The following is a 144,179-nucleotide window of genomic DNA, read 5'->3' as shown; positions in this document are numbered from 1 at the left end:
CGACGTTTAGATAAAGACGTATTCAGTTTACAAGTAAAGTTCGTTATAACTACGTAGGAATGTAGTCAAAACATTTATATCAATGCAAGTCAAGACCTGGGTATTAACCATGCCTCATCCGAAACTTTTGCGCGATGAAGAGTCATTAATAGTAGGTACTGAATTTCCAAATAATGAAACATTAGGCATGTTAATCTGTGTGGGAATTAAAAAAAGTATAATTGTTATAGAAGTGAAGTTTTGTGTATAATGTAGTCGGTAGTCGGGCATGTTTGAACGTTCGGCGAAGGGTAACCGCAGCCTTACCGGTTTTGTGGACCACGATCAATGCCAACTCGAGGTGAAAAAAATATGTCTAAAGACGTTCTAGAAGGTAACGTTGAATAAATAATTATCATTGAAATATGTTGAGGTGGTCCACGGACCGCTCGCCGCTACTGTGTTACGAGCTCAGTTTGTAAATGTCGAGGCAGGTACGACTTATAATTTGCCTAACCATTTAAAAAGGTACAAGGTCTATTAAGGTTTTGTTTATCTTATCGAGTTAATAACTTCGTAATATTTTGGTACGGTACGAGTGCGTTATCTTACAGTTATCAAGTAAAGCCCCGGAAATCGAGCGGGACAAGTTTCGAAGAAAAGTGGTTCACAAAGAACGTAGTTACTTTCAATTTCGAAATCACCTTTACTTTAGGTAACCTTATTAATGTCACTCGTAATATTATGTTTCGTTGTTTTTGCATCATTACTAAATGGCTTGAAACTGAATAAATCGTTCCTATTATATTAAACGAGCTAATGGTTTAGTGTCGTAATGTCCAAACGCGCACGTAGTTAGTGCGTAACGCGTCCCTTGAAGAGTATCGCCCGTGTATTACAATGCAGGTCGTAACGTTGTGAAGCTGATAGCGAACAGCATACGATAAAGTATGGCGTGTTTTTCCGACGCGATAACTCGGGAAACATTGGGGCCCCTGGCGAACGCGTATTCAAACCGCAATATCACTTAACTACCCATTATATATGTGTGACCATCATTGTGTGTACAGTTTCTCTTTACATTATACAGTATCATTATTAAACCTATTTGATTGTCATTTATATTTCACATTGACAGTTCGAAAACGGGAAATACCTCTTGTCAGTGGTCGACCGTCCTTGAATGACCGCGTCATATTTTTTATCTGTCAAAAAAAGAAACACGTCGTCAGCAGTCAGCTGTTTGTGTTAGTTCCATAGCGCGTCTATCAACATGTCTCCGTACCACAATAATGGCAACACAAAGTCGGAATCTATTTAATTTCATACATTGCCGGTTTCGTTTGATGGCGACGCTGTAGCATAACGTTAACACGCGGCAATGGAACGCGCGCAATGTATCCGAGCGAGAAATTGCGATAGTATCGGTCGGAATCGTAGTAGCGGCGCGAGTACGGCGTGAGTCGAGGTTACTCTGACGCGTGACTTGCAAGGTCCCCGCTGCATTGCACGATGCGCCAAGGTTGACTCGCTTCTCCGTACCGATATAACCTAGGTCCCATTAATTAATACAATAAATTGAATTTAAAATAAACAATAAAAAAATAAGCTTTGGATTATTCAAAAAAATTCCCGCCTTTTTATAGACAAAAGTGAAATCTACATCGGATGTTATCACGGTGCATCGCTGCAGTTGGACAATAGGTTTCAACACATATGTAAGATAATAGTAATAAGATGGTCAGTGAGTACTCACGAGTGCGTGTGTAGTTGAGGATCGTTCGGCAGCCGGCGGGGGGTTGGTGGAGGCGCTGAGGCGGCTGGCGGGCAGGCGGTGGAGGCGGCTGGTGGCTGGCAGCTGACTACGGGCTCGGTAGGTGGCGTGTGGTGGCGTGCGAGCGGGCTGACGGCGCGCGCGACACTGGCGCGGGGCCCGTCTTGCCCCGCCGCCGGCCCTGGCGCGCTGACGTCACCTGGCCCAGGGCCCGACTGCGACGACTATTTTTGTCCGCAACTAATTATCTAGATCCTGCCTTTGTCCGGCCGCGTAACACTGACGAGGAAACCTGGTTTTATCTTTAAAACCTGTTTATGTTCACTCGCTGGTAATTATTTCGACACGTCACTCGTGTCAATCGTCAATTTATTTATTTGTCATCACGCCGACGTAGAGTACGATACTATGAGTCATTGTACTCTATATTAAATAAATTGCTCGATGCATCGTTAACAGTAATACTAAATAACACATTATTTACATCGACAAGTAATAAATCTCATCGAATATAATTATTATGTAATCAGTTTAGTGCGAATTTGTTGACGAAAATGGGGACAAGAACAAAGCGCAAAATTGCAGTTATGGACAATACATTGGTATAATCATTTATTTACATTAATAAACAGCATACATTACTTAGATTTATTGTATGCTAATGTTGTAATAGTGTTACGATCGCAATTATCATAATAATTTGATTTATTTCATAAATTATGTTAAAATTAACAGATGTAACCTTCGTGTCTTTCGATGACCTAGAATGACGGGAGCAATTAAATAATGACACTTAATAAACAAACACTTTGGAGTACCTTTTAAAGAATTATTAGAGAACACTTATTGTTTTTTTTATGTCAGATAGTTGAATGGTAGCCAAAACGTTAGCGTGTGTAACAAAGGAGAAATTCCCCGGAGATAAACTGTGGCCAACATTTAATGAGTCATCCCGGTTTCTACGCTCTTGCTAGAGTCTCCCGCCGGCTAAATAGGACACGCTATGTACACCGTCATAACTCACTTATATACATATATCTACTTTAAAGATGTATACCACATACTTATATTCGCTTCTAATTACTCTAATGCACGGATGATTTTGGGAATAGGTAAGAAAACAACATATTTAAATGCTTAAACGTATATTTTTTAATCAATCAATTAGGTTGTACACTAGTTAATATGTTTTTTTAGGTTCATTTCGCATAAACTTCTTCGCATAATCAATCGTAACTAATCGTGTACGACAATTATTTTCGCACAGAAAAATCTTCAAATCGATTACCTAATAATAAAAATAAAACAGGGGCAAGTTGTATCAAACTTTAACTTGCCTTTTACGAACTCATGCGCGGGTACAAGTATTTTATTTTTCGTATTTCTGTCTCCTTGTCTGAGAATAAGTAATTTACAGTAATCACTTACAGAAAGAGCTCAAATTGGCAATAAATAGTGAACGTTCACGCAAGTGAGAGTATCGCGTACGAATCATGCAAGGCTGTCAAACTGAGCTGTAATAAAATAATATTAAACTATACACTATTACATATAATAATATTGATATATCTCCCGTGATTTCTCGCACTGATAAACTGCACATTACTCGGGAAATCCCATTGTAGTCGCATACGCAACCTAGTTGGGATTTCACAAAAGTCATCCCTAAATGCCTATATGGGTAACTGTTAATATTCATTATACGGTCCTTGGATAAACCCCTTACTGTTATTCCAATCATGGCTGAAAGAGTTAATGACTCTCATTAATATTATTATAATAAAATTATCTGAGGAACAATACAACGTTACCGGAAAAATTACTTTAAAATAAAATGCAGTTTTATTTATTGTAGAGAACAATAAGCAGAATATTTGTTATAATAAACATATTACGGTGAAAAGGCCTCCATTATTCCGTTACTCGAGTATATTTTTATAGCGTAAATACAAAGATTTAACTCGTTTTATCGTACCTTGAAACAATGAGGCTATCGAATTCACGTTTATCGTGATCGCAAGAAAAAAACAACAATATGCATAACATACTCTGTAATAAATTTGTAGATTATATTCTAAAGTATTTAAGTAATTACTTCCAGTTATAATAAGTGATTAATAAATTATTGTGATCATTTGTAAGAATACTGAAGTGAGCAACTAAATTATATCTCTTTCTTCATAAAGCAAGGGTTCCTTCATCCAGTTTCATCTCTGTACGATGTCTCGCAGAATCCTCCGACGTTGCAAACATTAAGCTTACAAATTAATGACGCCGAAAATCAAATAATAATCGTGTAAGTATGACAAATCAATAAATCACTAGACTTAGTATATTTATCTAGAAACCTTGGAGGAAATAAGTATAAGCCAAGTCCTAAACAATAATACATTGGCAATGTCAACACGTGAATTAAAAAAAATATGAAGCTTATTCATGTCATCATGTATCTTAGTTGACAACTAGTGTATGTCAAATTGATGGGCCCTATAAAGTACATTGCTGCTTTAATATAACGTGTTAATCACTATAATCTAGGGAAGAAAACAATGTACAGTAAAGTGGCTTTCAAATAGTTGTCAATCAATACATGACGGGACCTCAGTTTACTAAAGTGTCAAAACAATAAGTTAATATTCAATGTAATTACACGATACCTATGTAAATAACAATGTAGGACTTGTGGTTAGTGCCTTATAATTTCGAGTAAAATGTTCCTACAAATATAAGAATAGGTGGTAGACACGACTTTTTCTGCAAATTGGCTCAAGTACGTCATCAATGGCTGTATGAGGTCATGGTTAGGACTCACACGTAATACTGGCTCGTAAACATATTCTACATGGCATTTCCTTCTACCCGTTTTCCTTAAATAGGTCGTTTAGTAAAAAAAAAGACAATAATCTTTCCTAGAATTTATTTATTTTTGAATAAAATCAGCATATTTACGAGTAGCAGCAGTATTTAAATCATTTTCTTTCTCTTTTTTATGATTTTCAAATATCGTATTTTAATACTACATATAGTAGGTTTTCCATGAATAAATTAATAAAATGTTCATAGTATATAAAATGAAATTGATTTACGCATATAGTACGATCTAACTAACTCTACTTTTTTGTTATTTATGTGAGAAGACGAAAAATTCAAGTATTAATTTCGTAAAATTATCCTTTTTTTTCTAGGAGATTGAGACTATTGTGATTCCAAGCAGTCGCAAGCAGCTATAATACTTAAGGGTCGATGGTATTTTCAAAAAGTGATGATAAATTTTCATTTTTATGTTCTGTGGAATAACAGTTGCTCTATTGATACACTATAATGTAGTCGTGACTAGAAGCCGGAACATTTTTTGGAATAAATTACGAAAAGGAACAAAATACAAAATTATCTAGTCATGACGTTAACGGTAAACTTTCAATGATGTAAAGAACTAATAGAACACTTTATTATTACTTAATTTATTTATGAATGAATAATTTAGCACCAATAATATCATTGTAAGACATCACAAATGACGCAAATACTACGTCACGCGCACAAAAAGTAAATAATATGATTCAAACCATGTATAGAAGTATACAACTGGTTTATTTTTCACACCGTAAGTGGGACATTTAGTGATCATTCGTTAATTATTATAATATTTGGTGAAATTATTGAAGTGTTTAAAGTAATTATTAAGTAATTTATTTAACACAAATTATACATCTTTAAACACGTTACCCTTTTCTTACGATCGTGCTCTTAAAATATTCAAATATTCGTCTTTCTGGAAAGTAATCCTACTATAACTAATATATCGGTATTTCTAAGGTCACATTAGCTGATTTTGTTAGTAATATTTAAAGTAACCTCAGGATTTCTCGCGATATTTTCTGCAAGAGAACTATATTTTTGACCGCATTCATCACATCTCAGATAAGAATCAAATAAGTAAAATTTTATTTTAATATATAATTTCACAGGCGCTTCAAACATTTACTGTAAAAATATGTACCTATGTATTTGTTAGTCCAAGCTTAAATGTCTATAATATTAATATTTTTCGATTACATTTAAATTGATTTCTGTTTTACAGGGTTTTGGTGTTACAGAGGGCATGGTCTATGAAGTCAAATGTTAAACCTTGGCACTTCTTCATCAACATATACATCGGATATTCATCGTGTATCGACTAGCAACCATCTATTATTAGTCTCAAAGCGTTCACAGTCCGACGTATAGAGTGACCTTTTCCCTCATTAAATTTTACAAATTAAACACGCTGATAGGTCAACAACACACTTTGTTTTCTACTATAAGACAATACAGTTACACTTAAATTGATAATTAGCCTCGTAAATTGTATTTCAGTTAAGAACAAAACTTGAGTTTTAATTAATAAGCAGTTACGAATAAATTAAATGCAGATTTCTAATGAGATAAACTATTAAATATCAAATTATTAGCTAGTAAAGTAAGCTGTAAATAAAGTCATAGTTTCAAAATCGTTACAGCAGTTTTCAAGTTAGCGTCCCAAGTACAAACAAACGCTTTATAATAACGAATTAACAATAGAATCGTCTGTTCTTTAAAGTGTAGATAGTGGATCTACGTATCAACACGTTTTGGCGAACGAGACCGATAAGATAAACGTACAGTCTATCAGTCGCATTTCTTTATAGCACTGTTATTGTCTGTGTAGAGACTTGAGTGCCTCAGGTAGTGATAAGTAGTTAGTCAACGTACACAATACATATGTATCAACATGTACAGTCAGCACCAAAAGTCGATGAACAGAATCAACTTAACAAAACACCTGTTCACAATAAAATGCCATAAGTTATAGTCGCAACTAGGAAACAAAATAGCCTGTACACCAGAAATTTACAAAATTCGTTAAACACGAGTATTTCAAAAGTATCTGTACACTAGTATTCCTAAAGTTGCTGTACACCAACAATCCAAATGTCGCTGAACATCATTGTATCATAAGTCACTAAGCAACAGTAAAGACAAAATTATTAGTATATTTTGAACATTGTCGTGTGTTAATCTACTTTTGTCGCTTATGTTGTTCAGTTACTTTTGGGACAGTGCTTGCTTAACCTTAATAATGTATGTTAACACGTTAGTATCTATTTCAATACTTATTCACAAAACAATTATTTTTATTGTCAGTAATCATATTAATCTATAATATGAAACATAACATAAACATAACTCTAATGATCTACGAAGCGATTATAGTGACGGTACCTGTAATTTACTTTGCACGAACCGTAAGAATACCTTACATTTAATTAATATTTCTGTTCATATGACTTGTGATAATTTTAGTCTAGCGTATTATTGTCGTAGTCTGAAGTAAACGAAACGTTGTGTATGTGCATAATTGTTTATTTATATTATTGATACATCAATCGATAAATATCACAATAATGCCGTATAATGTGCATATTACGGAGCATGAACGTCACAGAATTGTTCTCTTGAAAGAACAAGGATACAATGTATCAGAAATTGCTGCAGAATTAGGAGTTTCGGTAAGTAATAAAACATATAATATTATATCATATTTGCTTTAATTTTTAATAGCTCATGCAACAGAAACTTGGGAGAGATTTAGGGGCCAAAATATTTGTCAATATATGATAGGTAATATGCGCGAACGGCTCCAGGCAGTAATAGACGCGAATGGAGGCCATACCCGCTATTAATTCTTATTTTTCAATAAAATTTTTGATTTTGCATTAAGATTTATATTATAATATCTAAAATATTTTCATTTGAATTTTTGATTGTGCTTTTAATAAATAAATGATTACGATTTAAATCATACTTTTCTTCAGTACCAAATACTTTGTTCTAGATTAACACACGGCAACGTTAAAAATATACTTTGTTAACCTTATTTCATTAGAGTTATGTTTATGTTATGTTTCATATTATAGATTAATATGATTACTGACAATAAAATATATTTGTTTTGTGAATAAGTATTGAAATAGATACTAACGTGTTAACATACATTATTAAGGTTAAGCAAGCACTGTCCCAAAAGTAACTGAACAATATAAGCGACAAAAGTAGATTAACACACGGCAATGTTCAAAATATACTAATAATTTTGTCTTTACTGTTGCTTAGTGACTTTTGATACAATGATGTTCAGCGACATTTGGATTGTTGGTGTACAGCAACTTTAGGAATACTAGTGTACAGATACTTTTGAAATACTCGTGTTTAACGAATTTTGTAAATTTCTGGTGTACAGGCTATTTTGTTTCCTAGTTGCGACTATAACTTATGGCATTTTATTGTGAACAGGTGTTTTGTTAAGTTGATTCTGTTCATCGACTTTTGGTGCTGACTGTACATAGACTGTTTACTCGGATTCTCCGTACACACGTCTGAGGTCACACGAAGTACTCAATGATAAAATGTGACTTACCTTTACGTATCATTGGCTCTTTCATTCGGACAATTTAGTATATTGTAAGCATAAGTTGTGCATAAGGTGATATTGAATGCAATCAATTTTAATTCCATGAAATATGTTAAGTCTTGTCCGGGTTGTTAAGTTTTTTGTTAGAAAACAACCTTGCCTGACCTCGGAGTCAATCCGGAACCTCACTGAGAGTAAAACGAAACAGGAAAAAATACATCTGTATTCAATAGCATTGTGTAATAAAATACAGTTTTCTTGTCAATAACATACACATGACTGTTTCTTAGAGGGAAATCTTTCTAAGTTTGTTCGAGAAAATCTGTAGTTCTCATATCGCGTGGAAAGATATCAACAGGTAAGTATTAGTAGCAGCTCGCCGTCGCTCTGTCCACTTACAACACGCATGCCGTGGGAAGATACCGACTGACACACAATGAGAAAAACATATCACTTTCTTTTGTACCGCAGAATTGTTGAACGTTGACTAGAAAATATAGGCTTTATGGAGCAATTCTTAATATCTAAAGCTATAGTATAAACCTAAGCTATGCAATTTAATGACTTATTGACTCTAGTTATGAGTTTTATAGCACATAATTGCTAACATCGTACTCTAAGGTGAGTCTACTGCCATCTACCGAGTACAGTTTAGAACTTCTTTCTACCTATAAAGGATTTTTTGCAGGAATATTTTAAATATCAGGTAAATATTGCTATCAAATTTACGATCGGCACTCGCTGAGGTGACCCCGTAGATTAACGAGTCTTTGAACGATAATGTCGAAATCACAGATGCACAGGTAGTAAAATATATATAAAGGGTCATATACTTTTATTCTTGTTTACTGGGATCTAGCAAAGTAGATTTCATTTCCTTTATGTCTCTAAAGACATGACGCATGTTTTGCTCAAAGATTGTAACCGCATTTTCCTCAGCGAAAACTTGGGATTGGTTCAGGAAAACCTAAGTTACGACGCAGCAAATTCTCCCATTTCATCAACTTCTTTTGGTACAAGCAAATCTAATTTTGCAATTTCAGTGTAGCCGCAATTCGATGTTCGTGTACCTAAGTTTCTTGGGTTTTCATGAAATACAGTTTCCGCAACATAGATTGAGTTTCGGGTACGGATTAGGTTACGGCTATTTGTACAACATTTCCAACAAGTATATGAAACTAATTTAACAAACTTAAGATACGAGTACGCAACTGATTGATGCCATTCAGTTGGTAATACTTGCGAGCTAACAACTTAGATGCATTGAAAACAGAAATGCTATTAGTTTGTCGTAGTATGATCCCATAGGCTCGATCGATGGCTATTGAAAACTTTAGATATAAATTATTAGCCTCCCCAGCATGCAATGCGAATAATTCAAGTAATTTTCGATGTCAAATACGAAGGCTGTACAAGGAATTAATGTAGAATATCGAGCTAGTTCTATTACATGAGAATAATCCAGCATTATTCTCAGCTAACAGCACTACAGTTATCTTTTCTTAACGCTATTGATGAATAATATTTATGCTAATCCATATAAATCAAGGTTTCCAAAGGGAAATCGCAGTAAATATAATAAAAACCGCACGTAATAGTGAAACACGGGTCACTGGCTCCGTCGTCGTGATCCCAATCGTCTCAGTTGCATCTTCTGAAAGAACAACGTTTTTCAGATAAAACCAACATCGCGTATTTTTTATAATTCGCAAAAAACTTATCAATAGCGTTGTCACAGCCTATTTACTTTGTAACCACTGCAACGGCTATAGTTTTTCTGTATGTAACTAAAAGATTTTTTAACTTAATCTATTTTGATATTTATTTTTGTCTGTTTATCTGATATGTAGTTTCTTCCAGCAACTTTATCCGCAAAAATATATTTAAAATATTGGGAAATTTTAAAGGTAAATGTTAAGCAACTTAGCAAAAAGGGAGGAGGTTTTCAATTCGTCTGTATGTCTACTATGGTTATCATCTCATAATTGTTTGTTAGGTAAACGGATTCTGCTTAATTTATTCTTATTTTAAAGGTGATGACATGGTGGTGATACATTAGGTAAATTCCAATAAGACACAGACTTGATTAGCAATTTTTGAGATATCCTTTATAATGCGTAACTAGGTCTACATTGATGATATAAGCATGTTTGGTTCGTACCACTAATTCAGCGACGTTTTACTTCGAAGTCGTTTAATTTAATGAATAATAACAAACAAACAAAGTAATAGTCACATTTTCTATGGTATAAAGTTGAAAGAGAAACTAGTGACGATATAATCGGTCGATAAGTGGTCATTTGTAACCGCACACTGATAACATAATGGCGGAGTATGACGTCTGTCACGCACTCCCATAGTACCAGTGTTTGAGATAACTTGCAGGGTTTTTGTTATGACATATGACGATGTTTAAGCAGTTTGCGCTGTCTTATTAGACCTCGCTTACGAAGGAATACTATAAGAATAATAAATCATTATTTCAACATTGTTGGTTTTGTACTATAAAGAGTGTTTGTGTCATGTGTCATTGTCAATCACCCCGCGCTATTTATTTAATTTTGATGTTTTCTTTTTACCTTGGTTGTATAAGTGTTAAAATTGTAGTTTATAATATCTCGGGAATCTTAAATATACTAAGTAATATGAGTATTTATGACATTCTCAATTTCCGTGGCTTTGCTTAACCGATTTCAATGAAATACATTCTAGTGAAAGTATTTAAATTACTGACTTAAGCTTTTTTAAAATCTTGAAGTATAGCGAGTAGTTTTGGCTTAAAGCATAAATGCGCGAAAATAAAAATAAATAGAATATAATTGGGTTGTATCGAAAAAAGAAGTTGATTTTATTTCTTAAGCTATCTGTAGAGTTAGTTAATTTTTTGAAACTCATTAGCACTGACACTGTTTTTTCACAGATAATACGTTTAACAAACCGTTGTGATAACGTAGTTGGACTTTGTTCGTACAGTCACGTATAAACGTGACATTAACGTCTCATTGTCGTGACAATTATTGAAGCGGACATGCCACATTCTTAACGGAACTTCTCACAAGATACGCCTTGAATAGAAAACTAGGGTTCAAGATAAAATCTATACTAATCTATACTAATATTACAAAGCTGAAGAGTTTGTTTGTTTGTTTGTTTGAACGCGCTAATTTCAGGAACTACTGATCCGATTTGAAAAATTCTTTCAGTGAAGGATAGCCTATTCATTGAGGAAGTCTATAGGCTATATATCATCACGCTACGACCAATAGGGGCGGAGTAGCAACGAGAATGTTACAAAAACGGGGAAAATTATGACGCATTCTCTCTTATGTGACGCAATGTAGAATAAAAGAGTAAAAATTACATTATAACTTTAAGCCTCATGTTGTATCTGGAGATGCTTATAAGGAAAGTCTTTTTAAAAATATTCTTTAGCAGGCATATTGCCATATTATATTCGGAAAGCCAGTAAATTAAACTCTACTACTTTTAGTAGCATCCCAGTTAGAATTAATAACAAACAATACTAATAAGATTTTATTTTAGAATTATTTGTGGATCACACAAATAGATATTTGGTCCGTGTGGGAATGAAACCCACGACCTCTCGACGAACTGGTAGCGGCGTGGCGACCTAAACCACTGCGCCACGGAGGCAGTCAGATTGATAATAATGCGTCTAAATATTACTTTCACAGTGATTCCAATAAGATTTCAAGAGTGTTTGTTTGTTCAAGTGTATCAAGTATATATTTATTTGCTGGACCGATTCCAAATTAATTCTCTCTTCGATAGCTTTATTCTAAGGTTATTTCATTGAGTTGTTCACGATCAAAGTCGCGGCCGAGAATTAGTTCAGCCGACTATTTTATTTTATCTTGTATTTAACATTTGCCTAGATTTCAATATTTAATTTGAAAACAGGGCATCCTACCATTTTATTACTAAGTATATTTACTCAAAGATATAATCATCAATCAAATTAAATGTTGTATGTCTGTGTATTACGCTCTCACTCCTAAACGTCTAGACCGAATTGGATGCCAGGGGAATTCTAAATAAGAACGTATGCTGCGTTTCTCAAAACAAATTGTACACGTGTAACAATAATAGCTAGATTTATAACGTGTAATTGAATGGCGTCTACAAAAAAAAAAATAGCTTCTAAGATTTTAATGCATCTGTAAGCATTTGCTCCATGTATGTTTGTAGGTCAATTAAAGAGTAGAAGTAATTGTGCAATCGTTATGTTTTTCTGAAGCGCAGTCTTTGCATTTACTGACGTCATTCCCTAATATAGGTACTTGTGCATTGTACTGCATCATATCTACTATAATTTAAGTGAATAAGTATTTTGAATTGATTAAATTATAATTACGGGAGGAGACCCTTGCCCAGCAGTGCGACATTAATGGGTTAAATTTATTTTTATTTTATTTACATTATAATTTGGTTAAGCATGTACAAAATATATCGAAAAAGGGGAGCCAGATATATACCTGTCATCGTCATTTAGGTTCAGTAAGTGTGGTTAGTGGTCTAGTGTTAGAGTTGTAGCCGCCCGACATTTGAAGTGGTTTAATGCCCGTATACTAGTAGAAAACAACCGGGACCCACTCTTTGTGTATCCTCGAAAGCACGGAGGCGTTCAGTTCAAATACTACTAAACCACCATCTTAAGAATCACCACGCCAAGGGTTGCTTATCCCACTGATCGTTTACCGACCAATAAGCGCAAATTATACTTACTTTAAATTACTTATTAATTTCAAATTGAAATCATGATATTGATCTTGAATGTGTACCGATCCATCTATGGTAACAAAGCTGGTACTGCTAGGTATAATTGAGGATTTCCTAACAGAACCACTTGATCAGCTAAACGGCCAGTAATCGCGCTTACGACCTCTAGACAATCGCGGTTTAAAAACGTCTCCGCACGAACTAAGACGCAATTTGGTATAATTGCTATATTTTTAAATTGTATTATTATTGTATATAAGTAGTGATTGATTGCGTATTTAGTTGAGGTTTTAATTAATAAAATAGTAATGCTTTATCTGTGCTAATGTTAGTGTTAATGTTGACGTCGTTAGATAAAAATTAAATCTGCTTTTTTTCTGCCTGCATGAACTTTTTCATTATAAAAATCTTTCCTTTTGATAAATCTGTCCTTATGCGAATGAAACAAAAATAGTATTTTAAATGTAGTTATAGCGCGTAAACGATTAACTTCTTAAAATGTACGAAGCAGGAACATTAGTCGGTTATTCGTAATAACTATTAGTTATGAGATAAAGAACAATCATTATTGTTCTCTCCGCGACTGTCAAGTTCACGTTTTTAACAATGTCTATTTATAAATTACGTAAATGAAATATGTTTACGCATGTAGTCTCAGCAGAGACAATTTTATTAAAACAATCATGGGAATAACACGTCATAAGGTAATTGCTGTACGAGAATATCTTGTATTTTTTATTGTTTATGTTACTGGCCTTAAACAGTAAGTTCGGAATTCAAATGACCATATTTTTCTTCTTAAATCTGTAATCGATTTTGAGGGAAATATAGTGTCTATGCCTTAAACAGTCTTCTTTATTAAAATGTCGTTTTTTTTAGTTATGCCCGATAGTTTTAAAAAAGTTTTCTAACTAACTTAAAGCAGAGACGAAATAAAATGTTCGATAAATAACAAATATTTGGCTTCAGTAGACTCAAATCAGATAGACAACTATGATGGAGCTCTGTGGCATTTCAAATAGAAACTAGACATTAAGGTCATAATAGGTTTCGTTTTCATTCTGCGTGTCTATGCGGTGCATACGCATCGATGTTATTTATTCAAGTGCTAGCTATGTAAATAATGCTAAGCAATTAAATGAATCTCTCTACTTATGTAGGTACTGTTTTTGCGTTCGTCATAATGAAGCAAATTAAAAAGGGCTTTTGAACACTTTCAACTTCATTAATAAAATCATACTAGCCAGATATTTTTTTTCAAGACAGGATTCCCAAGCCTTTATTTAAAAAAAAAGAACTTTCTTACATTGGTAACTTTTTAAAAACAATTACTGTTATATTGTTCATTGATATACACATAACTAGGCGTTTCTCTTACAGCCTTCATCTCATTAAGATTAGCCATAAGTATGTAGTTAAACGATGCCTATACAGTGTGGAACAAAACATCGTCACACAACGGAGCTATCACTTCTTGACCTCGCCGTATTCAAACGAAGCGCGTGTGAATACAACACATCACACAAGTTACTATAAAATTATGTTAATTTTTCCTTTATTGGTTCGTGTGACTGCGTCAAAATGTCAGCTGTTTAGTAACGCTGGTTACAAGGCAGTTAAAGAATTTTATTTTAAGGTTATTGGTGTATTGGGAAGGTGGTAAGTATTTTTTTGGGAGAGCCTCTCTTGTAATGACGAAACTAGATAATAATGTAGGGAAATAAAGAACTTTTGGACCAGTAGAATCTAAAAAAAACTACAATGTCGATGTGATAATGTGGACTAGATGATTGCTAGTAGTTCTTACTAAATCGAAAAGTGCTCTGTCTGTTCGAAACGTCTGACTAATTAACTAATTTTGAAGAAATTAGGTGACAGAATATACCCCGAAAAAATTGTATGAAGGGTAACTGTATGACCATAATTTTCTGTTAAAGAGCTGACATTAAAATGGTAGGAATTTATTAATGATCTCATTGTTGCTCGTTGCGGTTAAATGACGATCGGTGAAGTATCGATTGGAAATTCTGATTAATGAATCATCAACTCAGGAATGATAAGGAAATATACAGGAATTCCCAGTCATAATAAAATAATTTTCGGCGGAAAGTTTTAGACATTATTGAATTTATTAATAGATAAAAACGTCTGAGGTTTCCTTTAAACTAGTATTTTAAATATTTTTCCGTTTTAATTTGGATTTTTGATTCGCAAAGCTATGCAGACAGGCAAAATAGGGTAGGTATATTTTACGTGAACTGAAACAAAAGAGAAATTAGTGCCAACATTTTATGGATAATGTCGGACCATGAAAAATAATAATAAAGAAATAGAAACGTTCCAATTGGAAACTAAATGGTCTTCTTGTCAAACACATCTAAGAACGAAGAGGATGAAAGTCGAAATAAATCGACAAATACTTAGTCAGCCAAGTTTGTTACAGTAGGTATGGACGTTATACCTACTTTTCTGGAATATTTCGATGAAAATGAGACCTTAGAGTCCAAAGAAACTAAGATAAAGATGCGTGAATTCATGACAAGATACAACTGGTAATTGCGTACAAAGATGTGGTTATTAGTCTTTATAAAGTTAAGCAGGACAAATGAAAAAGGGGTGCTGTTTCCAAAAAAATATCAAAATAGGCCAAGAATGTGATCACTGGTTTCTTCTATGTTACAGCAGGCACAGGTTCCGTAGCGTCTTCTAATCTAGAAACAAACACACCAGAAACGCAACACATTATGAATTTCAATTAGTACCACATGACATAGAAGTCACACATTTGATTAAGAATTATACAACACATTTATATCAATGCTTGATACAGTTTTCAGACAAGTCATAATATCAGTTACATCGTATTTTAGCTAACTGACTAGTCATCTAATTACTGCCTTATTTATAGACAGCAACAGTACTTGTACTGTATATAAAACTGCGTGATTGCTGTGAGAAAATTTTAGGATATAAAAAATAATAATATAAGCTAACGATGACAAGGCAGTGAACTAAGCAAAAAATAATTATGAAGACAGTTTTGGAAACAAATGAGTATAAGTTCTATAATATATTATGTTCTTGGTTCATTTTCGTGTTGTTGCTTTCTTTTCTGCATTTTCATCTTGACCCGACGCATGAGTCCGCTCTTGGCATTCACCGCGTGCCTTATGATCTATTAATAACACATAATGGCGCCGGCAGTGAACGCGAGGAGGCAGACTCGTTTTTTTCTTCTTTCTTCCGAGTTCTTCACTTCTTTCTTCAAGTTGTTTAAAATTACAAAGTACTTTAAAATTTTTAAGCGCCTACTACATTTCATACTCTATGCGTGTATGCCCGCGATGCATCATATTGCTATGCGTTTATATTCAGGCGCTCATTTTAAAAGTGTCAATAAATCTGGAGCTTTTTTGTTTTAGTTAGATTTTCAGAGCCATTAAAAGAGTAGCGATTAATAAAACAAACATATAAATTATTGTAGGTATTTAAGAATGAAATGTAGTAGATCCAGTAGGTAAAGAATATTACAAATAATACACAATAAGTCATCAATATTTGCACAAACGTAATTAAACTGTAAATGCTTTACTCTAGCCCTTGACCTTACAGTTTACGTTTATTAAGCATTTCCACAGAAGTAATGACCTCTTAGTCGGTGTACAATAAATCTAGGCTAATGTGCGTCGTAATGCCCAATCGAGACTGGTTCACTCACTGTTTCTCTTAGAATATTTTTTGACAATGTTGGACACTAGTCAAAAACCACACGCAATTAGCATCTTTGTCGTCCGTCTAACTTAATTTATTTTTACAACAACAATACGTAATTTTGCCGACAATTAAAATGATAATTAACTTTTTACAGTTCAACATTTTTCTTGTACACCAATAAATACAAAACAATTTTACAGAAACACAAATTGCTCACTGTAAACTAAACACATTTTTTTTAAAAACAGAGATGTAAACTACATTTTCGAAATCAATATAAAAGCTAGACGCTTCGCGTGTACTGCACTACTAGAGCGTACATAGATCAGGGGTGTATTGTCTTCACACAATGGGCGCAGGGATGCAGCTGCCTCACTTTTGTCACGCTACGCACAGTGAGGGGTGGCTACAACCCTAGTTGCGACACGATGCAATTATTGTCATGTTCACAACCAGTTTCTGACTAGAGAGCCGTGTAATTATCTTAATACTGGGAATATAGCTTTACGAAGGTTTTCTATTTTACATGATGTAAAATTTAAATACGAAAACATCAATAGTATAAGGCATTCATTGAACAACAATTCGTAATTAAAAACATGCAATGGAGACCGTAAATTAGAATATAAATATCCTTTTTGTGTATTTAGTTGTATTTAGAGGTCTTATGTGTAAACGGCTATCCAGTTACGTAAAGTGTTGATCTAAATATAGTCTAGATTACATGGTATTTTAGTCACATGCAACATATGACAAGTCTATCAAAGTTATTACCGGTATAGACAGAAGCCCGTACAAAAATAGCACGCACGTGAATTTGTCAGCATTCATTCCTACCATGAATCATATATCGATCGAACTTGATAACATCTAAGCGGGTAGGTCGTTCACTTTTACTGTGTGAGTTCCTAACAAGCTTACTTGTCAAAATATAAACAAATTACTTGCGACAGCAATTTTAACACTTCCATTACATAGTCAACAAGATGTTTGCAGAAATAAAGAAATGATGTAAAGCATTTTTGTTTATCGTGTTGTTAAGTCTTAATCTTTATGAAATAAAGTGTTCTTTTTTCCAATCTTAGAGAACCCTGCATTTTTTCAGTAAGGAGGCACAAGTCTTAAGAAGAAATCAGCTGAATAGAGAAAGTCTTGTCTTTCACTTAGACTTTTGGTAGGAATCTCTATATAGCTTAAATATCAACTACGTATTTACTACAGTTGGTATTTACTAAATTTGTTTGAGTACTTCTATACGAAAATTTCCAAAAGAATAGAAGAACACCAAAACAAGAAACCATGTCAAGTAATACCGTGCTTCCAAAAAATTACCCGTACAAGCCATAAACATTTGACAGGTATGTAATGTGACTATGGGCTATTAGGAGAGCTAATAAAAGAGCGAAGAATCAATGTTGCTAGGGATTAGCGAGCTGGTGGTGCCTTCCACGGGCCGCGTTGACGTCCACGACGCGGCGTCGCTACGTCACTACCAACGAATACGAACACATCAATCATTCGACTGGCCTTGAACTGATTTGTAACCAAAAGTAACGTAACTATTACAACAGAAGGCTCTTATGGGTTACTCATCAAATTTGTACGCGTGAAGTAAAGGAGCACATACATTAATCCAGACTAATATGATTTTGAATTGAAATGCGCAAGTAATTCTGTCTGTCTGTCTGTTACTCAATCACGCCTAAACTACTGAACCAATTTGCATGAAATTTGGTATGGAGATATTTTAATACCCGAGAAAGGACATATTCTACTTTTTAAATTTTAAGTAGAATAAAGGACATATTCTACTTTTTAATTATTTCCCCGGGAAAATGACGCATCCCCATGGTATAATTCAGGTGGCGGACGAAGTCATGGGTAAAAGCTAGTTTGAACTAAAGTTGTACTGAACGAATACTTGGAAAAACAGAGTCACTTTAAAAAAGAAGAGAATTTCGAAGCAGCATAATCATACTTATATTTGTAGTCAATTGATATCAAAATCAAAAGCTCAACGATAATGACAAAGTAACGCGTGTACGGCAGTAGTAATAATTCATAAAAAGTAAGTAACGAAACGTCATTTAGTGGTATTATTACGAGCACGTTACACAAACAAACGTAGTAAAAACGCGGTGATTGTGGGCGTGTATCAGCCGTGAGTACACTAATAGAGGCTTTGATTGATCGCAGCGAGCGAGGAGCCCGAGCGCCGCGCCGTGAGTAATGTTCATGCACTCTCCATGGTGAAGGAATGTAAACACAACTTCACCTGCCCACCCTCGCCACTAACACCACCTGCCTTCTTAATAGCGTGTAAGCCATATTTCGGGAGTATTTTTAATAGTATTACAGTAGTACGCGTTACTAGCTATGGATAAGGCTTGGATTAAGTCATTCATTGAAGTCTTACGACTACATACTGCATTGCGTAAGATATAACGTTTAGTTTCATGCGTGACGTGCATTGAAATGAGTAGAAGCCATTTGATGGCTTGTACAATATGACAAAGTTAAAACATTGAAACAATTTAGCCGTAGAAGATACTCAATACAAATTAATTTATCAATGAAAGTTAAGTGAATTGTTTGAGTTGTTCGTTATCCTATAGCCTTTATAATGATTTTATGGAAAACGTGTAATAAACTAAATTAAACAATTAGGCACAATGATGTACTCTAGCGCGTCACGCGAAGGGTTTAGGTACTTGTGACGTCAGCGGAAGCGTCCGTCGAGGGGCTTCCCTCTCAGGCCTCGGTCCTCAACCCTCCTCACACTTAGGCGCGTCTGTTAAATGACACGGCTACATTATAATCACCACTTTAGCTCGGCCTATTTACATACAACCACTAGCTAAATTAACGGGGAAATTGTCTGTGAAAATTGTTCGCCATGAATGCTAACCGTGCTATAATGCCTTCCCTTAGTTTTCTTTACTGTTTAATTGCGGAAAAGAATTTGCGGTCGTCGTCGAGTTTAATGTTTTTGTGTAAAGTACGTTGTTATCCTTCCGCGGTTTGTTAATTGCTGGTTTATAATTTGTATTAAATAGTTTGCTAGTGTTGTTTTATGTTTAAATTGCTTTGAAGGGAGTTTAAAAGGAATTATCAAGACTGTCTGATCTCAAAATGAAGGGAAGGCAAGAATTTACGTTGAATATTTTTTGTTTCATGTGCATTGACAAGAAATTAAGGCTGGTATCTAAAAAGGGATCACAATCTACTTAGAGTCCAATTACCAAACTCTTTATAAACACGGCTATCCATCGAGTTCCATTAACAGATTAAAGTTTGATCGTGGTGTTTAAAATCGAAAGCTAGGGTTCATTGTCCGGGTGCCACGCGACATGCACCCCTTCGTTCCCAACCGTTATTTTTACCATAAAAAAACGTTCTAAAGTGTGCTAAGGTCGTCCGGTTTTTTAACAATACACCCTACTATTCTCGCTCTAAACAATTTCGTATAAAATAGGTGGGATGTATATTTTATTGGGTGGCAATTCGATATGGGGTTCCATTCATTTGTTCTGTGAGGGTGTTGCAGAATTTGTATGGGATGAAATAATTAATAATTTTGTATAATGCCAATGACCGGTTCTTCAAAATATCAGATTTTAACGGGAGATTGTATGGCTTTTATGTTTTAAATTTTTTGAGTAATTACTTAATACGAATACGCCTAATAATAGATATTTTTCATCACTTATGAAACCTGCTTAGATATAATTATTTATATTCTCCTAAAACGTTTATGAAAAGAGTTTAAATATTTAATGAAGAAAATTGTATGTTCTTATTTTTCTTTCTTAATAAGTTGCTATGACAACTGCAATAGAAAGAGGAATAAGTTTTTATTTTATTGTTAAAGACAAGAATTTGCAGTGTTTTTGAACTGAAGGATCGTAAAGTTAAATACAAGAAAATATCTATACTTTTAATAACAATTTTGTGGATCGATGATTGTGTTAAATAGCCAGTAGTGTCTGTTTAGTGGTCGCTAGGAAACCGTATTTTCATAAACATGTATGGGGAATTCCTTACCCTCAACAAGGTATCGCGTTATAGAATAAATAATTTTCGAAGAATTTTTATATGTCATTAAAGTGGAATTATTACGTTTTGGTTGAAAGTGAATAATATAACAACAATTACTATTTCTACACATTTAACATGCAACACAACATATAGAAATATTATGAGAAAAAATGTATAGAATCGTTTCACAGTAATACACACATACAGTTGTTTAAATGTTGGGAATCTGATCAGAATTTAGCATTTTTTTATCACGCCAATAAAAATCGAGGATTTTTTATAATCTCCAATTATTATGTTCAATGATATCCAATGATATAATAAATTATTATTATTATTTAAATGCGACCTATCAACCGTTGCCTCTCTTTGTAAAGACAAGTTGTTGAAGTAAGAAAAACTTTGTGCCCAGTCATTTGTATTGTTAAGTATATTTTTATAAGAACGCGTCAACCCTTAAGTTATTCAACTATTACTAATAATTCAACTTTCTCGCAGGCCGCAAAACGAGTTAGGGGTTCGACATACTTTCGAAAACTGGTCTCTGGACTATTCTAATGCAATCCTAGTCAAATTTGGACACGGGAGCGTGAGGGAACAGGGGACCGTGGGAGATGGGACCCTGTCATAATTTCCATCGGGGCCCACCCCGCGCAGCTGTCGCGATAACTTTTGGATTCGATGAATCGATTGTTTGATTCACGACTTTCTATTGTTCCTATTCGATTGTTTGGCGATGCCAGCGTTTTTGTAACGGTGAGTTATGTGAGCGACGTATCAGGGATTATTATTAGTCGACGACAGAACCGTTAATGGGCGTCATTTATAACTCCCCATATAGAAACGAAATGTTAAATTATAGTCTAGATTCGAGCAAATAATAACGTTTACCCATGAATTATGTAGCGGACTGATTTTAAAAATATTTTTCGGAGAGTTGAAATATTTAAGAGTGGAGACAACATTCAGTGTTTTACAGTAGTTTATTTTTAGGTTTTGATACCAACTGAAAATAAAATAGTTTGAACTCCATCAAAGGTTACTTTGACTACATTTTAATTTTTATACCGCTATCAACTGTCAGATAAATAAGGAGATGTCTAGCCACCGTTACCGCAATATCAAGCTGCAACTTTATCATTATGGATGGAACCGAATTAATTAAACCCTTTTTTTAACTATAAACCAGACATGTTCTATTTAGAAATTCAGGCTATTTACAATATAAATTACATTCTATTTACAACAACCGGTTTTAGGATTACACGCTCCGCAAGGCTAGTTGCATATGTTAAATCCACAACACAATGGGTGTATTTTAATGCATCTATTAAGTATGCAGATAGGTTGCGCGTGCGAATAACGCATGAGAGTTTTAATCCTAGACAAAGCGGGGTTGGATTAATCATTCAAAATATGGGGTGATTTTTTTCGGTGGGTCGAGGGCTAGGGGTCGTTGAACGCAGCTGCGCGGGCGCGGATCAAATTGATACGTCCGTGCGTGCATATGTCGCGGTGGCGTGCGCGTGCGACGCCGTCGGCCGACGTCACGCAATGTGCAGACGCCGCCCGCCGGCTGCACTACCATTGTTGCTTTGCTTTACTAATCTCATGAATATTGCAACTTTGGTTTGATAACGGGTTTCATTTGATTTTATTAACACGGTGATTTTTAGTTTCACTTTAGAGTGCCTAATCATATTTTTAATTTTTAATATTTATTCAGTGTTTCACAAAGCGGTAAATTTTGGAGTTCACGATTTATGTTTGTACCAGTCATTTAATAATATGACATTTTTTTATGGTAAGAATAAAGTCTAAAATCAGGAGCTCTACATTCCGATTATAGCAATAATTGTATTTCTAAAATGTTAGCGGAACTCTGTTTCTAACACACGATTTTTTAGTATTCCCAGCTTTAAAGCTAGCAATGAATCAGCGAATATCGAATTAACAACTGCTCAAGAGCAACTGGTATCTAATCATGTATTCGTTGAACAATGTTCTATCGATAACATGATAGTGGGTGATAAGGGCGGGTGGCGGTCACCCTCGCCGGCCCTCGGCCACAACACAGGTATCTATCGAGGACATTCGTGTGTGTGTAATGATCAGCTGTCGTATTCAACACATTTACTGTCATTTGAAAGGGTGTCTGTTACTAATAACCTATATTGCTCGGTTTTATTCGTTATTATACGTTTATTATTGATTGTTAATAAGTTAAGCTTCGTAGAACATAGCTCGTTAGTTTTCTGTTTTTTTTAAGTGTCAGTCTAAAGCCTGGCTGTTTACAATTTAAGAATAAAATACGCGATGAAAAAAAGCTATTACTTTTTTTAAACTTAGAAAAAATCCTGGTAACGATTGAAGTTTTAAGAATATTTCGATCTAAAAGAAATAGGTCTTCGCAATTTAAATCTGAATTTTAATTGATGACCTGTATGAAAATAGATGTTGGTTAATATCCCAAAGATAATGATTAATTAAATAAGACATTAAACCGTAATTACTAATTATATTTTTTTATACCTAATAATCACCGAATTATGCCGACAAAAGTTCAATAACCTAAAATATTACCATTTTAAATCAACTACCTTTTTTGGAGGTTTATAAAAGTGGCAGGAGGTAAAGAGTAACTGATAACACGAGTGTTTATCATTACATCGGGTATATCTTGTTAAGATATCATACAGCAAGCTGATCAATATTCCTACCACAAAAGGCTTCATTCGTAATCATGATGACTGAACAAGTATTTTGTTGTTAACTAATATATTATTAAAAAATATTAAAGTGTTGCCCTAAAGTTTTAAAATATAAAATCTGATAATATTCCATTTCGGTTTTACTCTTTATTTTTTCAGCCGTTTTCCGTCGAAGTATTATTTAAATGAATTGGTCTTACCAATGTGCTTCTTTGTAGCAATCCATGTAACTTTTCATTCATTTTCATTTAAAGTTTATTTAATATTAGAAGTCTTTGTTCACGATACCGCATTTGATAAAAAAAATATTATTAAATTTTATTCTTATACTTCGTTAAAGTTTAAAATTGAAATCTTCATCATTAAAATCTCCAAAGTCATTTGCATAGTCGAACTTGAATAACCGAAAAAAAATTAAAGTTGAATTATTTCAAAAAGTTTTTTTAAACGATGCATAATATTTGTAATGTAATAAAATAAATTTTATGTTAATTTAAATTTATTATTGTAATTAGGAGCGCGTTATGATAAATTACGACCGTTGGTAATCGCGATCACGATCTATTCTGCGACCGGTGACCGCGGCCCGGTGCCGGCGGCCGGCTGCCTCCGGTGAGGGCGGCCGTCTACGGCGCCGTTGTCGTAGCGACTGTACGATCTACGAGCTACGAGCTACGCGCTCACATTATCGACTTTATTATCACGCACGATTTATTGCCCTCTACGTTCATAGATACGTACTATGAATGATAAGTTTAATTATAGCGTTTTAAGGTATTTGCAAGCTTTTTCACTTTAATTGGCAAACATAAAAAAATGTAATCTTTTTTTAAATTGTGTTTTTCCTCAAAAGTATTTAGTGACGAAATGTTTATTGTTTTCGCGTTTTTCGTGCACGTTTCGTGTACTAATTATACCCCCATAACCAACTTAATTTATTCGGACAGAGATTTCAAACGACAAGTCAACAAAAACGGTCAAATTAAAATCAAATTTATGTAATTTCGTATAGGCTTTGTGTTGGTGGCCATTAACGGGTTTCTGTATATTTATGTATGTAGGTGTATTACATCATAAAACGAAACCCCAGAATAATAAAATATGGAACGTAAAGTTTAACATGAAATGCGTTATTCGTATCGTAAGTCGGATATAGGGCGGGTGTTGGCGGGTGTGAGGGGCGCTCGGGCGGCGCGGGGGGAAGGGAAGAGGCTGGCACAACGCCAGCCGACAAGGTGAAGTGGCGGCGCCAGTGAAAGTCCTCGCCCTCAGTTCGAACCATCTCGTACCCTCCCGGCATCTCACGAACATGCCATGTCTATACCTAGCACGCAACTAGGCGTATAACACATTCCCCGAGTCTTGCGTACACAAGTATAGATTGTAGTACGGAACATCTCGATGATGCAATCTCATGGAAATGAGATGAACTTTCTCGTCAATGAGAGTGAACAAAATCTTTGGTACTTCTATGAAGTAATTTTAGCAAAGACAATTCGCTTGTACACAAGTAATTCAAATAGTTTGATGAACCATTAGTACAATGGAGATCAGATTATTCTGAGAAGATATTTTTTAATTGAGACAGAAAACATAACATATGGAACATAAGATACGCCATGATCATGATAGCTCAGCTCACAGGGAAGATGTAAGAATCTCTAGGATTCAAATAAATAATAGAATATTTAAGAAAAGTTTTCAATGCAATTTCAAACAGACATTGAAGTAAATGTTGAAATATCCCACAATGAAAATAACCCCCAAATTTTAATATCAAAGAAAGAAATGTAGAGGGTTCACCAAAAGAATAATAGTCGACGTCACACATTTATTAAACTTAAAAATATTATAAAAAACATTTAAAGCACAGACATTCTGCATACATGCGACACGGAAGCAGTTCAGTGTAGAGAGATGTTGATATAAACGCGAGTTAAGTTCAAAATTTTATATGATTCCCGATTAAAACTTTGAATTGAATTTGAACGACATTTAAAATAAATTGAGAGAAGAAGAAATTTAATATTTTACGCGAAAACGTCCAAGTGCCGAAAATTTTGAAATTTAAATAGGATTTTAACACGAAAATTATTCAACGTATCGTAGTAGCTTACTTCCAATTTTATTGCGTCAGAAATGAGTATCGTTAACGAGCCGGTTGAAATTTTTACCACTTTTAATGAATTGAGTCACGGCAACTAAGTGTCGGAGTGCGTTTGCAGCGGGCACATCGAATAGTAAAACGCGTAACAAATATTGTAGCGGCTGCGGCGGTGGATGCGTGGCGGAGTGGCGGAGTGTGGCGGTGCTGGCATGCGAACGTACCTGGTGCGGAGCGACGGCGGCGGCCCAGGCGACAGCGGCACGGTTCACTCACAGCACGACTGACACTCGCGGAGCGCGCGCCAACAACGGTACGATACGTGCAAACACCAAAAGCAAAATGGACATACCTGAGGGTGGCGGCTGGCACGGGGCGCGCTCGCTACTTGAATGAGCTCCCGGGGCGGAGCGGCGCGCGCAGGGGGCGCGGCCAGCCCGCGTGGCTCCGGCCCGCACCCCCCGCGCGCCCCGCCGCCTGCACCGCTCAGCTGAGCCCTGATTAGCCCCCGGCCGGGCTATTCAATTAAGGGTTGTTCGGTGCATCGCCGATGTGGCCCGGCCGCCCGGCCGCCCGAGCTCGCGTCCGATGCCGCCTTTGAGTGCTCTTCATTACGACCTCTCTATCACCGTTATTCTTATTGGGCCCCCGGGCTCGCCTTCCCTGGCCGCCGGGCAGACATGGCTCAAAATTTGAATTTCCCTGACAAAGCATCTCTGATGAGTATCTCGCTTATAGAGTTAAGCGTATGCGGAATATGTAGTAGGTTGTAAAACGATAGGTATGGAGAAAACTCGATTTACATATGTACGAGCATGTCTCGCAAAACTTGCGTAGTGAGCTTTTATAGGGAGCCATACGCAAGGATTATATTTTAATAGTACATTATGTACTGAATATCCTTGTTGTGACATAAGAGGTAGGATGAGTATACAATGAAGGTTCATTAGGAGAGGAGTCGGCAACAATGTTAGCAGAATCCGTCCCGGGGGCGCGCGGTGGCGACTCGTTACATGCTCCTGAGAGACTTGCCAACACCGATATTATCGTTTAATTCTATATACACTGTAATTGAATACAACGACAAAGACTTGGTTGGAATAGTTTGGTTTCGCAAAGCTTCTACAAATACAAATAGTAATAGCGAGGAAGTAATTTATGTTTCTCTAGAGATTTTTTGATAATATGAACTTAGTTATGGGAAGGTACCCGAGGTTATATGTTTGCTTTGCATAAAGGTTTTTCGCACCGTGACAATACATGATGACTGTTCAAAAATACTTTTCTAATCAATCCCGTCTTAACGTCATAATTTTTTTGAAAACAATATTTGATTATCATGCTTGATTTTGTCTAGTTGAAGATTATTTTAAGACGTGTAGACTATGTTTGAGGTGTTTGTTTTTCCTGTAACAAAAAAAATGCATTAAAATCTAGAAAAAGGACATTAGACTTTCTTTTATATAATTTACATTGATAAATTAATAGTTTTTATTATTTATGTTCAATTGTACAATGGCGGACTTAAAGCCAAATATATTTTCTCCCACTGTACGCTGGGGTTTCTAGTCAGTCTTGTTTTAAATGGAAATTACTAAAATCATTAATAATCTAGGTAAAAGAAGCCATATTGTAACATAAGATACTACTTTTCATAAGGGGAAGTAGTTAAAACGTTTGGGGACATCGTTTCACACAGAAAAGTCAGGATAAAATCCGGTTAAATAAGTGATAACTAATGATTATGATAGCACCTGTACTGTCTTGAGAGGTGAAGATGACGTCACAGGAATATTTCACGTTTCTCAATTTATGTTAGTAGTGGTGTTAGATGGGGAGCTCCAGCAGTGGGCACGGTTCCAAATTGCGAGGTACTACACTACTACCTACTATTTCTTGGCAGAAATACTTAATAACAGTATCCTACTTAAGAATGACCTTTGGATTTCTATATTTCATCTGTTACTACCTAAATTGAAAAAGGGCCTGAAGCAACAGTTGCTGAGATATATTGTTATAATTATGGTAAGTAGAACCTATTAAAGAAAGAGTCAAGACATGTGGAAAGAAGGAAACCAGAAAATTCTATTCAGATTTTTTATAGTATAGGTATGTCTTTTATGTTAGTATGAAACAAGTGCTCTTTTTTATAAGATTCTATTAAACAAATACTAAAACTCGTTAAAAAAAGTCTGGTAATACTTTCTTGATTATTTGATTTCAGTTCTATAAGGCAGTTTATGCTCAATAAGAGACGACACACAAACAAAAACCAACTCAAAGAAAATAATAATATGAATAAACACAATTATTCCGCAGAATATCATTATGTTTAATATTATTATCATAAAAAGCCAAATATTGTTTCTAGAGAACGTTTAATTTGAAAATATATCGTGTAGCAGTTTGGCTGTGGGCTACGCTCGTAGACAAAGGCCGGCCGACCGACTGTTTTTGTTGTAGAGCCCCTGAATATCGTAGCAAGATAATTTATTCACCATATTTTATGGGAGATCAGCAAAAAAATTTACACGATAATAGAAATACTTTTTGCAAGTTTTTTATGAGAATACTAAGTACGTATTTTTTAGGTTACCTCTTTATATGGGTATTTTCAATACTTATTGTATGAATAGTAGGAATAACTCTATTGTTACTAAGTGAGTGTGAATTTGGTTTATGTTTGTGGGTTTCAAATCCTTCATTTTAAATCTTAATACGTAATATATTTCGACGTGCTTTAAGAAAAGTAATTTTGCATTTACCAAAATGTTTAAGAAGATTTATTGAAATATATATTTATGCCATAATTTTCGCCGTTAGGTAACAGGACACTAAAATTTTATAATCGTTTTTTTTTTCTGTGGCTCGACGGGATGATTTTGTTGTTTTCTTAAACCGAGAGTTCGCGCCCCTCTGTGCCGTCACGAAAGTGTCTCTCGTTGTATTTGAGGGGAGCAATTCACGAGTTTTGCGTCAAGATAATAATCGAAGTGTGAGTGTTTCTAGAGCAAGTTATTAAATCTATATGTTACTGTAAAAGCCCGAACGGTGGTAAATCCTAAGATTTTCCGGTATAACCTAAGATTTACCAACTCGCAATGGTAAAAGTCCGAACAATTATTTTATTTCGAACTTTTACCTATATTCACTTGATGATGTCGAGATGTCGCCGGAGCCCCGCTTCGCGGGGCTCCTCCTTCTGGGTGGTTAAAAAAAAATAACCAACTAACCTAACCTACCCATGTCGCTTTGCCCAAAACTCCTTCTTTATAACTATGTCACAGTGTATAATTATACCGTGAAATAGTTATAAACATAGTTATAAAGGAGGATTTTTTTATATATCGTAACATAGTTTATAAACTCTGGCTTGTTCGGACTTTTACCATTGAGAGTTGGTAAATCTTAGGTTTTACCGGAAAATCTTAGGATTTACCACAGGTCGAGCTTTTACAGTAACATATACATTTTTTAAGGATTATGATGCAATTAATTATACTTTCTTACTCATGATTATTTCATTTTTGGGCAGACGTCTCCTTAAAATAAAACATTGTTTGCTTCACTGTGCCAACCAAATACGCGTTAAGGACTAATTCTATTCCGAGACATTTGAAATGGTTATAAAGATTTCGATATTAACTATAAGCTTTTCCCTGATAATAATATTTTAAATATATATTAACACTATTTAACAAATAGTTGCAAAGATACCGAAGGGTAAGATTTAAGCCTTCTAATAATTCGTTATTTAGAAATCATCGTAAAATTATTCTATAAGTAAGAATGAGAGTCTACTTTTGCTAAGTAAGCAAGACTAGTTTTCTATCTACTTTTACACCTGACTTTTATTATTATGTAAAACGAATATGGCCACCACAACATGAGTCGGGAATAAAGTTCAAGCATAAAAACAGCAGTAGCTCGTAAACAGGCCGTTAAGAGTGAACTGTTCTGTTCTTAATTGTCCTCTACAACTTTGTGGTACAATACTCTAACTATACGTAGTCGCTTTAAATACTTAATTTAATTCAATATAGCTTAAATTGACCCAGCAATTCCTAGAAATGTAGTTTTAATGCGAAAGCAGAACTACGTTTGTGTTTTTATCAATTGATAAGTTGAAGAAACGCAACTGCATTTCAATTAAAAGAATAAAAGTTACCTCTGGCACAAGTATCATAGTTTTTGAGATTTTGGCCATTTTGTGTGTTTTTTAAGAAAGCGATTTCCGCTCGTTCTTTTTGATGCTGTGGTCACAATTTAAAGCTTTTTTTTAATCCGTTTTTTGCAAATAAATCCTGAATAGATGTGCTTTTGAATCTAGAATCTTGTTTTGTTATTACTACTTGTTTTTTATTTAAATTATGCATTCACAGTTAAATTTTATAATCTTTCAAAACTTTTGTGCACATTTGAGCACTTGTGGTGAAAAAAAAAAATGATGGTGGCTTTACTGCCCACGCCATAAATAATTTCTAAATTTTATTAGAATTCTAAATTAGTATAACATGCAGCATTAATACCGATTATTGTCAAAATATTACAAAGAACTTTAATTATTAACACTTTTGCCGGTCGACTAATTTTATTTTTTCACGCTAAGCGCGTTCTAGATTCAATAGCACATCTATTCAGGATTTCTTTGCAAAAAACGGATTTAAAAAAAGCCTTAAATTGTGATCACAGCATTAAAAAGAACGAGCGTAAATCGCTTTCTTAAAAAACACACAAAATGGCCAAAATCTCAAAAACTATGATACTTGTGCCAGAGATAAATTTTGATATTTAGATCAGTTGGGTGGTCGCCCATCCGCTGGTAAAGGATTATCCATTATTTACGCCACACCCTGTATAAAGATTATAAGAATGTTACATTAAGGTTCAGAGCAATACATACTCTTTTTTGGAAAACACAAGACGCAATTTTCTATTATTATATCAGTTTTATTTAATTTTGAAGTGTTGCTTCCATTTATTTCCTAACTATTTCCATCAATTATAAGTTGATCACAAGTTACTGCTACTAATTTAAAAATAAACGATTTCTGATCTGAAATTACTGAAACACGTTGCCAAATTCTAATTAGAACATTTCAGTTACGTAAAGATAGTATCTGAGCAAGATGAGATGGTATCTCGGTGTATTATACCTATCACCTTGCAGGTAACGGTAGAGAATAAATCGACACTTAAGGGCAGCTTGTATTTTGTGACTGATTCATATCTACGCTACTTTTGATTTGATACTTATTTTAAACTGAGAAACTTTTAGCATGCCAAATTATATGCAAATACATTGTTTGGCCCTTTAAATTATTACTAGTTTTCACCTGCGTGAAAATTTGGGAAAAAAGACAAAAAACATAATGTATTTTTGCATTTCTCGACAATTTCACCTGACCAATTTTCAAACAAATGTGTATTTAGTAAAGACTTGACAAACAGATTTCATCTTGTTTTTAATTAATTAAATCAAAAGAATAATATTTTAATTCAAAGGCGTTTTATACACCGATACTGATTAATTATTCATATGCAAAGAAGTAAATAAGTTCCAAAAGTATGAACAGATCTTATTTAATTAACAGTGTGCTCAGAGAAGTAAGTTAAGTGTGAAATAGTCCAAAAGTAAAAACTAATAGTGACTATTTAAAATTTTATCAGACAGATATGTAAAAGAAAAGGCTCAGCAATAAATTATAAGTTGTGTAGCGAGTAAATTAACACATATACATGATATATTGTTATGATAAACGTGAAAGTTTGATAGCATGGATAGATAAGTAATTGTTTTTTTAAGAATTAAGGCAAGAGTTGTTGGTCAGACTTGTACAACATTTGTTACAAAGAAAACTAATTGGATACAGTCTCATATTATTAATACGTTAAAAACTGGGTACTTTTTCAAACGGTTATATTGTGGCCAAATACTTATATACTAATAGTTGTGGAAAACTTTTGTACTTCTATGTATACACTTTTAAATATAATTATAGAATTTTAAATATAGTGCCTCTGTTAGATCATGTTATAACAACAACTTCTTAGTAACTAGGTACATTTGGAAAACTTTTCTTTCAGAAAAATATCTGTCTTTTGGTTTTCATATGAAATATTGAATAATAAATTCGTTGATAATATAAGATAATTGTATCTTTAGTGTGCTAAAGTAAAGTAAGGTAAAGTTGTGAGTTAGTAAGCATTTTATGTTGTTATATTTATTTTACCGTTATCTATAATATGACTAAGTTATACTTATTCTTATAAGAAAAAATATTGCTTAAAATTTGTAAATGGAGTCAGTTTTTTTACTATATCTTACTGAATATATCTACCAACGAAAAATATATACTATATAGATATAAAAAATAGAAGTTGAACCTATAATAAATCTGTATCCTTACCTACTCGACCCCTTAAGTTATATATAACACCTTACACGATTGTTGCAAACACTGACCTATCCCACTACATACTATAGTGAAGTTACATTGTGTTCAGGCATAGGTAAATAAACTTTAAATTAGTTACAGATCAATTACATTTACATATTATGACTTATACGTATTATCGAATAGTACACAAGTCTTTGTTTCGTTTTAAGTACTCTTTCACAGCCATAAACCAATTTATTTTTGTAACATTCACTTCAATTTCACAATTCGTTCCTTTGTTACAAAATAAACTCATAAAATGTTTTAACTACAGATATTTATTGCCCATAACAGTAATAACAGCGGAATTATGTAAATGTCGTCAATTTCCGACATATTGGCTGAATAAACGAGTGGTTCACTTGATCAATGGGCTTAGCGTAGTTTTAAATCTTATTTTCTGTGCGAGTGGGTCCAAGCTATCGTTGCACAAATACCCACCCGATGTATTCTTGGGTACCGGAGGATTGGAACAGTGCCAATGTTTGCCAACGACCGTCTTAACATTTCCCGATAACTACATTCATAGTAAGTCGAGCGTATAAAGGAAGTTTCCACCAACCTGCACAAGAAAGTTCAGCTGCCTCTGTCGACACGAAGCGCGACGACTCGTGAACTTATTCGAATCGAATTTCTACTTTGGAGAGCATAAGTGGAGACCGGAAACGAGCGGCAAACGAAATGCCTAAAAGCGGCAGAAATCCCGAGTACCGGCGGCCGATGCAATCCCCGAGGTGACTGCTTCGCTTCCGATGCAGTTACAGTTGGCTGCGGACGGGTTTAACGAGTGTTTCCCGGCGCCCGGGACGCTGCACCTCGCATCCTTGCTGTCACTCTACTATATTGTATGCCAAAATGAAAAGCGACGCGACAGAGCGCCGAGTGCAGCGCACACTGAGCTTTCCGGCTGTCGCGATAAGGTCGATAATGAGTGATAGCGCGCAGCTGCAAGGCTGTGCCGTGTGCATACGAGCGTGTAATGTTGTCGGTGTACGGCGCTCCGGCCAGGTGAGCCTGTGTCGGGGTGTGCAGCGCGCGCCTCTGTGTGCGTCAGACAGGTGAATTAGTGGCACGTCCTGGCTTCCCAGGGCGGCGCGAGTCCCGGGCGAGCTCGTCGCCATAGCGACAGCCGGAATCTAATATACAGATAGATGCGAGCAAATAAAAGCAAAATATAGAACGCTCGCTGTCGCTACACACAACATAGACAACTTTTAATTATAATGTTGTACAGAGTTTTGCTGTAGGTGATTTTTTATTTTGTCGTGTGCGCGTTTGCTGTGAACTAACAGGGGCACATACTTTTATTTAGTAATTGTAAATTCTGTTTTATGAACGTAGCTAATGGATGCTTTATTTACTGCCTGTCTCATAAACGTGTATTGATAAATGTTTTATAAAACATTCGTTCAATGTTTGTTTATAAAGAATTCCACGTAGATGATCGGAATAGATTTGACTATAACAGACTTTTTAGCCAGACTTACAAAAGTTTTTGTAAAAACTTTTCCGGAGAGGAACCGTAATTAGTATGAGATTTGTTACTTTACTACTTAGTTTAGTAAAGTGGAGCTTAAACAAAGTATAAAAACATTCTTAATTTTTGAAGACATCTCTGCGTAGTAGATAATCTTTTGTCGAGGTAGCTTTTCTAAAAACACTGTACTAACACACAACAGGTATAGAGTTCATCATTTGAGAACTAACTCTAATCATACAAGGAGTCATCACTAACCTACTTTAAACGACAAGCTTTCGTCACATAATTTCGTCTCCGTATACATAAATCAGTTAGTGAATATAATAAACTACGCGTGTAGGTGAAGTAGGAGTAATAAATGATCGATAGAGCGACGTGCTGTATCTGTACAGAGCTGTGCCCGGGAGAGCTCGGGGCCCGGGACCCGGCCCCTTCCCTCGCGGCCACTCGCTCGATGCACTTTATCCTACAATCTAATTACATTTTTTAAAGTATTAAATATGCTCTCTGCTAGTCTAAAATATTAAAGCTGATGGAGCCTAGATACGAAGGGTAGCTTAAAGCTTTATAGTTCAATGGATTTCTGATGTAATATTTAAAAGGGTTGTATAGTTTGTCAAGATAATAATTGGATTCGCGTAAAACTTCGTGATGTAAGGTGCAATAAACAAAAGTTTTGTTTTATTAGAATCTGCGATTTTTCTTGGGATCTCTAGACTGAATTGATATGTTACTCATAGTCAAGAATGTCTGTCTAAAAGAAACTCAGTCGTTTCTCAAAAGTACAAATGCAAAACTGCTCGAACATCAGAAGTTTCTCAGAATGTGATATTAGAAGCCGGTTGTTAAATATTTTTTCAGTGAAAATAAGCTTGTATAATTCTCTTTTGAAACTGGTGGTAATATTAGAACAAAGCCGGACAAACACGGTGTTTGTAAACTTGGCAGACACTCAGCAGCTTCAGATTGTGTTCCATTATACTCTCGGAGGCCGTGCAAAGTACGCTTCACGTTCGACGTACAGCCCCCATGACCTCCCCACTGCATCCGCACCCGCCACGGAACGATATAAGCCGATTATTAACAGACGGCGGTCGTGTCTTTAATAAAGAGATGAGATTTTATAAATGAAGAGCACGATTTCAATGGCGGAACGTAATACCGTTTTATATTTCTTTTATTTATTCATTGGAAGTGCCGGAAAAACTCAAGAGTCTCGATCCATTTGTGTTTATACTTAATGGTTAGATGAAGAATAATATTTATCTTGAGGAGAATTTTTATTACGGCGAGGTTCCTCTGAGAAGGAAGTTTTTCCGCGAAAAAATATGCTGCAAACTTTATTTTTCTTCCGAGAAATGGAAGAATTGTAGTATGAAATTTGCATTTTTTGCTTTTGCATTCAAGCTTATTCTTTGAGAAGCGTACCATTAAAATTGTAAAATAATGAAAATATACAAGAAGTGCGGTAAAAGAACAAACAGTGAAAAAATAATAAAACTTTAAGTTTGTAGCAAGAAATGTTCTGCATATCAGGGTAATTCAGCATAGTACAACTTTCTTTAGGGCAGTATTATTTTTAGTGCTATTATAATAATCCTTTCAGCAAAAAGAGTCTAGATATAAGCAAATATTTGTTAATTTACAAAAACATCTGTCATGTAAAACTATTGGCAATCATTGAGAGCATTACAAACACGTAAGAGTAAGATCTATCTATCTTATATACTATTCAAGTAAAGCAATACTCGTCACTCAAAAACGGTGTTAAAACGAAATAATTGAGTCGTTATTTGGTTGTCGACGGTACGAGGGGCTTTCAGCAACTTACAGCGTTCGACGTAGAGTAAAATCCTTGTACCGATGTTGTATCTATTGATGGGAGGCTCTCAAAAGTAATCCTATTAGTCTGGGCCGAGCAAGTCTGCAACAATGCTTACACTACGTACTACACTATAATTGAATGTTCTAAGAGGATATATTAAATAGTAATTGAAAAATTGATGTGGTTTCTTACGAAAGGAGCTTACGTGAAGCTTGTGAATTATGATCGAAATTGGTTTTAGGTATTACGGGTTGGTGTATAATCTATAATATCTATAAATAATAGGTACTTATTTAATATATCATGCAAAGCCCGATTATTCTTAATCTGTACGGTATGGTTAGCCTTTATATGTATTTAAATAATGAGAAGGTGATTTGTTTCAATTATTCGAGTACGTGAAAATAATTTTGCTACATGTAAAGGTAAACGCAACGTCATTATTAAAACAACAAATTCCTTTGTCGATTACGATTTGTGTGTTGGATAGGAACCTACTCATTATAATTTAACGTAATCGGGTTAAAAAGGTTTTAAGTACTAAAAATAGCATCATTGTCTTATTTCAGGATTGTTTATTAATAAAACGTTCCTTGATCCTCGTTGAAAATGTTGTTGCGTTATCTAATATAGGTTGTTTGGTCAGCTTCAGAGTGGTAGAGCGTGAAATGCGTGTGTTCATCCGATAAACGCCAAAAGCTATCCGCCGCAGCGGTGTCGCAGCGTCACCGGCAACTAACCCTCCCCCCTCACTCCGCGACCACGTCGCCTCACCCCCGCACACGCCCGCCCTCAGCCTACGCGTTAAAAATAATAATTAGGTACGTCAAAAACCACTGGCGAAGTGTAAAGAGGACAAAGAATTTCGGCTGCCGACATCGACCGTCTGCTCCGTAATTAGGGACCGCTACGACGTAGCAGTCTACGAATCGTGTCTGTTTTTAAGAGCGCGCCTCAATTTGGTTTTTATCTCTGTGTGATTGTTTTATGCCCCACTTTGAGCTTACAAGGGATGAATCATTTCAGTATAATTTATTGATTACATCTAAATTTACATAGCTAAGTTACTAAACAACTGTATACAAATAATTTCCTTTATTGACGACGTCGGATTGTATTGAAAGGGTACCATTGACGGTATCGTAATCGGCTTGTAGCAATTAGCGGCGCAGGTTATGACGTAGGGGGGCGCTGGGGGGTGGACCGCGAGTGATCATAAATTCTGTCTGTGCTCTCGTATCAAACGCAATCGAATCGGTCTGCTTTGAAGTGCGTTTAATGTTACTCCCGATTTCAATATTACTTTGTTGGTATCAATGTTGGTAAAGGGTGGAACAAAATGAAAAAAGTCTGCTTTCTGTTTATGTATTTTGCTTTAGCGCGTTTTTTCTAAATAGTAGATAGATATAGATATCAACAAACAAACCGGTTTAAAGGTTTACTGTTTCGTTTTACAGGGTTTTAATACAGGTATTATCTACTTGTTCTTAGTTCTCTTTACCATTATACATTTTATACCCACATAATGTAGTTGAACCACATAATTTCATGCACCACATTGCATTCAGCTAACTACAAAATTTCAGTTATAAAGCTAGCTAGTAGTATTTTCCAACCAACTTGAAAAAAATGGAGGTTCTCAATTTGGAATGTCTCGCTATTCGTCGGAATCTTTTTACAGCTACTAAATTATCAAATAACCCCCAAACAAAATACCCATATTCGGAACATATTCTTAATTACACATCTTATCTCGTCAAAAAAGTAATCATCTTTGAATAACAGGATATATTTATTAAAACTCCGGATATTTAGTATAATGTAATAATGTAATGTCGTCGTGTATTTGAGTGGGGTTCCACTTGGAATTCCGGGTTGTAATCAGTATTTACGTGACACTCTCACTGGACCTCCCCGACCCGTAACGTAACTACTTCGTAACCAGAGCTTATTTACCCTCGTGGTATAAAGATTGACACGATATGGTGCCTTATATTGTGTATACATGGCATGAAGTACGTTATATAGTATTTTTGAAAAGTACGTGATGAGTGCAGGAGATACAAAGTACAAATTGATATATTTACATACATACATAAAATCACACCTTTTTCCGATGGGGTATGGAAGAGACCAAAGAACGCTACTTGGTACGATCCTCATAGAGGCCCGCCGGTTATGAGTACTACGCAGCTGACAATTTTTCAAGACATTGATGTATTTTGCCATTTTAAATCGAGTATGTTATTTTTTACTATGTTCCATGTAATAAGCGGATTGATACATAGTATTTACAGCGCTTATAAGTTCTGGTAGCCTACGATATAAAGTTTTGAAAGGTAACGTAAGGAGATGACTCTACCATAAGACATTAAAAAGAGATATATGAAACTGATTCTGAATTAAGTCCAAATTTCTAAGTAATACATATCTACACGTAGATGGTGAAATAATTTTATATTAATAAAAAAAATACTTTTGTACCACTGCTGCCTCAAAAACCTTAAATCATATTTTAGAAAACTAAATTAATTCGCATCCTTGTACCTCCCCAATTGTGTACGTAACAAAGTGGCTAAGTTTGGAGCTTAGCAAGTTTGTGACTACACTGTACATAAAGCCTTCCACTACTAAGTACTGTGCTACGGAAACAATGTACTTGTTGTGTTCGACGTCACCGCTGAGGAACTGTTTTAATTGGACCAACTCATACTTCATATTATGCTATAAGTTTATGAATGTACTTATAGTATTTTCGAAGAAATAATATTTTTTAAGTTAACTTATATATTTGCGTAGTAAGGCTTTTTATGATTTATTGAAACATAATAGAGCCTAAATCGATCTCGTGAACTATTGAAAAGCAGATGTTATTAATTTATTATACTATGTCTTTTCATTTTCATTGACACATATTGTACATCATAAATAAAATTATTATCTGATATTCTACACAAATTAACGCGTTTATGCATTTTTGTCTTAGTTTACTTGACGTTTCGGCACAGAACGTACTCGTCAAGTAACGTAATACGTCCGTTGTCAAACGAACTGCTTGAGGAAAAAGAAAAATTCCATATTTTATCTTTAGGTAAGTACTGATTAAAAATCGGCCTATAGAACTAAATTGTCGGTATAAATACTGCTACACATTGCTAAAAAAAATAACAAACATTACATATAATTGAAAGTTTCCGTCAGTTAGCGAGATTGCAGCTGAAATGTTCAGAGTTATTTGGTGAGTTTCATCGTTTGAGAGCTTCACGCTGGCTACATTGATCGTGTCGCCCGTACAGCTCCGCTAACGGGCCGCGGAATGGCCACACTAACAGCGGAATATACATTTTCATTTATTTAAATCTATACCTATTATAAGTTAACTTTATTGTTTGTTGTTGTTTGCTTGTTTTAAATCTGACTAATTTTTATCTGAAGCTAAAGCGTGGTTATAAAATATTATGTCGAACGTTTTAATTTTACAAAATTACTCAGAATAACCTTCCTGCTTTGTATGTGTTGATAGTTAATGATCAAACTACAAACACATTCAGTTTTCAATTTTAAATTCAAGTTCAACTTTGTTATTTCAGCTGTGATAATTTGGATTTACGAATGAAGTTGCTGTTTAAGTTATTAGCTTCATGCCTTATGCAGATTTTCTGTATCAAAAAGTTTTCACAATTTTTTTCGTGATTACCTGATAAATTCAATAACATTTTAGTCTTATGTATCAATATTAGTGGATTTGTTTGTTGCGTTCTAACACTACCTTAACGCCCTAGAAGGCATGCGTCGAGTAAAGAATACTGTATCATGTTTCATAGAATACACACCGAGACAAATAACTTTTATTTGTTACTTTTTATAAAGACAAACAATCGTGTATTTAAAGAACTCTTTTGTGTTATTTTTTGTACTTAAGTAAAGCCAGTTTACTATTAAAATTAACTTAATGTTACGAGGTTTTAAATGCGTGACGCAGCACTTCGCGTTAACACAATGTTGACAGCTCCAATTAACATTGCGTTATTCAATGTTGTCAAGTCAGCGACAACACCTTTATTAAAAGCTAACGCTGTAGTTACGTACCATGTGGCTTTTTTTAACAATGAATTTTGTACAACCGTCTTCTATAAATATATTTGTGGTAAGTTTTTTGTTTCACGTCTAGTTTATTTATTTTAAATGGTCAAGCTGTCACCAATCTACAATCTGAATTAAATGTTTCTTATAGCACAACTATTATACTAATTATAATGTTCTATTTATATCATTACTAACCACGAACCATACATATATATTCGATTTTTTTAAATAAAAGTAAAAAAGTAATGTTAAGTTAAGGCGGTGACCGCGATGTTCGTGGCCACGTACTAATAGAGACGTTTTGCTTAATAATATAGCTGGTAGCGCACCCGTCAGTCTGTAGCTGTTGCTGACGCGCCGCGGAAAATCACTGAAATGCTCAAATTGCTCGCGTGGAAACCTCCGCATGAATACTACACACATTTTACGACCTGATGTATGAATTTTAAAATATCTGTTAAACCCACATGCACACATATTACTCAGCTTTCAACGTACCGGTAATAATTTATGTTCACGGTTAAGCGATATTGCTTTCTACGTGTTCGTTACGTTAGTTGTGTTAATGACATTTTTCGTTTTGATTAAATTTATCATAAAGGAACTCATAGAAAACAGGATAACGTTTTAGTTGAAAAGTTTAAAGGAGGTGTAATAAATGTGAACATTAATTCGTCGTGAGAGGCACGCATATAGTAGGTACACTGGATAGACCGGGTAGTGTCAGAGTACAAAGTAGACGGCGCTACATAGGAGCGTAGCTACAGTTACTTTAAGAATTCTATGTATGAGCGCTCGCGTTCCCCGGCTAGGCGGAAGTTCTTTGTGTAAAGATCCGAGCGGTGTCAGGTGCCACGTAACGTGCTACATAATATAAAACGTGCACTAAAGTTGTCGTGGAACGAGGCTTTACGCGGCTCTAACTCCCAACTCAGCTGGTTAAGCCTCCGGATACCGAGCACCGAATAACTTTCCTCCACTCTCATGTAATATACGGACGAAAAAGTTCCACTTTAACATGTACACTTGCTTTTTATTCGCAAGTTTGTAAACAGCGCCATTAAGGTGAAACGTGACCAGCCGTTTGAAAACAGATAAAGTTCTCGTCGTATTGTTTGTAGGTTACGGCGTTACCTTGCTTTATGACAGAATCGTTTTGAATATAATGCCTTTGTTTCCTCTGGTCTCAAATTTAACTCAGTTCTAAGTCTGTACGATACAAAGTTACGAGCAAATTAATTTACATTTGTAAAAGGTTCCCCTTTCAAAACATTTTCCTATGCAATTATAGGTATAAAGAGTGATCCTCGAAAATATTTAATATCGCAAATTAGTCAAAGTCGGTATGCCGGAGGGTAACATCAGTAATATGGAAAGGGCCGGCGGCGGTCCGGCGGTCGCATACAAAAGTTGACGGACGTCCGGCGTGATTGAGTGGATCCCTCCTCGATACAGGCTCTAATGGGTCTCTCGGTGACACGCGGCGGAGTGAGGTGGCCGGGCGAGGGGCGCGGGGGCGCGGGGTGACAGCCTCCGCCGGGTGGCTCGTTGTAAATAGCGCCCGGGGATTGCTTGATTGCGATATTAGTTATAGTTTCATATAAAAATATACACACCCTCAGCTAGGTATTGAGCACTAATTGCTTTGCGTTTCAAAATACAGCCACCCTCCTGTCTGTCTCGCACAAAGCCGCCAAAGGATTACGAGGGGAAGCAGCGTCCACTGTTTTGGTTGTGTTCGTATTTCAATTTGATACGACGCATGCAAGTCGTATTATTGGGGAGTGATATTAAATATAATCTCTGCGCAATAATGTACATACATTTAGGTACCTATTTAACGTCTGGACAGGCAGGTACCTATATATATTCGAGTAACATCGAATGAGTAGTAGTGAGTACCTAATTTATTACTTCTTATCGTTATTTAATAACGCTAATCACGTTATACTGAATACTGGTGCGTTTTTTCTATTTATCTGTAATGGAAATTCTTTCATATTAAATTTAGTATAGATTGCAGTACGTTCATTTGTACAGTTTGTCATTACCAGGATACAGTTCTGCAAAACCCAGATAGAATACAGGTGATAGGCGGCTGCAATGTGATGAAAGTAAAATTTATATATAAGCAAGTAATAGTCATATAACAACTTTTCCTGCAACATAATTGTATCTTCCCTTGAGCATCAAAAAGTCCGTGATAATCAAAAGAGGAGAATGCGAGATGAAGTAATAACGCGAGTGTATTAAGACAGGAGGCTGGAGGTGGCGGGAACCCGACGCGTCCTTATGTAACGCTTATGGAAATACAGTTTATAGGCGAGTGTGCGCTCTGACGAGACGGCTCGAGACATGTGTGTTGTTACGTCACACGAACACCTTAGGTAGTTCTTTGTGCATAAGAATGCCGTTTGATGCTGTTATTGTGAATGGAGCATTTAAAATTGGATGGTTTGGATGTCTTAGAAGACTTATATGCTAAACCTAACATTAATAGGATAAAGCTTGTATTCTAATGTGGGTGACACTGTGAAAGGGATAATGAAATCTACATTTACTTTTCTTATGTAACGATAATCTCTGAAATACTTAACCTTTTATTTACTAGTATTAAATTCTCTTTAATTGACTTACGTTACTTTTTAGTAGCTCCAAACAACGAAAGCAATCTTTAAATGAACTACAATAAGCACTTAAACTAGTATCTTACTTTTCTTTTTAATTCAATTTCAAGTTAAACTGTTATAAATAATTTAGGTACAGAGATAAATCATTAACAGTTAGGATCAAAACACAGTCAGTGTTGGTGACAGCTCATGTGAGGCTCGCGCTCACAGATGTCAGCTGCTAAAAGCATCGACGTCAAACTATAACAGATTCGCAATTAGTGTCTATCATCAGTCCAGACTAAACTTTGAAACATTTTATGATGAAAAATTGCAGTCATTATTTTCCAGAGCTTGTTATGAAAACTTGTCGAGAACATAAACTTGGTTTGAAAGAAAATGACAACAGCTGATGTATTAAGGTAGTGATTGAAAGGTCTGTTGGCAATTATCAAATACTTTTATAGATTTAAAAACTTTACTCCTTACTTTTTTCCTACATATTCAGGTCACGTCATAAAGGTTGAAAATACGAATCGCTGTCAAACTGGATATAAGCGCTTTTTCTAGTTCAGCGTAGGTTTGGTTAAATAAAAGCTAAATTTTATCTGGAAAAACTCCGCCTACTAAATATTTTATTATAATATCTGATATTGGGCTAATGATAGAATGCGTAGGTACAGGTCGTGTCGCACCTCCTTCGTCTTGTCGACTCTGTACCTCCCCTCCCGCCTCCCCTCTCACTGTCTGAGCCTCCGGATCTACGTTATGCGAAACGAATACAAATTGCCAATAATGACAGGATAAGAAACATATCAATGATATTAGTATCTATTGTTTAAGAAATGGCAAAAGACACGTAAAGGAAAATAGGTTTATTGGATTCACGCTTTATGGAAGTTTTCAAGATCTGTTCTTTCAGTTTTCTCGATAAAATTGTGTCAACAACGTTTGGTTCTTAGTGTTAATTACATAAAATTGGAGTTTCAATGGATTCAATATCGTCATGGCCGTAATTTGTTGCTTAGTTTTTTATTTAAGAAATTCGCTTTCTGCTGTGACACTCTCTATCGATGAGTGCCATCGAATAGAAATTGTACCGTTATCCTTTTCAACTCCTGCGCAGATGGTTTAATTTAATCAAAAACTGACCATTCTGTCAATTCATCGTAGTCAAATATTGAACCGGGAACGTAGAATTCTAATTGCTCTTAATAGATATTACAACAACGCTGTGTTCCTCGCTCTCCTGACATGTAAAACGAAGAACACAAATGTAATTCATTCAGTACAAATACCCGTTAAACTCATTCTTAAGTCAACTTAAACGTGCCTTTATTCCTTGACTTGCATTGTAAATTTATGCAGGCTTTGTAAAATCTCAAGTCGGAACCAATATTCATGGCACACAATGAAAGTCTAACAGAGTAATATTTCGCTGCAGCTCGGAGCGGGCGGCGCGGGCGGCGCGCACGGCGGGCGGCACACAGCGAGCGAGGTATTTCGCGAGGCGCTTTGAGCGCATCCACAATAAAGCTTGGCGCTTGCTCGTTTTGTTCCACGATGAAATTAAAATCAAGAGGACGCCGGCCGAGAGCTCTCTCCCCCAATTTTTAACAGTACATTGGCTTCTATGAAAGGCTCTCCGCTTACTTTTTATTTCGTACACGTCTCATATTTTTTTCTCGACGCGAAAAGGGGTTACCAGTTTTATTGTAGCTACGTTATAACTTTTCTAAGAAATCTGAAAGCTAAGTAGGCTAAACAAGTACCCTCGGTTTTTATCCAAGAAAATTATGAGTTAAATATGAAGCAGTATTTTAAGTAAATGAAAACCTTGTTAACGTAGTCATTGAAATACGAGGCTAAAATAGATTTTTTTTTTATTAGTATACGGTAACTGCAGCAATATTTTTTATACAGCTGTTGGCCTAGTAACTTTAAATAAGCTTACTAAACACTTATGAAAAATATGTATAATATAATAACGTTAGAATTTATTAAGAACGAATATAGTGTAGTGTCAAGCATAGGTTGTAACTACACGATATAATAAAACGAGTGAGTTGCACAAATAAGTAGTACAGGCAACACGTACAAGTTGCTCCACATTATACGTGGAGCTGCATGATATATGAGGGACATGATTCGAGAGGCGCTGGGTGTCGCGGTCAGCGGCTCTCTGCCTCAAAGGAAATCTCATTTCGCGAGTCCACCCCCCTTCCCCCCGCCCCTCAGAGAGCGCCCGTCCGGACATCTATTAAAATTATTTGAGAAAACCCAACACTTGGCCGGGGTAGAACTCTCCCACCGACCGCTCGCTCCAATTTATACCATGTTTTATACTTCATAGCTCTTTTGTTGTTCGATATCGACGGCATAATTGGAAAAGGCCTTTGAAGTGGCATGTTTTTTTACGTAATTATTTTTCCTTTTAGATTTTTTTTTCACCTTGTCCCGTAGCGTTGTTTGAAGTCAAATTATATTAATTATCCGGTTCGCTATGTTACATTATTTGAGTTCAACGTTAATGTAATTAAGAGAGCAGTCTGTGAGCTCGTTACACCGACGAATGTACAAATATAAAAAAAAACGGATTGAAATTCGAATATGCCTTATTCAAAAAATGTGATAGGAAATAACATTTATAGATCTTTAACGATAAGTTCACCTGTACAAAGTGCTCATATGAGTACATTAAACACACACTCGGTACAACATTATTTAAACATCGTTTACGTACAAACTCGAACAAATAGCAATTTATTACATTGTATGAAAATACAACAAGTCTCATTATATCGCTACGGATTTGCTACGCCGTAGTCCGTAGCACTTGTAGATTCATGCTCGGCTGAGCATTCAATTAGTTCTACTGAAATTAATTTCCAGAACGGAATATTGGTATTTAATATACTGTTATGTACTGTTTGTATCAAAGGAATATAATGTACTGCCGGCGTGTAGGCTTTGTTATGAGTAATGAGTATGGTGTCACGGAATAATGCCTGTATAGAAATTGTTAATACATTTCTGAAATAGCTTTATATTAATTTCGGCATTGTATTAAACAGGTAGTCCACGATTTTGTCCTTGATGATGAATATTAAGATGAAAAGAAATTTCAGAAATTAGTTTTAAGGTGTTGACTGGATAAACAATTCTTGCATTTATGACCATTTGAAGCGTTTATCACGTGAACGTAGGACATCATTCTTTTATTTGCAATCACTTCAAATGTTCACAATTACAATGACATCTACCCATATGTATACAAACGTTGCATATGTCAGTATCCTCAGAGACTAATCAATTGACCCGGAACTAGTGTACTATCAAACATCTTACACATATAACCGAGTATATTGCAATCAATTTGATTGTAAGTACTACGACTAGAACGGAACATAACTGAACTAGGACAAAGCAAATCTACTAGTAGATTGAATATAATGAAAGATAATTCCCATTAAAGTTATTTATTTATACTCAGTGCTGTGTATATGGTTGGTTCATAATTATTGAGAGAAACAAAGATGAAACCTAGTTTCTCGACCCGTAATTGCTGCCATTATCAGGAATAAGTCGGAACAACACATTCTTCTATTGCTTTTTAAAACAATCTATACTATAATATTATAAAGAGTTGCTGTAAGCTGAAGAGTTTGTTTGTTTGTTTGTTTGTTTGAACGCGCTAATCTCAGGAACTACTGGTCCGATTTGAAAAATTCTTTTCAGTGTTAGATAGTCCATTTATCGAGGAAGGTTATAGGCTATATATCATCACGCTACTACCAATAGGAGCAGAGTATCAGTGAAAAATGTTACAAAAACGGGGAAATTTTTTAACGCTTATGTAACGCAAGCGAAGTTGCGCGGGTCAGCTAGTTTATTATATTATTAGTCCTTATTCTTGTGTTAATTGAATGTTGTGATTTCTGTTCTGAATGTATAACACTCTGACCTAAAAATCCCTTTTCCCCAGTATCTGCAATACGGTTGCCAATTGCTACTCGTAGATTGAATATTCATAGTTAATTTTTTCCACTCAGTGGACATGAGCAGGGTACCCTTGCGTGACATAATGTGATAAATGACAATAGTATAAGTGCGATATCTGCATGTGCCTAGGTGATCCATCAAATTCGCACCGTTTGACGATCACCATTATTCGACGGCCGCGAAACAAATGATTACAAATGAATCGGGTGGCGGGGCGCGGGCGCGGGACCGTTGCCATGGCGACGCGAGACGATCGATGCTGCCCGCCGCCCCCCGCGCACCACCCTCCACCCCTCAATTAAACAATGATTCACACGTTAAGCGATGAGATGACGAACATGTAGCGCTTGTTCGCGATCAAAAGTGCTTGCAATTATAATCCACAGATTTAATTTTATATTTTAAAGGACATTTTGGAAGCGGAGTTTCCATATTGATATTATTTTATTATATTAAACCACGAACGTTCCGCATAATGGCGTGCTTGTTGGGAATAAATGTTAAATAATAACACTTTACACAATTAAGTTAGCAGATATAAATATTTCAAAATAATCTTTGCACTTAGGTTAGAAAAACCAGCATAAGTGGCACCAATTGCCCTTATAATCTATTGAGAAAATTATAAAAATAAGCGACAGTTACTTGAACTTCTTAACAACATAACATCTTGTTAGTCCTCTGAACCTTTAAAACTTACATCATTGCTCCTACGACTTGTAAGTTAAACACAAACTCGACTTATTATTGTAGTAGTAGTACGTTTATTTACTCTCGTCAAATAGGCCCGGCTACTTAAATTTGTACGACCCTCCGAACAACGATCAAAGTCATGTCACTATTTCTGGGTTGTATTAAGGAATGTAGAGAATTTTTATAACCATGGTATAACAGTCAACAATAATGAAAGAGAACCAATGAACTAAGGGACTGTTTGTCAATTGGGAAGAGACTATAGAAGATAAAGGAGATGGAAGAAGCGAAACACAAAAAAGATAACACAAATTCTGGGAGACCTTCACATTACGGGCGATGATCCACAATAATTGTTTTCAAATAATAATTTGATTTAGACTTTTATTTTGTAAGTTCATTTAGCCCAAGTAATCGCCTTAAATCTTAACCACGAACCAGGTCATAGCTGATCTGGCTTTAACTACTGATCTTGTCTTTATACGACTATGATTGTTAATAAATATTTTTCTTTAATAAAATTAATGTACCCAATAAGCAAGGATTACTTAAAACATCCTCAAACTCTAAGTTAAATATCATTTCATGTAATACCTAAAAGCTAGCTAGAGTACAGATTAACGAACGTAATACTCAGTTACAGTTATACGTAGGTATTTTTCATCAGGCGCACTAATTAGGAGTCGTGTCCGAGGCTGTCTGTGAAACCGTACCTCTGTACAACTTCTAGTTGGGAGTTTGCGATGTAATGAGTTCCCCGAGTTGGAATAACAGATTCACGAGCTGAACTAACTATTGACAACTGCGAAACAAACTACGTACTGTGAGACTATAGCCGGAGTTATGAATTATTTCCGCCCAAAAGTGTTGCACGTTGTTAGTATCTGTCGCTCGGAGCTGTTCAAACATTTCTGAATTTCGTATAGTTATTGAAACCGTATAAAAGTTTTAATTACTACATCTCTATCATATTTTAGTTACGAATTGCGAGTGTTCTGATTTAGTTTCAAACTCAGATTTTAGTGTATTCAGTAGATATAATGCATCTTCTTAGCTTTGCTAAATTAGGTCTGGATTTTTAAAGCATGTTAAGTTTTTAAAAGTATGTATTTTAGAACGGAAATGTTATCAATGGAAGCATTTATTGAAGCTAGAAATCATTTGATTTCGTTTTGTAATTCAAACATTTCATCTCCCTAACGAAGGTTCGTTTCAATAGTCGGCCATATTGCATTCATCCAATATTGAAATGAGATTTAAAACGGTATAGGATAATTTATTGCGAGTCCAATTACAATGTACGTTCTGAGTAATTATAGACCATATAGAATATTATATATAAAACCACATTAAAAGCCAATTTTCAGTCTGAACGAGCTTTTTAATTACAGCAGATCAACCACAACTCTTGTTACACAGTTAAAAAGCAATATTTATTCGAAATTGGATCGCGAAGCGGGTGTTTGAACTAGCAGCGAGCTGCGGCGAGGGCGGCGAGCGCACACAGAATTAATTCGGTTCAGTTATATAACATTAAAATTGGAGGCTGGCGCGGCCGCAACCGCCCGAAAGGCTTTAAAGCCTTCGTTTCCAATCCCAATAAGCGATTGGCTCCGAGCTCTGTGCACTGTTGCCGACCGACGTTACAGTTACAAGCTATCTAAAATAGCTCGTTTAAATACGGACTCGGTGACCGCCGGCTTTTATCGGATCAGACAGTCTAGCTTCGCCAGACCCTCCTCCACTAATTAACTTGTTAAATTCAAAGCGCGCTTATATTTAAACTTACGTAAAAACTTCAAAGAGATCGCTGCACTAAATAAATATGATGTGGAGTCCGTTCTATGGTGTACATGTATTTATCATTTAATTAGAAGGGTCGAGTCGGAGCGGGCAGTTTCGCTAACAAAGTGTAAGCAGACACGGGCCAGCGATGTGTGCGAGTGGGCAGAGCGCCGCGGGCACCTAAGTGCTGCATTTTAATTAAATCCTCATTGCCGAGAGATAGCGTGGTAGGTAGGACACACTTGTTCGTTTTTGCGCGGATACAGCCGCGTCGTGAAAAATTGAAGCTGTGCTTAAACCCAGCACCGACGCCTCCCGTGATAATGATAATGCTTGCTACGCCTGCATTTTAATACAACAGGCTCTCATCTGAGCCCGGCCGCCAGTTAACTGGATGGAAATGTTCTCGTATCGCTGAAAACGTTCCATTTGGAGCGTAAAAAGTTGTGTTTGGAACGAGTTTAAGCCCAGTGATCTGCACAAACAAGTTGTTGAGAAAAAGCAGAAATACGAAGCAACACTATCGAGTATTAACATTGCTGTTTTAAATGAACGTACGATTTTCACAATGCTCATTCCATACATTATTTGATTCAAGTAATAAACCATAACAGAGCATGGATATCAACAAAGCGAAAATACATTTCAATATCGTTGTAAGTACTTGTCGAGATCCAACATCACAACAAGTCGATGGAGCTTGGAGCTCCCGCCGGGTCGCAGGCTCGCAGGTACTTACGTGCCACCGTGTCTCTCGTCATAGCAACGTGGAAATTAGACAATGAACCCTGTGAGCGCTAACAGGCGGCACCTGTCTGGGGGGGCGAAGGGCGAGGGTGGCGTGCCCCGGGAAACAAATGATAAGGCGATTACAAAAAATATATACGCACACTTTTATGTACAAATAATATGTCCAGCCCGGTACAGGTGGGGAAAATAAACAGCGACGCTAAGCTCGATTTATGGAGTGTGGACATTATAGTTAGTGCTCGATATTATTAGTGTGTGAGACAAATGGGTTTTAGCTTGAATAACGACTAGGTACTCGTAGGTATAGAAACTACACCTGAGGATCGATTATGAAAAGTGGCCAAAATTTTCGAAACAGTTTGTTAAAATATCATACTGGGACAACATTATCACACGGTTAAACACCAACTTATGTTTAAATTGTTACTTATATCGTACCAAACTCGGTTAATAATTTAATAAGATGATATACGTCTGTCGAGATACACATCACATAACTAACGCGGTGTGAATGGATGTATTATGCACAAAAACCAAAAAAGAAATCTTTATTGAAATCTAATCACGGAATAATATTTTTGAATAACCCTTTAAAACGTGTTTCAAAGTTACTTATCAACTTAGTTGCGAGTGGTGTCATAGTCAGGTTCAGACTTCATAACGTTCACCATCCATAACATGAAATATTTCAAAGCTACAGATCGCAAAATATTTAAACATCGCTGGAAACTGCGAGCTCGAGCACGAGTGTGGCGCATACGCATGCCTGGCTCGAGTTCCACGCGTTAAACAGGCGAGGTGAAGCGCGCGGCATGCAACAACCGCTCTCACCGTAAATTACTACATTACCTACTTGTGCCGTACACTATACGCTTGCTGTACACTGTACACTCAGCCCGCATACCGTACTCGCTCTCTGACAGGTTCAATTAACCGCACAGCTTTACGATGCGAATCCGCTCCCTTGTATGATGGCAAAATACAAGAATATTTTTGAACAATGGAACATGGGCATTGAAATGAAAATCTTTTATTCGTACATGTTTTTGTAATGTTACCAATAGAACATTATTAAGATAAGAATCGACACGAGATACATAAAAGTAACACAATAGTTTATACCTTACTGCTGTCTATTACTACCTAACCTACGTAGCAAAAAACTAAGTGCTACGAACTAGCTACGATATTGCTACGATTTGCTCGTTAGTGGTGAGTCTGGTCTGAAAATATAGTTCAAGAGGTGAATCAGCACTTGGATTTGAATCAACTGGGAATATTGTTCTCTAGAGTTCATAGTTATTAAACTGACTTAGTTTCCCAGGTAGTTATCAGTAGTCCAAAGAATAGAACTAATTTCGCGAACGAAGCCTGTTTCCAAAATAATTCTAGTAAAAAAATATTCTCTAAATGTCGGCATAGTCGATCAAAGATATGTATAAAACATGTGTAAGCATGTTACTTCGGTCACAAGTTTGAGAATATCAGGGTTAGGAGCTTAGGCATGATTATAAAGCATAAGCGAAATTTCTTCATCGGATTACGTGGAGTATGTAGTGCGAAATGTAATAAGTATTTGTAGGGGGTGGCGTGCGGTGTGGGACGTGGTGGCGGTGGTCGAGCGGCAGAATCAAGGGCGCGCGTGGTGCGCGGCGCGCGGGGCCCGGGGGATGGGGGCTGGCGGGGCGCGGAGCGCGCGGCCGGGAGGGATGCTGCGCGGGGCACGCGCGCAGATCAATATCTCGCGTCGCCCCGGCAACGCCGCGCCAGACCGAGTGCCTCCCGTACTACAACCCCTCGAGCGGGCGACCCCACCTCCCCCCTGCCCACTACTCGCTTATTTAATACATGCCGTATCTGGGATGCGAGCTTTTTCGTGCTAAATGACAGGCCAGCGTAATACGTCGAATCGCAAAGTCACCGCTCTCGTAATGCGCGCCGTAACTATGGCCGTGGTCCCCTTGGCCGAACATAAAACCACGGTACGATAACGATGACATTGACCTCGTTCCGAGGAGAAAACTCCCATTTACATCCCGCCCAATTTACACCGTAACCATGTAACCAAATAATGCTGGTGCCCTTCACATTCACTTGGAATAAAAACAATCATTATAAATCTTCTCATGGGTACATCTTCAGTCTGAACAAAGGATTCGAAACAAAGAAATTTAGGTTATCGGAACTGGAACCGTTTCGATAACCTAAATTCCTTTGTTCGAGCTTTCCCAATAAAAAATCTGTTTAGCTTTCAAAAAACTCGTAACACAACTATATTGCACTAGTTCCTAAAATCTGTGATAGGTACTGGGAACATCGCATTGATATGCAAATACATCCAGAATTGCTTGCACACCATTTGAAAACGAGGTCTAATCTTAATTATGTTTCATAACCACATTCATGGTAGCGTAAAGCTTATTAGTAAGTCTTCACATTACTCAAAATGATATTATATTCAATGTAATAGCTCCGTCTCAAAGTGCTATTGTAGTGGTTCATTCACACAAAGGCTGAATCCTTCGCTTCAATAATGCTCACAAAACAATAATACCGGGACCTTTGTGTACCAGTCATTTGAATAACAAATGGCTACTTTTGATGTATCTCACTACTAAGTGTGGAATATATTACAGTTCGTATACGTAGTAAAATGGGTATATGGATCACAGATTCACGATTTTAGACAAACTAAATACTTAGATACGTCCTATTAAAACATTGTTGATACAACACCTTCGGGGCACCACTTTGTTCAGTTATTTTATCTCAACATTAAAGAAAGCTCCTCAGTTTGCTACATACAAGTTATAAACTCAATTAAAATTGAGTTAGATAAGCTGGAGTCAAACTTGTGCAATTAGTCCCCGCCGCCGGGTCCGTCAATCTTTGTTTTTATGTCCCCAACATTATTTTGTACCGAATAAATTAAAATTGTAAAGTGTATTTTGATTAGATGTATCAGTATACTTCGTAATTGATTACGGTTATAATTAAATATACACTTTTTGTATACAATCCTAAGATTTAATTAGGTTTATTAACGTTTTAGCATATCGTCCAAGCCTAACATACTAATAGGCTATTTCGATGTTTGATGAGGCGCAATAATGGTTGAACCCGTTGCCGTCTAATATTGATAATCTAATAGCACGCAAATTGCTACAATTTAATTTAATTATATATTTGGCACCGACACATCGAGAGTTAAAGGTAAAACTACTGAGTGCTCAATTTAGAAACCGACATGAACATATCAGCGCGGTGCCGTCGGCTGCTAACTTAATAATAGCCACCATTTGGAGCATCTGCAATATTTAAACCAGAAATGTATTTTTGTGGTGAGCGGCTAAAGTAAAATGGACACTGTCTAACTATATTTGAAGGTTGTTAAAAGTTGCCATATAAATAGAATAGTGAATAGAACAGGGTTGGTGGTGAAGTAAAAACCAATTGATTGAAATTAAAATACTTTATTAGAATTAAATAATCTAGTTGGACACATAATAATAAATAAAGCTATGAATAATGAAAAATAAACTTAATGTTAAACATAATAGTGCCTATTTCAAGTTACAACAAAAATAACTAACATTAATCATAATAATAACATACTAATAAATAGAATATTTACATCAAAAGGAACATCCATGATTTATGTCAACTTGCAAAAAAGTATAGCAATAAAGAATGCTAAAACGTAAGTATATTTTGTATGGACACAGCAGATTTTACGAAATATCCAGTCGTAAAAATAGGGTACGCAATAGGCGTCCTAGGATAATATGGAGGGATGATATGAACCCTTTTATATAGTCAAAACAGAAAGGGTCAGTAATAAAACATGTTAATAAATCCGCTTCACATGTCGAAAGCAATTTGTGCGGAGAATTTAAATACGAGTGCTTAACCGTGTAGGCACATTGTACGCGGCGCACACGACTACACTCACTTCTATCTGAAGCGCGACCGGACTTATTGAGAGTCGAATGGAACCCTACTCGCATATCATAAATCCATTACTGTGAAATGGACGGCAGATTTAGCACAGGAGAGCTTGTTATTGAATTATTAAAGACTATAGTTTAAAAGCTCGTAAATTATTAAACGTGTAGAGAAGATTTTAAGCACATGGATAAAATGTAGGAGAGTTATAACATGCCTAATTGCTCGTGTATAAGATAAAATTTGCTACTGAAATAATATATTCATCAGACTATAGTTCGGTATTTGTCGGTTCGATATCATGATTTAATCAAGCTATCCAGCTACCCACACAATGCCATCCGAATTTAGCCAAAAATGTTACATCATGTGATACAAAAAACATGCATTGACATAGCCATAGAACTCAAAATGGTGAGACAAATACGAGATCAGCTGTAAAAATTAATGCACAACATTCAAAATAAACCAAATGCAAGAATAACAGTAGCAGCAGTCCGGAGATTACAAAAAAATCATTTGCATTTACTCAGAAGATCAAGCCACAGCCCAGACCATAAGAAGAAAGAAATGAAAGGTTTAAAAATTCTTATCTAAGAACTACGAAGGTCCTTTTTCGATATACGTAAAAACTTTAATCGGTAATTTCGAAAAGGGCATATATCACATTGCAAAGACAAATGTTCAAGCCTTTTCGAAATTTAATATCTAATAGTATAAAGTTAGAATGGTAGTTGTGTAAGTAGTGCGACACCTCTCATGATCCAGTGGTCGGGCGGCTCCTTGGTGGGCAGGCGCATGAAGAGGATGTAGTTGGTGGAGTGGCCCGTGGTGGACAACACGCCGCGGCGGTCGCCCGTCTTGTATAGTGGGCAGTTGTAGAACACGTCCATCGGGATGTCTGCCGTCCTCAGCGGTATCAACCATACCTGAGTACATTTGTGTCATGAGATGCTATTGCGATGGTACTAGTTTATATATGACACTTTAATGGTGCAGCAGTCATATTATTTTGGTAAAAGTGAATGAGTTGCGTCATTTATAAAGATTATAATTTTAAGAGCTAACAAATAAAGCTATCATTATACACATTAATAAAGCAAACATGTTTTAATAATTTGAGACTTTATTAGCGCGGTAAAATCATGTAAGCAATATTGCGATTAATATAATAAAGACACGACAATCATCATAAACATTTCAACATAAGCAAATGCTCTGGTCGTATCAATAACGTTTAGCGCTATTATTATTGAATAACCCAACGAATCAATTACCATACAGGTATTTACAAGTACTATCAAAATATCAGGTATCAGGTACTAGCAAAGTAGCGAAATTCCTTATATTAATAATAGTAACACAACTTTAAACAATTGATATAAAGTAAGAGTGAATACCGGTGGGAAGTTATCGTAGAGTATCTTGGAGAAGGACTCGTCGATGGCCATGGTCTCCATGTTCCAGCGCGCGCCCTCCATGAACAGCCCCCTGATGTATACGCCCTCGTCCGGACGCTCCGTGATGTCCCAGTTACTTTGCACCTGTCACACACATGTTATGAACTAACAAACTTGGGATTTTAGTCAACGCGCTCCGAGACATTCGATTTCGCTTTGATGACAAAGGATAACAATTGGTGCTACTATATACCGTGCAGCACCAATTGTTACAGTTGTGCAGTGCAGTTTTACTTGATGGAGTCGTGAGTTTTACTCGATGTATTAAAAGATCTTGGTTGAGTAAAATTCTATAGGATGCCTTCTAGTAAAAGGTTTCTGCGGTGTACACATTGATTTTTACTAGAATTCAAGTAAATGTATCGCGCAATCTGTATTGGGAGCACAGAGCATTCATGATGCTTTAAAGCCAGTCAGTCAGTAAGCAGTCAAATATTTATAGAGGGCCAGCATTAAAGGTTGTCTAACCCACTAATGGATTACGGACAGGAGAGCACAACTGGTTATGAGTATCACAATACTGAAGGAGAATATTACCGAGTAATGGAAGCCGAGCTGATCGATGGGGATCTTGTACTTGCGCGCGTAGCTCTGCTGCGCTGCCGTCAGGAAGGCTTGCGGGAAGTAAAAGCCGGACAACCAGAACACGATCGGAGGACCGTTTGTATGCCAGTGCTAAATAATACAACATTAATACCACAATTGTATGTTAAGTTTTAGCATCCTTTATAATACTTAAACAGAAATCCCAAATAGCTAGCCTTAAAAAGCCTAACAATCGCACGTTTCCATATCTTATGATATGGTAAGATAGCGATGAGGTATTTTGCGAATTTTACAAATTTACCAGTCCTCACTAACTGAGCCATAGCCACTAATGATTTTACCTGTAAGAACGCAAGTCTTGCTAAAAGGTCGTTGAAGTATGATCCTAGTGGTTTGAGCGAGGGATAGCTCTTGCCGGCCCATAACGCGGGTATGCGCCCGCGTACCATACTAGTCAGCACTTCCTCCGTTATGTCATTAAGAACGCTCACACCTAGAAAACATTACATAAGTTGCATTATATGAAGTAAAAAACTAACGCCTATAATATAATATTGTTAATTTCGTTAGAATAATTAATGAAAAACCTACTTTGAAAAAGACAAAAGTGTAATGCACTTTAAAAACTCAGCACTATTTGTATAATCGGATCGAGCACAGCACGGATGTAAAACAACTCAGCAGTCTGGCGAGCACTCTCTAATTATGCGTAGGGCTGTGCTTGACCCGACGCTTCTATTCCTACGCTCACATCTGTCAGAAGTTTAAAGAAATAAATAAATGTTCACCTTGCACGGCGCCAATAACAGCGACGGCACTGGAGCGCACGACTTTGACCAGTCTGTCATAACGTGCGGCCTCCTGTATGACGACGATGGACATGGGCGTCATGTCGGACGGCTTGATGTCGCCCTCGTGCGACGGACCCGTCAGGATCTGCTTCGGCAGACGCTTCAACACGTCTTCTGCTATTGCCATCGCTTGCTGCTCCGGAGTGGCTCCTGCCGCGCCCGCAGCCATTGTGTCCTATTATGTGCAGTTAATAGTTCAGGATTTTAGAACGCTGTGTTTTTGTTTTACTTAAAGTAAAAGCGTGCATAAAAGGAAACTACAACAAAGGTTTCTTTCAATAAACCTTTAAGCAAGGGTTGTGAGATAAGTGCTTTTTGTTTAGCAAGGAAACACAGATTGCATGAGTCTCACAAGATTTGTATAATTCCTTGACGACTCTGAAGAACATTGGATTAAATACAGACAAACATATTGTGCTAGAAACTTAGGACCAAAAGAAAAAATTGTTTATGACAAGAAGATTACCCACACAAATAACAATAATAGAAGCAAACATTTGACATTATCACTTGTTATGTAATTTTCTACTTACCAAATATTGTTTCAGAAGATCCTTTGAGCATAAAAATCATAAAATAGTATGAATCAATAATGAATACATGAACCAATTATCTAACTTATTAAAAAGAACTTACCGTTCGGTCCTGTCCCGGTGCGTAGATGAATGAAAAACAAGAATTTAGTGTGATTACTACATACAAATACAACAATCAAAAGCAATATTTTTCTACACTACTTTCTAAATACTTTAACAATGTAATCATACATCACGTAACTACTCAAGTTCTTCCTTCTAACAACCATAACGCGTAAGTCAAAGACATACGTCATACTTCTAATCATTACATACGACCAAGGTCTTAATTTTCTCATTCTCATAAGCCTTTAGTCCGATACAAATATTTTCATCAGAGCATATTGTACCTGAGTTAGTATAGCAGTGTTGAGCAAGTCCTCAGCCTCTCGGAAGTGCTTGGTGATGTCAGCGTTCGGATGGAAGCCGAACACGGCAGGTGGGGTCGCTATTGGCAGCTTACGAGCGAAGTTTATGAAGTCTCCGTGCTCCTTTAGCGTCGGTATGTGGTAGATACCTGGCAGTAGTCAAACAATTGTAGGCAGAATATACATTATGCAGTTTTGATGTTCTGCTAGATCTACATGAGATTTACGTTAATAACAAAGGAAGTCCAGACACTTTTACTCCTTAAATCAAACGTCAACAAATAATTGATTTAAAAGTTTATTAGTCGCATATATGCTTCCAAGCACTCTTATTAGGAAACAAATATGTGACAATACAATATAGATTAGTGAGTGCACGAAACATATTATGGCAGAAATAAAAATACGGTTTAATATATAAAAGCAAAATAAACAATTAAGTTCATACCTGTGGGATCCAGTGGATATTTATCTTCAGTAATAGCCCTAGGATTATAGAACTTGAACAGTATAGTATTGAGACATCTTCGGTCCCAGTCGTCTGTGACTCGGCCGCCGTAATTACACTCGCCGGTCAAGTAGCGCAGTGCAACGAATTGCACGTCCTAGCGAAAGATTTTCAGTGTTATAAAGGTGATAAGAAGTATGCTAAAATAATATTAATATAGAGCCTTATTTTCTAACTGAGCGCTTTCTTTCCATATAAATAGCAGTATCGATTGATAACCCTATAAATAACAGGCAGAGAGATTAAGTGCTAGTTCATCTAAATACAAAAACAAAATACTAACAAACTGAAATATATCTGGTCTAGAACTGACTACACTAGTGCATTAAAATACAGGAGAGTAAATTATACGGTATTTTACAATCAGTCACTCTTTATGAAACATCAAAAACGCTTTTAGGTGTAGAAATACTGCATTATGACGTCACAAGTATAGTATTTTCGTTAACACTGTAAAAACCAAGTTGAAGTACTCACATCATATTCATTGAGGAACATGTAAAGTTGCGTGACGCTGATTCGCAGGTCGGTCTCATTGAACTCGTAGCGGATGTTCCAGCCGAGAGGTCCGAACTGCCGCCTCTCTTGTATCACCGCGTGAAAGAAGCACAGCGCAAACAACAGCTTCTTGAAGTTCTCAGTCTGCTTGTTGCCTTCGAACCACTCTGAGTCGTTGATGGGATCACTTTGGTAAGAACGTGCTATGTTTGCTCGCAAACCTGTGAGAAATATTATCCAAAATTGCAACAAAATTATTTAAGTAACTATTATTCCAAACACATTGCTTCGCGATGGTGAAATATAGAGAAGAACAGCGATCATGAGGAGAGGCCTTTGCGCAGTAGGATGATGCAGTTAGTATTACAAAAACCATAAAAAGCAATAAAGTTCTAAGAAGAAAATATTATCTGTATTATCTATCGATTACATGGTCATGTAAGTCTTTACCTTGGGGTGGTTCATTAGTCATTTTAACACCGTTTTGTAGCACGTAAACCGGGAAATGCTCTGCAGGGTACGATGTTAGCCATAGCCGGAAGTCCGGATGCGTAGAGTCGGGAGTCAGACCTTCGCAAATCTGGTAGAAAAGTTGTTAAATAGGAAAAGTATAAATAATTTGAATAAAGTATATGCAAAATGTCGCAGTGAATCTATACCTTTTCGAGCATAGGCATCCAACTCTTGGCCAAGTGACAATTCTGCAGTACGACCCAAGTGCCGCTGCGCACTCCCTCCTCGATCAGTTTTACCGCAATAGGACCCTGACCTTGTCCCAGAGACAGCGAGAACAGACGAGAAGAGCCGAAACCCTGAATATTTCAACCGTTATTTATTATGTTTAAGACATCTGACTAATTGACGTAGCCACTGGGGCTCCACAGTTGCCAATATCAAACAAAACAAATATAGACTCTAGCTGAAAGTAAATCGAAAATGACATAAACGAATTGAAAGAACACCATGGTAAAAATATTGTTATAGGAATAATCTGTTATAAAAATAGGCAAGGATTTATAATATTATTTATTTGTGTTAGTGCAAGTCTAGTCTACCGTAACGTGGGTAAAAGGTGTTACCTGATCGTCAGCGAACTTGAGCAGTGTGCCCATAGGATCTGAGCCCGGTGTTAGCACAAACAGTAGCGGGATGCAGCAGTGCGAGTCAGAATAAGAGGATGCCAGGTCGAATAATGGCGGCTCCACGAACGCGTGGCCCATCTCAACTATAAAACATCAAGACAAATTTTATTGACGTACTGTGATCATTTACATGAATTATTTCATCCGATTAAATCGTCGTCAATTAAATTAAATTGTTCTTATCAATGAATTACAACATCCCTTTTTACGTTTTCTAATCTAACATTCAAGCGAAGTTTTACACTAAAGAAGTGCTATGGAATGGAATGGTTATAGGAATAAAGAAATCCCATAAGTGGAGTAGCTTCTCGCATATCTCAGTAAAAATACAGCTAAAGCACGAGGCATTGAAATTTACTTGATTGATAACTCACGCTCTACAAATCGTTGACACGCAGGCACCATCATGTCTTGTCTCATACATCGCATCACACACAGTTTCTGCAAAATTATAATAAACGTCAGCGTTGTATTCACCCATGTAGTCATAAAGAGTGTTTGTGTATTTTAATATTTTTTTTGTAACTTACCTCAAATTCTTTTAACTTTTTATCCCATGGTGAAGGTAGGGGCGTGGTGTGTGGTGATACACTGTCGCAAAACGCCTCCCATTCAGGAAGGTTATTTATAAAGTGATCCACGACACCGTGGAATTTCTCTACTTCATTCAATCTGTCAAAAATACCAAATATACAATATTAGGCATATTCAATTCAGTAATTTTATAAAGAGGTTACACAGAAAATAATAGGTCAATCAAGTATGAACGCATCAAAATCTGGGAGAAAAAACGTACAGCCACGCATCAGCATACAACAGCACAGTCACTACACTATGTTTGCGCTGCTCATGGAGTATGCCCGCAAAGATACTGATGCAGACAAACTTCCAAATGTACGTTAAAGCACGTGTGAGGAGATATGTATAACGTTAATATATTGTGACATACGCATTAAAGTCCCTCCAGGCTTGAGGACTGAGGAAGGACACGGGGTTGGGCACCACATGGGAAGCGTGGCCTCCACCCATTACGAACAACACGTCCGACTGCTCCAGCCGATCTTCCGCTACCATGATCGTTATTGTCAGCAGTAGAGAGAACACCATCTTGTCCTGAGTACAAATGTAATTATGGTAGTTTGCAATAATTAGTAAAGTCTGACTGTCTGACACGCTTTCACGGCTAAACCACCTAAGCAATTTTGATGATATTCGATATGGAGATAGTTAAAGAACTGGGACTAAATAAAGGTTAATTTTACACTATAAAAATAGCAGCAACTTAGAAATAAGCGAATATAATACAAAATACTTTTATAAATGAGAGAAATACGTAGCTTTCACAGCTCATAAAAATTTGTACCTTTATCTAGTACCCCCAACGTTACCTAAGCATACAAATAAATAGCAGTAATTACAACATTAATTTGTACATTACGTATACTATTAAATTAAAATAATAAAAGTTTGCACAGTACAGTACTTTGTTTCCTCCACTATCAAAACAATAAATTAATTCCTCGAATTTCCCCAGTACTAGGAATTACAGCGAGGTTTTAGAATCAGAATACTCACCTTTTCAAACAAACTCCTGCAAATATTAGCGTAGAGCGAGTAAGTGAAGTATGCTCGTAGAATTTGCAGTCTCTCGGGGATCTCGTCTACCTTCTCCGTGTTGTCGATGGCCGCCGTGAATAATCCCTCGAACCAACCCAGAGAGTACTGGTACATCGGGTCAATGTTTGCTAACGATGCTGAGGAACACAGAGACCAAGTTAAACATACATACATGCATAATATCTGTCTAACAAATAAACGTCGAGTGTAGCTCTGAATAGTTATACAGTGTTTTGTCTTTTCACTCATATGCACTTCAAAATTGTAAAAAGTGACCAACCACTGAAACTAATCAGAGTAATTTATAAACATTATATACACGTTCAATATCTTTATTTATTTACGTTTAGTAACAAAATTCCAGGCGGAAGTAATTTATGTTCATTTGAAGAGAAAAGGCTGAAGCTGAATTAAATAAAGCAATAATATTATTTTAATTGTAACTTCTTGAAGTTTTTATGTGGAGTAAAGTAGTTTATCTAAGTTACAAACCAATAAGGAAGAACAAATTGGTGGAGTGAACAGCAATGGGCACGTAGTCATCTCGAGCTACATCAATAGCCTGTTCAGTAACCATTGCTACCTCCTGCTTTTCTTTGATCTCGTTTGACGTGTCTTTGGCCGAGTTTAGAATCTAGAAAAATTACGATAGATAAAGTTCGTGGCGGTCAAACGGAATTAGTTACGACGCTTCCGCTTTTAAATATTGCGAGGATATAACTTTTTGTAACAGAACAGAATAAAGCATAAACACATAGAATAAAAAATTACAAAATACAAAAATAAACACAATTTCATTCTATCAGATTTATACCTGCACGGCCTCTTCATCGTCCAACAAATGTTCAGAAGTAGACAGTACTGTTAGAATCTTTCTTTCAATCTCTTGCAACAGTCTTCTGTGCTCGGCGCCCTGCGTGGTCAAGTCTGCCTTAGCCTGCTGCAAATCAGGCCTTTCTCGAGCCACCACTCGGGCCAATAGCTGTGCTTGCAAACCATCTTTTGCTAACATAAAGTTGACTAGTGTCACTCGTACACCTACTTCGGGCAGGTAGTGAGGATTTGCTAGCTTTGTACTGATGTATAATCTGTAGAATATAAATTAAGTAAATGCTTCGGTTGTATCCTTAGGTAGGCTAGGGTGTGACAATATTGCTCAACCTCATAGGTCATCTAAACTTTTTGAACTACGCGTTTATTTAATTAGATAAATGTCGTGGACTTACTTGAAGTCTTTGCTGTATTCAACTACAGTGTCACCAATTTTGATGCAGAGTGCACCACCTTGTCTGAACGTTTGTTGCTGAAGTAACGGTTCCAACATAGGATCTAATTCCTCACCAACATTTTCTAGCAGTACCTGAATATATTCCAAATATTAAAGTTAATGTAAAACGTATTAAACTACATATACTGTAGTTTTCTTTACCGGCTGTCCAAACTGCACAGCATTTTCCAAAACTCGTCCCAGGTCGGCTTGAGTCATACGCACTATGCATAGATTGTTTGGTTTCTCCATGTTTTTGATCCAACGATTGGCCTGTCCTTGAGGGTCTATCATAAGCGGCCAACGGCGTGCAGTCCTGTGTCGAATAAACTAGTAAGCAACGAATTGAGCACAAAGAGCTATCCTCAACAAACATGATTAACCGAAAATAGTTAACATTTACTTAATTTTAAGACATTACACTTTGGTCTACCTATTACCGTAACAGTAAAATAGGTACAAGATTTTTGACACGATATCTTAAAGAGAATCGTTACATGATAATGATAGCGCTCTCCACACTGAAGTCATCGGCCGGCAATCCGTCGATGTTCCACTGTTGTATGGTGACGGGCTCGCCCAGTGCCTTGATCAGATCGAAGTTCAGCGTGCACACTATACCGCACTCGTGGCACGCCCGCGCCCATTTCTGAATCTGTGCACAGTATTCATCATACAATTACATGAAATTACGATTAGATATTTTGTTATTTCGGTTCTACTTGCGGAAAGTTTTAGCCCATAATTATGGTAAGTAGAATTGGGACTGAATTAATAACCTGGCCTTCTCTAATATAGATATTAGCATTAAAGGATCAACATAACGTAGTTTTACTTACTTGTTCATACCTAAAAGAAGCGGTGAATGGGCCCAGGTAAGCTATAACACCAGCACTAATCAAAATATCCCCTGAAACAAAATGTAATTGTAAACAACTTAGTTTTTTTTTATAACATGGACTTTAATAAGTACAGAGTACTCTATGCTCTACTTGCCTGTTAGAGAATTGTATGTTTCACGAAGGGTCTTTGCGATTTGCGTCCATCTGGTCTTTTCTCCGCCGAGTCCGGAAATGAGCATCTCAGCGCGATTCAACTTATTACTGCAATCCATCACCTCATCGTCCAAAACTTTTTGTTGGCGACTCTGCTCGCTCAGGGCGTCTTCCAATTTTTTTAATTTCAGTTGTACCTATGCCAAATTAACCGAGGACATAATACAAAATATAATTTAGAAACCATATTCTAATTTACGTACCTAATACTCAAGTAGGGACGCAAGGACAGGATGAAGAATTTTTTTAAACGCCCACTTATGTGTATTAGATGAATTTGCCATAAGGTAACACAATATATTTTTTTTGTCACAATCTGTTACATACCTCAGCGAGTTGTGCCTGCTTGATGGCGAGCGCGGCCATGGCCTTGTCGTAAACAGCCTGCGCTGCTGCCAACCTCTGCTTCTTGGGCGCTACCACCTTCGCTACCTTATCGTACTTGGTCATTGCAATCACCCACTTGCACATACCTGTTAAACATTTAATTCCATTTTTTGAGCAACGGTAGAAGCAGAAATGAATAAAAATAAAGTTAAGATAGGAATAGACGCAGATTGTTTGATAAATCAATAATTAAGTAAAAACCATTAGCGCTGAGTTCAAAAGCGATATGTACAAAGCACTTGAAAGCAGTATTATAAAGTTCTCGTTACCTTCTGCGGCAACAGACACAGCTCGGATCTTCTCGGGAACAAAGCCATCGTCCAACATGACAGTTGTCATCAATTTCTTCATGACCGGTGGTGGAATATTGTCCTTGTCGTAGTTCTGCAGCGACTCAAGAAACTTGATGTCGTTTAGCAGTTTCTTCGATGGACCCCAATAATCCTCAATAGTACCTACTCCGGATGGATTCGGGATTTTATCAGGCTTCGCTTCCTGCGTATTGTATAATATTAATGTTCATGGGAAAAATGGGTAATTTTTTGTTTAAGCTACAAAACCAAGGTAATATTGTGAGCTTGCGTTTTTGTGTTATAGCCATTCAACACTCCAAAAGCAGTTATTAACAAGAGAATGCATAAACTATTCACACACAGGAAGTGAGTTTCTTGTCACAATTTTGTCATACCTACTACTGCAATAAAGCGTCAATTGTATTTGACGCTGCTCCTAAAGCGTGTTTCAAGTAAATGCCTTACTTACCGGGTCATCCTTTAGCAAAAGCATAAACAAAAGTATTGTATAATATTCTTTTAATTAGAGAGTTATACAACGAGCAAGCTGAATAATATATACACGTATATCACAAGTTATATCTCAGTCTGTTTGAGATTTTATTGGCAGCAGACCAGCAGACATGTTCGTTTGTAAGTATTAGTTGTATGAACAAACTGTCAAAGCTTTGGCTCCAAGCAGGTTGGAAGTATGTATCGATAATACTCAGAGCACAGCAAATGAGTCATGCCATAGTTGATTCTGCATAAGACTTACATTAGGACGAATTTCCTTGAACATAAATTTCCATTAACCTGGAATAAAAGCTAGGTTAGTAACTTACAATATGTTTTAGTATGAAAATTACCTTTAATATACAAATGGCTTCCATGACAAGTTTGATGCCTCGTGGGGGACTTTTCATTGTCTTGATGAAGGTGATGTCTTGAGGAGTGAGAGTGTCGAGAGCCGCGAGGGCAGAGTTGAGAATAGGCATGGCCTCAGCGAGGTCAGCGTCGCACTCATCTTTTATGCCTTGAGCTTCATTCGCCTGTGTACAGAAACATGGGACATATATATATTTGACGAAACACAGAAGAAAACGAAAGTTTAAGGTTACCCACTAACGTGCTAACGATCAAGCTGTTTACTTTTACCTAATTTCAACCAAATATTTCCTTCCCTCCAAATGGTAGGTTAGTTGTTGCTTACCTGTTCCGCAGCCGCTGCCTGATCCATCAACACTTCGGCTTCTACCAATGCGACTCCTTCTTTCTCTTTCTCCACTTTGGCCGTAGTTTCCGCCACGGCAGCAGCACCGGCGGCTAGCTTGGGCTGCAATACTTCCAGCGCTATTTGTAGAGCAGCTACTGAACTAGCCGCGACTGCGAGCTGATCTAAACCGGTCAAGTATCGTTGTTCTCCAGTTGTTAATTCCCTTGAAAATAACATTTATTTTTATCATATCTGAACCTAACTGAAAAAGCAAAGGTCTCAAAATATTCACTTACCCTAAATACTGTAGTCAGAGATCTATACTACGTCTTCACAATATGAATTCAGACTTCCCAAAACCGAGTACATATTTAAAGAATCTAGAATATTACTTACAAACGTTTCTTTGAAAGCAATGCCTTGAACATATTAATGAGTTCCAAGTAAGCAGTAGGCGTGACGTAGTTGTATCTCTTGAGTCGAAGGAGGAACTGCCTCGTGAGCTCCTGGGTGTCTGTGTGGAACACTTGACATAGCTTGATGGCTGTGTCACGCTCCAGGTCGGTGAGCTCGATGTCTTTTAAGAAACGCGTCGCTACAGCAAGCAACGCATCTGGAGGCCATTCCTAGAGAGAAATGAAAACGAATGAATAACAAACCACGTCTCACATCGGGTAAAACAACAAATCTCGAACTCGACGAAATCCTGTCGAATTATTATAATTCGTAGGCTGCTAGGAATACACCAGAGGACAAATTAAAAGTCCCCCTTAGCAACAGGAGCGATTTGCAGCATGTCGAACCAAGTCCGGCAACGTTGCGCCATGTCACTCGACGTCGCTGACGACACAATAGATTTGTCCCCTAGTGTATTTCTTGCTTGAAGAATTATTACGACTAGTGCGCGCTATATTATTAAGTTTTCAATGTTGTACAAAGTTACCTGGAACCAATCAATAGTACAGCAGTTGACTAGTGAGGGGAACTTTCTGATGCGAGTACGTAGTGAAGTGCCGGCGGGCGACATGGCCAGCACGATGTGCAGTTGATCGCGCACGATGGATACAAAGTACGCGTATAATGCTGTTGGACTGCCATCTGTTTGCATTGACTTGTCGCGTTGACGGTCAATCTGTACAATACGACATTAAAATTAATACATTTCTTTAATACAGTAGTTTCTCAAACAAAGCATATGATGACCAATTACGAAAATAATGTGGAACTCGACCAAAGGTGACATGTTTCAATAGGAACATCTGTAACGGTCTTTAGAAACATGTTTTAAGATTGATTTATTCTATGTTCAGACAAAGGAACAATGTTCGTGTCCAAGTGTTATTTTTACATAAACTTAGCAAGCACTCACAACTCTCATTTTCTCGCACAGTTCTGCCTTCTCGTCTGCGCTGAATATGTTAGGAACTTCACCGGAGTTCAGCATATTGTTAACGTCTTCTAAGAACCCTTCTTCTTTGATCTGTTATAATAATGAAGAAATGTATTTTGCCAGATTACAACAACTATCGAAAAGGTACGTATGCAATTTCAAAAAGGACTTAACTTACATTACCATGAAAATCACATATGCCCTTTTCGAATTGCATATCGAAATTCAATCAAAACGTATTTGAAGCGATGGATGTATTATATTTGTGTAATCTCACGAGAGTAGTTGATTAATCTATTAGTAATCTAGATTGACCTGCGCTTACATTAATACAGTTTCGCGACACAATAATGTAATTAAGCCACGCTCTATCAGTGCATGTATATGAGACATAGCTACGTTATACGTTTATGTATGTCTTACTTACCTGAGACTCGATGAATAGGAACACCATATGCAAATCAGGTGTGCTAGACTTCCGTAACAACGTTTTCAAGTCCTCACGCCACTCTGTTTTACCGTATGTTCTACTCATTTCAACCTGTACAAAGTAATGGAATTCTTTCGTATATCAAGGTGTTATTATTAAACAGTAACCACTTATGCAGTTACATCTAATATAAAGTAAGAAATTTTAGCACGAAATAAAGTCTAGAGATTTGAAAATGTCTGATCAAGTGCCAATAGGCTGTTCAATTTTGTGAACACGATTCGCCTTTTAAAACATGAGACCAATTTTTTTTTATTGTAGGCAGTACTAATAATTGAGCGTGAAAAGGTTGTCGTTACCTGGAAGAGATCATATTCATTGATGTGCGCCGCCAGTCTCGTGAGTGACTGTCGTCCAGAGCCGCCGAGGCCCACCAGCAGTGCGTGAGAGCGTGGTTGAGTCAACACTCGGCAGATACGAGACACGTGCTCGATAGCAAACCTGCACTATTAAAAAGTTCAGTCAAACAAACTGGACCACAATAGACACTACTAATGTAGTGTCGCCCATTACTCTTACGAAACAAAGCATGCGTCGATAAATTAAATGTACTGCGAAAACCGTTGGTCCAGTCTGAGCGCATAATTATTATATTTGGTAGCCAATCAAAATACTACATCAGAGCTAATGCGCATACAAACTAGAACAAATGCCAAGAATATTCCTCAGTTTTAAATTAATAGTGTGCAGTTGTACACAAACGCCATCTTGCCGTACCACCATCACATTAATATAGTTACTTAAATTGTATCGTACTCTTATGCCATATTATCTACACTTAAACGACTATATTAAATTTATATGCTATTTTCTTATGAGAATTATGGATATTACCTGAAAAGCACTAGGTTCATCGGTTTCTTGGACATATTGTTGAACTCCACAAGGAAGGCATCGACAGTAGAACTCAAATGATCAAAGTTGGCAGTCTCCATGTAGAATCGCGTATCCACTTTAGGATTTGCAAAGTCGCAGTATATCAGTTTTCGTAGATGTAGATCGGTGATTAGCTATAAGGTAGATGAAACAATTTAAGTAGGTATAGCTGTTACTTATTAGGAACAAACTGGAATATCTCCATGTTCAAGACTTCACAGCCGATTTATAATGATCACATATTATTATGAAGTAACAATATTTGAATAATTATGACCACAATTAAATGTCTCGGCCAATGACTTACCACTGGTAAGTTACCAGGGAACGATTTTACTTAAACGCTGAGGAAATAAACTCCACAAATCATCATATGATCCACTCTACCTTATCCTTGGGTCCCTCGAGCAATCTGCCCAACATTTTGTCGAAATCATCGTTGAGGTTATGAGCAGTAGCTTCCCTGAGACACTGGACTAGCCACCTGCGGTCCTGATCCTCCACCAGACGATCAGAGAACACGCGCAGACACTCATGAACCCACAGCCTCTTCATCGATTGCAGATCTGGAGTCACTTCGGGTACCGATAGTAACACTCCCTAAAATGTTTTGAATGGTATTCATTGAACATAAGTAAAATGGTTGCTTAAAGTGCAAATTAGCAAGACTAAAACTAAGATTGGCATACGATATGATTTTCTTGTTTTCTTGCTCAATGGATAAGAGCTAGAAAAGAATTGTAAAATCGAACTGGATAGAGCTGAAACATGCTTTATAAAAACAAAGTTACGTAAAAAGTTTACCAATATAACTCTGGAAAAGTCCCGGAGATTGAACGTGTAGTGCGATTTAGACGGCGTGGGCAGTAGGTTCAACCTACACTCTTTGTAAACTTCCAACGTTCCGAACACCAACTCGTCTATACATGGATCGAAGTCTTTAGAAAAACCTCTGCAAAAATAGCCAGACGGATTAAAACACACGTTGCGTAATTTGCGTGAATTTCAGGTTATTAAATGCTATAATTAATCACGATATAACAAGTATATGGGAAACTTATAAGAGATCCGTGTGTTAAGACACACAAAAATTCAGATTATATTAATTTAGTAAATGTAGCAAAAGCAGCATTTTAACTGACCAAATATAGCTTTTCGCTATAACTCGTCAAAGGCTACATGGATTGGGGAAAACGTGAGCGCTAAAATGTTGCAAATGTAAACACTATACAAGAATTTGCAATAACTGTTACGTACCTTGTATCAAGATGCCACAACATAATTCTGCTGAATATGACGTGTAGTGTTTCATCGTCAAACTCGTCGATACAGAAGAATGAGAAGTGTCGAGTTAATCTCGGCGTTATGAGCTTAGCTCCCGGCGTCGGTTTACCCATCGCACACATGAACTACAATATTGTACCATAACTTTAATATCTACTCCTAAACTTTTAACTCTTGCCGTATTTACGCATCTTATGTAGCAGGGCACTTTAACATACAATGCACAATCAAACTAATAATAACTATTTGTGAAACGCAAAAATAAAACTGAACCCACTATACGCTAACGTAGTCCTACGCAAGCAGCCAAACCCTGCATAGTTATTAATTACAAACTTTGAACTTCGAAAAGCGTTTTGGAAATCGTAGTACATCTTACCTGTACATCAATAAGGTGCATAGCAACGTTAGTCTTGCGGTCATACCACAGTCCGAGATCAATGCCTTGTCGTAGCACTTCAATGGGTGGCTGAGCACCATACGTCTCTGCCTGAGGCATGCTCACATCGTCTACGAATACTACGGCGTAGCAACCGATCGGTGGACCGAAAACACCTAATAGAACACATAACACATACAGTACAGGGTGAGGTTCCAAGTAGGTGCGTTACCAAATACGAAACTATCGTCTTAGCCAGAAAATTTTAGTATTTAATTATTTACTAAGTTATTTTCTCAAAATATTTACGATCCTGGATAATAAAATTGCGTTCTGACTTGGGAAGATGAGCCTCTCATTTCAAATTTATTTCTACTTAATATAACAACTTTTCTATTAACGTCGCGTGAAATATCGTGTTTCAAATTATATTCATTTTCTTACCTTTCCTCCTTTTGTCTAATTTTCCCATTATGATGTCTTGTGTTTGATTACAATTTGTTTGCGCCGAGAAAGCCATAATCAGAGCTTTGTATACTTTAGTATCCACTCTCTTTACAAGGAAATCCTGAAAATTATTAATTTCTCGTAGCAGACGCGAACTTGTTGAAAATAGTTCTTTGTTTGCGATGAAAGAAGCCGCAAATGCTGCATGAAATTTAAGCTTTAACTTACAATTCTTTCACCGCTAACGACAGACAAAAAAATATTTTCGCATAAAGCAAACGTTGGTATTGATTAAGCATTTAAATTAAACGTTTTTGAGTACCCGGTATAATATAGCAATAGGCTAGCGTAGCGCCCTATTACTCAGACTAACATTCTGCCTACACCTCTGGGTACAACAGGTGTTATATTACGTATGTTTATTACACTGTAGTAATCTTTTTCCATACTTTACTTCAAGATGGATACTTACGATGATATACGACGACTTGCCAGTGCCGGTGGGTCCGACCATCATGACCGCCTTCTGATGCGTCACCAGCAGTTTGAAGAGCGCAAGATAGCGGACACTATCCAGCGTCGTCACTAGGATCTGATTAGGAGGTGTGTCTCGGCTGATAGGAGGGGCTGACGTCACGTCGTCTTGCCACGGCTTCCATTTGCCTTTACCCTGGAAAATGTCACACGGTTAACAATACTGAAAGGGATATTACTTTGTTAACGCTACAGTTAGCAGTAACACAAGTCGTTCTAAGACCAATGACACCATCTGCCCGAAATATAAACAAACTAAAAAAAATGTTATATTTTACCGCAAACAAAACCTCATTAAGCTGTGAATAAAAGGATACGGAGAGGACTCTTATTATAGATTCTACAAATCTGTATTAAAAGCTAGACACTCACCTCTTTGATAAACCGGTAGTCGTACACCAAACCCTCCTTTGGTAATGTGAATATGTACTGCTTTTCTGGTTTGGCGATAGCTTTGGGATAACCTAGAGTTTCAATGATCTACAACACAATTTTTAGAACTTTAGTAGGTACATTCCTCGATAATTTAAAATTGTCCATTATTGCAATTACATATCTATAGCAGTTTACCTTTTCCGGAAATTCTTTTTCGAGCAGTCCCCGGAATAGCACGTCGAACTTTGGACGTCCGTCGGCTTCTAGCGTTGCTCCGATAGACCAAATACACGAGAAGAAGAATACACCCTATCACAAAGAACAATTACTTTGAATCCTAAGTTGAACGACTCATCGAACACTTTACATCGTTATATTTAATTTAATGACATACCTAACTGATATGTCACATGTGGCATACAAAAAATATATCGACCCCTCCTACGTAAACTATGGTAACCCACAAAAAATCAATTTTTCCTTTTTTACGGAAATGCATATAAAATTAGTTAAAGAATGTATAAAAAAAAAATTGTAACGAATTTCCATAAGGAAGTCTATTTTCTCAGCCGTATAATATGGCAAGTTCTGAACGTCCACGATGTAAAATATTGCGAGAGTCGATGCGACCGTTTACGACGGGTGCGCGGGGAAGCCGTGCGGTCGCGAGCGCATTGTAAGTATCAGTAACCGTTGTTTACGCCGGACGAAGCGACTTGCGCAGTTTATTTGCTGAGTTTTACGAAAAATTGTTTGTACGTGTTTATAATACTTTTATAATGACGGATAGATATAAAGTGTATAGTACAGGTAAGAAAATTTCGTCTATGTCAGACATTATATTTAATTTAGCCGTCAACCGATTTAATGTTAGCGGTGAAACAGAAGATAAACCAGGTAAATATTAGCTATGGGTATTAAATTATTACTCATTTACTTCGGTAATTACTTTTTTTATAAATATTTAAATACTTAAAACGTAAAGAAGTCGAAGCTGTGTGTGCTATATTACTTGCTCATATCTCCGACGTATTTTATGGTTAGTGATACATACCATAATGTACGTCGGAAATCACATTTTTTCATGTAATGTATGTGATAGTTGCCATATTTTCCATGGGACCAAATAAGGAAACCTTATGTTGTACAATCACTTGCTATACTTTACACCGTAAATTACACCAAAAAAAATATTGTATCTAATACTTACCATAATTCACAGTGGATAGATAATTAATATACGATATATTACGTTCCTAAATATTACTGATTTATTCATATTATATTGATTTTTGTTGGTATTATTATATTTCAGATTCTCCTTTGCCCCCCGGAGCAGATTTAGAAGAAATAAATAGTTTAATGGATAATTTGCGACCCACTTGGCCGCTTGGTGTTGGTGACATTGAGATTTAATAGTTTAGTAGATGTTTCTGCTAATACGTGATTAACACTTGCAACCAATCCTTTAATGATTCTATTCCTAACAGTATGTATGCTTCTTTATTTACTAATTTTAAAATATGTACCTATTTTTATTATTTTGTGTTGGTTTGTTTTGCTGAGACTTTCTTGAGCTACGAGAATTTATTATTTACCTACATTTTTGCATTCTAAAACTGATAAACTACTTTTATATTTGAAAAAAAATCATCTCTTTTTTTCCTAGTGCGAGAGATGTAGGTTTGGTATGCATAACGAAAAATATTTTTAACTGCTTAATATCGAAAGGTGAAAGAGATGCATGCAATAAAATGTACTAAGTTTACTCAAGCTAGCTATGACCAAACTATTGTTTATTGGGCATGTTGCAGTGTTTGCTTTCCCTATTTCAGGTTACACAGAGAGCCATGGCAAAAGTTGTTACATTCCAGATTCGGTAACTGAAATATTTTAGCTGATGAAAACGATAATTTAAATACTCCATGCCCATCCACAGAGTGTGATTTCATTAATCACCTAGATAGTGACTGCCATAATAATTTCTGTCCATAGTTCGTTTCAAATAATACGGAAGACATTATGTCCATAGACTCACTATTTATGTGACAAAATAGTTATGCTTCTACTCCTCAAGCAAACACTCCACTCTCATGCTCATCTGTAACGGCTACACCTCTGTCCAATAAACGAAAACTTCCAAGAAAAGACAAAGCAGATATAAGAAAAAGACACGTCTCTGAATGGATTGATGTTAAAAGAAAAGCTTTAAGGAACACCGGCAAGTAATATACGAGTCGTAATGGAACTATTAGGCCAAAGAAGTCTCAAACATGTCGCATGAAATGCTGCAGCAAAATTGACGAACAAGAGCGCTTAAACATTTTAAAAAAATTCTGGGACCGTAAATATAAGTTAAAAACATTCATCATCATATTAACTTGTACTTGTACTCTTGTTCGTCAATTTTGCTGCTGCATTTCATGCGACATGTTTAAGGACATGGTGCTTTCATTGACTTCTTTAATAAGTTAGTCGGCCTAATAGTTCCATTACGACTCGTATATTACTTGCCGGTGTTCCTTAAAGCTTTTCTTTTAACATCAATCCATTCAGAGACGTGTCTTTTTCTTATATCTGCTTTGTCTTTTCTTGGAAGTTTTCGTTTATTGGACAGAGGTGTAGCCGTTACAGATGAGCATGAGAGTGGAGTGTTTGCTTGAGGAGTAGAAGCATAACTATTTTGTCACATAAATAGTGAGTCTATGGACATAATGTCTTCCGTATTATTTGAAACGAACTATGGACAGAAATTATTATGGCAGTCACTATCTAGGTGATTAATAAAATCACACTCTATGGATGGGCATGGAGTACTTAAATTATCGTTTTCATTAGCTAAAATTTCAGTTTCTGTATCTGGAATATAACAAATTTTGCCATGGTTCACTGTGTAACCTGTAATAGGAAAAGCAAACACTACAACATGCCCAATAAACAATAGTTTGGTCATAGCTGGCTTAAGTAAACTTAGTACATTTTATTGCATGCATCTCTTTCACCTTTTGACATTAAACAGTTATAGATCTTTTTCGTTATGCATACCAAACCTACTTTACCTTACCTTACTTTACAATGTCTACTATTAGAACTGTTTTTTATTGAAATTTGATGAAAAAATTTCCGAAATTACAATTTGATTACTTATTCTGTTTTATTATTTTTTTTATAAAATAAGTAAAAAAAAAATGTTTATGTTTGACGGTACTTTTTAAAAGGCTGATTTTGTTGTTGATCTCAATGATTATTAAAAGTATAACTTTATAATTGAGATATAAAATATAAGGTTAACACATATTTTTTATATTGTTTAATATTTTGTAAGAATGAAGATAGTGAGAATAAAATAAATTTGATTGAACAATATTTTGTGTTTTACAATATTTGGAAACCTAAAAATATTCCAACGTATATTGTAGTAAGTGTTACTAACGACTAAAATCCTTAATTAGTTTACCATGTAAAAAGTAGTAAGTTGTATATACCATATTAGCAGATATTTATTTTGCGATGTAAAATATGGCAAGTAGTACATACGATAAAATTACTAACATAATGCACGAAGTAAAATATGGTAACATCATTTTCTCAAAAACTAGTAAAATAACGTTATAAAATATAATAACATCTTGAAGAGCAATTGTTAACTAGTCTACGTAATAATTTTCAAGTCAATATATAAACAGAACAAAATTTTATACAACTTTATATGTTCAAACAGCTCTACTGTAAAATTGACACTTTGGGGTTACCATAGTCTACGTAGGAGGGGTCGATATGTATCTTTTCAGCAAAATCAAAGAAGTAGTTTACCTCTAACTGAGCTCTGATATCAAGATCCGATATTTGTTCAATGTACTTCTCATCGTAGAAGTCATCCATAAATGTATCAAATAGATTCATACACGCCACCACGAGGTTTGATCGAGATGTTATGTACATTTGCTGGAAAATAAAAACGAATAATCACACTTCTGAAATTACAAAATAATCTTTTCTGAAATTCAACAAACTTTTTTCAATACATGTGGGTCATCACCAAGAGGCTAATGTTCGCGGTAGACTAAGAGTTATCACGTGATACTTATCTCTGGCAAACATAGAATCTATATTAATTGTGCGAATTTTCCGATGCATATTGCCAGAACTAGTACATCTTTGGTTTGTACCAATCAAACCAAAGATGTACTAGTAGTGTAGCAATACCGAAAAGTGGTAGTTAATAAGATACCTATAACAGCTTCTAGTCCATCTTACCCTTGTTTTTCCAGAAAGTTCCACGAGCCATAGCAACGGTGGTAAGAACCGGTTGAATAGATTCCTGATAACGTTTCGGTTCACCGTGTGTAGTGTTGGTGGAAGAGTGTTGAGCCATGACTCCAGCAGTGGTTTCCATCCTAGACCCTTTGGCTCTAGGTAAATCATACCGCAACGAGACACCTGAAAAATATTCACATTACTAACGTTTTGTATCTATCTTCCCTTGTTGCTGTAATGTGGTAAATAATTAACAACAAAAACTAACTTTTACTTGAACATTTCTTCCTAAATGATTTCTAAAAACTACAATTTTCGCGTACCTTTTAAAATAACCTCAATAAATTACACAGACAGCTTGTAAATATAAAATTATGTTATTTTCCATATAAAATAACTCACCGTAGCAGGCGAAGCAGCTTCCAAATCCATGGGTTCGAACACAAGGTTAGTGGTGGGAGCCAACTGAATGATCTCGCCGCTCATCAAACATAGCTTCTTGTTGTCATCCAGTACAGTGTTAAGGTTCTCAATCCAGATTGCGTCTACTGGCCCGTCAAATATCAACCATTTCCTTAAAATATATAAATCTGGGTTTTTACTTTAAGCATTGAAAAGTAATGAAACAAAAATTACGTCCTTGGGACTGATACTTGGAAATGTCGAGTTTATACAAAACGAGCTAACACTATCCATATTTTGATGCAACCGATTCGACGAGAAAATGGTAACTGGTAAGGAGCAGAACCAAAAATGCGAATGTACATTCACACCACCAACGTTTGTATAAAAGTTCCCAATATAAACGATACCTGTTATCATTAGGCGATACAGCGAAAGCTCTGTAACTGACAGCGAGGATACCGTCAGACCACTCGTGTGACACCGGATCGAATTGACCATACAGCTGGCCCATCGTGATTGACTTAGGGTTTATAACTGTCCACTCTACTGCGTTCTCGGCCATTAAACCCTAGACAGCAAATGAATAATACTAACGTTTACATTCAAAATCAAAGTGTCTAAGACCTTTTACTTTGGTAAATTCCAAATCGAAAAGCAATATAATTTAAATAAGATCTAGGGTAGTAAACACATACGTACTTTTTCAGCGACTGATTTCAACGCTGCCCCAAGCGCGTGATAGCATTTCGTCTTGCCAGAGATGGGGAAACCGACCAACATGAGACCGTGCCGCACCAGAATCATCTCATACAGTTGGAGTACCTATTGCAAAATACCAATCACAAGAAACCGTAACAACTAAGTTAATTTCTACATTTTATTTTTTACAACAATTCAGGGTAGGAATATAATTTTCAATTGTCCATGATAAACGAGATAAGTTAATACTATGTGACATACCTTTTCAACGAAGAAGTCAGTAGATTGCAAGTTGAGAGGCACACAGACTTCAATGAGACACGCAACCAAATGCGGAAGACCAGCCTCAGGCAGAGGCAGACCAGGGAACAAGTCGCCAATAATACCCTGAGAACATACAATCATAGTGGAACGCCTTTTCAAAGAATTTTGCCTAATGTCACTTGTAATAATATACCGGGCTTCGTGTGTATAATTTCCATCCATCATTTCCAGGTGTCATCTGTACGGACACTCTTTTTTTTTTCTTCTACGTGCTATATATGCCAAAAATCTCTCTCATCTTACCATGAACAAGGGTACATCGTGCTCCAGAAACTTGGGCAGATTGACGTCTTTGATTGATCGCAGGAGAATCAAGTCCTCATCCTCATCAGGGTAGCGCAACTTCAAGGCGCCGGCCGCACGTAACACTGATTTTACGGCTCGCATACCTACACAACACAGAGAATTACGACGATGTGGCCTAAATTTTGGTCTGGACAGTTAAATTTCCGTTGCTCTCAACGTGAATATGAAATGATCCCGTTATAAAACGCAATCAATACTTTGCTACAGGCCAGCCACCATGACATAGTTATACAGACAGGAACCGGCCTGTGTGTGTAGAGTGAAATGAACAAAATTTATGTTGCAACACGGACACCTATATATTTTTATAATTACATCTACAACTGATACCAAATGATTTGTAGGGCTGTATGTACTGTGTGATAGTAAATATGGAAATTCTTACCATAATCGTAGTGACTCTGTGAGGACAGCTGCTCTGAGCACAGTTTGTATGTGGCGACAATCTTGACGGCCAGAGGTTTCGCGTTCAAGTAGCCGAACGCGTACAGTTCAATCTCAGAGATGAGTACGTAATCCGGCACCATCATAGCCACGGAACGGAACAGAGCCTGAATTAAAATAGCAATATAGCAGTTAAAACAATCTGACCTTTACCGTTTACTTTCATCTATACTAATATTATAAAGCTGAAGAGTTTGTTTGTTTGTTTGTTTGAACGCGCTAATCTCAGGAACTACTGGTCCGATTTGAAAAATTCCTCCAGTGTTAGATAGTCCATTTATCGAGGAAGGTTATAGACTATATATCATCACGCTACTACCAATAGGGACAGAGTACCAGTGAAAAATGTCACAAAAACGGGGAAAATTTTGACCCATTCTCTCTTATGTGACGCAAGCGAAGTTGCGCGGGTCAGCTAGTCCAGAATATTGCTGGATTACTCCCATTTCAGAACTTCGTTCAGCAATCCTAACTCTTTTAAAAACTTGTCCTTAGTTTTTTAAACTTTTCCTTTTTTGGCATTCGCAAAAGGTTCCGAAAAAATGATGTCACTCCCACCCACAAGCTTCGTGCAACGCTTTTTTCCACTATCAAAATCTACATTTAGATATAAGCCCAAAAGTAAAATCACCTTCAAATTATCAGGCAGTTCTGATCGTCCAGCATAACCAGGGTTCATGGTAATAAACACAGCGCAAGACGGGTCGAGCTGCAGCAACGTGCCTTCGAACAACAGCTCCGTACTGCCGGAGTTGATACCGCGCTGGATGGAGAGGATCTGTTGCGCGACCACCGACAACACCTCCAGGTCGATACGGTTGAACTCGTCGAAGCAAGACCACGCACCGCAAGATGCTAAGCCCTGAATGACAGAAAATAACTTAATTCGTATTTTTTTTTTCTAATTTCTTCAGAATTTCTAAGACATAGATTAGACATTCAAAGAATAAAGTATATTACTAACATCTACCTAATATTAATAGTAACAGAACGCGGTATTGGCTAACGGAAAAGAAAATTCAAGAGCGTATTATGACTGAAAACTAACTAACTTTTTCAGTCTCGTTACAACTGTGTTACTCATGCTTAATACCAACTATGTACCTTGAAGAACTTTCCAAGCGCAATATAGTCGAGACCGTCAGAGCAATTGAATACGACACACTGCTTTGCGACCGCCTTTGCTAAATCCTTTGTAGTCTCAGTCTTGCCAGTACCGGCCGGACCTTCCGGCGCTCCACCTTTAACAAGAATATTAAAGGTATATCCATCGTAATATCATAATAAAACCGAATCACAAAGAGAACAATGTTAATTTACTGCATTATTTTACGTGCTAAACATTACTTTGTCTGTACACTGTACAACGCTAATATGCTTGTGATAGTCTGCTCATACATGAAATACTTAGCTAGTCCGAGCATTTGATACAAGCACATACTGTACGTACAAAAGCATGCCTCGCTAAATAATTTTGGCGTTAGATTCTAAGTACAGTATGCGAGAAACTTCCGTCAAAATTCAACATCGTTATTTCCCTTCGTGATTCGTATTTCTAAATGTATTCATCTCTGGCAACGAATATGCAAAATGCAAAAACAATCACGACAACATAACAGCAGGAACACGTAGCGCGCATATGTGACGGCAAGCCGAGAATTTACCCGAGCAACAAACTTTGTCTAACAATATCACGGAGCGAAGCGATGAGTTAACGAGCACAAACTCTAACTCGTCGCTATTTCAATATTTACGTATAGCATACGACTTCCACAGAGATTGCAATATTATGAGAGTGCGCTCTCGACTCAGCGCTGCACTGAAACTGTGCGACCACAACGCTAATTAATTTTGTTCTAAATATTTCAAAGCAAATATTGAACTAGAACTAACATTGGAATTCAAATATCTGTGATATTGATCGGACATAGCAAACTATGAATGTGTTATGTCAGAAGTTAGGTAGCAGACATGTCGACAATAATCATATCTACAACAAAAATAACCTTTTACGAGGCTTATAACAGGTTTAACTGTATCATCAACTTCATATTTGGTTTGATACATGTATAGGTTAACTTGTACCTAGGTCTAACTATCGTCTCGCTCGGCATCTAACGGTTTAAGAGGTAGGAATTTTAAGCATATTGCCTCTCGACGTTGCTTGTTCGTTAGAGTAAGTAGCTCGATCCATTTTGAAAAGTGCTCTACTTTGTACTGTATTCATTGAACGCGTTAAGTTAATTACGTACCGAGATTAAGATGTAAGGCGCCGAAGAGCGTCCTGAAGCAGCGATCAGTGAGGGGCGTGACGACGAGCCGCCCTGTATTACCGAGGTACTCGTAACCGTACATCAGCTGAGAATTTATCATGCGAGTCGCGCACTGCCATGTCAAATCTTCGTGTTCCTGGAAAACAGAGTAGGTGATTATGCATTGAACAAATCGTAGAGCTAAGTGGTTTTTAACGTATATTGCATTGAAAAAGTGTCTTTTTTCATTCACCAATTCGCCTGTTTTGAAAGCAATAGTTATTACGGTTTAGTTACAAAAGTTTTTCCGTATTATTACTCAATAATCCAACTAGCATTTGGCGAGCAAGGTGGCTTCTCGCCTCCCTCATTCAGGGAGTAAACTGTTGCTCATCATTGTGGCAAATAAAAAAATATTGATTACCTCCCAATAATATCGGATCTGCGACAGCCAGTTAAAGTCGTTGTCTTGTTGCACCTTGCATTCTATTAGCACCATCAACACATCTCTTGCGTGAACATCCAATACTACCAACGCTCCTGGAATTCAACTTACAATTATTAACCAGACTACGTTCGAACGTATAGGTTATACATAAGTTGTTGAAAATCACACCTACAGGTGGCCAATGTTATATAATCTAAAGGTGAGTATAGACTACAACATTTACTTGTAACAGAACAACGAGCCGCTCTATGATATGTTCTAGTGTATCATCCTCTTACGAACTAAACGTCGAGCACGCAGGCCTCTTGTTACAAACCAACGAGCATATTGGTGTAACATTTCGTCGAGCGTATTGGTGTAACATTTCGTCGAGCCACGAGTGCGGGCGATGCGCGGTTGCGGGGTGACGCGGAGGGAGAGGGACGAAAGACGCACGCGGTCCGCAACACAACGCCGAGCATTCGCAGGAACGTTACATTACATGGAAATGCTTTGGAAACTGAGCTTTTGCCTGTATTGTATCATTCGTAAGAACGTTACATTACACAGAAATGCTCCAGAAAATGTTGTAGTCTATACTCACCCTAAAGGTTTGAAAAAATACTAATTGCTCTATGGCCATGAACCTAGCCATCGCACAATATATTCTTTAACCTTACCTAGATAAAAACACCTGGTTTCTAACACTCTTATTAGTAATCACTAAAATAAAAAGTTGTGCAAGTAAAGTTACTATAAGAAGACAATCTTACCGAGAGTAATCCTGTTCTGTAAGCTGAGCTCTCCTCGCACCAAGTTGACAATCTTGGATATTTGGTAATTACACTTGTCCCAATATTGCCTCATGGCCGGAATACTAATGTGAATCGCATCGGTCACCTCGGACGTCCAGAATGTCATCGCTATGCATTGCACCTACATCGATAACATGGGATTATATCAGTATGTAAACTACCCTTTGAATATATTTCATGCTTGAAGATTGCTTATGCATTCAAGATTCTAAGACAAATCATAGATTGTAATTAAAGTATGGTATAGAATATTTATCTGTTACTCTGCATGAAACGTGATACCCTGAAATCATACGCTTTGGCTAGAAAGTTTTGAATCAAGATGATAAACGAGTTCGCTGTAAATGTATCCTCTATGGAGGTGATACAGGGTTGAAGTTGTTTGAAACTTCTAAAACTTTGTGCATGCATCTAAATCTAAATATCGAATTCTACGATTTGAAAACTAACCTATTGATGTTGTGAGATAGTAAAATATAAATAATGATATACTAACAGCTTGTCCCGGCCACGCAATGACCCAATCTTCTCGTTTGCGCTGAAGGTAGTCGTCATAGGAGAGTGCTACCTCGTGGTGTACTGATGCTTTCATAGACTTCTCTAGTTCTAGCAGCCATTTCTCTACCTAAAGAGGCAAAAATAAAAATGTTTAACCGTTCAAAAGCAACGGGCATGACACATCTATTCAGGATTTATTTGCAATAAACGGATTAAAAAAAGCCTTAATTTTTCCTTAAACACACATAATGGCCGAAATTTCAAAAACTATGATACTTATGCCCGAGAGAAATTTAAATTTTTAGATCAGACGGGTGGTCGCCCATCCGCTGATAAGGATTATCCATTATTTACGCCACACCCTGTACACTATTAACATGGGTAATATTTGCACTGTATTTTAAAGTTACACTTTATGATAAACAGACCTGTCCCCTAGCAGCAGCAGTGTTGATAGTCATAGTGAGTGAAACAATTTCTCCCTCCGAAGACCTCATGTGCGTGACCACCATGTCTTCTGTGAAGCTCAGTTTCGCGATACCCTCGAAACACTTCTTCAAATGAGGCTGCACACTGAGGTATTAAAAATTACGTCAGGAATTGCAAACCTTCGTTTTTTTCAGCAGCAGATATTCAGAAATTTCATGGCAGATAAAAAAGAATGTATTATTATGTATATGTACTCGTATTATCATAAAATCACGTGTTGTCACGAGTATATTGCATTCATATATCCGAGATTCTAGTTTTTACTTAGTATTACTCCAATGGGTGACTGCGAGCGTAAAAGGAATGTTAATAATGTATTAATAACAATCTTACCGCATAGGATCCTTGGTTTCCGACAAGATCTCGAGCAGCTCATCATTGGACAAGAAGAAGAAGCGAGGGAAGTACAGGCGCTTCTTCTCGAGGTACGCGTTCAAGCCTCGCTGGACCATCTCCAGCAAATTGTTGGACTTCTTCAGGCGATCCAACATCTTCTCGATCATGATCACGTCGAGGACACGGGGCTCCGTGAATGCTGCTTTCATTATTTCACGCCACATCTAACAAGAACATACATCTATAAAAGCAAAACTCCACATTATAAAACCAGGTATGTGTATTTTTTTACTTTAGATAATAGGTTACCTTATCCACAGCACTGAATCGTCGACCCTCTTCCGGGATCTGCTGCTGAATATCAGGCGATGAGAAGATGGGCTCCAGATACATCCATGTAGCTTGAACCTTTAGCCACTCATCCAGAATCTCTTGTAGCAGGACCAACTTACCCTCCCAGTCGCTATACAACAACAATTAGTGGACTTAGTATCATATTCTCGGCAATTTCCACATCCATTGAATATTCTTTTATACTTACTAAATAACATCCTCGAAGGGTTTGATGTACGGAGAGTTCTTCATTGTCTGTGTCTTAACAATATGGTCGTCCAATAGTAACTGAATGTCGTCAACGCTCGACAGAATGTATGTTCCAGTATCCCTAGAAATAAGAGCATGTAAAGTAAGATCTCTCAAGGACGCTCTTTAATGAAACTTTATTCAAAGAAGAAGGTTTATAACTAACTTGTAAGGTAAGATTTCGAATTTGAGGTCGGCCCATTCCTTCATCATCTTGTCCAGCGCTCTCTCGAGGTTGTTCTCTTTGGTGGCCGCCTCCGAAATACTCTCGAACTTCTCGATATAGTCGCCAAGGTTGAAGTCTATCACCTTCTCCAACGTAAGGTCCTCGTCCACTAAGATCGGGAACCCGACAATGTCGGAAATCTTCTCCCAATGACGTGGCTTCATGCCCGGGTTTCCTAGCGTATTTATTATTGGCAGGTGAGTCTTGAACTCGTCCATTTTTTGCCTGCAATGCGGTATTTAAATAATATTGTAGTAAAATATCACATAAATAACACAGCAATAATAGTTATTTACATTCGTATTTATACTACAATCCATAATTATATGTAGCTACTAAGATGATGATTTTTAATAAGTACTACTTTGCTTACCTTACTGAGACAGCAAGCCGATATGTCTCAGGATAATCTTGGAATGACTTCTCCAATTTGTATACAACTTTGTAGAAATAGCTGACATCGCCTTCTATGTCTTCAGGTTCGTGGCTTCCCACCTAAAAGGTACATTATTAATTATACACACAAAATAATAACATTTTTAAATACATGGTTCCCAAATCTAAAATAAAATACAATAATAAAATATTTATAGATCTCGTAAACTCATAAATGGTATTCGAATACTAACCCTCGAAGACATCCAGTTATGATGTTTCTCAAGAAAATCGTAACCAGCATCGAAGAGCTTCTTAAACGGTACCAATTTGTCATACACTGCTTTTCTCTTTGGATACTGGGAGAGCTCGTATCCAAAGGATGTTTCTTCCTCGTTAAACTGATCTATTTTTGCTAACGCTAACGATAACCTAGGCAGAAATATGAAACGTTAGTAATCGACTATATTTCCTCCATGGTAAGCTTTGGATTCACCTATGAATAAGAATCGGATAACTTGTTCGATGTTTTTTTTTTACCAGCTTTAAATATATACATAGTACACACACTACACACATAAAATCACATATTTTTCTCATATGGGGAGACAGAGACCAAAGAACACCTCAGTACGATCATTACAAACTTCCCACGCATTATTCACATCCATACGTCTTGTCATCCACCGCCGATTACGAGTACTACGCATGTATTGCTACATTCTATGTCGCGGATAACATATCGGACACATATCCATAAGCCGTGAAACTATGCCTTAGTATAATATTCTATGAGTTGCCTGCGACATCAAAGTTTAAAGGTTTGGATACCTTATTTGCTGCCCGACGTTTCGAACGAGCTGACTCAGCTCGTGACCACGGTCGTTGTAATGCGATCGAAACGTCGGGCAGCAAATAAGGTATCCAAACCTTTAAATTTTCAATCGCGTATAAGACCCGTTGCATTATAATATTATGTGTACTAGTCGCGAGAGTTTAAAAACATTAATGACATCAAAGTTATACAGTACATAGGTGCAATGAACTTTAACAATTTGTGTCAATGCTTAAACACCTAGTACAGCACCCCATAATTATAGCTAAATTCCTAATTCCGAGGTTCCAATTAGTCAACTGATTGCGCGGCTATGTGTGGTTTGTGGTTTCATTAATGCGGTTTCAATAGATAAGCGTAATACATGGTATCTGTAGCAAGTACCGATAATAATGAAAGCTCATTTCCATAGTAAATAGTCTGCTCGCATGCAGTAATGATGCGTATTGCAAAAACTGTATTTGAATTTATTATGAAAGACTCGGTTATCATGGCTTATGGAATAATAATATCGAATAACCTAAACGATAGATTAATTGGCAGCAAAATATGAAGACAACTGTCAAAATTCCACCTGGTAAACTAGTCGATACTTATAAAGACAGAAGTGGTGGAAATAATGCTAGATCAGCTATTTCTTCTAAATGGAAGTGCTTCTTATGTGTAAGTTATTCTTATAAAGTACATAAATTTATGTTAATTTTGTCTCTTACTTTTCATCTAAGTGACGAGCACGCATCACGTATTTCGGTAATTCAGCTATATCGCCCCAATATTGCACTTCGTTGCATTGAGTTTCGTATATATCCAAATCTTCAATAAATTTCGCAATGCGAACCTAGACAAAAACATTGAAATTATAATAAGAATAGAATTATATAAGAATGTCTTTCAAAATTCTAAACCGAACTGATTCATTTTGAAAAAAATTCCAGTGAGAAAGTCGTGTATAGCTTTTTCTTCGATATTTTGTAACTTACCTTCAACAGATCTTGGTACTCCAACTTCTTCTGGTCACAGATAACCTTCGACTCTTCTATAATACCCGGAATACGAGAGTACCTAGAGTGATAAATAATAAAAAACGGCACCTCAAATGTTCTTAACTCTGTCATACCTATTTTCATAATCGCTAACTATGTTTAAAGGCACAAAATGCGTAACAAATACCATTGGTCGGTTAGATATACATGCAGTAAACATAAAACCATTTCTAAAATAATACTTAATTTGCTACAAGTCGATATAAAAATAAGACAGTTTCTTGCTTACTAGCATATTCAATGAGTTTACATTCTGCACGATAATAGTTCCCTAAATTTACAATCATACATATAAACTGGATACATATAATTAATCCTATACCTCAAAAACGAAAAGGTGACCTCTAAGTTCTCTTAGGCACTTACCAATGGAAGGTCTGGTTGTTAGCCTTCATCTCGAGAGGCGTGAAGTTGGTATAATCTCCTAGGAACATAATGTATCGCATCACATTACGTAGCTTGTCTTCCATCTCGGCCACAAGGACGTCCTCCACCTTCTTTACGTATGCCATCAGGTCCATGAGCGCGGCCGTGTCGGGGGGAGGAGTTAGTAGTGTGTTGGCTATAGATGAGTACTCGTCGTAGATACTGTTAATTGTAAAGATACGAGAACATGATCATTATCAGTATTTTTCTAAAATTTTGAAACGTACAGAGGTAAAAGTCTACTAAAAACCTGCTACGCTTTATGCTTATGACAAGAATCTCATCGTATTTAATAGGGGTATTACGTGCATATGACTTAACCCTGGGGTGCTACTAAAAATCTTCCGACGAAAATGGACTTAACACCCTTTTATCGAAGAAGAAATTCGTTATCGGCAGTTATACATTACTGTTCGAGGTAACAGACTGTAGAGTAAAAATTATAAAAGGTGATTTAAATGAAGTAATTATAAACTGGCAAAGGAATTTGGTACACACACAAGAATCTTATTAAATACATAATACAAAACTAACGCTTTAATAGTGTTCTGATAATCCTCAGTCATTCTTCTTAGCAAGGTATTAGCGAGCCTGCTGGCGGCCGACCGCAGCGAGTTAATGAGCTCTCCGCGCTGCATTTGAAACATGCCGATCACAATAGTGCCCTCCAACTTGGAAGGAATCTCTCGAGCCAGTTCCACGTACTTCACGGCCTCTACGCAGTACTCCTCGAATGTTTTGTCGCCGTTTATAAAACCTTCCACTTTTGATAAGGACTGTAAAAGAAGCATATCAAATATTGTGTATTCCAAGCTACACTTTTCTTCAGATCAAAGATTTGGACTAATTTCTGAATTTGTACGTTCACCCAGATATCTGAGGATATCACAACGCATAGTAATTATGGCATAATATATCGTGGTATATAGACTACTAGCTGACCCGCGCAACTTCGCTTGCGTTACATAAGCGTTAAAAATTTTCCCCGTTTTTGTAACATTTTTCACTGGTACTCTGCTCCTATTGGTAGTAGCGTGATGATATATAGCCTATAACCTTCCTCGATAAATGGACTATCTAACACTGAAAGAATTTTTCAAATCGGACCAGTAGTTCCTGAGATTAGCGCGTTCAAACAAACAAACAAACAAACTCTTCAGCTTTATAATATTAGTATAGATATAGGTAGTACTAGAACCCACTCGCCAACATACCGCTTGTAGCGCATCCGATTACGCGTCGAACAACACTTGCAGTCGCACATAAGCTACTAGGTGCTATGTGAATGATGGATCAATACGTTTGGTATTTAGTGTAGTATCGTGTTAAAAGACAAGTCAATACTGTCATACATTTTGATAAAATATTTAGACTTGTTACTTACCTCCCCGTTAAGTAAGCACACATAATCATCAAAATCTTGTACTCTCAATTCAGGACCAATTCTTTGCTCTGCGATCAAATCAGCTATCAGTTTTTTGTAATCATCTACAAGGCTGTGGTCTATTATTGGCTGAAAAAATAACACAGTAAATTATTATCACTCTATTTTTTGGGTATATTAGCCGAAATAAGGATTAAGCCCCAGTTTCTCGCCACTCTTGAAAAAGTGTAGGGTGTTATATCGGACGGAATTTTGTTGTAACAGTTGCTTTTACCCGACTACGCGGCGCAAAGGGTGGCAATGTGTTAATATATTTTATGTGACGAATATATTATCTAACACATGTCCATAAGCCGTAAAACAGGAGCTTAATCTTGACTAGTTTGTGATACCTTTAGAGAAGTTCGATCATCAGTTTGGAAATCTTGGTACAAAAGCGTTTCGAGTCGCGGCGCCTGACGGCAAGCATCAATCAGAAAGTCGTATAAAAGGTTCAGCTGATCCTTAAACTGCTTGAAAGAAGGATCAAACTCGATCGCATCGTTCGTGAAACCTAGATTTATTATAAAACCTTGGTTTTTACCCTGAAATCAATTGCAAAAACGGCATGTGTCTCTAAAAACTCTTCTAAATGACTTGAACATATTATTATACAAGTATGTATTCATAGAAGTTTTATTTTATTATCTTACGCCAACATCCATGATGTAATCAGTAAACTCCTTCATAGACTTGAGGCAGAGTGTTTGAAGATTGTACGTCATGATACAAGCGAGACAATTGTAGAAATGTTTCATTTTGGACACTTGCTTTGGCTCGGGGATCAGTCTCTTTTTGCTTCCCTGAAAAAAAATGTATTCTCAATATGCAAAAAGTATATTTTAGCCAGAATTAAAAATACAGATACCGACCTCTGATCTTCATCTTGTTTACGTAGAATATTATTTCTTAGTACGATAAAATTTGAATCATGGTGAAATCTTGGTCTACATTAAAATATAAGTAGGTACCTGAAGGAAAACTGCTTGAACAGTTGGTATCCACTGATGCGTGAGCACATTGCCCGCCGCTTCAATATGCCTCTTACAAACGAAGCAAAAGTCTTGCAACTCATACGCCTCGTTCGTCAACATTATATCTTTCATACTAATTAGTCTTAAATCACTGCAACAATAGGTTATTTTACTAGTTACTGCAGTTAATTTTTTTTATATAGCTACGATAATTACCTCATAAGCCTAAAAGCCAGTTTTACAATTATTATTTGAAAGTCAGATAACCTATCTGCTAAGAAACTGGCAGCAAATTTATAAAAACAACTGCCAACATTCCATCTGATAAACTATTTGATAGATATTCAGAAGTTATGAAACTGGGCCTTTGTGATGTTATTTACCTCTATTTATTGCATAATGTTAATTAACATTATAACAAACGAAAACAACATATTAATTTCTTTAACATGTTATTCGATCATATACTATACTATTTTTGTGGCGTCATTAAAACAGTATTTATATATATTAAAAAGCGTTCTTTATAGATCATAAAGAGTAGCTGATTGGACTAGTAGTAAAATAGCTCATTTAGCAAGTAATAAACGCTAGTGAATAATTATGATCAAAGTTGAAAGTGCTTTCAAAGAGTGCTGTTGCATTATAACAGCTTCTGCAACATTTTAAGTATTTCGCTTTTAGCTTTTATCTAGCGAGCCTGTCGTTTTCATGTCGGCTTTTCTTCTGTTCGGTCGACGCGGCTCACCTAGATACTAAAAGGTTTTCATTTTAAATTATTTTCGAGCCACGCTTTTCTAGGAACAACAAGGTATTCTATTTGATTCAATGGACCCTGAACGAATTTATTCAGTGATATATTTTTATTTTTGTTTGTTTGTCGTATGGTTAGTGGTCAACCTAGTGTCAAAGTTGTTCAAGCCGCCCGAGAGGCCTTTGACGTGGCTTAACGACTGTTCTCTTAGTAGACAACAACCGGGACCGACTTTTAACGTGCCCTCCGAAGCACGGAGACGCCCAGTTCAAATACCACTATGCGGTCACCCATCTATGGAATGACCGCGCCAATGGTTGCTTAACCCACAGATCGTTTACCGACCGGTGAACGCAACGGGCTATATTTTTATTCATATTATTAACTGAAGAGACAGATTTGATTTGTTTCGATAGAAATAACAGAAGAAAAATTAGCCATATCATGAAACCTATATCTAGCCAGAAAAAGAATTTGATATTACTTCTATATGTCGTAGACATGATCTATCTTACTTGAACTGTTTCCACCATATCTGTAGCACTTGCGCGATGCAAGGGTTAACGCTGTGTAGATGTTTGGTGAGATGCTTATGTGCTACGGCGTAGCGGTTACGCCAAGCATCGTCTTTCTTCGCCAGCTCTTGTTGTAAGGGCGTGTCTTCTTCTTCGAATGACTCTTCCTACATACAAAAAAAAAGAAAAGATTAATGGACTATATACCCTTAATAGACTATGGAACTGATTTTAATTACAACTATTAAAAGCAATACAAAAAAAATGATATTAGCAATAATTCCTAAAAAAATAACGGTATAATAATACAAGCAAACTTCGAAAAACCACAGGCAAGTTTTTTATACTCTCAATTATATCCACCCTCCCTTCAAGTTACTCGAAGCTGCAACTTCGTAGTAACTATGTGCGCCATAGAACTTACTTAATTGATATTCCAAAACTCTGAAAACTATAAGCTGCACGGCAAAAGTTCCCGTCGCATGTCTCCTTTGAGTCAATACCTAGTACGTACTAAGTTCAGAATACTATGAAACTTCAAGTCTTATTACTTGTTTTTCGTAACCAGAAATATGAAGAGCTCTCATAGTTGTTAGAAAATGTCTGGAGTTAGGGACACGCTTCAACAATTTAGTACTCAAGTAGGTACTACAACCTGACCCCTGACATTTCGAGAGGCGTTCAATATGAAATAGTGGAGTAGTAGATTTAGGAAATTTGAGCAATTATCGTAATAAAGTTTGAATAAAAAATATAAAAAAAGAGCACTACACGGTTAATTGGGAAGAATTTGTTTCCACAATATGTTACAGTTCGCTCGTTATAATATTTATTCGTACCGTGTTAGGATCTTTAAGTACAAAGTCCACGATAGCTTTCTTCATGCTCATCATAAAATCTTCGCGCATCTCGTCCGTACAAGTAAATAGTGTATCCCTCCATTTCTTCAGTTTTGGAGATATCAAATTGTGTACTCTGCAAGAAATCACTGCTTATTATAAAACGAATCCACCGACGTTTATGCATGTCAGTTAACGATAAAGTCAAAAACTACTGAAAGGATTTTCTTGCCGTTTCCACAGAAAGATAGTGAGACTAATAAGGAACGTTTCATTGGTGATTTTTTTATTTTTATTTATCAGAAATATAGCGACAAAAATTGTTAAAAATGACAAAAACACGCCACAGTGATCAAACTCCGAATTTAGTTCTGTCTGGTGATTTTGTCTTCTGGGACCGCTAACTTGACATAATCATATCTACTGCTGAATATAATTTTAAGGTATGCTACATTTCATCACATAATTCTGAGTGTGTACCCAATCATAACTGTTTAATTCAAGCACGAACCTTAATATAATTTTGTTATCCAAGGGCGCTACATGTATGGTGTCTATGCCGTAGCGCAAGTAATAATAATACCGCAACATGTTCTGTTCCTCGCTCGAGGGCACAATATTCTCATCGCTCCCGGCCTCCTCCGGCTCAGACTGACATATCAAGTTTACCAATTTTAACCTGAATTCCTCTCGAGCCTTTCTCATAGCTGTGAAGCTTTGCATTACTGAAAAAGTGATATTTAATCATTTGGACATGTTGTTCTTTTTATTATTTTGATACATTGTATCTAAGTAAAAGTGATTGATAATTTAATTGGTACAAATTGATGGTTAAATTAATGACACAATTTGTGAAAATAATTTGGGTGAATCTTTTAGTATAAGATAAACTTAGATAGATAGGTAATTGGGTACCTATTAAACCCGCGACACCGACTCTTGTGTCTGTATGGTGGATAAGCGTATACATAATATATAAATCTTAAACATGGAACATGTGAAAATAGCTTTTCTGCTTAAGAAAAAATATTTCTAACATGTGACTTACATTTCAATATGCACTTTATAGAAGAGCCTAAACGAATTTACAAACTACAAGCACAATTCAGACGTTTAGCGCCACCTAGCGTACAATAGCGGCTTTACTGCACCATGAATCCTAAAATTCTGTTTGATACTGATGTTCCGGTTGAGGATGATTATATTATATTATACGTAACAATTGAGGTTTCATCAGGATGTTGGTTGGTGCCTGCTATAAAAATATATAAATAATAATAGATATCTACCACTAGATTTTTTCCGGCTGGGTCCAGCTCTTGCAGCTTGTATTTTCGCCGCTTTAGACTTTGGTGGAGGTAGTTTTAACACCTCTTCCGGCAAAGAAAACAGCGGTCGTGTCCTTATTTTAAAATCTTCAGGCATAGAAATTTTGGGTATTTTAGGTAATTTGACATCAGAGGATGGTGATCCATTACTCTTTTTCCGAGTAGGCTTGTTATTATTCTTCTGCATTTTTTTGTCCCTTTAAATCAAACAGTGAAAAAAATCATACTAATCTGAAATAGATATGTGTTTCATTTGATCTGATACTATTTACTTATATCAATAATATCAATTTAAACTTGTAACAACTTTAATTTTCAAACCTTAGCGCTACGCATAAAAGAAAACGTTTAGTTCATCATTTTAAATATATTATTTTCACAATAAAATTGTACAGCATTTAAATATATTTTTATCTTTTTAAATTTGGTTTAAAACTTAAAAAATATTTTAACTGAAAACAATAAGAGAAAGGACGAGTAATTATATATTTTATACAAATTTCACCAGAGCTGTTTCTGCAGCTACTAAACGTGTTTTGACAGTTGAAGTCGCACCGTAGGAAGTGCAAAAAATCTACCTTCTTACTGAATTTGTGGTAAAATAATAAATAAAATAACACCAAAGCTATTATCCAGAAAAAGCTTTCGAACTCTTTAACCTTCTCACAACAATTTGTAGTAAAGACTCTTAGCTATTTACCAGTATACCAAAAAGGTAAGCACTGCTAACTTGGTTTTTGGTTATATGCACAAATTATTTAAATAACACTTTCTCACTTTTAAAATCTAATTATTTACAGTAATCAGATTAAAAAATCCATGTCTGTATGAAAGCCATGATTAGGAAAACTGTTATTGTCAAGTTATTGATTTCTCCATGACAACTATCTTCATTTGTTTAATTTTTTTTTCACCCCATTGTAGTGCCAACCATAACCCATCGTTATGAAAAGAGTTTTAGTAGGTACTTATTTGTATAATGTCTCTTCTCTATAAAAATATTAGTTGTCAATATTATTATTATAATTTTTATAGGTTATAAAAATTCCTGGATGAAGCTAAAAGTAGAATCATATTCAAAGGTAATTAATCTTCAATTAGGATTAGCTAAGACTTGGGATTGTCAGTACAATTATTTTACGATTATATCTCCTTTATACTGATGTATGGTGTCATATTTTCAATACATAATATCCTAAATATTTCCAAAATCCCACGGAGCAGCAATTTTTTGCTGTTTATTGTAATTAAAGACCTACTTCTTATCTTGAGGCTACTAAGTGTTAATGTAATAAATGTTAGTGTGTTGTGAGCATACTATACAGCATGCCAAAAGTGCTTTTTTCTGTTGCGTTACCTTGAATTGGCCTTCTTTATGCTGATTTAACTTTACAATGTAGTAATCTAAGAACACTCATTTAATTAGTCAAAGGACACAGGTTTACAAACCATACATACTAAGAACATTAACTAATCATACTTTATAATGCAGTGATTTCTGTAACAAACTATTTATAAAAAAATAATAGGATTCAAACATAAATCTACATGGTTTCTTGACTTTATTTTCGTATTCTTTTATATATTAACAATGAAAATGCATTAATTTGCTTCTAATTAATTGATATTAATAATGAATGTATGTATGCTGCTTTCTATTTATTTACATTCTTTTTTAAATGTAATTTCCAGATGTTATTCCAGTTGGTGCGGCATTTCCACAAGGGGCCTGTGTGTAGGGCAGCAGAATCTTCTCTGCTTGCTAAGCTAAGAAAAAAAACAGGTTACACAATTGCTAATTGCAAAAAAGCATTAGAAATGCATAACAATGATTCTGAAAAGGTAAAAATCTTTTACTATAATATTCATATCAAATCATATTTTTTTATAAGGCTTAACCTACCCATTTAATTCATTCAAGTAACTATAAAATAATGCTTAAGTCCTAGGGGCACCATAGGAGTCAGTATGTTGTCTACTATGAAACTTTATCCATAGTAGCTCATTTACTATGTTGATGATTCATCTAAAATCTCATAGATGGCTGTATTGTATGAGGACTAGAGATGAAACGGATAGCAGTTTGGCCGGATACCGGATACCGGATATTCGGCCTACCAACTGGCCGGATAGCCGGATATCCGGCCGCCGAATATTCGGCAGAACTTAGAGCGCTTGTAGACATCCGTTTTTTTCACCGGGGAACGGACCGTGTTTTTTGCCGGATAAGCGGTGGCGTAGGGTTTATAATGAGTATGTGTACACGCACCGGACATCGGTCCGGCGAACAATTTACGCCGGATGCACCACCGCCTCCCCTCGGCGCGACGGACACCGGTCCGGTGTAAGAAAGAGCGGTCATCCACGCCAGTGTATTGGTGCGTGTTGACGCTGCCGGACGTATTGCCTGTTTTCTGTAAATTGTGTGCCGTCTACCTGCGTTCTTTTATAAAATGCCCTATGAAAATCAAGTTAAGCCTCAAGAACTGATGCAGCAAGATGATTCCCAATCTTTAATTGTTACTGAATTAAGTTCAATCACAACGCCTGATTACGATTTCGATTTTTTCTAAAAGTCCTTAATTTATTTTTTGAGTATAATAAAACAATTACTACCTACCTACTAAATTTTGTTTTAATTAATACAGGTAATTCGGAATGTAACGTTTTTTTTTCGAATGTCCGTTATTTGTGTAATCCAATCTTAAGGAAATTTTAAGAAACTATTTTGAAAATTTTTGTTTTTGAATCGGTAGTTTTATTTTTATAAGCCTTCAAAAGTTGTATGAATGACCTACATATATCCATACTACGCTGCAGAATCTTTGTATAGCGAAGGTCATTGCACATAAAGTTTGAAGCTCCATAACATTAAAACTATCGATCTACTATTCGGCCGGATATCTATCCGGCCGAATAGTAGTTATCCGGTATTCGGCCGGATAGTATTAAGGCCGCCGGATAGGCCGGATACCGGATAGTTACCGGATATCCGTTTCATCTCTAATGAGGACACTAAATCTGACATCAGCATGGTATGATGTAATCAATGTAATGTTATGCTTGGATCTGTCAGTCTTATACAATAGATCAATAATAATACACATGTATATGACTACTTCATTGTATTGAAAATATCTTCCCGTGATGATGGCTGTAAGTGAGGATTTAATATTCGGAATTTACTGATTTACATGTACCTTCTAATTAAAATTATGTAAATTTATATTTTTCTAGGCTGAGACTTGGTTGAATGAACAGGCTCAAGCAATGGGTTGGGCCAAGGCTACCAAACTTGCTGGACGCACAGCCCTGCAAGGCCTTGTAGCTGTGAAATTTGACAAAGGGCATGGAGCCCTTGTAGAACTCAACTGTGAGACAGACTTTGTTGCCAAGAATGAAAAATTCCACAAAATGATTGAAGATGCAACTATTGCATGCTACAATTTTGCTCATACTCACATGCAAGCAAAAGGACCCATTACTAAGGTATGTCATTAGTTACTTATTGATCATTCTGATTTACGAAGTGTAATGTCAGGCTTATGCTTATATCATTAGTGGACTGTTGAATCAATTTAGCACCTTCCTATTTATGTTAACAATGTCTCTTTATTTTATTTTATCCCACCAGGGTTTTAAATATTGTAACCCAAATGCTTGTTACCTTTAAGAAAAGCAATATACATCTATCTGTGATATCTGTCAAATATAATCTTTTCATGAACCTAGAACTTCATTAGGTACATAATTATTATTAAGATACTATTGTTATTTATTTCGCACTCTACCCTATTTATCTGTTTATTTCCAGATGGAATTAGATGGTGAACAATTAGGTAATTTGACAGCAGAAGGTGGGAAGAAATTGTCAGAATCTTTAGCATTATTCATTGGTTCTGTTGGTGAGAATGCAATTTTGAGAAGAGCCGAATGCTGGAAGGCAAATAACAATGATGTTAGAATCGCCGGCTACACACACCCGGCGCCTGCAACACCAGCCGACTACACTGCTGGAAAATATGGAGCTCTCGTGGCGTACAAGCAAGCAGGTGACACTGAGGATATTGGCAAACAACTTTGCCAGCACATTGTGGGTATGGCTCCTCAGAAGATTGGTAACAAAGAAAAAGATGAACCAGCCAAAAATGCTGATGATGAAACATGTCTCATTTACCAAGAATACCTACTGGATCCTTCTTACACTGTTGAAGAAGTGCTTGAGCAAAATAAAGTTGAAATTATTGATTATGTTAGATTCTCTTGTGGAGAACTTGTAGAGGCAAACATGCCTGGTGTCGAGAAGCAGCCTTTGGATACAGTGCAAACCTTACAGTGAAAGAAATTTATGGCTATGTATAATATTGTTACCTACTTCAACCAGCTACATGTAGTTATAAAAAGGCAATTTATGTTATGTGATAACTAAAATTCATAGATCATATTTATTTTGTATTGCTAGGAAATAAACAATTAAATAGATACTACTCTTTAAATTTCATTTACAAAAATACACAGTTCATAAAACTTTATTTAGTACAAAATATTCTGGCATATATTATACAGCCTTTCTATGAGAATCTGCGTGAATAACATTCTTCATTTTAGCTTTCCCTTTCCATAAGAACATTCTGCAGTCTTTTTTCCAAAACATAGCAATCTGATTGGGCTCAAAACAATAGCCATGATAGCTGAGCACTTCTGGAGAAACGACATGAAGTGCCAGTGTATTCTGCTCTCTAGTTCTAAATGGGCCTGTCGTAGCCGGTCGTAGAAGACATCCGCATGGGCACACTGCAGCTATCTTCGGCGCAGACATCACATTTATCCTGTTGCATAAATTTATTCTCTGAAAGTTACCACACAGTCGAAGTTCTTCAACAGCACCGGTGAAAGATTGAGTGGCTCGAAGAGCCAGCGGCCTTGCATTTTGGTTTTCGGGATTATTTCTGAAGCCGACCGTGGACAAAGATTTTTTTGTTATATTTGGACTGTCGTCTGGGCTCCTGTCTTCGTATTCACTTTCTTTATCAGAAGTATCATCTGTGTACATAATTGTTCAATTACCTAATACAACATATATAATAATACGTATTATTTGAAACCCAAACACGAATTTTAAATGACAGCTTCCGTCGTTTGTTTCCCGCCTAGAAAAATGTTCGGATACATAGACTCATAGACAAAACGAAAAAAAAAGTCGATAAGCATCCTTTTTAAACTAAGAAACATAAACAATAAGTTTTTATTTAATGTTTATATTTAGACTTGATAGGTATAAGTATAATGGTTTAAACATAAGCACAAGGACACTAAATCCTACCTTTATTAAGTAACAAATATTTTCATTGCCGACGAATCGCCTCCGATTATTGTCCACGACCACGCAATTAGCGTGGTCAACACAGCTCAGGTGCTAGAGTTAGACATACTGATGATATTCTTAATAAGATGATTATTAGAAGTTGATACCACATTATTTGAACCCATAAAGTATGATTACCTAATTCAGTAGTTCTGTTATAAATTATCTCTAACTATAGCACTTAAAACTATCGGAATGTCTTGTGTCATAGGCACAATAGTTAGAGATAATATACGTATCGTTGTTAGGTGTTTATTATGCAGGTAGGTACTAATGCGTGACAAATCTACTATGTATGTACACGTATCGTAGGTACAAGGGATTACCTGCCCACTGAGCACCAACAAACGAAAGTGAACGCGGAATTAATGCCAAAATGAACAAAGTACGCGACCGAGCGTGTATCCTGTGTGACAGAATTGCAGCATCACTGCGAATCATTCTACTATTTGTATAATTTTAATGTTGTCCGTCAGTACGCAAGTTCTCTCTCATGCGGTTTGACGGACGATATAATTGATAGTGATCACAACGTTCCATACTCTTGGTAATTTTAAATGAGAAAGTGAGATAAAATTGCATAATTATAACGTTGATGGACGAATATCAGGTGGTGCATTTGAATTCCTCGCATATTTTAGTATGTATTATTTTTTATCATAAGTTACAAGCGCGGTAGCTATACATAGGTACTTATAGAAAAATATAAAAAATAGCAAATTAAACTACTTAGTAGGTATATATATACATTTTTTGTTATACTATATTTCCTTTGTCTACCTACTTGAACCAATTATTAGATGGCATAAATAAGTAGTAATACCTACTCAACTACAATCCTAATTATTCTTAATTGGCTTAATTTCAATAGACCTAGCCTGAACTACTTAGACAAAATCAACAGCGAAAGCAGTCATTAGAATAAATATGTAGTGCGCTACCCAAATCATAAGGGTCGTAGTTCTTACTATAATCTCCAATCAAAGTATTTTAAACGAAGTGTATGACATTAACCGCTCCATTAAATCAAACGTTGTCTGTCCTGTCCGTTGCGCACAATTTGTCGCTGTTGAGTCAATTGAGATGTTAAGTGTTGCACCTATTATACTACAACGATGAAAACGCGATAGCCGCCTCCACGCTACATATCAATCTAAACAGGTAACCGCCTAGCTTTCGAAGGAATTAATTCATTCCTCTCCGACTTTTATTAAAATATGTAAGTGCAAGAAGCGTGAAACAATTTTCTTTTTTTTTTGCTTCGCTCGACTGACGTCCGACAGCGGTTAGTCTGTGAGAAGTGCATGGACGTCGCGGTCGTCTAGTCAATCCCGTCTTGTGGTTCTGTAGTGGTAATACGCGAGTGGCAAGTATAGTGCACGTCCGCGCGGGTATGGGACCATCTAGCCCCTGAACATCCACACAAAGATGCACATCCTGGAGATTGGTGCTGATCATGTAAATCAGTTGTCATAATTATTATTTGTATACAAACAGTGAAACCGAAAGTGTCACCGGTGTATTGACTTCAAATGCTTTGTAACAATTAGTATTTGATTGATGATATATGCGCATTGATGCATTACTTACATACCAACATATGATTTAATTTTGTTTAGTTGCGTGATTCAATTACTAAGATAATTACTTACTAACTAATTGGGTATTAATAAATATACACGTAGGTAGACGTACGCATTGTGTTTTTATGATTGAAATATAAAAATATAGGGTACTTACCAATAAATTATAAACAGCGAGTAAAAGTATACTGATATTATTTATTTTTAGCAAAAACAAGGGCAGCGTTAAATACGTAAGTTTATTGAAATACCGATATATACCTACATTATAACTATTGAAAATAGTTATGAAAAGTTTGAAGGACTTAGCAGAGATACGAATGTTTTCACTCGCACATTAAATAAAGCTCTTTAATATTGACAGGTTTTAAAGAAGGCTCTGACTTTACACTTTTTGAACATTCGGAAAATTGTTAGAATTCGTTTAAAAAGACGAAATTAATAAAACTGTTTTACTTTGTTTTTTATAAGCTGGCTATATTTTAAGTCTGTTGATACTGGCATATCATTAATTAGTCTGGTTATAAGAGTAGATTCACGCTCCATTTCCGCAGCGAAGTGAGCAGAATTCCGAGCTGTAAAAAGTAGTATAACAACACGAGTTAACACTTAACAACTGTCGAGATTAATTTTAAATGCCACATCATAATAGTTAATTAGAAGAAAATGAAGTCTGTCATATTTATCATACTTACTACTCGTAAGTATATTGAGCCACGATATGACCATGATCCTGCTTCGATATCATTCCATGGGTTGTCCATATCGGTTTCCTCGATTCTATAAAAAAACAGCTACATGAGAATCAAACCCGGTATACTAGCTGCATATCTACAACCGTAGGTAGCCATTTATACGACCTGTCTTTTATATACAGGGTGTAAATGACAGCTAACCGAAAACTTTACTGGTAAGTTTGTGACACTATATGCGCGAAATTTACTCCAACGATATTTCTCGGAAATTATTGGTTCCCGAGTTAGTGATTTTTGAGCGTCCAATGTATAGTGAACAACGCGATGTATCTCCGCACATGCCTACGAGATTTCTGGCGGCGGCGGCGCGCTAAGCGACGACATGTCGCGACGCGTCGTAGGTACGTACGCGTACCACCACGTCTATGCGCTCACTAGTATGCATCGCTATCATTAGACAACAATCTTATGTATCGTTTATGGTACCTATCGTAAGTAGGCCCGTATGTTACAATAGCTCATAGTAAAATTGTAAGTAGGTAGGTACCTACTTGGCTTACGTGAAATCAAACAATAATAGCAAAATGTAACCAATAATAAGAAAGTGCTAAAACAAATTGTTATCAATGTCTATCAACACGCAATTACTTGGTGTATGGCGAGAGTTTGAGTACCTTTGGATCCGGACATACAGGTGCAGATCACGCCGTGCACTTCCACGTGGTTCACCATACATAACACATCAACATTTCTTCCTATTTACGAACACAACTGCACTTCGAAAACAATAACAACAAAAATAATAACAATAAAAACACTAACAACTCAAAACCGGAACAATAACAAGTAATAATAAACAACAGTTCACACACGACACGACGAATAGGACATAACGAACGACACCGGTGAAGAGCTTCCGTCTTCCGCGAGCGAATTGCTCGAACTATCAATCAAAGAGAGCCGCCGGCGCATCTCCGCTCACTCGCGGCGCCCCTCGCCCGCGCCACCCGCTCCCTCCGCGCCGTCCGCGCGCGCGCCGCCGATTTGGTGACGAGCGACGAGTTAGGATCCCAGCGAGAGATTAGATTCAATAAAATATTGATGTGGCATTACTATTTTTACTTGTCACAGTTGTTACTCGTTGCATTGTAGTTTTATTCAAATACCAAATAACATTACAAACATTACTGATGTAAGTTTAAAATACTTTGATATTTATAACATAAAATCAGATCAAAGTAAATAAAATAAACACGAAACGTTTATTTAATTAAACCATAAAAATGTAGGTACATAACAATGATAACAATCAATATCCATTAATATTCTAATCAGAGAAACTAACTTATCATAATTCATAATCCCCGGAGAATTGCTTAGCATCCATTTTGCCGTATCCCATCTATGTAACGTCAACGCGCGGTCGCGGCGTCACGCGTCAGTACGGCCATCTACTTTTCGAGTCGCACCGCGCTTGTATGAAGTATGAATGAGCGTGTAAATATCGAATAGGATTTTGCAAGAACAAATGGAACAAAGCGACAATACATGTTAAATTGTTTATTAGAGATTTTTATAGCGCTAAAGAATATCAATAGGACTTTTTGTCGTTCTGTATGTTTTTGTACGTGTAATAATAAGATATCACACATTTTAAATCTTATGAATGTATTTTTTATCGGAGAGCGGGATAATTATGTCATTTTCATTTTTAACATAGAACAAATACTCAGTAACGCTGCATACTAGTGAGTGTGAGGCTGACGGCTGTGTGCGTAATCGTGTCTGTGTGGCGCGCGTAGGTACGCGGCGTGACGTCGACCCGTCGCGGCCGGCCGCCGCCGGCGCGGTGTCGTTGGCCGCGACAGCTGATAGCGAATTTATACGTTGTTTTAATCCATTGCTGTTTTTTGTGAAAAACAGTAATATGGCGGTTTTTTTTTTCATATTCATGTTGCATTGTGTAGTATTAACGAAATAATACCAAAAAAATTAAAAAAAAACGCATAAAAATTCGGAAAAATCAAGAAAAAAGCGATGAAAATTTTCAGCGCCATAAGCACCAGAATCGTGTCTAGAATCATTTTTTTTTCGTTTTCGGTAGCCTGTCTGTTACACCCTGTATAGGTATAAGTATATAGGTACCTACTCAAAAGATAAGAATAATATCTACTTCAAAATCACGTCATCGTCACAAAGCATTTGGAGTTAGGAGTTAGACTAACAAAAGAGTAATGACTACCGCTACCTATGGCGACAGTCCGTAAACAATTTGTCAAAAATTGCTTTGAATGAACGTTTTATAGAGCTGTATCTGTTTTGTGAAAATCTAGACAGTAATTTAAAGACATGTAAATTGCAAACTATTGATAGGTAGTAGTGTAATAGGTGTACAGTCGCTTAACTCGCAATCACACAAACATACTTTTTCTCAATATTGCCTACCGTAACCATTTTGCAGCAATTATCCATTTATAATAACCATTCGATTGGTTTCGGCTACAGAATTTACCAATAAAATAATGTCTCGGTTACTTTCGATCGCTCGTATAGGGAAAACAGCCATATTCATATTTTACTTTGCCTGCGTAGTGAAAATAAGATGTTAGTACCTTCTATGTATAAGAAAGTAGGGTAGAAAACCCAACCCTAAGGTTTAACGTTACACGGAGCGACCGCACCCGGACATCTATTGTGTGTCGACCTACAATCCGCTAACGTTAGCCGTTTGTCCAACTAAACCAGTTAGATACTGGCTTGTGGCCTTGAGACGCTCCTATATTCTGTAATCTGCCCAACCCTCTATTATTGTCTAGATTGCCTGCCTGAATAGGGGTTTTGATCTATTGTGCGAAGATTGATTGTGATAAAACATGGTCGCCAATAGTGTGTTGGTAAACAAAAACTGACTTATGAAGAAAATTATATTTAGGTACAACTATTGTTACGAACTACTGACAGGAAACTATTTTATAATTAATTAAGGTAATCGATCATCACTCCCTAGTAATCCACAGGTAAGTAAGTAGATAGGTACCTATGTTTTAAAAAACGTATAATCGAGTAAGTGGCATGCCTGGAGACAAAGTTGACGTAATATTTTCGTTAAAGCAGGAGGATGACGGCGGCAGCGCGCGTGCGGCTGAGGCTGCATTCCGCACGGTGCCCCGGGACCACACCACCTTCCTTGTGTGGAGAATCACGGTAGGTCAACAACTACTCCGAGTACCTACTCTGTATAGGGTGTGAAGTAAGTTCCTCTATAACATCTTAAGAATTCATCGTTCTTCCATCACTAGCAAAAAGTATAGCCACGTTACAAACGAACAAACTTACAAGTCTCTGTAAGTTAAAAAAAACAAAATGTTCTCCTAAAATCTAGAAACTAGAAGTTCATCAACATAACCTCGAGTAACCCCTTGCATAGCAAATATTTAAACAAGAAACGTGTCGACAACTTAATCGGTCTAATAAAACCGGCCTTGATCAAATTCGTGCATCTCGAGAAATATGATTGTCATGTTTAGCTATAATATAAGGCGCTAATCTGCGTTGAACTTTGAATCGACCTATCACGCGAAACTTGCACTGAAATTATAAAGATATGTAGCACTGTGCGTTACACGTCTCGGTTTTCGTTCATAACAAAATTCGCTTTCACCGTTGTAGACAAAAGTTGCTATTTGAGTTATCCATCACATATGAAGTACGTACGTGTTCGTGAATTACTCATAATAATATGCCACTTATTTATGCTCAAAGTATCATAACTACGTAATTTCCATAATTAGAAAAAGTACCTTTTTGAACTTAGATATTTATGATAAGTGAAATTAATTAAATAAAGTGTCTACCTAGCTTAAAATAATTTAATTGTGCTATAATTAGTAACACTGTTTAACGGTCTCAATAGACAATGACCAGTCCAAGCCTTGAACTAAGTATAAACGAAGCACCCTGCGATCTGCGTAACAAAAAAATACCATCTGATATTCTTTGAAATAAGTCTGTATCAAGAATATACTACGCACGATCACTCGCATTGACAATGTCGTGACGAGAGTGAAAGACTCTAATTGATTCAGCTTACTACTGCTTATTTAATAGAGTTCTTGATAGCCTACTCGTATCTCTAATTTTGTCATACACAGTTAACTTCATTTGCCCAAAATAACGGACGCACGGTACCCTACTGTACGAGAGCGGTGACACGTAGCGTGAACAATCATGATAATGATACAAAATAAAGCCGAGTTGTCCCACAAAAACATGCCATCTTGTTTACTTATGCATATTTTTGTGTGTTTCCTTAATTTAGTAGAGCGTGTGAAAGGTCAACAAACCATGGCATATTGTTTCGCCACAAGGTGGAGCTGCATACAATCGTGTTTGCAGCGTCTGTAGGCAAATGTCGAAACTGTAATTCATCCACAAAGACTTCATGAGAATGTGCTCTTTGTTCGTTTCTTAATCCCATCCTATAGATCTACTTAGAAGAGTAGGAACACGATATTACCCATTTAACCGGTCGTAAACGAGACCGTTGCATGTTTGTTTGAGGCATTTATCTGCCCTATAACAAACATATATGTCTTTATTATTAAACAGCTAAGTGTAAAATTAGTTTATTTTATAAACGTTGGCATCAGACTGATAATATTTACGCATACTAAAAACAATCGAGAGGAATATGTCATTGAACTTTCATAGATCAATGCGTATCTATCTTTAACAAAGCATATCGACGTACATAATATTCTTGAATACCAAGTGACAAGAGAAAGTTTACAGTTAAACATAAATGATAAATTGCAGCGAGATTCATGTCGTACTGAGTGGTTCGGGCGCACTACGCTCGTTAGGTGCGCGCAATGCGATGCATCCACTTACCTAGCCATAATTTACTAGATTCTACCCATTTATAAATGACTATTTAATAAATATTGCCCACTTTCAGTCACATTTTATATAATTGAGTTTCTAGTAATCAAACACCAGCCACATCTCTGCAACAGACAGGAAATTGGCTGATGTAAGTACGTGCAATTGCCTTAAGTTTATGATTAGATATGACTTTCTACTAAATAATAGGCAGGTGGACCTGCGGCATTGATATTTCACGTGGGTATAAAGAAAGTGACAGTAACTAATTTATATCTTTATAACGTCTGAATAAGTACGTACCTGAAATAAATTAGCTAAATTGAAGTTGTGGTATTGTACCTTAAAAGATTTGTTGTTAGACCAACTCTCTCTGAACAAATTGTTCACGAATCAATGAACCATATGTATGAAATATTAAGGTGGCTGTGATATTTGCGTGCTTACAATTGAACCTGTCATAGGGAGAGCTAAGACGAGGTTTTGTAATGATTGCGCAAGAAATGCAATAAAATTCCATCTCAATCACTGAAGAATCGCGCCTAGTTGTCAATTATGCTGCTCACGGCACATCAAGAAAGATTTTTAATGGACATCATGCGAGTAACGCATAACATGCGTCACATGCGTGCTGTCTAATAACATTATTGGAAATGTTTCTCTGTAAATTTCTTGAACGCTCGTTATACAATTAGTGCACAATTAAATTACAAGTCTATCTGTATCAAATCTTATACAGCGCTTTGTTTAAGTCCAATTACTACTCGTAATGGCTAGATTAAGCGCGAATTAACAAATTGGAAAGTATTTATAAGAATAAGGCTGCAATACATAAGTTATTCAGAGCATAAAACTATTGCATGCAACTGTTTTATAACTTAAATCTATTTCAATAATAACAATTGCTACAGATATTTACTCAGCATCTTTATTTAGAAGTAATTGGGGCAATCGTAATGTTATTTTCTTCATAATTCTCAGATTTCGTTCTGAAGTATTATTAACAAAAAAATAAAGTATATTGTTGTTCTACAAATACGAGAAGTCTGGTATAAATAATGGTCGAGTGCGAGGCTCCATTGTAACGGAAGACCATGGCCGGTCGACACAGATATTGTTATCTGATAGGGTTAGCTAGAACTTTCGTTACATATGATTTAACACGCTCACCGTAACAAAATAATAAAGTTATATTTATTGTTGTTATGTTGTGGTTTATAATGTAAGCCTATAAACAAATAATACCTCCCTAATATGATGTCTTTAAAATAACGGATCATAGGATTTAGAACTAAGTAAATAACCAGCTGTTAAATATTTCTATCGAAAGGCAACCATAAGAAATCTAATTCAACCAACAATACAATTAATTTTAGTGACTCTACTAAAATGATTTCTCAATAGCCACTAATCGGTTTCAATACTTTTCGCAATAGGAAAGCCTTAACAGTTTCTCTCAAACAACAATCAGAAAAGGAGTCACAGGTGGCCATGACTATTTGTTGACACGACCGTGACACAACTAATTAGAGCCAAATATAATCCTATGAAAACCTCATACAAATACGGAAGATTGTATATTTGTTTGTTACCTAATGTTGATAAAACTACGAAACAGATTTCGATGAGGTTTAGTACACAGATAGTTTAAAACCTGTATTAACAGATACGATATTTTTTCTCTGTTAAATCTTTTCAATCGACCGAATTCGCGGGCAAATGTAAGTCCGTTCTAAAGTACTTGTGGCAGCCCTGTGGGGTGTAAGTGAGTCACACTACATCTAGTACCGCTACAGACGCAGTACGGCCCAGCAGACCGAGACTGAACGATTCTCAACTTAACATCACAATACAAACAAATATAGTATCCATTAGACACGGATATTATTCAACATCAAAAAGCAACAACCTCGATCCGTCGATTTGCCTGCGCCATTGCCACAAATGCACCATTATACAAAGCTAGTCGATTAGAAAATACATAGTATTTATAATTAAATTATTCTTCTAATAGATTTGGCAGACCAAAATGATTCAATCATCTCATTACCTAACTGATTTCCGAATTTTTCGGATTTGTCAATTCTCCGGACTTTTTACGTATTCCAAATGAAATAGCGAGAATCATTTAAAGTAATTTGTAGGAAAATTAAGTAAGTACTTTAATATCGCAGGCAGCTGTTCCTATTTCTCTACACATCCTATTAATTATAGCTATTGTTTCATTTGTGACTAAGTAGCAACTTAAGCTAAATAAAGACGTAAAGTGAAAGTGTCAAAAACTATTTGTAACCAGCACCATAAAGAGTTAATTTCATACTTACAAGTATATTACAAAGGCAGACACAAATCACGGAGTCTTTGTCACGCAAGAACTAAAGTAGCAAACATTTTCGGCAATTGTTTATAGCTGTTATCCATCACTTTTCTTGACTCGAATACATCGTGATTAATATTCATGATAACTTTATAACTCAATAATTCAGTTTATCACTTGTCTCATTCACAATGTTATTTAGTGAATACCAACATGAGCATTCATCATAGAACATAATCGTTACACGCATCATAAATGAAACAAAAAAACTAATACGATTCCGTTAAGCCTCAAATTAGCATGCACGGATAAATTGTCGAAAGCGTATTTGTTCACAAAAAGTAAGATGGCGTGTAATTAAAACATGCGGATTATCTTGTGTTTATGTATTGTCGTGATATAACGTCACCGAGATGCATGCTCGCATGCCGCTGTAATTGTAATATGTATGTGTATGCAAGTATGTACGGACGGCCGCTGTTCCATTGAGCCAGAGCTTCGCAGTCAGCTAGCACAATTAGTTTTCACTCAATTGAAGCAGTGTAATGCGCATCTAAAGTAACGCATTCTGCTTCAAAGAGCCCGACATATTTTGATTATGACATTCAACTTAAAAACAATTTTAATAGCACGATTCCAGCTACATGTTTGCAATGTACTGAATTACGGTGTACGATAAAAACACAAAGATAATGGTATAAATAAGGCCGTATATTTCATTGTATATTTTTTGTGCAATATCTAACGGTTGTTATTACGGTCTCGCCAATACTCAGGTAATCGTATCGAGACCTAGAACTAAAGCGCTAGTTAATTAATTTATCTTCTTATTAGTTTGTTGCACGATTTAAACAGACCACGATAGACAGGTGCTACTTTATTTTTAATTACGTTCTGGGTTAATTAATGTCTAATCTAAAATGGCTCTTAAAAGAATAATGATATTTTCAGGAAACGAACACGGAACTCCTGCCCCGTACGCATTACGGCACATTCTACGACGCTGAAGCTTACCTGGTGTACTCCTGTTCACTCCCGGGACAACCGGCAGGACCCGATGTTATTGTGAGTCTATATTTTCTACGATTAAGCGATAAGGAAATTAACAATGAACCGTGGGTAAATTCTAACAAAAGATGACAAAACATTTAAGTTACCTACTAAAATTACAAGTTGTCTCATGTTAAAATCATGTCTAGACACTAATTACCACCTAGATACTTATCAATTACTGACAAAATACCTACCATTATGAAGCATCTGTATTGTTTCAAAAATAATTTAACCTAATTTCAGACTTTCAGTGCTTAGTTTAATTATATTACTTTCGTTGTTAGCGTCGAGAGATAAAAGAAAACGGCAATGGCGAGTTTGCGGAGCGTCACATACACTCGTGGGGTGGGGAGCGAAGCGGAGCACTGGCGGCACTGGCGCTGCGCCGGGGGACCCAGCTCGCTGCCTACCTCGCCGCACCCACCGTCGTACATCGTGAGGCCGCTACCAAAGAAACCCCCAGACTACTCTCATATTTCAGAGATGGTATTAGGTGAGGATTCATTGAATGACTGCGTTAATCTGTCGGAGATCTGAAGCAACATGATTATCATAAATACTTATACAATTGATAAAGCCGTAAAACATTGTAATAATGCTTTTCATACTTAATGCAGGATCCTTCGGAGTGGGTCCACAAGCCTGAATGGCAATGCCCGGCTGTACCGCGTGCGCGGGCGCCGGCCAGTCCTTCAGCAATTGGAGCCAGTGTCGTGGGCGCAGCTCGCCACCGACGGCGTGTTCCTGCTCGACACAGCCTCGCTGCTCGTGCTGTGGCTCGGCCGCACCGCCAACCTTGTCGAAAAAATATTTGGAGCCAAGGTTGTCCATGTTACGGTTGACGAGTTTTTATGAATGAGGAGCTTGTGGTTTAACAGACAATGTAATCTATTAATTAATTAATTTAAACGCATTTCTGTGGTCGTTTCCTTGCTTGCGGTAAAGTCAAATTTTAGGGATTTTTCTACTAATGAAAGGACGTTGGATAAAAATGAAACTATAAAATAACAAAAATATTGAATAATCAACTCATTCCATCTCCGACCATAGATCGCATACCGCATGGCTCGTGGAGCAGACAAGGGCATGATGTCGCGCCGCATCGCGATCGCTCACGACGGGTACGAGCAGACGCTGCCGGTCAGCGACCGCGCACTCTTAGACGCGCTCCTCGAGCTGCGAGCGAGAGCCCTCCGGCCTGCGTCACCTCCCGCAGACCCTCCCCGCCCCGCAAGACTGTACAGAGCGACACATCCGCCTCGCGTCGCACCTGTCACTGTACCTTCACAACGACCTGCGGCTAGACTGGAGGAGATCAAACGTGCTCCACTGTACAGGGAGGACTTGGCTGACGATGTAAGTTATTCATGCATTCAATGAGTTTTTGTAGCTGCTCTATCTCATCGGATATTTCATTTTCTTAACTTACGTGTAATTCATTCCATCAGGGTGTGTACATAGTGGACAGTGGTAGTCGAGGAGTCTGGGCCTGGGTCGGCCCGTCAGCCACAGGAGCTGCCGCTCGTGGTGCTCTGGCGGCAGCGAGAGGTCTGGCTCGAGCTCGTCGCGTGGTGGTACCGGTGTCCGCGGCACCTGCAGGTCGTGAACCGCTGGAATTCGCTGCCCTGTTCCACAATTGGCGCTGGTGTGACGCAAGGCGTGATAGTCGTCTCCGCGCTGCTCGATCGGCCACTACTAGACTCGATGCCGTCAGTTTAGCTTCAAATGCTTGGCTTGCGGCTGAGGTATGTAGATGCTCCACTAAATTGCGATGATACTTATTTAATTTTCCACTTACATATAGCCTTTTTCGGCCACAGGCTCAGCTTCCAGACGATGGTTCTGGTGCTCTTCGCGTGTGGAGAGTACGGCGTCGTGACACGGACGCGGAGGACCCGAACAAAGAGTCGCTGGCGGAGGTGGAGCGACCACAAGCCGCAGTCTTCTACGACAGAGACTGCTACATTGTGCTGTACACCTACCACGCGCCTACCGGAGACCAGACCATACTTTATTATTGGATGGTGATTATTTTATCAAACTTTAACTTTAATATCACGAAAGTCTGACTAAATTAACTAACGATGTTCTTCGTAACAGGGAGGCTCTTCACCAAATGATCTGAGGAATTTGGGTGCAAAAGAAGCTAAAGACCTCTACACAAAACTTGGGCGTTTTCCGGTTCAGGTAACAATATCAGAGAATCGCAATAAGTATACATAGCAGAAGCTATCACATAACAATAATATTCATTTCACAGGCGTGGGTGTACCAAGGAAAGGAACCCGCCCACTTCCTGCAAATCTTCAAGGGACGGATGATAACATACTCCGGCAGCGCTACAGATTATGATCGTAAGTCGTCATCACCGAATTATGCATCGTTATGAGTTAAGTATACCGATCTTAAATCGATGTGTACGAACAGCGACAGGTCGTCGCGTGCTGGCTCCGTCGCGCGTGTTGATCCGCGTGTCGGGGCAGTACGCCCGCGAGGCGCGCGGCGTGGAGGTGCGCGAGGGCGGCGCGCAGGGCGGCGCGGGCGCCTGCTACGTGCTGCGCGACGCCGCGCGCGTCTGGGTGTGGTGCGCCGCCAACGCCACCGGCGACGAGAGGGAAGTCGCCAAGAACATGGCGGCCGCTGAACATACACTGGTCATGCAGGGTAAGTGAAGACCGAAGCTAAAAGCCACTGAAACGAATTCACAGACATCACTTTTGAAAGTCAAAATTTCTGATCTACATACTCATCAATTTACGCAAATATCACAGGTAAAGAAACTCCCAACTTTTGGACGGCACTGGGCAACCGTCGTCACCTACTCATGCCTTCTCCGCTGAAGGAAGTCCAGCGACCGCTGCCGCCGCGTCTATTCTACGTGTCTCTCGGTGTACCTGGCCAATACTCTTGTAAGTTTATCATTATACATATTGTAACATATAATCCCGTCCCTCCAGATTTAGTACCAAATACCCACGACCTACCAAAAATTATCTCATAGGATAGAAAGATCTGCATAATCATTGTTGAAATTAATTTGTACCTAGTTGAGGAGATAGCATCGTTCAGTCAGTACGAGCTGGCGCCGGAGATGCTGTGTGTGGTGGACGCGCACATCGCCGTGTTCGTGTGGCTCGGCGCGCACTGCTGCCCGCGCGCCAAGGAGGAGCCGCGCTCCATCGCCAGGGCATATCTCGCTCAAGGTAATCTATCTACTGCCATAACCAAATAAAACAACGACTACTTACCATTTTTAAATACTTGATCAGGGCAGTCAAGTTCAGGGTTCAGTTCTGTCCAAATTACTGGATGTAACAAATCTATGCCCGGACTTATGAAAGCTGAACCCGACTGACTCTTTACATCTGACTTTAATGTTTAACTTATGTACCTACCTACTTACTTCATGTTCGTGTTATGGTAATTGAATTATATTATTTTTTTATAACATAGATCCAGCCGCGCGAGATCCTGAAACTCCAATACTGGTGTTGAGTCAGGGTCGAGAGCCACCACATTTCACCGGATTCTTCCCACATTGGAAGCAGTCCATGTGGAAGGTAAGCACATACAAAATTATTGAGACGAGACGAAAAATTACACCGTCTGAACCATCTGTTATGTTAAAGTTGATACACAAAGTTATACATATCAAGCTTTTCATCATTACCCCATTGTGGCATGACAAATACCAGCTACTTTTTTAATAACTATTCTATATCTCTGTTTAATCCAGGGTCACAAAACATTCAGCGCGATCATCAGTGCTCTAGAAGGCAAGGCAATCGTTCAAAGCGGCAACAGTGCGTTGCAGAGCGGTAACAGCGCCAATCGCTTCGATCAGTATGAGAAATATCCCCTGGCGGTGCTCAAGGGACCTAAAGAACATCTTCCTCAAGATGTAGATCCACTTACTAAAGAGGTAAGGTGCTACACATTATCACTATTGATTATAATGCCCAAAGTGCTAGACTTCACACACTTGAAAGATAAAATCCAGACTATTACTAATATTATAAATGCGAAAGTAACTCTGTCTGTCTGTCTGTCTGCTACTCAATCACGCCTAAACTACTGAACCAATTTGCATGAAATTTGGTATGGAGTTATTCTGATACCCGAGAAAGGACATAGGCTACTTTTTACCCCGGGAAAATGACGGATTTCCATGGGAAAATTAAGGTGGAGAACGAAGTCGCAGGTAAAAGCTAGTTGATTATAATGCCCAAAGAGCTAGACTTTTCACATTTAGAAATTTATATGGAAATATAAAACGTAAGACAGTTCCACGTAAGCTATAGTCTTAAATAGTATTTCTATTTAAGACTATAGCTTAGCTCATTACTTACCTCAGAACATTCTTCTCTTTTTCTATAAGCGGAGTTGATATTTACCTTCATGGCTATTTATTACTACAATATTACTTAAAGTATCATATTATTATTGTTTTCAGTTATACTTAACCCACGATGACTTCGTATCAACATTCAGTATGCCGTACAGCGAGTTCCGCTCATTGCCTGGCTGGAAGCAGAAGGAACTTAAAAAGGCCGTTGGCCTATTCTGAACAACATCAACATAAAACACAAAATAATAAACATATAAATGCATAGGTACATCATTTTAGTAAGATAAGAGATCTGAATTTAGTCCTTAATAACACGTATACGCAGAAAAACGCAATCTGTATTAAATTGTGTATACGTACGAGAAATGTGACTCAATGCAAGAGATTGGTATGTATATTCTAATAATGATTGGTATATATTAGGATAAGTAAACTTCTAGCGCGCTCCAGGCTACTTAAATGATTTTAAAACAAATAAATAAAATGCACACAATGTTATTTAAATGAATATAGTTTAAGTTTTAATTTTAACATTGAAGCACAAACTTTTTACTTGATATTATTTTCAAATAAATGAACTATAAATGAAAGTATACTATGTTTTCGTAAAGTTCGGCACCAATGTTTATTGTAAAAGTATTAATTTCATACAATAATTAATTATTATTAAGCATTTAATTAATTTTATTTATGTTATTTCCATTGTTAAGTTTATAACAATCTAAACATCATTATTTAGTTACTTCATTTTGAATAAATTACGCAAAAGAGATGTTGTTAAATACATATTGTTAAGGTTATTTAGAAATAAAACAATAAAGGTTTAATTATGTTATTTTTATTTTAAAAATAGTGCTTATTAACTATTGGGCATTAATTTTACCTTAAAATTAATAATCTTTACAATTTACAAATGTTTCAAAATCCATAAAATATCGGTTGAATTGAAAACGTATTTACACTAACATAATGAACAGGTATCATATAATAAGCCTACGTGATATGGAGATGAGCCGTAGCTAAGGCACGTTTCATTAGTATTGCGTGTCACGAGCATGACGTGTGGCGTGACGCGTCGAGCATGACGCCACATGCGCGAGATACTACCACTTACAGCGATGATTGAAACCATAATCCAAATAATATAATCAATATCATAATAATATTATAAAATATATGACGGGTTACATGAAATGTCTTCTATCAGCGAAAAGCTACTTGAAAAAAATCTTTACAAAATATGAAAAGCTAGTTAGGAACTTACAATTTTAGTAGATAAATAAAACGTTACAATAAAAAGTTTAATTCGATAATAAATAATTTACATAATGATTTAACATTATATCGTTATTGTAATATAAGACAATTTGGGAGTATTTCTATAATCGCACAGGTTTACATGACTACGATTCTCGAGAAAAATACTCCCGCAAATGTCGTTTAAATAGTAAAATCAGGTTATCAGAATTATGCATAGTAAATAACAATATTATTATTACATGGAATTAATATTAATGACAAGACATGGAACGAAAACGCGGGCTGTAAGCTTCCAAAATAAACAGCATATATTTTTTTATTATTTTTGAAATTTCTTTGGTAATTATAAAACCGAACACATGAAATATAAAATACATCTCATGAAATAATATGGAATGAAATACACGAACAATACAATGCATAAGCTGCCATAATAAAAAATAAAAATGCATCTCAAAATAAGCGTATACACTACGACAAAATTGCAATTTGTTTAAGTACGTAAATTTAAAATTCGCATGTCAACATGAATGAAGAGATTGTTCCGAACTTACACCTAAAGATATAAAACAAGCGATAACTGGATATGCGACAGAACAGAGAACTTGAGTCAATATAAAACTAAGGAAAACAAAACTCAACATAGTTTTCGTTGCAGGAATGTAAACAATGTGTAGAGCAATATTAAACAGGGCATTTTATAATATTTAACAAGAACTAATAGTAACAACAATGCGTCGGAGGCCTGTTTCCTTCTAGCACCACGGCTGTTGGCGCGCCGGGCCGCTGTGGCGGGGCGTCGCTCCACGGACTCGACCACTCGATTCAGTGACTTGTATACAATATATTAAATACAACCTTCATTATAATATAATAAAATATAACATTATTGCAAAATGTCTTTTTGATCCCCTGTATGAAAGACGTTCAATGGTCGTCCGAGCCCGAGGCCCCGGCCACTCGTCGCCCGGAGCGCAACATAACACGTCTATTTATCACAGCTATCCAAATCCTTCACACAATACACTCATCGGCCACCGCTCTCCCTCTACGTCACGGACCGTTTATTATCTTTGCAGAACCCCTGATTACCTCACTCACGCCGTTCGGTTAAATTGATAGTAATCTTAGCAATGATAACTGTTGAAACATTTAAATGATCTTAGCCGAGATTTGAAGCTGTGTGCTCGTTCGAGTACAATGGCTATAACGGGTTCAAGAAACTAGTTTATTAGATAGTCGAGTCAAACGAAGTATTGTTGTGAACACTCCCAACTACTTTTGTACTTTATACTCACAACTAAACAGGATATATTTTATTGTACACGAGTTATACACGAGGCCTATTCGAGTTTGGTGTTTAATCATAATTTGTTATACAATACATAGTCTTTACATATGATAGGCCTAATATTGTTATTGTAAAAGATATATAAAAGTTAGATAAGAGGCTTTGTATAGTAGAGCCGACCTGTTTCCATAATGATAAAGTTTTGGCACTATTAAGAGCCAATCAAAAATTATAATATCTGTTTGTAAGACACTGTTAATTATTGCTTCCATGTTACATTTCTCAGCTAAATATAGCAAAAGAAACCTAACTACACTACGATAGGTGTTGCAATAAGCACAAACGTTTCAGCTAATATTGTTAGAACCGATGGCAACATGTAATGTTTGTATAACAAGCTCAACATCTCACTACACAATATTCTAGAATAAATTGATCATGATTCAAGGAAGCCCGTTTACACTCTTACATAATTAAGTAACGTGGCGGAATTTTGTTAGAAGAGCTATTTCATTTGAGCAAATATCTGGGACGATTGACTACAAACAAAAACACCTATGGCACGGTTACTTCGTTAATTTGCAACAACTAAGCGTGAACTGTCTTACTTGTGTACTTAATCTAACAATAACGGTCCCTGAATCACTATAATTTGCTACATTTCAATTAACATGGTATAAGTTTAACTAGAATGTTTAACAACACATAAAATGTTAGGTCAATTCCCGTTAGGATCAATTCACAATATGCATTCTATCTAATGTTAGTAACGGTGCAGTCGCGTGTAAACATGTGTGCTCGATCAAACCGACTAACTCACTAATATATTTTTCTATATCAACACAAACTCAATTTGCACAGATTCAACGAACCCGCCGCTATCTATATACAACGTACTGATAGCAATGACAAGTGTGCTGTTCAAATAAAAACATAACGAATATATTATAATAAAAATGCTCTACTGGTTCAATACATTTTACAAAAATATAATTTAAACATAACCAGTTTATTTTATATCATCTGTATCGAAACACAGTGATCTATGAACTTATTGGCGTCGGCAACAGAATGATCAATAATGGTGATTTGTTAATAATTCATTACTTAACATGAAGAAAGCTTTACAAGCGTTTAACACCACCCAAAATTTCAATACAACGTAATAATATGGTCACCGTAACAAAATCCATACTCGCATCCGAATTCGCGATATAACTAAAATACAAAATCATAATAATATCAACACAGTTACTATAATATTTACACGAACCAATTATAATGAACCGAGAGAACATATACATAATATTATATCGTATAGAGCGCATGCTTTAGAGCCGTTGTCATTGTAAGTCGCAATAGATGCACGCACTAGCACCACTGCACCCGTCTCTGAGATTTCTTGACGACTAACGACTTCTTAAATCATATCATTCTCAAGATAAACTACTCAGCGTCGGTAAAATTTGGATAAGTACAAAATATTAATATTTTAATAACTATCACAGCAATCATGCCGAAATCTTATAAAAATTTTGGACAAAATACTTAAACTTATTTAAGACTAGTTAATTACAAATTTGATTGAAATTTGGGTAGAAAACTCGGTAAGATTCATATCGTAAATATTGTCAAATGGCGGATCGATCGCCGACGGTAGCCGCTCGAACGTGGGGCTCCTCCGCTCGACCGTCGGGATTACACGATCAACAATAATTATCATCTAACAAGGCACGCGACGCACTTCACTCGAAAGCACGTCGGTCGATAGAAAGCGTCGATTTGAGCGGTCCGAAATCGACAGATTACAACATTCTAAGGTTCCGCAGAATAAAACTTTCAAAAATAGTGTTAGTACAAAAACCAATGCGCGGTGAACGAAGCGACTCACGGTTAACCTTCTAGAAACGTAAAGCCGGCGGATGCGAAATCACACAACGAGGGAGGCCCGGCGGCGCCGCTCACTGGCGCGGCAGCGAGGCGTTGGCCGGCAACGTGGAGCTGCGCTGCGACGCGTTCATGTACGCCGACTTCAGGTTCGACCGCATCGAGTCCCTGCAAACGTCAGCGTGTAGTGCGGGCTCGGTGTGTGGGGCGCGGGGCGGGGGCGGACACTCACCTGGGCGAGAGCTTGGTGTGGTCGTGGTTGGTGTGGTGCGCGGCGCGGTACCCGTAGCGCTGCACGCGGCGGGCGAGGCGCGCCACCCAGCGGCGCTGGTCGCCGGCGGCGGGCGCCAGCAGCAGCAGCTCGCGGGCGCGGTCGGCGTGCAGCTTGCAGGCCGCCACGCCCTCGCCCTCCGCCACGTGCTCCGCGTGGATCTTCATGCGACACCCTGCGGACGACCACCCAAATACACTCCAAACTTTTAAACGGACTATTTTATTTTACGAAAGCGTGTAAACTGCTCTTAACCCGAGCGACCAGATCAGTACACCATATGAAATATGAGCTAGAACATTTTCAAATTGATTTTAACAGCACATGAGCATAGTTAAGCCGTAGCACATTTTGATAATGAACGAATATGAGAATGCACAATATGAGTGACCACAAGACGAGTGATGGTGAAGAGTGTCGATTACCATCATATAGGCGGGCAATTATATCAGCCTAGCCTTTCTTCCAAGCTATGTTGGAGTCGGCTTCCAGTCTCACCGGATGCAGCTGAATATCAGTGTTTTACATGGAGCGACTGCCTATCTGACCTCCGCAACCCAGTTACCTGGGATAACACGATACCCTTCGGTAAGACTGGTTGTCAGACTTTCAAGCTTCTGACTACTGTTAACGACTGTCAAAGATCTTCGAAAATGACAGCCGGGACCCACAATTTAACGTGCCTTCCGAAACACGGAGGAACTCGATATGTATAAGATGGTCACCCATCCACAAATCAACCTCGGCAAGCATGGCTTAACCTCACAGATCGATCCGCGCGGCTGTTGTTAACTAAGCCACGAGCTGGCATCATATAGGCGGGCAATTAAATATAGAAATTATATTCTAAGGTCAGTGGCAAATCCAGGGACAAAAAAGAAAAAAAAAGTTGGAAAAAAAAATAATGGCCGTAAAAACATTTCGTCACAAATGAAACTTAATATTAACTCATTTAAAAGTTGCACTTTAGGTGGGAAGGTCGCATTCGGGTGAAATTTTAACAATATTCCATCGATAATGTCATGTGGAAATCATTGCACCCCTCCCGAACCTATGCGAGTGTTAGTGCAAGAATGGTAGGTGTAGTATGTGTAGCGTGCACTCACGTCGACACTCGTAGGCCTGCGGCGGACGGAACATGTGCCACAGCGGGCGCGTGCACACCTCGCACGCCGTGGGGATGTGGTACGTGATGCTGACCAGGTCGTGCCCCTTGTGCTGCACCGTGTTGCCTGCACACAAACATGCCACGTAAGCCAGTGCCACAGTGTATACTCACGGTCGTGCCGCCGGCGATGTCACTCACAGACTATAGGACAAAAACGTGCAAGTGCTTTAAAAAAATCTTCTTTGCGTTTGAAACTGGATCGATACAATTTTCATGACATTCATTAAATATATTTTCATGCATCGGGCATGGGTGTATACAAACATATTGGACAGCTGATAAACTCTCAAAGATTAACTAAATATAAGTGTTTGGTTGAGGAATGTCAAAGATGAGAATGTAATATGTATAGGCAAGTGACCGGCGTGGTCGGGCGCGTCGGGCGGCAGGTCCTGCGTGTCGCCGGGGCGGCGCGCCTCCCCCTCGCCGGCGTACAGCAGCTGGAAGATGCGCGGGATGTCCTTGGCGTCGGCGCGGATCACGTCTCCCTGCGTCACCGACCGCACGTGGAACACCTTGCTGCAAACACAAAAATAACGGGTTCAAAAATATAGGAATTGTAAACCCTACATAGACATAAATACGTCCTTATACTCTGAAACGGAACTCTAGAACTGAAAGAGATACGTTACTCGAACTTCAAGAATAAAGACCCCAGATTCGATCATGATATCTTTGAATAGCAGTTACGTTACGTTGACACCTGCTGTGCCATAATCAGATTTAAAAAGACTGAAATATAATTGTATATTTGCTCACCTCAAATCCAAGATCATAACGGGATCCGTGGTGTTCTGCTTGTCGTTCTCGGAGTTGTAGAAGATGATCTTCTTGGAGGAGACGACGACGTACTGCTTCTTCCAGCCGTGGCGGCGGATGTTCTGCTTGAAGGGCACGGACAGCCAGCCCTCCAGCGTCTGCTCCGTCTCGCCGTCCTCGGCGTCCGCCGACGACTGCGAGGCCGTCTCGCTCGTCAGCGCCGCCAGCTTCTCCTTCAACTGCTCGATCTCTACGTCCTTGCTGTCCACCTAGAATATTAAGAGTGATCGTTATTATTACCTTATCAGACATTTATATTACTAAACGAATTAGTTAAAGTTCGAAAATTACAAGCAAATAATGGTATGATGAAGTCAAACCATCTTAACCTTTGAAATTAAATCTGTATCGGATTAGTAAATATAGAGCCATGAATGACAATGTATGTGCAAGACTCGTCTATGCTATTCCAATGAATAAATCAAGAATCTTCATTTGGTGTCATCTCGACCGCATAAACGATGGCACGATTAGAGACTGTTTGTATGATGAGCTATTTATATAAATGTAGCGTTACCTCCATAGCGAGACGTAGCCTGGTGGACTGTTCGTCGAGCAGCTGTTGCTGGCAGTCCTGCAGGTCGCGCTGCAGCTTGGAGATGTGCTGGTCGAACTTCTCCTTCTCGCGGGTAAGCTCCTGCTGCAGCTTGCGGTAGTCCTTGTCCTTGCGCACCGACTTGCTCTTATTCTTCGTCGTCGCGGGGTTCATGTCTTTCCTGTTACAAGTAAATACAAGCATTAACATAGATGCCAGTAGGAAACTTTAGTTTTTTGGTCAGCCTGCAAACAAAACTCGTGTATCGTTTGCCAATACAGCAGATAGACCAAAGAAAAATATGAGATTGTGTCAATTCATATCTAATATGAGAAAAAGGTCCTTAAGCAAATTTCCTATCTAAGTGATGCCTTATTCACATGAGATGTAGTATTCTACACTGCCCTGCACTGCCAAACTGGCCGTACATAATATAAATGCTGTGTAGATGAGAGATATCAAGGAGACAAAGACAACAGTATTCATTTATTCATTAGCCCTAATAAAACTTATAAATCAAGTTATTTTACAGTTCCACAAAATCTATTAACAAAGTCATACAAACAGTACTTAAATTGCAGTGCAACAGTACTTACAGTTTATATTTAGAATATCTCTATTTAGATATAAAAGAGCCTTCGCACTAGTGACTAAGATATGAAGAATATTGATAGTACAAGATTGTATAACACGGATTAGTTTAATAACTTAGTGATTATGATTATCAGTAAGACAGCATGGCGTGACGATTTAAACAAATCTCTTTTGATTTTATTTAATGATAGTGACTGATAACAATCTAAACTGATTTGATCTGATTACAGAAATTTCACTTTTATCTAACTTTAAAATTGTAAAGAATGACTCAGTTGTTAAAGACTTTTACAAACTTAAAGATTTGTTAGTACAATTTATCAGTTATCCAGACGAATGAGCAAAAAATACAGTTTTGGTTCAATCTGTTACATGTCTATCACAGAAATGTATAAAAATGGCAGCTTTTTCTACTCCATTATGCAATCCTCACAGGCGCAGATAGGAACGGTGCTTAATCTTCGAAGAATATAATATTAATAAAGACTAATTTGTGCTATACCTGTTCATGATCTCGGCGAGCTTGTTGACGGCCTGTTGTTTGAGCATGGTCTCTGAGTTGACCTTCTTGTTGAGTCGGTCCACCTCCTCCTGTAGGCGCTGTAGTGTCGCCACACGCTCCGCTAACGCCGTGCCGCTGCGACGTAACTCGTCCACTTCCTGTAATTAACAAATATATTTTGTAACAGTAGCTTACATTCATATCTGACGACTGTCTCAGGGTATACCTCGTGGACATAGGATGCAACTACGACTATTGAGTCAGCAACGTTCCTAATATCTAAATCATAATTGAAGACAGTCATTAATATAGTTGATTTAGATACTAGGTATCAACATTTTCTTGTCTTGATCATAGGTTCCAAACGGTGGCGTCCCTTGTGGACGTCGGAACATTACGTGAAGGATTGTATTGGGGTTGGAAACAAATGCTAAGAAATGTATAAAATGGAGGCACTGGATTATTTTCCTCGTAAAGGAGGTAGGATAGCTCATAAAAGGTGGGGAAACTGTAGTTTAGATAGATCTTTCCCTAACTGGAAATCATTTTAAAAATAAACATAAGTGTGTAAAGCAGTGTTACCTTTCGTTGCAGATCGATGGTGGCGCGGTTCTCGTGGTCGCGGTCACGTAGGCCCTGCACGAGCGCGTCACGCGACGCCAGCTCGGAGCGGTGCTGTGACAGCGCGTCGCGCATCTCTAGCTCCTTCATCGTCTTCTCCTTCTCCAACTCGCCCACTGTTTCTTCCGCTATTGATCTGAAAATTAACAAAATATTGTGGGTTTTTTGATCAACTGAATATTTGTAGCGATTTTCGGTACCACAAAACATTTAATACTTTATTAAAACTATCTGTGGCAATCCAAAACGGGTGGCTAGAGTTCATTAATGTTATACTTTAATTTTAGTTCAGAATTAATAGCTAGATCCCGAAGTACCTACACCATTTTTTATGTCTCCAATTCCAAATGAGTACGTGTGCCTGTAGTTTTTATAGTACCTCTCAATCCATATTACAAAATACTACACACAAGGAAATGGCTAAGTAACAATGAGATGTTACCTAGCAATGGCTTCGGAGTCTGCCCTAGCAATAGCCAGTTGTAGCTGGTGCAGTAGACTGGCCCGCTCCTGCTCGGCGTCGCGCGCCGCCCGCGTGTTCTCATCCAGCATGAGACGCATCTCGTTGGCCTGGCTCTTGTACACGAAGCAGTAGTGCTGCTCCGTCTCCAGTTGCAGGCGTAACTCCTCGCTCTGGTGAACACAATCCATAGGGTTACTTTTTATAATACAACATATAATAGATGTATGACATTGTACAATTGTTTGTTTTCCCCATTAAAGTAAAGTAAAGAAAAATAAAGTTTATAAAAACCCTACGTTCGGGAGCATACCCTCGCCCAGCAGTAGGACAAAAGTGGGTTTATAAACAAAAAAATAATGATAGGTAATTTTGTCGTGTACGTTCACATGCTTGATCTTCCTAGCAAATAAATGTTGACCAGTAATATACGTTTTATTGACCATTGATGAATATTCGTAATATAAAAATAAAGAAAAACAAATAGGAATATAAAACTTCTTAAAAATTTCAGATGTCATAAAACGAATGTTTGAATACAATGTAATGTAAAATTCCAATCCCAAATCTGATATCTTATGAAACCAGTTGATTAGGTCCTAACACAAAGGTAATCAGACACAAAGCCTGTTGCTGATGGATTTTATTTAAATTTATTTTCAGACTCAATGGAACTTTATTTATACTAAGTATAATTTTCACATGGAAACTTGCGAATGAAGTCGTAATGTGCCGTTACGTGCCTAAAAACGAGGCACATGCGTTAGCAAATAGATAAATTGTGAATAAACTACAAGTTATTTGTATTCATTTCAAGTTATAACATTTAAAGAAAATGAAGCCTTCTCTCGAGACCCGGCCACGACGTATGATTCACCTATTTTATTGTAAGAGTGACATAATATCGCCGCTACAACACGACTACAAGTAATGTGCATATTTTATTATACGAATATCAGCTATCCCTAGTGTGAATTTATTAAATAGTTCTAAATCTTCATACATACAAATTGCAAGCACTTGACACACCGAATAAAATAGAAGATTTGTCGAAGATTATTATCTCAACAGATGCTAAGAAATATACAAAACTAAAATGGGAAATTACCTGAACCATTGCTGAGTGCGGACAATTTGTAACTTGAGATTTAACCATATTTTAAATGAATTAAATCTAAACTTTACGACAAGTAAACCAACGAGGTGTTGCAGCGAAGTACTGATACTTACTCGTAAAGCATTACATTCATCAAGGTTCTACGTTTCAATCGCACATTTTGCAATATTGTACAATGTACTACGTTAATTAGCCGTCGTTGGACTATTACAATTTTATTTACAAGCAGATGTTTTCATATTGAAGAATCAACATACTAAGAGCGTATTAAATGATGTGTGTTCATAAACGAGTGTTTATTGAAGTCATTTATTGTACGACGATGTCGCCCCTGTAGATGATGATGATCAGGAAATTAACACGACAATAACACATTCCTGTATATTAATGCGTGTCATGATCATAATGGCAGTGTTTTATAGCTTGTCTTCATTGCCAAGGCTCTGTTTGTTCAGCACTTGTGTTCGACAAACTTCACACTGATTCAGATACGCCTCCGCTCTTCTTATTATAAATGGTAATGCAAGTGTCGTTCGTTTTCATAGCTTTTATTTTGCACAATATGTGATTGTTAATATTTTTTTTACTGGGCTGTCAGTCAAAATTATATTTTCTAAACATTTTGATAGTCGATTACGATTATTTGATTTACATTTTATTATATCGTTGTCATACGCCCCTTACTAAATACAGCTGATTACGTAAAATTAAAACAAAATATAGTGACTATAGGCCTATTTTGATAGGGACCTCGATAAAGTAGAAAGTAACGCGTTAGTAAGTTGCTAAGTTATAGTAAATACACACACTTGAACGCAAAGTTTTAATCTGTAGAAGCAATCTTAAATGTTTGTGTCATAAATATCAAGGTCAAAGAAGAATACCTACTTTTCATACTTGGGTAATTCGTGCGACTAGCGGTATGAGAACGCAACAAAACATATTTATTCATATTATATCTCGAAATAAACAGTTGTAACTAACAAATTATGTGCGCTCCATTATGTGACTCTACTCCGAGATAGATACCGGTGCTGTCACAATTTGATAAAGTATTAATTTTAGTTACCAACATTCATTCTATTGTGAAATTAATTAATCTCCTAGCTTTGTGATCTAATAGCAAGCAATAGTTTGTTATAGACTAGCTCCAAACTGAGCAATGATTTGTTCTCATTAACAAGACCACGACTGTAAAACGTCAACAATTGGGTATATTCCATGAACTTTAATGAATACATATTCTATTAATTGAGCAATCACATCATTATCAATGAGTGAGGCATTCAACTCTAGAAAAACCGCTGTCTACGTAATCATGTGTTTATTTATTTGGAGGCGAGCGTCGAGCGCACGCGCAGGTATATGTCGTATAAGGCAAAAGATCTGTGTGTGTGTGCATGTTTGCCATCGACAATGAGTCACTATGTTGTAATGCCGGAGGACAGTCTATTTCGGCGCGATGAGATTATGATTAATTCACAAGAAACAGTCAAAGAGCTCATTAACTTACTATATCGATATATGTACAACGTACATTATTGTAAAGACGAGTAGATAACTGTCGTTTATTTTACCGCGTTCTGTTTTCAGTGTGATAACTAGGATGATGAATCTGCATAACTATGCATCGTACCAAACATGGTCAGTAAAAAGTACAGTGTATGACTCACTCTAGCACAGTGCATGTCGCGTTCTGCGCTGGCGGCGGCCAGTTTCTCCGAGGTGTCATGCAGGGCGGATCGCACGGCCTGCAGGTCTCTGGCGCGGGCATCTCGCTCGGCTTGAGCGGACCTCGCCGCGGCTTCAGCCGTCGCTACTTCACTGCTGACTGACAACCGCGCCGCTCGTTCTTGTTCCAATGCAGCTGCTAAGCCCACCGCCTAGGAAATAAAAGAAATAATTATAGGCCGACTACTGCATGAGTAATTTATTCTATTCGTGAAAATTGATGTATTTTCCTATTATTGCGTAATTTACTATATCCAACTTCTTCACAGCTTATGACAACATTTCTTTACCACTTTATAGGATTATAATAGTCAATAATATTTCATAGTTCAGTCAATTATTTTACACATTATTGAAAAAGATGAAATTAGCGCAATGCTGACCTTTTCGCTCTCTTGTCGATGTTCGCCCTCCAGTTTCTGCAGTCGTTGCTGCATCTGCCGGTAGTCGACACTGAGCATCGACATCTGCCGGTCCTTCTCCTGACACGCTGACTCCGACCGTTGTCGCGCACTCTTCTCTTCGTTCAGTTTCGATTGTAGGGCTGTTCCACGCGTAGTACCAAATATTTATTTAAGGATTATATTAATATTGTGTTAATATATTTGATTTAATAAGATAAAACTAAAGTCAGAAGATTCTCAGTTACTTATTTGTTTCTCAGTTTAAATTATTTTATGCGATAGGCAGACAAATCATGGTTCAGTAAGAAGGTCCAAAGCAACAATATGTATTATCTATATGAAACTACACTGGGCCTACATAGATCAGAGGTGGTATATTAGCAAACTGAACAATACCTTTAAATATCATTTCCAATGTTCCTGAGGCATGCAAAAAGTGAAGGAATGAAATATATTTTTGGGAGTTTATACAGTTCAGCTCAGTTCAATATGAGAGGAAATTAGCATGGTCTAGATGGGCGAACGTACAGGAAACAGATAAGATAGAACTCACCCTTGACTAGCTCCAAGTTGGCTTCTTGTTTAGAGAGCAACTGCGATCGCTGCGTGTCCTGGTGAGCACGCAGCTCCTGTTGATAGAGATGTTGCGCAGCGCGAAGTTCATGAGCGAGCGAAGCACATTCTTTCTCTAGCGACGAAACACGTTCTGATAGCTGCCTGTTGTCTGCCATGGTTTGATTTAATCTCGTCGCTGAGCGCTCGAGCTCCGCGTGTGCCGCATTCAGTCTGCTGGTCGCTTCCGCCACCGATGCCTCAGATCGTTGTTTAGCTGCCTTGGTAGCAGCCAGTTCCTCGGACAGTACGCTTCGCTCTCGCTCGAGCGCGTCTCGCTGAGCGCGCAAGCTGGCCACGGTGCCGTCGTTGACGGCGGCGGCCGCGGCCTGCGCAGCGGTCAGTTCCGCCGCTTGCTTCCTTGATTTCGCGGCAGCTTCGGCTTCTTGTTTTAATTTCTCACGCAGCTCCGTCAGCTGCATTTCCAAGGCGTTTATTTTATCGTTGTAGTTTTGCAAATTGCTTATTTCCTTAGCTCGTTTACTCTGCTCTTCTTCGAGCCGTCGCTTCGCTTCGTTAAAGTTATATTCAGCTTTCCTTCTTATATCGGCTTCTACGTCTGCTTTTCTCTGAATCTCCTTCAGATCGTGTCTGAGTAAAGCTAACTCTTTGTCAGTATCGGCTATAACTTTTTTGTTCCTAGCTTCTCTCTGAGACAGTTCTTCAAGTTGGGCACATAAAGTAACTTGCGTATCCTCCAATTTTCGCCTTCCGTCTCTTTCTCTTTCAAGTAGTTTTTCTAGCTGCAATATAGCTTCAGATCCAAGATTATTAACATGATTATTAGAGATTGTGTCTACCACATCTGCTGCCTTTAACCCCCTACTACACAACTGATAGTCGCCATTGTAAGTAAATCCTACAAATGGTAAATGATTGCCCACAAATGCTTTAGGTACTGGAAAAGATTCGTCCAATGCATCAGATTTTTCCATGTCATCAAAATTTCTGGTATCATCATCACTAGACAACTCAGGCACTACAGGTGGTACAGAATCTCTTAAGTTTTCAAAGCTCCACTGATCATTGATAAAGAATGGGTGTTGTTTGATTTCATCAACTGAGTTTTTGCCCAACCTTCTAGTTCTGTCTGTTAGGAGGCCTCTAATCAGAGATTTAGCTTCTTTTGAAATATCAACATCATCAGGAAACTGGAGTGAGTTCCTGTGGTCCATGATCTTTCCATATGTACCAACCAAACTGTCTGCATAAAAAGGTGGATCACCAATCAACATTTCATATAAAAATATACCCACAGCCCACCAATCACACTCGCGACCATATACTCCTTCACCATTTTGAGATTGTAACACTTCAGGTGATATATAATCTGGAGTACCAACTGCATTACTGGCTCGCACAAGACCATCTGGACCCATCCTCATGCAAGTGCCAAAGTCAGCTAGCTTGAGATGTCCATACTTGTCAATTAACATATTATCAGGTTTTACATCCCGGTGTACAAACCCCATCCCATGGATCACATTGAGAGCTAGAACTATTTCCATTGTGTAGAATTTAGCCCACTTTTCAGGGATGTCATAGTTAGACATTAGACTGACAAGATCACCACCGGGCATGTAGTCCATCACCATATAAAGGTACTTATGATCTTGAAAGGCAAAATGCAATTTTAATATCCACTCTGAGTTTGCGTGTGCCATAATATGCCGTTCTTCCCAAAAGAATGTGGAGTCAGATCTCTTGATCATTTCTACCTTACTGAGTAGTTTCATGGCATAGACTTGGTGTGTAGACTTGTGTCTGACTAGTTGCACTTCACCGAAGGCACCGCGACCAATTACTTTGATCAAGTCAAAGTCTGCAGCTTTCATACGCAGGTCTATTATCTCAGAAGCAAACACTTCATCTACAACAAAACAATATTTTATTAATAATAATCTCTTACTATTACTATACATTTAAGTTATAACATAGGATAAAACTGATGACTACAATTAAATATAGTTATTACATATTAATTAATAACAGTACCTATAGTAGGGCCGCTGAGTAATTACCGATTTGACAGATTATTCTTTAAATTAATCGATATAACCTTGCACGAGCGTCACATTTGCGGAATGATTTAGAATACCTCTTTAATATAAAACTTTATGTCAAAATATCAGAATTAAGTAATTTTCCAATAAACACTGTTTCAAAACTTAAAATAGTCTGTAAATAATATGAAAACATTTATTTTTTGTTCTTTAGCGCGCTTGTATAAAGTTACATTCGTGCGTCTTGTTTTCATAGTGATGTGCTTAATAGTATTCGGTTCGAATTCATTGGAATAGGTATGATTTTTATTTCAAAGAATATTGATGGAATATAGGAATAAGGAATACGGATATTTATTTTATTTCATCAAGGATACTCCACCTAATGAAGAACTTGTGTCTTTAACTATTATTGGTTTTGATTTTATTTAATTAAACTCTATATTAGAATATTTAAAAACAAACTGTTCCAAAATGATATTAGAGTTACCTGTTCAGTCACTTCACTAGTATTGTCAATTTGTCATGTGTCAAATCGGTAATAATTCAGCGGCCCTACTATAGTTGAGTGATTTTATGCGACAAACCTATGTTACCTACCATCGAAAAAGTTCCTAAAACTGAGGACTAATTGGGTATGCGTTAAGAATTTCTGACAATCGACGATTTTTGTCACCCACATATAAGTACTACATTGTGGCCTCTTATAAGAGCAAGAACTAGGTACTAATAGATTCATACACCACCCAGTATTGTGATGACATATACAACTATGTCATAGCAATGCAGCTTGAATTTATGCTATAACATTATGAGTAAATAATCTGTTTAAGTTATGAACATCATTTTATTACTTGGCTAAGAAATCCTGTATAATATTCATATTACTTGTTGACTATGTATAATTTAGTTTTAAAACTACTCAATGTTAGATACATTAAGATTTTTTTTAGTATATAAGGTTGTCTGTCATTTTTACAATAAAATATTAACAAAAATATCCAATCTACATATATAATCCACTTTATAATGGAAAGTAATTATATATAACAATAACTTGGAACTAAAATTGCCTCCTAAATAAGGCATTAGGCAACATTATTGGCTAACAGTAAGTAACTGTTCAAATTGTAATCATCTCTTATCACACTATTATTCAATGTCATTATCACTGTTTGTTGTTGTTACACTTGAAAGGTAAATAAATCTAACGTAATGCTCATTTTATATGCAATTAATGTAAATACATTTACATACTTATATACACATAATCATTTGTTTAGCTTGAATATGTTTAACTTTTTGAAAATACCATTTTCATATCTTTAAATCATAATGTAACTGAATTATTATATGAAATAATAAAGCAAAATCATCCCATCACTGCCTAACTGTGTGAGTCTCCACCACACTGGAGGAAAGGAGTAAGGCCTTTAGTCCACCACACTGGCCTTGTGAAGGTTGAAGACATCCTTTTCAGAACTGTTTATGTACTGTATGTCCAATGCAAGTTTTCTATGCAATAATTTTTGACCAAATACAATAATTACTTGAAACCTAAACAATATTAACAGTCTAAGTGACTAAATTGTGAATTATGAAGAGGAAACAATGAACCCTAAACACCACCTATGGAAGAAATTGCAATCCAAATAAAACAATATTTTCCTTGTAATCAACATGAATATAAACACGTACACTGTATTTGTTGTCATATGGAAGAATAATGCAAGTAATAGATAGTAATTAGCTGTAAGTAGTGACAGATTAATGAGATAACATGTACAATAAACAGCTACCTATAGTTAAGTGAGCAGTTAAAGTGACATCACTTTACCTCACCTATTATTAGTTCTTACACATGTAATGAAACAGCTGAGCCAAGGTGATTCTGTCTCTTTCATTATTTAAGAATTTCCTCTACAGCTTTATTATTTGTGTCATGCAGAAAACCACTAATTTGTTCTGGTTAAATGAATAATCCAGGTTTTAAGAAGAGGTATCTTGTTATATTATTATATGAGGATGTTCAACTCACAATAAGTTTGTATATAAAAGAAAAAAATATAATCAATATACTAAATCATCTGAAAATTCTTTGTGACTACACTACTAGACTAACTTATGCGAAGAAACATTATGATCATTGTTTCTAGCAGAAATACTTTAAGTCACAGTTATTTATCAATTATTAAATATAAACTATTATGTGGTTATGATTATTTCTGTTATTTTTACTCCCTGAAATAGATACACAGAGAATATCTGTAAGAGAAACTAGTGATCAACTCCTCAATTTTTATATTTGATTTCTTTTAAGAAGTGAACACTGATCATCAATAGTAATAAAAACAGTTTGTGAAACAACCTCAAACCAGCCAAAGGAATAGAATATTAAAATTGAGTACCTAGTAGGTACATAAACAAGCATGTTTTTTGTCATCGATCTATTTTAAAAAATACATAGAACTCTCAAGTAACAAAACAACATTTACAATAAACAGACTCAAAAAAATTTACTGCTACAAGTTTTAGTAGCTATTGTAGAAGTTCTAAACTTCTACAATAGCTACTAAAACTTGTTCATTTATACCTGGGTAGAAAACATGACTATCCAATCAACTAATATAGCATAATATACATTACATACTTTTAACTTTCTTCAAATCTCATAATGGAAATAGATTAAAAGGGAATAAAAATGTTCAGGTAATTATTGTTTGTTAGACTTGTCAGCATCCACTAGTGACTCAGTCAACTTTACTTGTTTGTACTTACATCGGCTGGTGTAGGCTTCGACATTTTTCATTCGTCGTATGGCCGGGTGGTCGCAGTCGGAGACCAGCGCAGTAACAGTGTCGAGCAAGCAGTCCACGTTGCCTGTGGAGCGAGGGTCACACAGACGCTCCTCCAGGGCGCGCAGCCGCCGCGAACGTTCTTCGTCCTTCACCGCTTCCATGCTGTATCCTATATCTGACGTCCTCTGCCACTGAGGCTAAACGCCACCGCACATTCTCCCGATGACTGCTCCGTGTAAGAACACCACTCTCATCACGACACATCAACAAATTGATACTATTTAGCTATTCCCGTGTCTTAGATCTGTTGATAACTTACTCCTAATACCATTCAAAGGATAAGTTATGTTTCATTATCGAAAAATTCAGTTGCTACAGCTCAGAATGACAGCAGATAAAGGTGGTTCTCACAACAAAGCATATGCACGTTTGCAAACACAACAGGATGATTATTTACATTTATAAATATCCACAGACTTCGAACCAATTAAGAACACTAAATTATCGTAACAATTGGCACAAAATTGAAAAATTAAAGTAGAATTTACGAATTATTCGACCGCTTGATTGATGAACGATGGATGATCGAACAATAAAGTGAAGTTAGATGCAATTAGTTTAGGAATAGTTCGCAAGAGCGCTATGAAATTGGTTAGGGCTGTGTTACATTTCTGCATAGGGGGACAATATTTTTTAATCCGAATTCGTGTAACAGGTTACTTTGTCCTAAAAATGTTCTTCTCAGGAAACTGACTAATTTAAAAGAGATATTACAATTAAAACTGTTGACGGGGCGCTGTGCTTAACCAAATAGGCTATAGCTATAAGGTGACAAATATTGAAACGGAAATATATAGTGGACAAGTTTTAAAACAGTGTCTACCATAAAATAAATTGAGTAGTAGGTACTACTCAATTTATTTAGATTAAAACACGCATTATATGAACACAATTAATCGTAATTACTATCAAAAAAGGTCTTCAACCTTCGATTTCTTTATATGTATAAACGCTAATCTTGCCTTCAGCGCAGACCACACATTTCTATTAACTATCGCTCAATATAAAATACCTTTTTTAATTTTCTTAAGTTGACTAAGAATTTAATTGCTAATTTCTGTCCGTCTTTATGTTTATCCGGGGCGTGCAGATGCGGTAACTTTCGCTAATAAAACGACGGGGAATATATCTAAACCTTGTGAAGTTAGTTATTAATATAATCAATATTCAATATCTTTGTAAAGGCAATTAATGCTAGAAAGCTATAAGGCAATAAAATCTAAAAAAAAAAAATATTTTAATTTTTGTATTCAGATTTCAGTTCAGCTCGACTATTATTCTGCTCAAAATGTTTGCTCTAATAAATACTTCATTCTGACTTTGTTTATTTTAAATGGATGGTCATTCAGGTTGTAGAGGTAATATTTATTAAACTATCGTAATTTTAACTCTACCAATTTACCATTTTTGTGTTTATATTAAAGGTAGGTACAGAGATTTTATCAATGAGAAAAATATTTTACCAATCATAGACAATTTGAAGCAATGAATTTGCAAAGGATAATCCATCAGTCATTCGCGTTTTTCATTCATTCAATTTTGTTCATCGAATGGAACATGGCGGTGCTAGGCAGGATGTGCATAAGTTTCTGAATTTTGCATTTATAAATGAATTGCATAAAACAGTTATATTCCCAAATAATTAACGTAATATTTCGTGTGTTATAAGTATTGCATCTGTGGAAAACCTGTTAGTAGCGATAGTCTCTCGTCTGGACTTTTTGTTCTGCAATGAAAATTATTATTCGTTGGTAGTGTAAAAATAATTGTGACAAATATATCACTTTACATCAGGTAAATAGTTGTTATCCATAATATTCATTAACATGTATGTATTATATTGTAACCTGCGAACTCGTAATCACAACTAACATCCCACAATAGCCACTCAGAAGTTATGAGCCTGCCCCATTTTGGTTCAAGTTCATTCTCGTGTTATTTTGTTCACCTATAATTTTGTAACTTACTTATATAAAATTCGATTATTTCTCATCTTATATTCGTTGATATGAACCGTCCCCCTATGGACATTAATTGCAACGAGTTAATAGGGAGATACATTTTCTTTGTGGTCCATAATCACGTGTGGTTCGGGTCGTTATGGGGTCAATAACTGCTGACTACTAAATAATTTCGCTAAAATAATTTAATGAAGAATTCATAACATTAATAACTAAATAGATAAATAGTCCGAGGTGAGTTTGAGTTAGCATAAACTCATGTATCGTGTAAAGCTCAGATTTGCATTATGTTCGTGATATAAAGCGTTCTTGTGCGCAATTCACTGGCAGGGGAGGTATCAATCGGAATGTGCATGTGCAGTGGCGCTAGGCGCAGGGCGCAGGATGTAGACAGGGCGTTGGGGAGGGCGGGGGTGAGGCAGGGTGGAGCGCGGGGCCGGGCCCGTCCGGCAGTCAGCTGTGCAAAGTGTCATGTTGTCGCGTCGCGCAGTACCGAGCCGTGGGAAGTGTCCTAAATTGTGCCCCTCCATTAAAACTTGAAATTCGATTCTGTTATGCCGAAAAAGCTCAGTTTAACATTTTATTTAATGGATAACATAATTATTTAGTTTGATATCTGAGGTTAAACTTTTGTAGAAATTCCTTTTATTTTGGGATATCACTTTTCTTTGTGCTTATGAAGTGGTTTTAAATATCTACAGTAATCCTGAATATACAGCATAGACAGGTGTGTAGATGTGTTGTATCTTATCAATTGAAATCTCACATTGTGTGTGATGGTTGTCATTGCTCTAGATAATCATAGACACATATGACTTTTTTCACTTAAACTGCAGTCAAAAATCAATATCTATCATTTGTTTTTAGCATAGATTTGTCTAGTAGTTTAGATTATACATTAACTAATCTTAATTAAAAATCTGCCAAAAAGAAACCAGTGGTTTTACTATATAGGTTTAATATAGGTTTCTTACTTACATAGTAATTAAAATAAATATAAAATAAGTTAATTAGTCATACTTGCACAAAATCTAAAAATGCAGAAGAAGAATAACATTAAGTATTACATAATTTAGAGTTGGTGTTGGTTTGTGCAAATGTTTTCATTGTTTCATGAATGTTTGCCACTTGCCATTGTTGTGCAATCAACAATTTTCAATAAAGTCCTCTTTATGGTTTACCGCTGAATGCTGACGATAACAGCCATAATCACAGTTTTCTTGCTCTCAATGTACAAACTTAATCAGTGTTTCATTACAGTAGTTGATTCATATCCTGTTATAAAAAATGTGGTATGAAATATTTTAAGCACAATTAATAAAAAATAAGGTTTACGATTTTTCTCTTAGTTTCTACTTACCATAGTTTATTAGGCACTTATAAATTTATTTTCTCAATGACAATGTCTGTGACTGGAAATTAAGATATTACTTATACATTAAGATATTACGTATTCAATAGGGGCAGGGTTTAGGTTATCTAATGTAATCACATTAATCTTAGACTTTCCTAAGAGAATACCTTTTGACTATGGAACATCTTAGTTCTTACAAATATTATTCGCTAACATCATGAGTTGCCTGCTAAAATAATCTCTTCAAAATAAACTGTTAAATCCTTGTGTACAAGATAAGCAAGTTCATTGTGTAACATAGTTCATAACATCATTAAGCACAAAATGTTAAGTTTTGTTATTGTTAGCATATTTGTTTGTTAGTATCATAGAAATGGTTATTTATCTTATTTCAGTGTGCTGTGGTGGTCATGGCTACGCTCATCCAGGAGAATGGTATGAAGGATCTGAGCAAAGGCACCCATGGGGTTGGCATGTCCACACACAGCGTCGCGAGTCATATGGTGCCCGACCATGAGTATTGCGAGGCAGGCTCCACCAGCGGGCCGCAGCCACAGTGCGCCGACACAGGCGAGACGGCCGGACCGCCCGTGCCCGTCGAAGAAGAAGAAGAAACCCCTGAAATAGACATAATGATAAACAATGTCGTGTGCAGTTTTAGTGTTAAGTGCCACCTGAACTTGAGACAGATAGCATTAAACGGTGTTAACGTAGAGTTTCGCCGCGAGAACGGCATGGTCACTATGAAATTACGTCGTCCGTACACGACGGCGTCGATCTGGTCGTCGGGGCGCGTGACGTGCACGGGCGCCACCAGCGAGGATCAGGCGAAAATTGCGGCGCGCCGCTATGCGCGTGCACTACAGAAGCTTGGCTTTCAAGTCCGCTTCCGCAACTTCCGCGTAGTCAATGTATTAGGCACATGTCGGATGCCCTTCGGTATAAGGATCATATCTTTCTCCAGGAAATACAAAGAAGCAGAGTAAGTAATCATGATTTTATTTGAATAAATTTCGAGGAATACTTGGAATCACAGTTACTATTTCATTATATTTTGCTTCTCCTCTTTCGCGTGAAGTCTGTTCTGACTTTAGACAACAAGCAACCTGTGACAGTCACTGCAAACATTGGTGCAACGTTGACCATCAAAATGGACATAATATGAAACAATCTAGAAAATATTTTTTTTATCATGTTTCCCTTTGATATGCCTACTTTAAAGGCTTTATACCTACCTACACAAGAAAAACAATTTGGAGTTCCTGACCTACCTACAGAGTTACGAAACCAGAGTTATTGTGAATAACAAAGCATTTTCAAACTTCACCATTTTCTAAGGTTTCCCTTTGTTAAGTGAAATGTTGTTTCCTCTGGCATTAACATTTAAAATACGAGCTGTTTATATCGTTAGCACTACCTACCTATTATTACCTAAACCACAAGACGTAAAAATGTCTACTTGTAATTCCATATCTCGTATTGTTAACTAATAAGCCTCAAGGTAGCCTACAAACACGTCAATCATTACATCGATATTTATTAGTAAATAATCTTTACTACTGCATATTTACTCAAACAAGATATAAATACTGCTAATCCTAATTCTTCCTATTTGATACCGAATCCATATCTCCACTATTTAGTAATTCTATTCTTCTTAAATCTTGGTTGTGTACATTTCTCTCCCAAGGATTTACTCTATTTTAGGAATTGACTCGAAAACCCGTGCTTTTGAGGTCATGGCAAAGTCCAACTTTTTTCGGCGTTTAAAGTCAGTGTGGTTTAAAACATTTGCTGCTTGTGCAGTCACTTTCACTAGTCTTGTAACCATAATCATATCTCTTAGAGACGGCCTCTCGCCGTGATCATTAGTACAGTATTATAGCATTACGCGTGTGTGCGTGACCTCTGTACAATTAGTAAGTCCTTATGAAGTTAAAATGTCTCATCGTTCGTAACTCTGATCTAGTTCAATATCGTTCAACTGAAATATATGTTTATAAGCATTAAATGCAGGCACTACTAGTCCGATTTCAAAGTCTCTTAAATTATTCAATAGAGTTTCAAGGGTGGATTTTGTACCTATTCACATATTGATATTGATTTTACCGGAATTGCACACGACTTCTTGGCTTAGCTTGTAAGTAGATAATGCCAGTGTTGTATACACAATATCATGACCTATTTTGATCCTAATTAGATATCAATTAAAAGTATAACAATAGTGGCAGGTCAGACACACCCTTTACTGTCCAAAATCATTTACTAGTCAAAAAGAGCAGAGGTGATAATAACTTTAGGTCACTGTTTGGACAAGCTTCTTAATCTTAATGACAAGTAATACTTGTGTATTATCTAGACAAGTTTAGGTCCCGATTATTTAATTGAGTTTACTCACACAGCACTGGGGAATTCTAACCAAATATCTAAGCCATTTTTATAGCTTATTTCACGCAATCGTGTTTTTTAATTAACGAATTTCAGTTGTTTCATAATTAATTTCCAACATGCACTATAAGACCTACAAGATTATTATAATTATATTGAACTGGTCAGTTAACTGAGTTAATCAGTTTTTTATCGGGAAATTGAGGTAAAATATTAAAAGCTTGAAGGATTCACCACTTTCAGTAATTAATTGATGACCTTAACATGTGGGATGATGAACTTGCTGTGGTCTGTTTCTAGGTATAAATAAAAAAATAAGGACTTAACAAAGAACTTTCCTAAAACGAACATTGTAAATGAAAAATAACTATTTCTGTATGGGCTTTATAAATACTAAGTTTACGAACTTACCATTCTGGCTGTTAATATATTTTTGTTTCTTTTTTTTCAGTTATGAGCCAGAGCTTCATCCTGGAGTCACATATAAGTTATATAACCCTAAAGCCACATTAAAGATATTTTCCACTGGAGGCGTAACTATCACAGGTAAATTGTTAAAGTACCATTTACACAATATTATTATTATGTCTACAAATCTAAGGCTGATTGTAACAAGGTGGCTTTTCATACTATAAATTTAGGAGCTTTCGATTGATTGGAACAATAAGCAAGGTAGCTAAAAGTCGTATTTTAAGATTTTGTCGTGAGCGCACTTGTTAAGTCTTAGGACGAAACAAAATGAGTAATAATTTGGAGCCCTACTGTCTAAAATGTGGTTGGTCCACACTATTTGAAAAACTTGTAAAATTCAACTTAAATCATACATTACACAGATTATAATTTTGACCAGCTCTTGAGAATTCTGGAAGAATCTTGAGACACTGTAATCCTGGTAAAATTCGTTATTCATTGTGGTGCTATAAATAAACAATAATCAGCCACATTTATTGCTCACTTATTCCTTCAATTTCTGTATAGGAGCAGGAAAACATTTATAAAATAACACAAGTCAATATAATAAACAAAAACTTTAATTTTAAATCGGGCCATAGGGAAGTGACGCTTCGTCTCGACGTTCTCGTCATCTTCTGACCACAGCACAGTCGTCCTCCAGTTTCTTTTACGATTATTTGTTCGTGGTATACTGTGAACACCTTAGCGGTAACCGGTAGTAACCGTGTGTGTTTGGTGCAGCCCGTTCGGTGAGCGACGTGCAGTCGGCGGTGGAGCGCATCTTCCCGCTGGTGTACGAGTTCCGCAAGCCGCTGACGGCGGCGGACGAGGAGCTGCTGCGGCAGAAGCGCGCGGCCCGCGCGGGCGCCGCGGCCCCGGCGCCGCCCAAGGAGGCGCCGGACGACGACCCCATGCGCCTGGTGACGCTGTCGGACGACGACAACGACGCCTGGGAATGACGCGCCTCCGCCGCCCACTGACGCTCCCGATGCGACGCCCAGTGCGGGAACGAAACGAACTCTATATTGGCATCGAAGCAATAACTGTCGGTTGTTAGTGCGATCGCGTGTGACTCGTCGGCGAGCTGTTCGGTTCATGCCAAAGATATTTATTAGGGGAGGTGCTTCGCGCCCGGTCCGGCCGGTCGCAGCCGCGACCGCTCGGCTGAACGTTCCGCGGAGCGCCCGCGCTTCTTTACCCTTCGTATGTACGATTGTATCGTTTTTGTGATGACCTGTGACCTCTTTAGTATGCGTAGATGAAGTCGAATCGTTTACGTTGAAACCAAAATTATCATAAAATGAAAAAATGTTCAAAAAATAAATCTCGATAACGATACTCAGTCTCGTTTTTCATTTGCCGTTATGATTGATGAATTTGTAGTGATAATAGTGTTCAATAAGATTTGTTCTAAGAATGAGATGACTGAACGATTAGAAGTTAGTGATTGTAAATATGAAAGCTTCGACATTATACGTTTCAATAAAAACACCTTTGTTTTATTTATATTATATTTGTTTAAAAACGCGACTAGATAAAAACACAACCTTATGTTGGTCATGACACTCGTGGTGCACATTAGTTTATGAATCAGACTCATGTGTATCGTACTCGTCACTTGTAAATCTAAATTGTGAAGGACGTGGTGGTCTTGAAATCCTTAACTGCATTTTTTCCATTCGCTGGTTGATGTACACGGCAGGTGTCCGAATGTACGCACTCATATCCACTACAGCCAGTCTTGGAGTTTTAACTGCAGTTCCTACAAGCATATATTTCTTGGGTTCATTTAATAAAATTATTACCTAAAAGGCTTATTAATTTTGATAAAAAAATTAAGTTAAATAGAAAATAATAGTTATTAATTACCTGTGATAATAGGTAAAACGTGATCGATGTTAGGTACAGTTCGAGGTCGCCTTGCCTTGAGCACAGGTCGGCGGGTAAGCTTAGGCGCTAAAGCTTGGATGGCAGGAGGTGACACCTTTGGCAGCGACGGTGATAGCACTCTCGCGACTAGAACTCTTCGTTCTGGCGATGAACTAGGAGACCTGAAGTTTTGAAACAACGATCTTTATTCATTAAGTTCTTTTATTTGCTGTACCGGTACTAGTTGGTACAGCATCCACTATTGTCCGAGTTAACTGTTCTTTCACTGAAAACATACTTCTTAAGAACGTCGTCAAAATGTTATGAGTATCTACACGAAGTATAGCAATGTCATGCTACCAGAGAATTGGGTAATGTATTGTACCCACTACCCATACGTAGGAACGGATAACTCTGAGACTGATAGATAAAAATGCTGTTTCTAATTATTATTATGCTCGAACGAAGTTACAGGGAAAACTAGATTTCTTTTATTAGTCGTTGCCATGACCTTTCTCGTTCAATGACTGGTCGTCTTCGCCGTCGTCTGCCGCGTTGGTCTTTCTTCTTACTTTTCCCGAGCCGAGGTGGTATTACACCGATATGTCGATAATAATCACATAGCGCTTTTGCTAATGACCTGCCGATTTTTCCATCTGGTTATAAGTTAAGGTGTCTATGTTTCTAGAACGAGCTTTACGTATATGTATGTGACAGGTAAATACTAAAACTGAAATTCATCCTAATACTAATATTTCAGTTCACGTAGAATATCGATTAGCGATTGTTGTGTTTTATATGATAAGATAACGAACTAAAGTTTACCAACATTATTATCAACAATCTTATGCCAATTCATTAATTTGCTAGGTACCTACTTATCAACAGTGCGAAAATTTGCTCTGCTTCTGCTGTTTATTTTGAAAGTCAATCGTAACATTGATTTGTACATAAAATTACAAAAAATTAAAGGATACACGCATCTTCAGTATAGTGAATATAAGGTCCCCTGGGAGATAATCTTCGGCCACCTAACGACACAAGTAGAGAGTAGGCGTCTACTGCGCCCGTGGGCAGCGCGCGGCGAGCACTGCCGGCGACCACTTGATCTGCGTTGAAGTGGCATGCTTCGGGACGCCACGCCTCTATACGAGATCCCAAGAACTTAGGAAGCACTGCCTGCCGCTCGAACCTTGTGACAAAAGAGTTAAGTTAAGAAAAATAATAAAGCACTTCTTAAATGTATGAAATAACTTAGAATTATAACATACCTGTAAACGTCGTCATAAGAATTTCCTCGAACAAACACACCCTCATGACTAATGTCTGCATGTAGGTCGATGATAAAATCCAATTGAACATTCTGCAAACAAAATAGTAAGGAGATTACGAGGAATATCGGTTAAAAGTTTTTAGCGCTCATATAGGCTCTTATATTTGGGAGTACCGACCTTTTCGGTAGTAAGTTTTCGTACAAGATCTTGGACAGCCATGAGCGCGGGATGCGCGTAACTGGTGGTTCGGTTCCAAGATCTATTAGGGTCGGAGCCGAGTAGGTCTGAGCGCTGGTTGCCTAGAAACACACCATCAGGGTTCAGCATCGGCACTACCTGAAAAATAACCATACAACATATTTTTCTTAATCGAAACATCAATAGACTGAAGAAGGTATTGCATTGTTCAACTTATGTGACGTCACATTGTCACAGGTATTTTTGCGAGAAACAACTTTATGGCGAAAGTTGATTTTTAATAGGCCCAGTTTTAGAAAGCGTTTCGTGTCCATACTTAACATCCGCAAAGTACCAAAAGTGGAATTTATTTATTTAACTAACCTACATAGGAGAAGGACCTTGACTTTAATTGCACATATTGTGCGTTATAATTATTTAATGATGGCTATTGATGGACAGAAATGTTAATTAATTGCCTATCTGCCTACGTATGCTCTCTCGCTCTCGCTTTATCAACAGACAAAAGCTACGCGTACATATTGGTATACATATCTATAGTTACTAGTTTAGGAAGATAATTTCAAATTACCTCTAATACGATGTTGTTCCGTAGAGCCACGGCCTTTTCTGAAGTGGTCAGTAAATAATCCAACAAACCTAAAAAAAACAATGATGACTATTGACTTTTAGTCACGTTATTTTCATAGAGTTTGTTTAAGTTTTGTTTCCTTTATAAAAATGTGCGGAGGACCATTAATTTCGCCTACTTTCTACTGCAGACTTATCTACAGGTAGATACTGTAAACTTATATCTATAAAATAAATAACTTGTCAACGATACTTTTTACTTTTCAATGGGATGATTACATTACATTTACTAAGTAGAACCAACTATTCATGCTCCTACGGCGCGGATTCAACATAGAAATCGGATGTGATACAAATATTCTCTACGGGAGACCGATTACATTCCATGTGAAGCTGTAATTACCTTGACAAACAAATGACGACGGTGGTTCCCCGCCGTGCGATCTCGCTATTATAAGAACGACCCTTTTCTTTGGTTCTGCAACTTTAATTTTTGTACCAACTGCTTCTTTATCTTCCTTTATTTCTTTTTCTTTATCTTTTTCTTTGAAATTGAAGTCTCCAATTGTAACTAAATCTATTCGACGTTTTTGCTGTAAATAAAAAGCATTCTAGGTCACTACTGATTACTAGGTACTACATTATTTCGAAAGGAATCGAGAAGACTCGCAGATATTACAAACACTACCGCTTGGGCCGAAGAGAAAGAGTAAGATGCTAGAATTAAAGGAACAAACACAGTAAAAACAACTCACAGTGGTCTGAGCAATAGACTCCCTAGTAGCGAAAGCCTGAGCTCTTTTTTCCCACAGTGCCAAGTGTTTTTGTAGCCGAGAGTACGAATATGACGCTGCTGCTGAAAACTGATACACATCTTCTTCACGATCGAATGCAAAAGCTATGCTCAGTATCTTGCGACCTCGGTGGACTAAGGAACGATGGTAAAACATCAAACGCCGCGGCAGTCTCTGCCTGAAAACAATGGAAACATAAGTGATTGGCTACTCCTTCATACTCTTGCTCGTGATACAGTGTGCTACGTGATGTGGATGTCTTACCATTTTTGTCGTGACGTAGAACGGACAAGTGGGGTCATATCGGTATCGTATAACGTTGTTTCTTTACCGAGATTCACAATATTAAATATCACCCTCTGTAACAGGCATAGAAAATTCATTGGAACCGTTCATTCTTTACTATATTGCGAAATAATTATAGCTAAGTAAGTACTCTTACCTGATCCTGTTTAACATTTTCAACTGTAAAATTAAACCAGAACCTGGCCCTGGGTCGGCAGGTGTCAGGTCTAACAAACAGGTCATATTCCAGGTCAGTGACGTGGTCAGCTCGTCCCAAGTTCCCGCACTCGAACGCCGCGTCGAAGCACAGTTGCCCACGTTTAGCCTTCCCGCTCTGTCCCGGGGGTCGCACGATCAGACGGTTCAAGTTGCCTAACCCTCCTTCTCCATCACTTTCTTCACTGTCTAAGAAAGTAAGAAAAATCTTTACAGTGTTCGTTAACAAGCATAATACCTCCTATTTCTACAAAAATACCTAATTAGTATCAAACTTTTAACCGAGTTTTTTTGACTATCTGTGCTTTCAAATTTTCAGTACCAATTTCGCAATCGGTAACCGGGATCCTGATCGTCGCATAGTGTTTAAATTAAACAATTCAAATGCTATCGAATAATTCAATCTTAAATTGATTTTCAAATTGATACCGCTTCATCCAATGAAGAAAGTGAATTTCCAAAACATATGATCTATATCTAAAAGAGCATACAACAGAGATTTAAAATGCAATTCATTACTAATTCAGTCATAACAATTCTTATGTTGATACAAATGCAGAATGATTTTAGAATACAAGTTGGTGATAAGTAGCTCATCCAATTTGCATTCACAAAATAGATTTCGATTACACGTGATAATATAATTCAGTCACAGTCTGTGATTGAGTCATAGATTTAGCACACGCACACACTTTAGACAACACATTTTAACAACTTTATCAGTCACTTCAACTAAGTTAAATTTAAGGTATAGGTAATAATGATAAATTTAAATTTAAAAAAATATTTTTCTGTCAAGTACTGGTTATTTATGTTTGGCTCCCAAAAAGTCACTACCAAAATTACTTATCTCAAAGTTTATGAGAAACTTAAATATTTTAAGTAAATTGCGTAATACCACAAGCGGGTCGTAGGTAGATGCTAGTGTGTTCTAGCTCATCCGGGTACGAAGACATAGCGAGACTGCTTAGGTTCCCGACCAAGCCGCTTTACTCAACTAACTTTAACGATGTACGTGAACGGGTTCACTTAAAGATTGACGGCAGTGCCTAGGCGATAAGTGCACGAATATGTAAGGAAAACAGTTTACCAAGACACGCCAACCGTATATTGAAAGTTTTTTTCTTATTTACAAGTCTATTGAAATTTAAACGATTGGAAACTGTTTCTGTTTATGGACTTAGTTTCAATTTGCGAAAGGTGAAATAGTGAACGGTTGTTGTTTAACTTTTCTTACTAAGTTCGTTTGATTTGTATCTGAAATTCGGGTGTTAATTTAAAACGAGAACGGTTACAATACCTTGTGCCTATTGATGATCATATCTATCTAATATTTTATAAGTCTTCATTGTATATTTGTTTCATTCGGTAAAGCTAGTATATTTTACCTTGTAGTCACGGTGTATCGAATTGGGTATAATGTTAAACACCTAATTATGTACACCCTTAAATCTCATATACGGGACCATATCGACAATAGATGTATCTAATAAACGAAACGAGTGCCAGACTACTTTAAAAACTTGCATCGTCACATGTTTCTAAATCTATTCCAGCAAGATCATAAAATAACGCTCAATCTCCTTATTCCTTAAAAGTTGGCACCAACATGTACTTGGGAGTCTTTTATCGTAATATTGGCAAGCGACTTGGCCACTTGCGTCATCGCCATATATTAGAGGTACCTTTTAAAGGAAATAAACTATCAGAATTAGCTCATTATATTTATTTACTGGTTGTGACGTACACATTAACTTGTGTTACTGATATTACAGTTTTCAGCATTCGCTATTAATATGGCTATCAGAATCAACATTATATCTTCGAATTGAAAAAGTTGTTTCAGAAAGCAGAAAAAACTCTAGCTTGAGCTTTATTATAGGTATTGCTGCAGATCAGTACGTAAATAGGGAATAGGTACTAACTAGAAGGGATAGTAATATTTCTTTGAAGTTTTAAATTTCCCTATATCATATCTTTTCTAAAGCATCCATTTGTTGAGACGTAATTCTTTGTAAATTCTACATAAGTTTTCCTTTGTTTCTAATCTCATCATATAGTAGTTTTATTAACTTTGTGACAAAGTTATAATATTTTTCTCCATAATAAAAGCATACCAGATACTAAAGCGAACAGTATAGCATCTGGATTACGGTGCATTTTTCTATAATCGAGATGCTCAAAACCATCATTTTGGTTGATCGCAAATTAAGACAGGTAAATTTTCATTATTAAAATGATCCAGTTATATTTCCTATTTTCAAGAAAATACTTTGTACTCTTATATGGGGATGGAGGCATCATATAGTTTAGTATGGACAGACAGTGATATTGCGAAAAAATCATAGAATAAGCTAGAATATAAACGACCGACGTAGACTCAGAGCTGTAGCCGCGTTTTTCCCGAAGGTCATTTGTCTCCGTTACTAAAAGAAGTAGGTGAATAGGATTGTACCTATTGTCGTCATAGAAGTTGTTTTTGTTTGGGAAGTTCTCATTGATATCGCCTCCAAATAAATATAGGGTAACTATGATTCACCAAAGATTTATTAATCACTTTATTTTCGTCGATTTCAATAAATCAAACGTAGTTCCGTATCTACGTAGAAACACAGTATTTTATGTAAAACATAAATTCAATGTAAAGTGGCCATGTAACTAGAATAATAAATACTTGATAAGAACAAAGAAAGGCTCTAATAGGATCCATATTTTCTGTAGGCGTAGCTTTCGTAGCAAGTTCGTAGACCTCGTAGGGCTTACTATTGTGACTTTTTGTAAACGCAATATTATTTAGTCCTACATCGTATTTAGCTCACTTACTTTATTTTAAATGGGTTTTTACTGCTACTCTACTGAAATTGACTCAATTTGGAGCAGCAATTTTGTAAAGCCGAGTCCTAAATCCTTGTTCAATTGTACACAGTCGTATTTGGGTGAAGAGGTCGTTAACCCCCATAAATATCAACACTTGTTGAAAACATATAGGTTTCTCGAATCCCATATGTTCACCTCGTAATGTTAAGGCTTACTCACCTGACATTTTCTGTTGTTACACCATCCAGTGTTAATTAAATCAGGTCCTGAGTAATTTGCAACTCAAATTCCCGCATTATCACTGTATCTTCATTTATTGTTAAAATTAAATATCCTTGTCATCTTGGTGGCCTGTATTTCTTTGTGTTCTGGTGTTCGTCGGTAGGTTGCCACGATACGCCGCGATGCGAC

At 37.0% G+C, this 144,179-nt stretch overlaps 8 protein-coding genes and 1 long non-coding RNA gene across 14 annotated transcripts in view; 3 read left to right on the top strand and 6 right to left on the bottom strand.

Moving 5' to 3' along the window:
• LOC142987635 (uncharacterized) overlaps positions 1 to 1,958 on the bottom strand; it is a 4,139-nt gene extending 2,181 nt beyond the window's left edge. Inside the window, exon 1 of the mRNA XM_076136529.1 lies at positions 1,736 to 1,958. The gene's annotated coding sequence lies outside the window, so the exon portion shown is untranslated. The remainder of the gene's footprint in view (positions 1 to 1,735) is intronic.
• A 50,702-nt stretch (positions 1,959 to 52,660) lies between these two features.
• On the bottom strand, positions 52,661 to 91,401 carry Dhc36C (Dynein heavy chain at 36C). The gene is made up of 73 exons (XM_076135670.1): positions 91,176 to 91,401; positions 90,398 to 90,611; positions 89,887 to 90,022; positions 89,048 to 89,214; positions 87,776 to 87,929; positions 87,458 to 87,607; positions 87,158 to 87,349; positions 86,766 to 86,894; positions 85,916 to 86,157; positions 85,322 to 85,543; positions 84,893 to 84,974; positions 84,626 to 84,750; positions 83,332 to 83,509; positions 83,076 to 83,197; positions 82,643 to 82,927; positions 82,436 to 82,558; positions 82,204 to 82,357; positions 81,892 to 82,118; positions 81,498 to 81,642; positions 81,068 to 81,196; positions 80,530 to 80,692; positions 79,754 to 79,869; positions 79,330 to 79,486; positions 78,182 to 78,318; positions 77,709 to 77,939; positions 77,019 to 77,184; positions 76,571 to 76,716; positions 76,265 to 76,390; positions 76,004 to 76,126; positions 75,712 to 75,872; positions 75,302 to 75,473; positions 74,900 to 75,082; positions 74,456 to 74,587; positions 70,838 to 70,951; positions 70,640 to 70,747; positions 70,206 to 70,403; positions 69,731 to 69,854; positions 69,287 to 69,462; positions 68,881 to 69,032; positions 68,428 to 68,575; positions 68,011 to 68,223; positions 67,582 to 67,757; positions 67,047 to 67,188; positions 66,685 to 66,798; positions 66,237 to 66,347; positions 65,811 to 65,999; positions 65,264 to 65,493; positions 64,865 to 65,090; positions 64,521 to 64,703; positions 63,649 to 63,874; positions 63,320 to 63,465; positions 62,934 to 63,129; positions 62,777 to 62,847; positions 62,435 to 62,592; positions 62,100 to 62,253; positions 61,897 to 62,030; positions 61,485 to 61,758; positions 61,163 to 61,304; positions 60,629 to 60,807; positions 60,003 to 60,166; positions 59,584 to 59,725; positions 59,428 to 59,494; positions 58,991 to 59,136; positions 58,571 to 58,723; positions 58,362 to 58,491; positions 57,891 to 58,132; positions 57,354 to 57,510; positions 56,888 to 57,054; positions 55,900 to 56,137; positions 55,453 to 55,604; positions 55,103 to 55,240; positions 54,506 to 54,649; positions 52,661 to 54,034 (listed from the first exon to the last, which is right to left on the bottom strand). Exons 1-73 carry the CDS (start codon positions 91,399 to 91,401, stop codon positions 53,828 to 53,830), a joined length of 11,946 nt encoding a protein of 3,981 aa, XP_075991785.1. The 3' UTR covers positions 52,661 to 53,827.
• Positions 91,402 to 91,742: 341 nt separating this feature from the next.
• Positions 91,743 to 95,696, top strand: mEFTs (elongation factor Ts, mitochondrial). 4 transcript variants are annotated; one of them, XM_076136527.1, is made up of 4 exons: positions 91,743 to 91,929; positions 92,919 to 93,056; positions 94,452 to 94,703; positions 95,029 to 95,696. In XM_076136527.1, exons 2-4 carry the CDS (start codon positions 93,033 to 93,035, stop codon positions 95,551 to 95,553), a joined length of 801 nt encoding a protein of 266 aa, XP_075992642.1. In that variant the 5' UTR covers positions 91,743 to 91,929; positions 92,919 to 93,032; the 3' UTR covers positions 95,554 to 95,696. The 4 variants fall into 4 exon arrangements, with proteins under 4 accessions (XP_075992642.1, XP_075992641.1, XP_075992639.1 ...); XM_076136526.1 differs by having other exon boundaries at positions 92,907 to 93,056; XM_076136524.1 differs by lacking the exon at positions 91,743 to 91,929 and adding an exon at positions 92,158 to 92,296 and having other exon boundaries at positions 92,907 to 93,056.
• Positions 95,625 to 96,353, bottom strand: LOC142987633 (uncharacterized). Its single transcript, XM_076136528.1, has one exon. The coding sequence runs from the start codon at positions 96,265 to 96,267 to the stop codon at positions 95,773 to 95,775; it is 495 nt and encodes a 164-aa protein (XP_075992643.1). The 5' UTR covers positions 96,268 to 96,353; the 3' UTR covers positions 95,625 to 95,772.
• Positions 96,354 to 97,866: 1,513 nt separating this feature from the next.
• qua (villin like protein quail) lies at positions 97,867 to 112,291 on the top strand. 2 transcript variants are annotated; one of them, XM_076136523.1, is made up of 16 exons: positions 97,867 to 98,037; positions 101,972 to 102,061; positions 107,007 to 107,120; positions 107,393 to 107,601; positions 107,726 to 107,930; positions 108,159 to 108,464; positions 108,557 to 108,853; positions 108,929 to 109,132; positions 109,209 to 109,295; positions 109,369 to 109,462; positions 109,536 to 109,772; positions 109,880 to 110,017; positions 110,156 to 110,311; positions 110,562 to 110,668; positions 110,845 to 111,030; positions 111,562 to 112,291. In XM_076136523.1, the coding sequence occupies exons 1-16, from the start codon at positions 98,008 to 98,010 to the stop codon at positions 111,673 to 111,675; spliced, it is 2,574 nt and encodes an 857-aa protein (XP_075992638.1). In that variant the 5' UTR covers positions 97,867 to 98,007; the 3' UTR covers positions 111,676 to 112,291. The 2 variants fall into 2 exon arrangements, with proteins under 2 accessions (XP_075992638.1, XP_075992637.1); XM_076136522.1 differs by having other exon boundaries at positions 101,969 to 102,061.
• Rok (Rho associated coiled-coil containing protein kinase) lies at positions 112,279 to 130,126 on the bottom strand. Its single transcript, XM_076136521.1, has 13 exons — positions 129,510 to 130,126; positions 124,670 to 126,598; positions 124,096 to 124,256; positions 123,655 to 123,864; positions 120,847 to 121,037; positions 120,366 to 120,540; positions 119,784 to 119,941; positions 118,670 to 118,868; positions 118,093 to 118,361; positions 117,695 to 117,852; positions 117,272 to 117,397; positions 116,127 to 116,340; positions 112,279 to 116,062 (listed from the first exon to the last, which is right to left on the bottom strand). Exons 1-13 carry the CDS (start codon positions 129,688 to 129,690, stop codon positions 115,969 to 115,971), a joined length of 4,065 nt encoding a protein of 1,354 aa, XP_075992636.1. The 5' UTR covers positions 129,691 to 130,126; the 3' UTR covers positions 112,279 to 115,968.
• A 996-nt stretch (positions 130,127 to 131,122) lies between these two features.
• On the top strand, positions 131,123 to 137,234 carry LOC142987628 (TATA box-binding protein-like 1). 2 transcript variants are annotated; one of them, XM_076136518.1, is made up of 4 exons: positions 131,123 to 131,383; positions 133,300 to 133,886; positions 135,744 to 135,838; positions 136,487 to 137,234. In XM_076136518.1, the coding sequence occupies exons 2-4, from the start codon at positions 133,315 to 133,317 to the stop codon at positions 136,702 to 136,704; spliced, it is 885 nt and encodes a 294-aa protein (XP_075992633.1). In that variant the 5' UTR covers positions 131,123 to 131,383; positions 133,300 to 133,314; the 3' UTR covers positions 136,705 to 137,234. The 2 variants fall into 2 exon arrangements, with proteins under 2 accessions (XP_075992633.1, XP_075992634.1); XM_076136519.1 differs by lacking the exon at positions 131,123 to 131,383 and adding an exon at positions 132,028 to 132,277.
• LOC142987629 (uncharacterized) lies at positions 132,492 to 133,293 on the bottom strand. Its single transcript, XR_012960521.1, has 2 exons — positions 132,911 to 133,293; positions 132,492 to 132,825 (listed from the first exon to the last, which is right to left on the bottom strand). It is a non-coding gene; the product is annotated as an uncharacterized LOC142987629 (long non-coding RNA).
• Positions 137,235 to 137,277: 43 nt separating the features above from the next.
• Positions 137,278 to 141,907, bottom strand: LOC142987115 (cytosolic carboxypeptidase 6-like). Its single transcript, XM_076135668.1, has 12 exons — positions 141,850 to 141,907; positions 140,893 to 141,140; positions 140,715 to 140,809; positions 140,412 to 140,628; positions 140,060 to 140,249; positions 139,658 to 139,725; positions 139,066 to 139,224; positions 138,886 to 138,977; positions 138,592 to 138,806; positions 138,126 to 138,270; positions 137,615 to 137,796; positions 137,278 to 137,507 (listed from the first exon to the last, which is right to left on the bottom strand). Exons 1-12 carry the CDS (start codon positions 141,905 to 141,907, stop codon positions 137,329 to 137,331), a joined length of 1,848 nt encoding a protein of 615 aa, XP_075991783.1. The 3' UTR covers positions 137,278 to 137,328.
• Between the last annotated feature and the right edge of the window lie 2,272 nt (positions 141,908 to 144,179).

The sequence above is a fragment of the Anticarsia gemmatalis genome, chromosome 3 (assembly GCF_050436995.1).
Source record: "Anticarsia gemmatalis isolate Benzon Research Colony breed Stoneville strain chromosome 3, ilAntGemm2 primary, whole genome shotgun sequence".
NCBI classification, from domain to species: domain Eukaryota; kingdom Metazoa; phylum Arthropoda; class Insecta; order Lepidoptera; family Erebidae; genus Anticarsia; species Anticarsia gemmatalis.
Note: the sequence above shows the minus strand (reverse complement) of the source record. Positions and strands in the feature narration are given on the sequence as shown.

Excerpts from the sequence above, each read along its gene's own strand:
- Dhc36C (XM_076135670.1), bottom strand. The coding sequence starts at position 91,401 with ATGCAGAAGAATAATAACAAGCCTACTCGGAAAAAGAGTAATGGATCA. Across the intron at positions 59,137-59,427 it reads GTGTCAACGATTTGTAGAGC|TTGAGATGGGCCACGCGTTC; the intron begins GTGAGTTATCAA and ends GATGTTTTATAG. Across the intron at positions 58,133-58,361 it reads GACTAATGAACCACCCCAAG|GTTTGCGAGCAAACATAGCA; the intron begins GTAAAGACTTAC and ends TATTTCTCACAG.
- mEFTs (XM_076136524.1), top strand. The coding sequence starts at position 92,267 with ATGAAGCTAAAAGTAGAATCATATTCAAAG. Across the intron at positions 92,297-92,906 it reads AAGTAGAATCATATTCAAAG|ATGTTATTCCAGTTGGTGCG; the intron begins GTAATTAATCTT and ends TGTAATTTCCAG. Across the intron at positions 93,057-94,451 it reads ATAACAATGATTCTGAAAAG|GCTGAGACTTGGTTGAATGA; the intron begins GTAAAAATCTTT and ends ATATTTTTCTAG.
- LOC142987633 (XM_076136528.1), bottom strand. The coding sequence starts at position 96,267 with ATGTACACAGATGATACTTCTGATAAAGAAAGTGAATACGAAGACAGG.
- qua (XM_076136522.1), top strand. The coding sequence starts at position 98,008 with ATGCACATCCTGGAGATTGGTGCTGATCAT. Across the intron at positions 108,854-108,928 it reads ATGCTTGGCTTGCGGCTGAG|GCTCAGCTTCCAGACGATGG; the intron begins GTATGTAGATGC and ends TTTCGGCCACAG. Across the intron at positions 110,018-110,155 it reads TGTACCTGGCCAATACTCTT|TTGAGGAGATAGCATCGTTC; the intron begins GTAAGTTTATCA and ends ATTTGTACCTAG.
- Rok (XM_076136521.1), bottom strand. The coding sequence starts at position 129,690 with ATGGAAGCGGTGAAGGACGAAGAACGTTCGCGGCGGCTGCGCGCCCTG. Across the intron at positions 123,865-124,095 it reads ATCGACAAGAGAGCGAAAAG|GCGGTGGGCTTAGCAGCTGC; the intron begins GTCAGCATTGCG and ends TTTATTTCCTAG. Across the intron at positions 116,341-117,271 it reads GCAGGCCTACGAGTGTCGAC|GGTGTCGCATGAAGATCCAC; the intron begins GTGAGTGCACGC and ends GGTCGTCCGCAG.
- LOC142987628 (XM_076136518.1), top strand. The coding sequence starts at position 133,315 with ATGGCTACGCTCATCCAGGAGAATGGTATGAAGGATCTGAGCAAAGGC. Across the intron at positions 133,887-135,743 it reads AGGAAATACAAAGAAGCAGA|TTATGAGCCAGAGCTTCATC; the intron begins GTAAGTAATCAT and ends CTTTTTTTTCAG. Across the intron at positions 135,839-136,486 it reads TGGAGGCGTAACTATCACAG|CCCGTTCGGTGAGCGACGTG; the intron begins GTAAATTGTTAA and ends TGTTTGGTGCAG.
- LOC142987115 (XM_076135668.1), bottom strand. The coding sequence starts at position 141,907 with ATGTCTTCGTACCCGGATGAGCTAGAACACACTAGCATCTACCTACGA. Across the intron at positions 139,726-140,059 it reads GTCGTCATTTGTTTGTCAAG|GTTTGTTGGATTATTTACTG; the intron begins GTAATTACAGCT and ends TGTTTTTTTTAG. Across the intron at positions 137,508-137,614 it reads CGTTTTACCTATTATCACAG|GAACTGCAGTTAAAACTCCA; the intron begins GTAATTAATAAC and ends ATATGCTTGTAG.